A 144,179-nucleotide genomic window follows, 5' to 3' on the forward strand; every position below is an offset into this window, starting at 1 on the left:
TTCCATGATAAGGTTAGGTTTAGGAAATTACATTTAAATTTTCACTTGATTATTTGCATGTCGAGTGTGTTTAAACAGTGTTGGTCAATTTGACCCATAATGGATGTAGGCTAATACTTTTTTTTTTTTTAGCATAATAGGAGGGTTAAGAAAGTTTGAAAGTTCATTTTAGGATAACACTTATTTTTGTATTGGCCTTTTTTCTATTTCTTTTTGGACTGACTTTAAAATAGACATGACAAAAAATTAGAACTAACTTCATGACATTTTACTTTGTTTTCAAAACCCATATTTTTCTGAAAAACAAAAATATATTATTAATTATTTAGGAAAAATTCTACATTCATAAGACAAGAATAACTCAAAAGAAGCCCTCTAATATTACCTCTTATAAAGCTGATTTTTACAATATTTGAAACCCTCTCAAACATGAGGTCGCAAAACAAAAAGCTTACAAAAACAGAAACCTGAAAGCTTTTCAATTTCATGTGACTGCCTTAATATTATAAAGTATTTTCTATCTCAGAATTCTTATTTTTATTATTTATTTTATATACAGTGTTACATTTGTTGTTATTCTTTGTTCTACATATTCGGAACTGTACCACAATGCTTTATTATTTTTATTTTTCTCTCATTGTACTTTTTGTATTGTACTTGTCTATACATGTACTAATTTAAATAAAAATAAAATAAAAAAAAACAGAGAAGTACCTCCACCGGCCGAGAGGGGCAGTATACTTAAAAAAGACGGAAGACAAACCGGTAAAACATACAGATTTACCAACAGCGGCCGCTCATCACATGGTTTTAGTATTTGAAGAGAGGAGATCAGAAAATATCCTCGACTACGAGCGTTTAAGTAAGTACATGTTTCCTTTTTGTGTCACACAATATTATGTTCATTTTTGATGTATAGCTATACCGGTAGGTTGTTTTAATTAGTTTGTTCAGACACGCACGCTGATATAGTGCACAATACACAGTGTTAGCTAACACGTGCTGTTTCGCCTTTTTTACACACTGAGTTCAAGCATGTTCTACATGTTAAAATGTATCTAGCTACTGTAGGTAAGTTAGCCAAAGCTTTACATCTAGAAAGACTTAAGTTTAACTTTTGGTGTTTTCTAACAAAACAGAATGATGTATATAGGTTATTTAAATTATTTTGTTAGTCCGAACAAGCATGCTGCTAACGTTAGGTCAGTTTTAGCAAGTGTTAGCTAACATGTGCTGTGTTGCTACTGTTCTTCTAGCATTTAAGGTCATTTATGAGTTATTTCTCTGAACTGCTGTACTTATTATGTTTGAGGACAATGCAGTTTACTTGAATCACTACACTGAATGAATACATTTTACTGTTCCACATTTGGCTGACCAGTTTTTCCCCCCACAGCATAGCTACTGTATATTCTGTATTTAACGTTAACAATGCGGTTTTGTTCACATTTTCTTGCAGATACCTTGACCAGAGCACAATCGGTTATCTTCATCCAAGAGACCTATTGTTGGACAATCGTTTCGGCTTTCAAGGTAAATAAATTGTTAGTCACAATGTCTAGTTACTGGGCTATAAGGAGAAGAATATTGAAAGGAGTTGAGATGGACAAACAGGAAATTGCAGATGTTGGAAACTTTAACAGTATGGAAAATTGTGCCTGTAGTTGTTGTTATATATATATATATATATATATATATATATATATATATATATATATATATATATATATATATATATATATATATATATATAATTAAAATAAAATATTTTTTATGTAGATTTCCAGAATGAGAACCAAGCCCTGAGGGAAAGCAATGCACGAGCAGGTGAGAACATGCACTCTTTCTTAAATTTTACTTTTTTGACTGTGATGTAGGTCCAAAATTACCAAATGCCTTTCATTTTGTAGCTTCGGATGACAGCGGCTCACTTCATGAGCAGGTGAAGCAAGTTGGGACAATGTTGACGACGTTTGCTCGTACTGGGCAATCAGGTACAACTTGCAAACAACACCTGTGGTTGTTGGTTTAATTCCCACTGGGGCCACCTGTACATGTAGTAGACCTAGTTGTAAATGTCATAGTTTAGTAGTTGAGGGACCAGGACTGACTGCTTTATTCTTTTATTCTGTGAACCCCTGTAGGTGCAGATCAGACCCTAATGCTGCGACGTCTTGGAGAGTTTGGCGATGTTGTGCATAGCATGGACAACAAAATGGACACTATGCTGCAACATTTCAGTGCCAATGTGTCTTTTGGAGAGTTATCCCTGCCAGGGGGTCTGTTACTCCCCCTAGACAACCCATTTGGCGTTGCTTGACAACAGTTTGAGGCAGGATAAAGAGCTCCAGTAAGTGTGCTGATTTTGTTTATAATGCTGTAGGGTAATCTAAAAAGTAAAATTTAAGATTGTACACTGCATATTCTACAGTCTGAATCACAGCCTGTCACATTTTTATATTTATGTATGAGAAGCTTCAGAGATATGTAATTTGTAACACTTTTTTGTATTTTCAGCTTCGGTTTTTGGCAATCAAATGTGGGAGGGACCTAAAGACAACCGTGTGGCGAATGCTTTAGAGTATCTTCTCTAATCACCTTTCCATTAATACAACCTGGACGGGTGTAGGGGATAAAGCATGTTTTAGAGACATGTTCCTGAAGACCATTGTTCAAAGTAATATATATATAAATATATAAATTTGTTATATATTTAAGTAGATGTGTGTGGCCTTATGACATTCACATGGAATGACAGATCTGTATTTTCTACAGGAGCCATCCGGAAGAACCCGGCAACCCAGGATGCCACTGATGAGGCGGTCCAGGTTAGCGCTATGCGTTACCTGAAAGGAGCATCTGATCGTGAAGGTGGAAAAAGACGCCGCACAGCTGAGAGGGACCCACAGCCGACCTCTTACACCTAGGCTGACTACTGACACCTGGAACCCTTTCTTTATCCTGCAGTCAGTAACATCAAGACCCCTAAAGAAGCCAGAAGTTTCAGGCTACACTCACCCAATCCACACTGTTCACTGTGGAAATTACTTTTTTTTTATTCCCTGTGACCCTGCCTTGAAGGCAGCTCCTTGGATAGATATGGGATGGCGAGGTTGTTTGTCCTTTATATAGGCGCACAAGAAATCACTGAAGATAAGCCAATTTGCGCTGCCTCATTCTGGAGGTCGGGGAAAACCGGAGAACCCATAGTCAGGCTTGTTATAATGTTCTGTTCTACTACTGTTCTATTCTTCTCCAGAGCTTTACTCTAAATTATTACCATTTATGCTATTGTTAGAAATGGCTTGTTAAATGTGATGTTATACCTCGATTTATTTGGTATCCTGCACATTCTTTGGTACCAAATATCCTCATTATTTGATATAATATTTAATGGTAATTCTTTTCATCCCAGAGCTGACCTATTTGTTATTAACAAATATTGTAAGTGTTATAATTTGCTTGTAAGGCTGTTTTTTTTTTTTTTAAACCAAAATTTAATTGGAAACATGCAGGTTCTTTAGTAAAAATGTTTTTTGTTATTTATAGGCCTATTTAAGCTTATTTATTGTCTGTTATATTTAATTTATATTATCTTGTATCATTGATAGTTAATGTACTTTGAAATGTGGAATAAAAATGCCAAATGGGAATTTATCTGGTTTGTTCAATTATTATCCATCATAAACTGCATGTTACAAATATATGAATAATAAATAAATATATATATTATTTATTACACAATAAGCGGAGGCAGATCGTTCGAAAAAAGCGTTTGCCTCCGCCGGGCCGCCTTCTGGTATAAAGGCGGCGGAACGGCGGTTTGCCTGCGGGCCGGCGGCGGTACGAAGGCGGTAGGAAGCCGGCTGCCGCTTTTAAAAAGCGGCTGCCGCCGGCGGTGCGCCGTCAAACGTGTTTGCGATTACGCAATTCTGACGCTTCTACAGCCGCCGGATCACCGCCGGTGGTCCGCCGACTCATTGCTATCTGGGTTGTTGTCTGTGCAACGTGCTCTAGAGATGTCTGCGCTACACCCTGGATCTTCCACGAGGTGGCGCTCTCGACACACAGACCCTCGCAGAGGCAGTGCGCGTGCGCGGATTGAGGGGAGCGCAGGCGCAGTGCGCACCTCGACCCGGGCCTGCAGTAGTGGAGCGATCAGCTCGTCATGGCGCGGTTCCGTGTGTTCTCGCTCTCTGTCTCGCTGTTGTTTGTGATTCATTCCGTCGTGTCGATCTCATTCTACCTGCCGGTGCGCAGCAGAAAGTGTCTGCGGGAGGAGATCCACAAAGACGTGCTCGTTACCGGAGAATACGAGATCAGCGAGCAGCCGAACACGAAAGCCAACCTGAAGGTGACGTCACGCGACACATCTACAGGATTAACGATTTAAATATTCACACAAACAATCGTTACTTTTATAATCAACGTTTACATTACGATTGACTGGGGGGTTTTCCGTTAATCTGTGATGATTGTGTCGGTTCTGTGAGTTTAAACTCAAGGCCTTATGTTAGTGCTACACGGCGCTTCCTGGTTGGACGATGATTTCGTGATTTTATTAACTTCGTTTTTAATAACATTAAGCTGGTTAAATAAATCAAATGACGTTGGTAAATGATTATTTAGCGATATAAAGTGGGTAAAGAATAAACGCAGATGTAGTTAGTGTGTTTTCCTTCGGATCTCATTCACAAGTTATAACACGTCAGTCTTACTTCCATACTGGCATGTACAGAGAAAGCATTAAAGCTTATAATATACATGTCAGTGTAAAAAGACTTAACTAAAACCCTATTAATTCAATTGTAATTTAATTCTGATATAAGAACACATTGGCCTTTTGACCTTGCTTATAATAAATGTTGTATAGATGTTTCATATAGTTTTTTTCTGTTTGGCTTTGACTGAATGTCGATTGTTGTAACCCTGTTAGATCACAGACTCCTCTGGACACATCCTCTATGTGAAAGAAGATGCAACCAAAGGCAAGTTTGCCTTCACCACAGAGGACTACGATATGTTTGAGGTGTGCTTCGAGAGCAAGTCACCTATGGGTGAGTGTTTCGCACATCTGCAGACTTCTCCAACTGATGCGCTAGGCCCTTGGCTGACATATGTTCAGCTTAAAGTGATACTATAATGGTAGATTCATTAAAAATCTGATTGTGAATAGTGATGCACCGATCATGATTTTACATGACCGATTCTGATACCGATTTCCGATATTTTTCTTTCTTTTTTTTACACAATAAAAGAATGAAAGTATACATGGACAAGATGTTTATTTATTATTTAACAGGCTAAATTGGCTTTTGGCTAATGAAAACAAGTCCGCAATCTGAAATTAACAGGAAATTGAATTGGAAATTAAAAGGATGAAAGGTGAAATTAAAGGCAACAACTGCATATTCTGCAATCCAAACAAAGATGTTACTTAAATCAGCATTTGTTTTTAAATTCAGTGTAAAGAAAAAAAGTCTTTACCAGTGAAATTAAATAAAACCAAAGTATATAATTGTTCCAAAATGTTAAATCAAATAATGTTTAGTGCAACGAAAAAAAGACTAAGATGCTTCACCAGGTGCTTTTTAAATCAAATTAAGTCAATGTAATTTTAAGGTAAAATAAAAATGATCCTATAGGCAGAACTGATAGTATTTCATTTCAAAAGTGCATGCATGTTCTTCTTTAGGCTACAAAAAGAAGTATTTCGGCTTTGTCACAAGTTAGTCTGTTTCGTTCTCATCCGATCCAACACGTGAGAAGCTGAGCTGAACAAACGCTCACTATCTGCGCTTGTGCAGGGCGTGGAGAGGTAAGCTCGCGCAACTTCAGCTTGTGCAGGAAAGCAGCTCTTCTTCAGCGTATCTCGTCTCTTCCCTCAGCTCTCCAGTTTCCGTTTGTAACACACAAGTGACATGTTCGCGAATGATGGTAATATAGGCATATGTGCACGCGGGCGCACTTCCGGATAAATCGTCAGAAAAAAACAAAGAAAACCGTCCAGTTGCCGATCGCGCGCTAGAAGCAAAAACCGTCCGGTTCCGATTTTTGTCCGGTCAACCGGTGCATCCCTAATTGTGAATTAGCTCTGATATGATGTATGATTTCAGAATTCATGATTGTTCAATTTTTCTTTGTTTTAGGAACTGGAAGAGTTCCTGACCAACAGATCAACTTGGACATGAAGCACGGTGTTGAGGCCAAAAATTATGAAGAGGTTTGTTTTCTCATGCTTAACATGAGCTGATCGTGAATTTATGCACGTCTTGGCGTTTCATCCAGCATTTTTAATGTGATAATAGGTGGATTGAAACAGTTGTGCTGCTTAAAATTTTGGAAACTGATACATTTTTTTGTATTCTTTAATGTTCAAAGTTCAAAAGAACAGCTTTGTTTGAAATAGTTTTGTAACATTACAAATGTTTACTTTCACTTTTGATTAATTGAATGCATCCTTGCTGAATAAAATTATACATTTATTTAAAACCCCAACTTTTGAACGGTAGTGTACATTGCATTTTTAAACGATTTACCCCTACTTCTACGGCCAGATTTGTAGCTGTTGGTTTGAAATCATTCTGATTGTGCTGCTTTGTTCAGATTGCCAAGGTAGAGAAACTGAAGCCCCTGGAGGTGGAGCTCCGTCGGCTGGAGGATCTTTCTGAGTCTATTGTCAATGACTTTGCCTACATGAAGAAGAGAGAGGAGGAGATGAGAGATACTAACGGTAAGAGCCAACCCACTGAAGTTTAGTTCCCGCTCTAAGCAAGATTGGATAAAAGTAGGGCTGCCCCAGACTAAAGATTTTTATAGGAGGCTAGTAGTCGTTCATTCAAGCTATTAGTCGACTAATCGCGTGTTAATATGAATTTAATTTCTTAAATATATACTGGGGGAATGCTTAACCATAATGAGCCCTATAGGCCAAATATATAGCCTATTCCATGCTCAAGCGCACTCATAAAGCTCGCTGAAAAGCACAGGCGAAAGTAATGATCATTATTTTGAGACATTTTAATTATTTATAATAAACGAGTGTGTCGGCTGCTGACTCTCATCTCCGCTGTATAGTGGATGTACCTTCAGAGACTAATTCAATTCTCATTTATTTGTTTATGCTTTTCACAATACATATCGTTTCAAAGCAGCTTCACAGAAAATGCATGCGTCTGCATTACAATTTAAAGTGATTTGTCCACGTTATGCATTTCAGAAATGTACATATACAAAGCACACAGATTAGCTAACAATGTATTATTAATCAATAAAAAAATTAAATTAAGGCACAGAAATAAGTGAAATAGGAATACATGTAACAATGATTTGGGTATATAGAAAAAGAGCACTTAAAGAACAAATACACCTCTCATACGGATTACATAATCAGAGAGTATTTTTTTTTTTTTACTTAATTGAATTGGCTAGTTTAAAAGTAGACAGTTCAAGCTTTCTATAGATATATTTCTCATGTCTGTGAGGCAAGTAGCCTATATTTTCGGTTCATTTTAATGACGCGCTCCTGTTCCCGGAGACTGAAACGTTGGAAAGCCCATCCTACAAAAGCACTACGCTTTGGTTTTTATTGTGAGTTTGCACAAATAAAAGTACATTAAAGTTTTGAATTATGTATTACTCTTTTTTTGTATGGCCAAAAATGACGGTTTAAGTTCCCAATGTTATCAGGAAAAAATTGAATTGATCACGTCTGGGACTCCATGTCAATGGCAGTAAGTGCACAAACATTTGCGCCTAATAACATCACACATTTATCTAGGTTAGCGTTAAAGCGAGCGGCCATGTTCAGATGCTACTACTTACATGTTTCAAATGATAAGCCATGTTTGAGGTTGATGAATGATAGGCGAACTTTTGGATTTCCTGCCTGAGATGCTGTAATTACCACATCGACCCGCCGTTAACAATCTGTCCCTCACGGACTGTGTGCTTCGCCACTTCCTGTGGAGTTTTTTTTCTGCAACTAAACGACGAATCAAATTGTGTTGGACTAAGCCTCTTCTCGTTGACTATTAGAGGGCAGCCCTACGTAAAAGTGTCTTCTAAATGGACCAATATAGATGTATCTGCAGTATTTTGTGTATGAATGGTTTCTGAAATCCTGTCGTGTTTTGCAGAGTCCACCAACACACGCGTGCTGTACTTCAGCATCTTCTCTATGTGCTGTCTGATCGGTCTGGCCACGTGGCAGGTCTTCTACCTGCGCCGTTTCTTCAAGGCCAAGAAGCTCATTGAGTAAAATCTGCCTGTACAATCAGGGACCCAGAACTACTTCCTGACATCAGAACCTCCGGCCCCTGACATTTGCTTTGCCTCGGCGATCCGTTCTGGTCGCCACAGGTGACCTGAAGTTTATCGGGAGTGGACGTGCATCAGGGAAATCTCTGGGAAGCGATTGATGCTCGACGGCCAAATTGTCTTTCAGTGCGTGTACATTTTTGATACAAGCTTGCTCCGTATCATTTGGAAAAAACACCCTTTCAATTTTTTCGGCTTTCTTTTTTTTTTTGTATTTATACTAAATGACAGTAAAATCCCCTATAACTGATAAAAGATGCGCTTCTGTGAGAGAAACCTTGTGGTCATCTGTCGTTCATTGAATGTTTGTGTTAATAATTGCTGTAATTATTATTTGGAAGGATAGAATGATTGTGTCAGCCTTTAGTCACGAGGTTCTCATGAACTGATGAGTTTAGCTGTCTTTCAAACACAAGTAGAAAGACTTCTGTTTGAAAATGCAAAGCCATTTTGTCCAAATGAAGTCCCACTCACTGCAAGTGAACAGAGCGAACGCACATCAGAGCTTCAAGCTGACATATTCCATTCTGACTTTTGAGAAATGTACTAATTTTTTTTAAGCAGTTTTATTTTTGGGGGAGGGGGGCATAATCTCATTTTAGTTTGTTCATGGGAAAGCCTGAGTTCGTCTGTAATTAAAGTCTTTATTTGTCTATTGTTAGTCGTCGTTAGTTTCTCCACGGACTGAATAAATGTTCAATCCAACAGAACTGCAGTGGGCTTGAGGTTAAAGATGTGTAAATGCCATCATTGCTGCCCCATCATCAACTCTGGCGTCTTTAATGGTTTGATTTGTTACGGGATCTACCCATATTTGACAGATCAAACTAGACTTTCAGTTTTGGATTTTGCTTTTATGGAATAGTGGTTACACGCGTCCTGGGTGGAAGGTTTGGATCAGATTTATTATTATTTGCTACCAGTGGTTTAATTCTTTGCTCCAGTGTTCAAACTTTTTCAACAGCAATGGTATTCTTCTGATTAATTTTGGTGAAAGTGGATTTCAGAAATATAATTGGCTTGTCATTCAATAAAAATTGTTAGTAAAGTATTTTGAGTGTTTGTCAGTTATTAACAGGAAGAAGTTGTGATGTAAACTCCGACATGGCAGTCATCATCTGAGAGAATCTGAATTTAATCGACTAAATCTTAAAGGATTTGAAGTTTGTTAGGTATATCCAATTCCAACCAATATATTTACACATTTTGAATAAAGTAAACGAAAATAGAGGCAATAATAAAGCAATTTAACTATTAAAGTTCAGCATATATAATAATTACAGAGACAGGCTTTATTTAGCCACATAACAGAATTAAAATAATATTCCTACTGGTGAATACATTTTTGTGAGAAGACCATAATGAGAAGATTAATATTAGGAGCAATAAAATTAAAGAAACCTACTTTGTTTTAATTTGTTGCTTTTGATTCCAAAGTGTGTTAAATGTTAGTGTTTTCTTGATCATATTAGAATGATTTCTGAAGGATCATGTGACACTGGAGTAATGATGCTGAAAATTCAGCTTTGTGTCACAGGAATAAATTATATTTTAAAATATATTTATTTAAAATTGTAATGAAATATCATTCAAAATGTTTCTGTATTTTTGTGCACGCATGCTCATACTGTGAGCATAAGAGACTTTTTAATTTATTTTTAAAAATCTCACCAAACCCAAACTTTTGAACAGAAATATATAATAAAAATCATGAACCACCATGATTTATACTGCCACCACATAACAGTATATACTGTATATTAAAATGGCATATAACATACAGTGCATTATGCACAATATTTTTCACAGTATTCAATCCCATTACAAAAATACATATTTATTTAAAGAGTGTTACTCTATTAGCTGATTTCGATTCATAGTGTCATACAATTCATGTTTTTATTACAAATGTACATTTGGAAACGTGATAAGATTAACAGTACAATAAGGTTCTTTAGTTAACATGAACTAATAATGAACTGCACTTATAAACCATTTATTTATCTTTGTTAATGTTCATTTAAACATTTACTAATGCATTATTAAAATCCACTGTGAACTAACATGAACAAAGCTGTATTTGTATTAACTAACATTAACAAAGATTAACTAATGCTGAACAGAGGCGTTGTTCATGTTAACTAATGCATTAACAAATGTTAACTAATACAACCTTATTGTAAAGTGTTACCATTATGATTTATTTATTTAGCAAATAATGTTGCTGGATATATAATATATAGGTATTGGTATTTGCATGGGTATTTATATTGTAGTGAGAGTGTTGATGTGGATGGACGGTTGGTGGGGCTGTAACAATCACAGTCCTGATCGCCGATCAACAACAGAAGAAGAAGAAGAAGAAGAGCAGGACTCGCGACCCGGAGGAGGTTTCTGTGGTTCCGTGAGTGTTGAAGCTGTCAGGGGAAACTCGCTCTGAATCAGCGCTTTACTGAGACACAAGTAAAAATGCCCGGCGCTGATAAAGAGACGGACCTGTCCGAGCGCATCGAGTCGTTTCTGTCCGAGCTGAAGCGCTGCGGAAGCGGGGCCGGATCCCTCCGGGGCTCCGCGGAAACTGCCCGAGAAACGAGCGCTTTACTCCGCAGAATCACCGCACAGGCCCGCTGGAACAACGCCGGTGAGTGACAACACCTGTTCACATAGACTATAAAAAAGTTGTTGTTCCAGTTGCTGGTCGTATTTTTTTATTGCCGAGAACGGAACATACTGATAAATAAGCGCACAGCACATAATATCAAGTACAACAATAAAGTAAACAACAGCAAAATCTTGCTCTCCTGTGACATCATTCATTGTGTATTTTGTAGTTTGTCACGGACCCCCAAATATGATCATCCCCCATTATAAAATAAAGTTAATCTATGTATGTTCATGTATAGAGATCCCATATATAGTAGTAGTAGGAATAAAAAACATATATATTATTGTTTATTTAATTATTAATTTATTTCAAAAGTATATTGTTTCTATTTAGTTAAATTGTTTTTACATTAGTTACATTACGTTTTTTCTACTTACTATAGTAATCTACTGTAACTTGTATGTTATTTATTGCTAATTTTCATCATAATCTTTATTCTCTTTAAGTATATTTATTATTATCTTAAAATAGTTTTTTATTTTAATGTAGCTTATTTATTTGAGTTTTTTTTGTTTATTTATTAAAATCGTTTATTGTCTTTATTTTCATCAAATGTTTATTTATTTTAGTAATTTTTTTTGTTTGTATTTATTTTCTTTCTATTTTAAATTGTATTTATTTTAATAGGGAGGGATGCACACATATGCATATTTTGGCTGAGACCGATAACCGATAATTCTTTATATTTGAAAGCCGATAAATCTAAATCCAAATTTTTATATAATTTTGGAGAGCCTGATTACAAAAAAAAGTCTCACCATTAAAAGCCATGTCCCAAGCACACAAGTATAATGCTCTCATAATAATTTGAATATATGACAGACTTGCGCTGTATTTTCCTTTTTCAAGTGATTCCAATCATATTTCACGCAAGTCAAAACCCCTCATGGCGAACACATTTGAAGTGTCTCAGCTGAAGGAAATAATCCATTATTTATTGGCAAAACTTCATTATCGGGCCGATAACGTTAAAAATGAACATATATCATCCCATACCGATATGGAGGCGGATATATCGTGCATCCGTATATTTTCAATCTTATTTCTACATTTTTACATTTACTTTGACATTTTTTTAAATATCCACGGACACCCTAGCACTCTCCGGACCCCAGTTTGAAAAACCCTGGTTTACGTGATTTTAAAGTCTCTGATGTCCTTTTTCAGGTGAGCTGATGGAAATCATACGGAAGGAGGGCAGGCGGATGACCGCAGCGCAGCCGTCCGAGACCACCGTCGGTAACATGGTCCGCAGGGTGCTGAAGATTATTCGAGAAGAATATGCGAGGTGAGACACTCAGGCTGTATCCAAAATAGCCCTTCATTCCCTCTTCCTTTCCACTGATATTCCACCACAGGCCTCCTTCACTTCAATTTCCCTCTGTGTACATATAAAATGTTATCAAAATGATTCCCGTTCACATAGATCCACAAACTAAAAACGCTTTATTATGCATGCTAGACAAGTAATTTGGCGGCCATTTTGTAAAGACAAAACAACGTGCCTGTCCTGAGCACATACGTTTTCAAACACATGCCATCCCCATTCTCACAGATTCACGTTTTTGAAGTTTACATGAAGATGATAACGGTATCGTTTCAAAACTACGGTACTTCAAAACCTATTTCAAAGTTTGCGTTCTAAGCCGCCAAACACTGTTGCCATGCAAATGAACGGCCAGAACACATGACAAGCTTTCTATTTTAGCCCCAAAGTAAATAACTAATGATTTTTTACAACGGAAATGATTCAAAAACGTACTTTAGCTGGACAATGATCTTTTTCTAGTGCTGCTGTACAGCCTCTCTTCCATTCATTTCCTATTATCACTGTAAAGCTGCTTCAATCTGTATTGTAAAAAGCGCTAAATAAATGAAGGCGACTTGACGTGATATATTAAACTTGAAGAAGTGAATGACAAGATTAATTTTAAAGTTGTACAATGTAACATGTTCTTTAAATATCACTCAGACAAACTAACAAACGTGGCCAGCCAATCAAGGGTCAGCATTTTATCAACGTGAATGACAGATGAGAGTTATAATAGAGGTAGCCACTGGATAAGGAAAGCCTTTTGGTCTAATCTTTTTCCATCAATTTGAATGCCTGAATATTTCTTGATTTTCTCTTTCTGAACTATCGTGTATTTTTCTAAGCTGTTTCATCAAATCCTATCACAGTATTAGCGGAGATTACAGACTGTTAACTTTGCAGTCCCAACATAATATTTGGAAAGATAGTCACATGGCAGTTGTCACCTATTTGCTTACATTAGACCCCTATATTAGTAGTCAGGATGGATTTCTCAGCAAACGCCATATTTATATAATTCGTCCGCAAATGTTTATGCATATCTGTAAATAAAGAAAAAGAAGGTCAGTCCAGGACTATACGCAGTTGAAGCCACAGCAACTGATAATAAGGCGATCATCTGTAACAATGAGCACATCTGCGCTCCTCAAACCATGAGATTCATCCGTGCTGAAGCTAAAATATTTTACTAACATATATCTCAATATATTTATTCAAGTAAGTCGCTTTGGATAAACGTGTCTGCTAAATGATTCAATGTAAATGTCAATACTGGCAGAACAGACAGCCAAGAGTGAACAAAACTCTCATTATACATTGCAATAATGTTGAATTATTATTTAATATATAATATTTATTTATAATTTATTTATATGTATTGTAATATAAATATAAAATAATATAAATGATTATAATTATTGACAAAACCAATTATAATGTAGTAATAATAATAAATAATAAACATTGTAATATAATATTATTATTAGGTTGTTTTCTTAATAAACAATGATAATAAATTATGAATATATTTAAATGTTTGTCCCATAATTACCAAAATAATATTCAGGCAATTAGTTGTAGTTTTATGCTTCAACCACTAGAGGGCCAAAATGTACAAGTATCAGCATACAGGTTTATGAACGTGACAGTGAGTACACACCAGAATTTAAATTTGTAGGTGACCCGTGTGAATCCGAGGTCATGTGTCTCTCCTCAGGTCTAGAGGCAGCAGTGAGGAGACGGATCAGCAGGAATCTCTGCACAAGCTGCTGACGTCTGGAGGATCCAGCGAGGACAACTTCAGACAGCACTTCGCTCATCTCAAAGCCAACGTCATTGAGGCCATCAACGAGCTGCTGACAGAGCTGGGTGAGAATCCAGCGTGATCCAGTAGTGTAATGAACTATATGTTCTTGTAAAGACTGTATAATCGATGAACTGTTTGTGTTTTTAGAGGGCACCACAGACAACATCTCCATGCAGGCGCTGGAGCACATCCACTCCAACGAGGTCATCATGACCATCGGCCGCTCCAGAACGGTGGAGGCTTTCCTGAAGGACGCAGCGCGGAAACGCAAGTTCCATGTGATCGTTGCAGAGTGTGCGCCCTTCTGTCAGGTGAGTACTTGCTGGCATTCATTGCATTTTACTAACATATATCTCAATATATTTATTCAAGTAAGTCGCTTTGGATAAACGTGTCTGCTAAATGATTCAATGTAAATGTCAATACTGGCAGAACAGACAGCCAAGAGTGAACAACACTCTCATTATACATTGCAATAATGTTTAATTATTATTTAATATATAATATTTATTTTTAATTAATTTATATGTATTGTAATATAAAAAAAAAATATATAAATTATTATAATTATTGACAAAAACAATTAGAATGTAATAATGATCATTAATAAACATTGTAATATAATATTATTATTATTATTAGGTTTTTTCTTAATACACAATAATAAATTATTAATATATTTAAATGATATATATATATATATATATAGCATTATAATTATTAAATAAAATGTAATATGATTTAATAATTTATAATATTGTAAAATAATATTAAGTATTATAATTATTAACAAAAGTAATAATTAATGTAATAATACATATTAATATAATATATATAATATTTATATAAATAAATAATTATATAAAAATATATTTTATAAATTTTTTATATTATTTATTATTACATTATAATTATTACTTTTTTCAAGAATTATAATCATTTATATTATTTTACTATATAACATGTATTAAATCATATTATATTATTTAATAAACAAAAACACACCCATTTATATATATATATACACATACATACATGAAAATTATTATTTAATAATTTATATAGTAAAATAATATAAATTATTTTAATTACTGAAAAAAGTAATTCTTATAATGAAGAAATAATAATAATAATAATAATATATTTAAATGTTTAAAAAAAAATTATAACATCATATTAATTTAAAAATATTAATAGTAATATCTTATCATTTGGAATAATATATATTATTCCAAAGGATAAGATATTACTATTTAATATTTTTAAATGTTATTATATAACTTAATATGTTATAAAAAAACATTTAAATATATTATTATTATTATTTCTTCATTATAATAATTACTTTTTTCAGTAATTAAAATAATTTATATTATTTTACTATATATATATATATACTATTAGTATTATTTATAAAAAAGTTTTATATGAATGTTTTAACAGGTTATTATGCGCTTAACTTCACATGTATTTTAGCAAGTGTATTTGGTGGTGTTTTTTTTGTCATTTTCAGGTCATTGAAAATAAGTTGACTAAACTCACACATAAACTCCTTTTTGTCCATCAGGGGCATGAAATGGCCACAAGTCTTTCCGAAGAGGAAATCGAGACGACGGTCATCCCAGACGCTGCCATTTTCGCTGTAATGTCAAGGGTCAATAAGGTGAAATAAAAGATTGATGCGTGATGCACCAGTAGAATATTCAAGATATAATAATTATCATCCAGAATCACACAACTAAAAATATGATCAGATGCATTATTATTTTGTTTCATGTTAGTCATACACAGGCTTTAGTTTTTTGATGAATGACTGGAACCTGGTAAATGATGTGATATGTGTGTTCAGGTCATCATCGGCACACAGACGGTTCTGGCTAACGGGGGTCTGCGGGCTCTTAATGGCACACACACACTGGCTCTGGCCGCAAAGCATCACTCGACTCCTCTCATCGTGTGCGCTCCCATGTTCAAGCTCTCACCGCAGGTATCCGACACACACACACACACTGCAGTCAGCAGATAATAGATGCTGGTTTGAGCTTTAACTTGGGTCTTTGTTGTTGTAGTTTCCCAACGAGGAGGACACGTTTCACAAATTTGTATCACCACACGAAGTTCTTCCCTTCACTGAAGGTAATGTCACAACTTTTTATTAAATGATTTACAATTTTACACATTAAATTTAAGGGTAAAGCTGCCAAAACTAAGTAGCCCACCTGGTATTTTTTCATTTGTAAAGAGGCCATTTGATGCTTTTTTTAATGTTGTCCTTTTGCTTAGTGGGAATGTCTTCATGCATTTCTTTGATGGGATAAGCTATCAAATCGTGAAAGGACCAGGTGTATATGCCCTCCGAAACGCATTTGACTGTTTCAGGAGGTGGTTTTTACCTGATCTCTGTCTATAAATTTATCAAATTGATCTTTCAATGGCACATTTGTATAATAAAGAGGAATTGTAGTTAAAAGTCTCTAACTAGTCTAATGAACCAATTTAATAAAATAACACATATGATAAAGACACTTAATATGTAATGTTATTAGATGATTTATTAGTGGCATTTAATAATTACACCAATAAAACATTTGGAATTGTTTGTAAAAGGTGTTTTTAATGCATGTTTTGGCTGCATTTACACTGTTCTGACGTCAGGGGTCACCAGCGTGTGGCGTTTTGAAACAGCAGATTATTTTGCGAAGCAACTGGTTCAAGGTTTCGAAAAACGTTGTTTCTCCCATCACTACATTAAAACATAACCTATTCTAGTACACCAGAAAAACAAAATAATGACCTTTTTAAAATAGCATTATATGGCCTCTTTAAAGGAAAATAGGCTCATTTTCCAACTCCCCTAGAGTTAAAACAGTTGAGTTTTACCGTTTTCGAATCCATTCAGCCGATCTCCGGGTCTGGAGGTAGAACTTTTAGCATCGATCATTGAATCTGATCAGACCGTTAGCACCTCGCTCAAAAAAATGACTAAAGTTTCAGTATTTTTCCTACTTTACCATGGGTGCAGAGGCGCAATGATATTACGCAGCGCCTGAAAATATTCCCCAGCACAGCACGGTTGTTACGTTGGTTATGTTGACATGTTCCTGGTTTATTACGCAGGAATGAGTGGTAGTTCCATATCGGCCTAGAAAATCGCAACTTTTAATTTTCTGTCGGTCTAAGTACACGATGTAACTACAGACGAGTCAAGTTTTAAATAGGAAAAATAAAAACTCTTTGGTCATTTGAGCGAGATGCTAACGGTCTAATCAGATTCAATGATCTATGCTAAACTATGCTACCGCCAGACCCGGAGATCGGCTGAATGGATTAGAAAACGGTAACTCAGCTGTTTAACTCTAGGGGAGTTGGAAAATGAGCCTATATATTTTTTTTTTATATAATTCTTTTAAATGGATAGTTTACCCCAAAATTTACATTTTTGCATAATTTAATCATCCTCAAGTCCGCCTAGGTGTAGATGAATTTCTTCTTTCTAATGAATAAAATCGGAGTTATAAAAGGTGGCCCCAAAAAAGTGGGGGTTAATAAAGGCCTTCAGAAGCGACTCAATATGTTTGTGTAAGAAAAATACATATTTAACATGTTATAAAGTAAAATATCTAGCTTCCGGCGGACCGCCTTCTGTAACCCCCCCGGAGCTGTGTGGATTACTTTTATAATGAATGGATGCACTTTTTTGGGCTGCCATTATAAAGCTTGGATTAGACAGGACATTTTTTTTAATATAACTGATTGTATTCATCAGAAAGTCATATACACATAGGATGGCTTGAGGGTGAGAATTATCACAATTTATACATTTTTGGGTGAACTATTCCTTTAAATGCTGTTTCTATTAAGATGGTGAATAACATGTCTGAAATGAACTTTCTGTTTCCAGGTGAGATCTTATCTAAGGTCAACGCTCACTGTCCGGTCTTCGACTACGTCCCTCCTGAACTCATCACACTGTTCATCTCAAACATCGGGGGAAACGCTCCGTCGTACATCTACCGTTTGATGAGTGAACTTTACCACCCTGAAGATCATGAACTTTAGTCTGGAAAATAAAGAATCTCTGACATCTCTGACTCTGTCGCATGTTTGTGTCACGCTTTGGCATTCAAAACTTCTGAGATGAGAGTGTGTGAATAATATTTAAGCAAGCGATCCACGCCGTTACATGTTTATCAAGTAAAGACAACATTCACGTGTGTGTATTCTTGACATTTAATACACCAAATATATTCTGCAAACAGTTTACATAAAGTTGCATTTTATAAAATTCTTTTATTTTAAAAATTAAATCAAAAAACGTAAAACCGCAAAACAAAAATAACATTCAGAATGATGTCAGAAGAGACAGGAAGCTCTGCATGAACTGTAGAAACACGGCAGCGCAGTCGTGATCACTCGCTTGAGTGTTTCTCAACTGTGGGGAAAGAAACAGAAGTGTTACAGAAGATTGATTGAAACGCTTCACTGCAGTCACCTGGGAGTTTGCTGTACCTGCTTTGTGTTTTGGTCCATTTCAGAGCACTCCTGGGCGGCACTGCCACAGCTGGATGGTAGAAAGTACAATCTGCTCGCTTACACTGCGCCGCAAATCTACACGGCTGCAAAAAAAAGGGTTACATGAGCATATGAACAAATGTTTAGTCAATCTTAATTTGGAATAACAAGCACAAAATAAGTAAACACTCTCAATTTAGATTTTATGTTGACTTGTGTATCAGTTAAAGGTTTGGAATAAAATGTTTTTTTTTGGGGGGGGGAAGACGGTAACGCTTTACAAAAGTTTCATTTGTTAACATGAACTAACAATGAACAATAGTTCTACAGCATTTATTAATCTTAATCTCAATATTAACTAATATATTTTTAAGAACCAAAGTTGCATCTGATAACAGTCAATGCACTGAGAATATGAACATTTTTATTAAAGCTGCAGTCCGTAAGTTTTGCCTCTGTCGCCATCTCTGTTTGAAACCTGCAATTGCAGTTATTTGTGGAATCATCATCTTTACGTGGGTTGTGCCACAGGTGGCTCCTCAGCACGGATGAATCTAATGTTTTGAGGTGTGTGTGTGTGTGTGTGGCTGTCATTCATTCATTCATTCATTCATTCATTGCACCGGTGTCGGAATCACAGATTCTACGTCTTGGAAGTACGACCAAAGTAAGAATTTTCCTCGCAAAATGTCCTCTGAACAAGTAACATGTCTGCCACTTTAGTTCTGACCAACTGAGAAAAAAGCATTACAATAAATCGCCATACCAACGGTGATTAAATCTAACATTCGCTTAGCTCATATCACATCAGACCGTGCAAATTATTATTATTGTTATACTTTGTTCTCAAATTGTTCATGTTAACAACATCAGCATTGTGTGGCTACGTGTATTTAGTGTGTATTAGCGTTACCTGTAGATTTCAATTTCCGTACAGTCTAATCTTTTGGTTTTGACTACGGGTTAATCTCCAGTTGTCACTGAAGATGTCGTTTGGACCTTTCTGGATTAAAATCCGCCATCAAAATTATACTTTAATTATTTCAGCTGCTGTGAGAAAAGCCTATAAAAGATCCGCCACCTGCAGCATCCTCACATGCGATAGCCCACTAGCCGGACTCCTTCTTTATGTATACAGACGTGACGTAATGAAGCAAAGACAAACGACGCCATGATCGACTTTCACACAGAAAGCTACCAGTACCACTCAAATTATAACACATTATTACAAGCTTACCGTTGTGAATGGGGCTAAGGTAAGGAGATAGTTTTGAACACTGACTGGTTATGTACTTGCTCAATTTGATTTTGGATCATTTTTAACCCAAAAAGTTATGGAATGCAGCTTTAACTAACATTAAAGGGGCACTTCAGCGCTGGGAAGATGAATGTGTATTTAAACTGGGTCATTTATGTAGTAGAAATGTGAAATTATTTTTGAATTTGGTGCCTTCTAGACCGAGAAAAGATCATGTGGATCTTTAAAAACTCCCAGAATGCACTTGCTTCGCTGTCCTACGAGGCCACTCCCAAAGCCACGGCTACTGGTTATCACTCGCCCACTCCCTACACCGGCCCCAACGTCGTTTTGATCTTCATAGTTATAAAATCATTTTGTTCAGTTAGAGCATAAACACTACACTTAAAAACTGAACGTGTCTTTTCAATAAAGTGTGAGTGAGCCGAACGAAAGTCACGTCACAGACGCAGCAGGAGTCAGATTTCATTCATCACGAGAGAATAGCTGAGGTAAGGTTTTCCAGAAATAAAATGCATAATTCTCTCGTCCCAGGGGAACATGAGGGGTACCATAATTTGAATATACTACCGGGTTTCTACTGATACAAAGCTTAATGCTAAATCACTGAAGTAACCCTTTAATAAATCCTGTAAAAATATATTGTTCATTGTTAGTTTAATGTCAGTTAATGCATTAATGTTGGTAACACTTTATTGTGAAGTCTCCTCTGCTCACCAAGGCTGCATTTATGACTAAAAGTACAGTAAAACTGAAATATTATTAAATAGTACTATTTTCAGCATCATTACTCAAGTCTTCAGAGTCACATGACCCTTCAGAAATCATTCTAACGTGTAAATGTCTGCATCAGATTTCAGCTTCGAGTTTGTGATTCACTGACTGTTGTTATACTCCACATAATAAACACATATCCCTCAAAGTGAAACAGGCTGCTGTAAAACTCACTTTAGGGTGGTAGAACGGACAGTCCAGCTTTTTACACTCTGGGAAGAAACGGCACACACTGCTGGCTGGAGCTGGAGCTGGAGCTACAGGGTCAGAGGGCACAAGGTCAAACGTCAGTGGCTGGATCAGTGCCATTTTGAAAACATTCCCATGTACTTAATTTTTGTCTTACACACCTGCTCTTGTAGGGTTGCCGTTGACTCTTCGGCTGACGTGTGTGAACGGGCAGTCTGCTTTGGTGCACTTTGCATCGAACTTACAGTTCGGATGAATAAACAGACACTTGTCTGCAAATTTACAGTTGGGAAACAGTCTGCAACAACCAAAGACAGTGTATTTACATAATATGCATTACTACAGTCACAGCAAAATAGCTAGTGGTGAAATATTTTATTTATCCTATAGAAAACAATTAGTTTGAATACTATAAAATCCAGGTGTGTTTTGAAGGCCTCATGGTCTACATGACTGAGAGAAGTCACACAGGAAAGAATGGGATTTTGTTGCTTGCGGTTGGGCATCTGCCCTTTTGGTTCACATGGCCTTCAACATGTTCTCTTGATAAAAATGAGCCCAAAACACTGAATAATCACTTTGTGGGACAAACTAAATATGTTTTGACTAGCTGGCAGTCAGCCACATTTACACAGATAACAGGCTAGCTAACTAATGAATAAACTGTGGCGAAAGTGTTGGGTAGATTCCAGGAAGAGAAAAGGGGGGAGAGCACCTGCAAATGAGATCATTGATTAAAACTATAAAAGTGTGAGCTGCTCGAGTGAGATGGTCAGATGTCCTGCAGGCATCTCGGCTTTGTTGCTTTGTCCAATAAAGTCTTATTTTGACATCTTGAGAACCCTTTACTTTTGCAAGATTGAGAAGACTTTTCTCCATGACACTAGTTGTTCTTAAAGGGATGGTTCACCTAGAAATGAAAATTACCCCATAATTTATTCACCCTCAAGCCATCCTAGGTGTATATGACCTTGTTCTTTCAGATGCAGTGTTTCCCCTACAATGTATTCTGCGCCGCTGGATTTTCAGCGCCACTGCAAAATCTTCACATGATCAGTAATATCACGACATTCACACTTACACACTGTAAAAGAGAGAGATTGACGATGGCCAGAGAACTAAACAAAAATGTAGTCTGCTTACACTTACACAATATCACAGGGCTGTGATATTAATCTTATTTTATTTTCGCTTCCAAGGATTAAAAAAAGAAGATATGAGGTAAAACTATTATAAACTATGCTCAACTTCCTTCCCTTCACAGCGCGCGCGGTCATTTCTCCCCAAACATGCATTTAACGTCAAATTCAGCACAATCCGTGATTGTTGTCAAATGCACTCTACACTTTGGCTAAATTGCAGAACGTGTTTGATTAAATGAAAAGCACAATAATCCGCGCAATAGACGCTGTTTCCAAGTTCAAGGCGTGTGTGTGTGTGTGTGTGTGTGTGTGCGCACGCTGCGAAACGGACCGACTTGCACATGCTTCGCGCGACTAAACCATCAAATAGCCTACACAACAAAATAGCCTATATCTCAAAATGACAGGCTTGGAGGGTATTCACTTAAACACAGTTTAGCTTAAATGGGCGTAAAAGGGAGAATGATATTAGATCTGCGTCTTAAAGGGGCAGCATCTAATAAACTTGGTGACGATTGCCTTTTGTTGTTTGATTCACATTATTGGCTCAAAGAAAAAATTACTTGCAGCTCTTGAATGATATGTGAGTGATGCTCTAAAAAAACAAATTTTTTTTAAAAACTTTTTATTAATCATATATATATATATATATATGATTAATAAAAAGGTAAAAAAAAATCATGTAATATTTCACAAATTAGGCTACTGTTTTTTTCCGGTATTTTTGATTAAATAAATGCAGGCTTAATAAGCATGAGAGTTTTTGCAAAAACATAAAATAGTATCCAAACACTTTTTTTATTTAGGAACTTTCTGCACGTCCCTGCAGGTTATTGAAGTAAAATAGGCTATAAGCTAGTCACCTTTTAAACTAATGAAAAGCTTAATTTGGATTTTAATGTTCAAAATGTCTATTTCGATCCACAAAACTGACCAGAAGTCATGGTTTAAGGGGTTTTTTTTATTCCGGAGGTGCATGCCCCTGGACCCCCCGACGAGCGGCTTGGTAACAACCTCCGGCACGTAACAGCACCGCTGCTGAAAAAAATTCTAGGGGAAACACTGAGATGAATAAAATCGGAGTTATATTAAAAAATGTCCTGGCTAATCCAAGCTTTATAATGGCAGCCCAAAATTTGAAGCCCAAAAAACTGCATCCATCCATTATAAAAGTACTCCACACGGCTCCGGGGGTTAATAAAGGCCTTCTAAAGTGAATCGATGCGTTTGTGTAAGAAAAATATCCATATTTAAAACTTTATAAAGTAAAATATCTAGCTTCCGCCAGACCTTCTGTATTCAACTTACGCAGAAAGTGTAACGCCTCGCAGTTCAAAATGCTTACACTACTACGTCTGACACTATGCGTCGCGCCAGTTATGCTTTCTTTGTAAGTTGAATACAGAAGGCGGTCTGGCGGAAGTTAGATATTTTACTTTATAACTTTTAATTATATACTTTATGTTAAATATGGATATTTTTCTGTGTGGATTACTTTTATAATGGATGGATGCACTTTTTTGGGCTTCAAATTTTGGGCTGCCATTCACTGCCATTATAAAGCTTGGATTAGACAGGACATCATTTTTTTATATAACTCAGATTGTATTCGTCTAAAAGAAGAGTCATATACACCTAGGATGACTTGAGGGTGAGTAAACCATGGGGTAATTTTCATTTTTGGGTGAACCATTTCTTTAAGAAGGCCTGTATATTTAGGATAGTTTAGTCACGTTTCTTGGAGGACGTTCACATATGAGTCTCAGTGCTCATGGCATAAGATGCTGGAATGGTCTTGAAATGTATTGTTTAAGGCAGTAGGTTTGATACAAAAGCTTGTTGAATGCATGCAAAACTTCCTGTAGAAGTTTTTATGTGCTGGTAGTTTAGTGGTTACTGCTCAAGCGAACTGGTCTACGTGACAATATTCCTAGTTTAAATAATTTTTACGGCCAAGGCACATGCAAAATAATGAGGCAGGGCCTGGTTGAGTTGAGTTAGGTGTTTGTTGAAATGGTTATGGTAAGGGTCATGACATTTCCAAATAGTGGAAACGGTTAACCAACCACAACATACTGGTACAGCCGACCAATCAGAGTACATTGTGCGTTTCGGAAGGAGGGGTGTCATAGAGCCCATAAAAATAGAGCGTTACTGACAGACTGGGAATAGAGGAGCTGCAACAATGTAAAATATAAAGGGAAAATGAGTTTAACACTCAAGCATTAAAACCTATTCTAGTAGATCCCCAAAACAAAACTCTCTAAAAGGGCATAATATGGCCTCTTTAATATGTTCTCACTTGCACTGTGTGTTGGGGTGATGGTACAAACAGTCGTCTCCACTCTTGCACGCAGGCCAGAACTTGCAGCGTTCTGGAAGTTTCTGCCGTTTAGCCTGAACCTGCTCTGTGTCCATGTCCTCCACCTCATTCATCTCTCTATCTGCAGGAGAAAGACAGAATGAGGGTGAGCAGGGCACAAATCGGAGAGGAATGTTGACTACAGCTACAATAAAGTCACATGACTACATTACAAGAATGGTCCAGGTTTAGTATAAAAAAATTAAGCTGGCATAATGCCCATTACCACAGAAAAATAACGAGCAATAACGCTAACTTGCGTGTTATATAACATTTTAGAGGTTACATTTAGCAGAAAAAATAACCGTATTGCGATATACACTGTTACTGCGGTACAAGATACAAGACCCCAAAACACAAGTATCGTCTTACCGGCAGCGTTTATAAAGTCAGTGCCAAGTCTGAGGTGGATGGAAGGTTTGGGTCTGTTATTTTCCGGAAGGTCAGAGGTCGCGTTGAACTCGTCTTCAGGCTCCATCTCCTGATCTGTGCGGTTGGCTAACGGACTGGGAACTCCATCTAATGTCACAATGAACTTTGGACTCGAGCCACCAGTGACCTCCGCTTTCTCTCTGTGCGGGAAATGAACCAGATATGAGCAAGTACACTACCGTCATTTTATGAAATTAAATGGATAGTTCACTTTTGTGTTCAACAGAAGAAAGAAACTCATACAGGTTTGAAACAACATGAGGTTGAGTAAATAATGACAATTAAAATTTTTGCGTGAACTTTCCCTTTAATACTTATAAGGAGGAAGGAAGCATTTAACTGATCAAAAGTGACAGTAAATACATTTCTGTTTCAAAAGATTTCCATTTCAAATAAATACTAATGCAAAACTGACTATTCATTAAAGAATACTGAAAAAAATATTATGGTTTCTTTCACATTAACATTAAGCAGCACAACTGTTTTCAACATTAATAATCATAAGTGTTTCCTAAACAGTAAATCATCATATATGAACATGTGACACTGAAGACTGGAGTAATGATGCTGAAAATTCAGCTTTGATCACAGGAATAAATTACAATTTAAAATATATTCTCAAAGAAACCACTTATTTTAAATTGTAATAATATTTAGCAATATTAATGTATTTTTGATCAAACAAAAGCAGCTTTGGTGAGCAGAAGAGACTTTCTTCTACATTAAAATATTACCAACCGCAAACTTTTGAACAATACTATATAGATAAATATCTGGATCTGAATGTTGTTTTTGATTTAAAACTGTCTATCATACCTGGGCTGCACCATTCGGGATGTGGTGGGCGGGTCTTCATTCTGATTGACAGGAGTAAGCCTGCTCCTGACTGGTGGAGTCGGTTCCAGCTCTGGTTTCCTCACGATGAATGAACGTGTGTCCAGGGCCTTGAGTCTCGCCGCCTCCAAGACCTGCAGCTCTGAACCAAAACAACCACAAATCTGAGTTAGTACACTACGGTTCAAAGTTTGGGGGTGGTATGTTTTTTTTTGTTTTTTGGAAAGTCATTCTACGCTGCTTTCCTGCTCAAGAGACATTTCTTATTATCAATGTTGCTGCTTAATATTTTTGTGGAAATCTTGACACTTTTTTCGCCCAGGATTTATTGTTAAATAGTTCAAAAGAACAGCATTTATTTGAAAGTTTTTTTGTAATAATTTAGAAGTCTTTACGGTCACCTTTGAACAATTTAATGCATCCTTGCTGAATAAAAGTAACAAATAAAACAGCTTACTGACCCCAAATTTTTGAATGGTAGTGTATATTCAAATAACTAAATGGCACAAACAAACTGGTTAGTTGTTTTATATGTTGCTCAGATGGTCTCTATGTCTACGTGGGTGGTTTTCCCACTCAAGCTGCATATCACGAACTGGCTACATGAGACTATGGAGCATCACAGAATGTGACTGAATGACATCCATAGTACAATTAAGATGTACTTTGCTATTAAGAGGCCAAAATGAGGTCATATTTCTCACCGTAGTCATTGATCTGCTCTCGGTTGTCCTCCTCTGGAAGCTCCAACTGCAGACGAGATGATATAGCTCTGGATTGAGCTGCAGAACACAGAAGAGAAATAAATGTTTAGTCTGATTTCTAGTTGCTTCTGACAACACTATTTCTTTAAGCAACAGATGCTCACTATTGTGCAGTGTTTCCTGGGGTGTGAGAGCATGCAGGTGCTCCTGGACCAATCGGATTGCAGCCATACTCATCTCGTCACTGGCCGAACGTGTCCGTGGCGCTACAGGGACCGTCTGCCGCTGGGGAACTGGACATGAGAATATAGACCAAAGTTACATTAACTAGAACTACTAAAAACATTTGTGTTAAAGGTGCACTATGTAAAAAATTCTGTAAAATATCCAAAAATCACTAGGCCAGTGTTATATATTTTGTTCAGTTGAGTACTTACAATATCCCAAAAGTTTCCAACTATTTGTAAATCGTGAGAAAATTGCTATTTTAACCAAGAAACCGGGACATGTGAGGGCGTCGCCTGTCGATTGCTTCATATCTGCGTTACCCTCGGTTTCCTCGGTTTTATTTTGCAGAAACGCTTTACTCTCACTGCAGTGTGAACAAGTGTCATAGCAGCCGCCGAGCGAACGCACAGAGTAATGTCATAACATCATTTTCAACACACTCAAATGTGTCTAATATGATAAACAGAGCTGCGTTACCTCATACTCATGACCGGAAAACCAGAAGTGGCGCCGGCGACTGTGTCATAATAAAAGTCCCTCTGCTCGCGAGGCGTGTGTTGAGTTCATCTTATTAACAATCGCTCCAGCGGCCTTGCTCAGCTCCACAACACTCGGCCCTGCTCTATTTCATACTACAGTAACGTTAAGTTAATAATCGCATCGATGAACATGATTTCTGCCCGAGTCCTATCCCGATTCTTTTCTACCAGCTGTGAGGTGAAGACCACATGTCCCAAGATTCTGCGCTCAAACTTGGCGTCATCAAACTACGCCTTTGTTTTGAACAGGCGACCTCTAGCGGACGGGAAAAGTTACATAGTGCAGCTTTAACTGAAATAAAAGCTGAATATTAGAATTTTAAACTTCTCGATTTTGTTTTTGGGCTCTACTAAAATAGGTTTTCATACTTGAGTGTTCAAAAAACGTATTTTCCCCATATTTTACATTGTTGCAGCTCCTCTGTAACGCTATGTTTAGTTCCTGTCTGTATGAAGTCCCTCCTTCGGAAAAGAGCAATGTGCTCTGATTGGTTGGCTGGACCAGTGTGTTGTGATAAGTCAACCGCTTCCAAAGTGTTTGGGAAATGTCACGCCCCTTACCATAACCGCGTTTCAACACACTACTATCTCAACCAGGCCCTGCCCCTTTATTTTGCGCATGCCTTGGGCGGGAAGTATTTAAATGAGGAATATTATGATGTGTTCATTCTCAGAAGAAAACTTCTTTAGACTGACTTTGTGCTTTGCAGACATTTTTCATGATCAAACAGCAACATTACATACTAAAGAAAGATGAAAATTTTAAAAAAGCATAATGGGACCCCTTTAAATTAAATAAAAATGAGAAAAGTTGCCTTGGTAAACAACTGAAATAAGTTATAACACTAAAATTACAAATGGAAACTACATAAACTTTTTTTTAAAATTATTAAACCTAAATAGCAATATAAAAAAATATAAAAAAGCTAATTCAAAATATTAATAAAAAAAGGATAATGTTATATAAATAATAACTGATACAGACGGATCGACTCTCAAATATTTAAATCAATAGTGCATGTTTCAGTTTAATATTTAATAAATCCACTGTTTTAAAACAATTAATATTTGTAATATTAAATGCATATGCATAACCTGTGTATGTAGTAGTCTTGTTGATGGATTCCTGAGCTTCTGAGATTGCTTTGAGGATCAGATTTTTGTTGGCTTGTTTGCCTGGTGGGAGAGAAGGCCTGTAAAATACACACAATTTTGTTATTATCAATCTTGTTAATCACATCTGGAAACATCATTATCATTATTTCAAATATGTTTTTTCTATTATTTCACAAAAGGACGTACTTGCGTTCAGGTTTTGATGGCAGAGACACTTTGCTGGCCATACCGTAGTCCTCCTCGTCTTCATCCTCCTCCTCATCCAGCTCTTCAGCCTCCTGCCCACGGTCATGACCTCTGTGAACCCGAACCACTGAACTGGCCATGGGCGCCTTTCGTTTCCGATATAAATCCTGCCAGCAGAATGACATTCGTTGAGGTGATGAGCTGTAGCATCAGCGCAGGACGGAACTGATGCTTTCAATGGATCGTAATGCACTCACCCTGCTGCTCTCCGCTGAGCTCCTGTAGCCCCGCCCATGGCTGGAACCTGACCTTTCTTGACCTCTCGTGACGTCTGTGGACCTGTAAGCGTCCGCCGTCCGTCGCGAAGACTCCACGGCTGGCCGAGGCCTCTCTGCTGCCGATCGGCTGTATAAAGCCTGTGTGTGACCCGAGGTCAAGCTCTGCTCCAGGGGGTCATAGCCAATGAAGTCATCGTCCAGGTCAGGCTTGATGTCAATCACAGCTTCAGCCGATGCCTCCATCAGCGGTTTGACAGTCGATGTGAGTCTGGAGGGTCTTTCAGAAGCGACTCTCCTACTAGATGACAAACACTGGTGAGTTTGTAATTGGTAATCATGATTAAGTCAAATTAAAAAATGAATACATTGGAAAAAACAATATTTTTCTGCGACATGCGTATATTGCGACATGAAAAGATACAGGAATCATTCTACAGTGAGTTTTTGGGGGGTATGTGTATCAGCATTAAAGAAAATATGAATATATATGTAACACAGGGCTCTATACTCATTCTTCCCACAGGTAGTTCTGGTGCGACTAACTTTCTCAGTTGGTCACACCAACTTACAATTTGATCACACCTTTTTTATATTATAAATATGAATCATAATGAGCGTGCGTGTTGATTAATCGTTCTCATGGTTTATATATGCTGGTTTTGCATTGTTGTAAAGATTGACGTGACTAACAGCTTATATAATCTGAACATTGCTTCGAACAAGCATAAATTTAAAAGAAAGCATTACTAAAATATTAATCACACATAACATTTAACAAAATTATTATTGACATGGGTGTTATTTTATTAAAGTAATATTTCCATGATGACGCGTCATGCCCTTTACGTGACACCGCAGCCACAATAGCGCTGTATGGCAGATGTATCGCTTTTATTTAGTTTCTCCTTTTTTAGTCAAAATATTCACAAACTTGCTGGGTGTCATCAACTACCTGATATTTCGATTCTCAAATACATGCAAGTGTATGTTTTGTTGTTTAAAAATATAATGATCATGTTAGTTGATCTATAATGCGTGATGGGCGTCGGAGTGTTAGTTTGCGCCGCAGTTCGGACAATCGGATCTGTCAGATTTACAACACGTCATTCATCCACTTCTCCTGAAATACATGAAAGTCAGTAGCCGGTAAAGAGGGAGAAGAATAGAGTAAACTATATGGTTATGTGTATCTGATATGAATACATCACTTCGTCAATGGATTGTTTTTGCCGCTTCCATAGACATCACTGTGTATTTTACAAACTATACATGTATTGTTTTGCTAGTAATAAACCTTATGTGATTGAAAACACTGAATAGTTGTCATCAAGCGCTGAGCACGCGCGTCCGTCTCTGGCTCAGTGCCAGCCAAAGCGTGAAAGCATTATGCACTCACACCAATACGAAATTTTAACTCTCACATTATCAAAAAATGGTCTAGAGCCCTGTAACATTTATACTTATATAAACCATCAAGCTTTTATTTTGATGGGTGTAATGGAAATTTTAATGCATGCTTTAAATAATTTTCAGTAACCGATGCCTTATTAAAATAAACTTCAGAGAACATTAAGTTCTACTTAGTTTCGCCGAAACTAAATAACAAGGGCCTAGTTCAGAGAAACTGTAACAGAGGAAACTTCTGCTCAGCAACAGGCAGATACAGAGTGTATTTATATTAAGGAATATGTCATGCTATGTTTGTGTTTTTGATACGTGACTTTTGTGAACCCTCTGTGTGCAAGCTGCAAAAGAAAATGAAGAGGATGTTGAGTGTGGCAGCTTGTGCGCGTGAGGGTGGGAGTATAAAGCTTTCAGACACAGAGGGAAGTTCGCCTTTCTCTCTCTGAAAGCTCGGAGAGATGAAATGCCTTTCTTGCAAGAAATAAACAATTGTTAAACCTTTCAATACTTCTCTGAATCCTAATTACTTTGAAAATAAAATAATTTCCGCGACATGGGTTGCCAGGAAATAAAAACGTGACCTGCCAGTTTCAGAATGATGGCATGTCCGATATCAATTTTATTTTGACATGTCGTGCAGCCCCAAGTCAAATTCACAGTTACCCCTTTTCCACCAAGGCAGTGCTGGTGCTTGTTCGGAGTCAGAGCCTAGTTTCAAATGGGTTCTTTGTGTTTCCACACCCAAAGCACCAGCTCCGAGCCAGGAAAAGTGGTTCTTAAAGTCCCTGTAAAGGCAATTCTGAGATTTGTTTCTAAACACATTATAAATGTTAGAAATGTATTGCTGAAACACATTACAAAGACTGTGAACTATGTAGTACTGAATTAAGAAGTTAGACCGTTAAACAGTTTTTCACCGTTGCTGTGTTCAGGATTTTCTGGGCGGGGCTAAAACGGTGGCTCGATGACGCACTGGAGCCACAGAGCCTGGCTCCTCCCCTAACACGATCATAACTAGAGCACAGTCGCATCAGTTCGATCGCGAGTTACTGTTAGTTACTATAGTCAACAACTTACATAACAGCTTACAAAACAAAAAGGTGGATTAATTTTGTGAACAGCAACCTTGATGTAGAGCTGAGGATCATCACCGACACCTACCTCTGCAGTGACTTTACACCGGATCGTTTTACAAACTTTCACCGGAGACAACTGTGATTCACTGATAATCCGCTGCAGAACCAACTATCCCCCGCCCAGGCCTTCATCCTCCCGTCCGACCGACATCTGGTGCGTCGTGATCATAGACGCTCGTGATCAGTGAGTGTTGTCTTGTGTGCTACTGCCGCTTTCCCGCGAGTGGGCGTGGTTTCGGCGCCGACAGCGGACACACCCCCAGCGTTTGAGAGCAGAGAATGCTGCTCATTTTTTCAGGTTTTTCAGAAGCTATTTTATGTACTTCCCGGATTTTTTTATGATTCAAATTTGGCTGGGTGGTTAATAACACATTTATCTGTGGTGTGAGGAACTCAGAACACATGTTTAGTTTTGACTTTACAGGGACTTTAAGTAGCACTAAAACATTGCAGGGCTAGAAGTAAGAACCGATTCATCAGGCGCTGGGGGCGGGGTCAACAAGACCAACACAAACTTGAGATCCGCCATTTTTAAAATAGCAGCTAATGGAGCTAAACATCTGCCTCTCGTTTGTAATCTCCGTCTATACAAATTACGGCGAACTGCATGAATGCGTTGGATTCGCTGTGTTTTCGTTGTGTTTTGATGCCGATGTAGGATCGTAAAGCCATGTCAATCAATAGTAACGTAACGTTTGTCATTGTTGATGGAAGGCTTGTTCGCAGAGGTGCTGTGCAGAGACCGATCGCTGTATGATAACGAGTCCAACGAGAGCATATGACTCCTTGTGCTTTTGATTCACTCATGCGTTTTTTAATATCATACGTGAATCGGTCTGCGCAGTGCCGATGCATCTGGAACAAGCCTGGTGTGTTTGTGTTTCCAAAAGCAAACGGTTCTTAGAAGGCTCCTTAGTCGAACCAACTATGAACTGGGACTAGCACTGGCTCCGAACTAGCACCCGGTTCATTCTGGTTGAAAAGGGGTAAGTGATTCGCTGATCCACTCATGAGAATACCTGGTGCGGTTCTCGTGGGCGGAGCTTGAGACACGCCCCTCCACCTTATCAGAGCGCGAGCTGGAAACGGCGAGAGCGCGAGGCTCCGCCCCCCTTCTTTTGCTCTCTACTGGGATGCTCGTCTCTGAGTGCACAACAGGTGGACTGATAGATGTGGGCTCTGCAAAAGAAAAACAGTTCAACGTAAAAATATGCACTATGGGATGCAACAAGTCACATTATGTGAGTGTAAACAACGCCCCAAAATGAATCTTACCAACTGCAACTGATCTCAGCTTGTCCAGAACACCATGTAACCTACAACACACACAGAGTTGTTTTAACCTTTGCTTTACTGGGTTTAAGTAGCAAAACGGTTTTCAACATTGATAATAATCATAAATGTTAATTGAGCAGCAAATCATCATATTAGAATGACTTATGAAGGATCATGTGACACTTAAGACTGAAGCAATGATGCTGAAAATTCAGCTTTGATATCACAGGAATAAATTGCATTTTAAAATATATATTTAAATAGAAAAACAATTATTTAAAATTGTAATATTTCACAATATTACTGTATTTGTAATCAAATAAACGTGGTGAGCATAAGAGATACAATTCTTACAGACACCAAACATCACAATCTAGAGAGGGAGACCTTCACCTACCATACGGTGAACTTGATGGTATTATTGCCTAGAAACAAGGACAGATCGTCCGCCATCTGCTGCGGGTTCTTCTTATTGGCCACCATGACCATGATGTAATCCGGAAGCTCCTCATCTGATAGAGACCAACGGTTAAATGTTTAATCCAGTGAACCATCATATTAATGCAGAAACTGATTCATACAGTCATAACACAACATTATTTTTTTTTAGACATGGAAGAATTTACAGCAAATTTAAAGGGATAGTTCACCCCAAAAATACCCAATACTATTTTAACGACGTCTTTACTCTCTCTGGGTCTTGAAAGTGTCCATTAAATCAGGGGTTTTCAAACTGGGGTCCGGGGACCCCAAGAGGGTTCTAAGGGGTCCCCAGAAAATTTCAGAGAATAAAACAACAAATCAAAAATGGATAAAGTCTTCCAAACAGTCTAACGGTTTCTCTCCTTTCTTGCCGTATACATACTTTCCAGAATTGTATTTGTTTGCTTTGTATCTTTCTAGTATACAAATCATTTTTAATAGAAAATGTTCTTCTTCAGGTTTATACATCCAACATTAAGTATAGCCATTTTAAGTTGGGAAATATTTATAATGTCACACTTACTATTTATCTAGTTTAAATGTTTTTTCATGCATAAAAATAGATGGATTTTAGAAAGGGGGTCCCTCATAAAGGTTCATCATATTTGGGGGTCCTTGGTGTCATAAAGTTTGAAAACCCCTGCATTAAATCACTGTCTATGGAGGGATCAGAGAGCTCTCAATTTCATCAAAAATATCTTAGTGTTCTGAAGATGACAAAAATATTAATTTGTATGTGAACTATCACTTTTACCAGGAGTAATTATGATTACAACTTAATTTATTCCTATCGTTTAAATGAAGCTGCTGCTTTCTCAGTTTAATCTGCACTGTTATTTTACTTAATGCTACTCATTTTGCTTGTTCATTTACACTATTGTAATTTGGCATGGCAGATTATCTCTTTGCAATACAAATATAAAGTTTCTGTCATGCCAGTCAAGGTGCAAGAGTGAAAATGTAAGTGTCATTTCGATCTGATTCTCTAGAGAACTTATTTAACTTCCTGTTTTGCAGACAAGATTTTCCTGTTATATTGTTTATTATCTGCAGTAAACACACTACAAATAACTAATGAAAACGAAAACACAGTTGATCCAAAACTAGATCCTGTTGCTCTGGACTGATGTGAGATCTTACCCACATAAGCGCCGAGCTCCTGCAACTTTCCTTTGATCGCGGCCTGAAACACATTTAAGACAATTAATAAATGAAAAGCTGTGTCTGCACTGATACATTAGTAGTAAACAGACACACAATAACTAACAAAATAGCCTTGACAAAGCACTGTGGTGGTGCTTTTGTACAAGTAACGCCATCACATGACAATAACACTTTAAAATATATCCTGGTAAGCTCATACAACATGATATTTACATGTTACTCCTAACGTCCTTCAAATTACACTTCGGTACTTAGTGAAGATATGATATCAAAACACACAACAATAACCCGAACAAACTCTTTACTCCATTATAAAATACAGAAAACATTCCAAACACGTTCAATAAAAGATACACGTTGATAAAAGACAAAAAACGGAGGAATAACGTAAAACCGCGCTTAACAGAAAAAACATACACTGGACCAACTGTTATGGTAAGCTAGCATGCTAAACAGCGCCGAATGCAACGCATTAGAAAGGGTTTACCCTTATTTTCTTGCTAATCTCCGTTCCGATCTCCATATTTATTTGGTGTGTTGCCTTTTCTTAGATTAAGATCTTATTTAAACTAATAGAGCATTGACAAATAAGAAAGAGGAAGAGTTATGCTGTTGCTAGGCCTCGCGTCCGGCTTTTCTATTCATACTGCGCATGCGCAGCCCATTCAGCTCGACATAATAATCTTTTTTTTATTTTATGAAAATAATTTTATTATAATATAAACAAATATATGAGTGTCGGAAAGCTTACATGTGTTTTTGGACACCGTTATTTTGAATCGCCCCCTTTTGATATAACTAAAACTACTGCTAAAATTGGCTTTACATTGCTTAATAATTATTATTACTCTATTATGATTGATTATTATTGTTATATTTAGCGTTTTATGTTTTGTTTTGTTTTATTTTATTATACACTACATGATTAGACCAAATGAGTCATTACACGTCTTATAGAAAATAATGGTAAAAACTTTTTGGAAAGCAACATGGATACAAAGATTAACATGGTACACATGTTTTAAATTAGATTTTTTTTTTTTTTTTTTTTTACAATAATTATCCACCCCGGACACCTTATTAGACAGTGACCCTTAATATAAATTATTATCTACATCATTTTGTTTTATTGCGTATTTTTAATTTCTCCCTAATTTTTTATTTTATTTTCCACTTTAATTTCTGTTTTCTTGTTCAATGTCTATGGTTTTGTATAATGTCATTGTTCTAGTTTAATAATTAATATGAATTATTATTGTAGTCTATCTACATTATTTTGTTTTATTGCGTATTTTTAATTTCTCCCTGTCTTTTGTGTTGTTTTTCACTTTAATTTCAGTTTTCTTGTTCAATGTCTATGGTTTTGTATAATGTCATTGTTATCTGTATTATGTACTAGACTAGTTTAAAAATATAAAATGAAAAACCGAAAAACAGTTTCAAAATCATTGACCGTAACGCTAACGTCACTCCTCCTCCTGTCCGCCAGGGTGCGCTAATGCGCCCACACACACACACACACACTCGCTCTCTCTCTCACACAAACACACGCATGTTTTCAGCTGTCAAACAGCGAGAGTTTACAGCGGATATTTAGATATTAATTAAATAATCAAGAGTGAGAAGATGAGCCGGAGCCGTGTTTATATCTCTAAATCATTGTATATGAATAGAGTGACAGCGAGTTAGACCCGCGCGAGAGAAACGCAGATGTACTGATATAGGAGGATTGAAGGGGATTTCACGGACAGGAAACGATGAGCTGGTTCGGTAGGAACGCACTGATCGGTCTCGGTGTCAGTGTGACCATCAGCACAGGCCTGATCGCAGTATTGATCATTAAAGAGGCTCTCCGGAGGAGAAACCGCCGCCTGCTGATGCACAACACGAGCTCCGGATTGCAGAATGACGCAGGTATGGACCAAAACACCATCATCATTTGTATTCTCCTTTTCACTCAAAACATGGTATATCACACGTTAAATATGATCTGGCACAGTAGACACATGTATATGACACTGATGAGCTTCTCTCTCTCTCTCTCTGTGTGTGTGTGTGTGTGTGTGTGTGTGTGTGTGTGTGTGTGTGTGTAGACTCCGCAGCTCTTTCTGCAGCAGTGAGGGCTTTGCCTCCTGAGCAGCATGTGGAACTGAGGAAGACTCTGGATGAGGTGATGAAGAGCGTGTCCAGTCTGAGAAATGAGATCGCAGAGCTGCGTGAGGGTCTGAAGGACATCACCACCACCATCGCTGAAGATGTGAAGTGGGTGATCAGTGTTTCTTCTCATCTGATGCTCAGTCATCCCACATGGCATCTGTCACCTCATCTCTCTCTCCCTCTCTCAATTTTCTTACTCTCGCTCATCTAAGCTGAGCCTCTCCAATATCTGTAAGTGTATCTTGTCTGATCTCACACTCTCTCCTGTCTCATCTGAGTGTTCGTCTTGTCTCATCTGTCCATCTCTCATCACATTTGTCTCATCTGACTTTCACTCGGCTCATTTGAGACTCAATTTAAGCTCTTCTTGTCTAATTCTCTCTATTGTTTCTTCTAACTTTTACTTGTTTCATCTGACTCTCTTGTCTCATTTGTGTCTCCATTGTCTCAGTTATTTCTTCTTAAGTTCACTTGTCTCCTCTCATTCTCTCTTTTGCTTCTTCTGACATTCATTTGTCTCATCTGACTCTCTTGTCTCATTTGAATCTCAAAGTCTCAGCTGATTTTCCCCTCCTCTCTCTTTTTTTTAAATTACTTTCACTTGTCTCATCTGAATGTCTCATTTGATTCTCCCTCCTGTCTCATCTGACTCTCTTGTCTCATTTGGATCTCCATAGTCTCAGCTGATTTTCCTATCCTCTCATTCTCTCTTTTGTTTCTTCTGACTTTCACTTGTCTCATCTAAATATGCCTTCTGTCTCATCAGACTCTTCTGATATATTTGAGTCTCTGTTGTCTCAACTGACTTTCTTCTCTCCCTCTTTTTTCCTCTGACTTTCTCCTGTCTCATTTGAGTCTCTGTTGTCTCAGCTGACTTTCCTCTCCCTTCATTCTCTCTCTTGTTTCTTCTGGCTTTCACTTATCTCCCTTCTGTCTCATCAGACTCTTCTGATATATTTGAGTCTCTGTTGTCTCAACTGACTTTCTTCTCTCCTCTTTTTTTCTTCCGACTTTCACTTGTCTCCTCTGAGTCTCCTTCCTGTCTCATCTGACTTTCCTCTCCCTTCATTATCTCTCTTGTTTCTTCCGACTTTCACTTGTCTCATCTGAATCTCCCTCCTGTCTCATCTCATTTATGTCTCCATTATCTCCGTTGACTTTCTCCCCTCTCCTCTCATTCTCTCTCTTGTTTCTTCTGACTTTCTCTTGTCTCATCTGAGTGTCTCTACTGTCTCGTCGGACTCTTATGTCTCATTTGAGTCTCTCTTGTCTCCATTCTCTCATCTTATTCTTTCACTTGTCTCATCTGATTATCTTGTCTCATTTGAATCTCCATTGTCTCATCTGACTTTCCTCTCCCTTCATTCTCTCTCTTGTTTCTTCTGACTTTCACTTGTCTCATCTGAATCTCCCTCCTGTCTCATCTCATTTAAGTCTCCATTATCTCCGTTGACTTTATCCCCCCTCCTCTAATTCTCTGTCTTGTTTCTTCTGACTTTCATTTGTCTCATCTTTGTCTCCCTTCTGTCTCATCAGACTCTTATGTCCCATTTTAGTCTCTCTTGTCTCCATTCTCTCATCTTATTCTTTCACTTGTCTCAACTGATTCTCGTCTCATTTGAATCTCCATTGTCTCATCTGACTTTCCTCTCCCTTCATTCTCTCTCTTGTTTATTTCTGACTTTCTCTTGTCTCATCTGAGTCTCCCTCCTGTCTCATCTCATTTGAATCTCCATTATCTCCGTTGACTTTCTCCCCTCTCCTCTCATTCTGTTTCTTGTTTCTTCTGACTTTCACTTGTCTCATCTATAGCCGCGTTTCCACCGCAGGAACTTTGGGCTGGTACTCGGTGTGTTTCGACCGCAGGAACCAGGGTCTAAATGAAGTTCCGGGTAAATATTTGCTCCTCTGAACGGCCCTGCTCCCGAGGTAGTACTTTTTCATAGTTCAGGAACTTTCGGGGGTGGGACTTGGGCGCTGGACATGCTGATTGGCATTTATTTCAACCAACATTTTTAAAAGTCTTTTGCGAGGTTCGTTCTGCGTTCAGTAAATATCAGTCTTGCTCTTTCTGTCCGATGGCGCGCGTTGTCTCAGCCATCTCACGGTCAATGTCCGTAATAGCTGATGATAACATACGTTGTCTTATTTTAAATCTAGCCTTACGAGCTTTCAGAATACGCTTTAGTATTAGTGCTTGTCTCTTTTCCGCCGTTTTATTAATTACCTCTTTAGTAAACCAATACATAACTCGCAAAAGCAGCGCTGCTTGCATCTCCTCCATACTTGTTATTAGGGCTGTAACAATTTGACCAAAAATAAAAACCTTCATTAATTGAACATTTTACCTCGATTACGATTAATGAACGTTTATTTAGCTTTTTTTTTGCTTTCTATTTTTTGCCCTCATAAGGTTTTTGAGAAAGTTCCTGATTCCTGTAAATATTTTCTACTATTAAAGGTGGAATTTTTTTTTCCAATGAAAAAGTGCATTTCTTTGTGATTTTAAAATACTTGAAGGAAACGGTTCGCTTTCAGCAGTTATTGTTTATGGGGCAGATTTCTGCTTGTTGTCCGTCTCTATTCATTATGAAGCTGTGGTTTGTACTTACTTCAAAGGTATTAAAATCTATGCCTATAACGGTTGAGTTTCTAAGCTACTTTAGTGATTTTACTTTAGTCACAGGACGGCGTTGACACTGCGCTTCTGCGCTGCTCTCTGTGCGCGATCTTCGTGTGATGTGCAAGCTTCTGTCTGAGTGTGCGTTTGTCACAATATATCAGGCATTAGTTCGACATAATACACATCTTATGGTCTAAAATCCCTTTAATATGCAAACTGGCAGGCCTTAAAACATATACAAATGACAAAGCTTTGTGAGGACGCAGGTGAAAGAGGTCTGGCTTCAGTGCGCGCGCGCGTTGTCAGAGACGCGACATGGCTCGGCTCTCTGTGTCACAGAAAAAAGCTCAAGCACTGAACGGAGAAGTTTTCCGTATTGTTGTTTTTGAATAGTGCACAATCGCTTTAAATGTTCAAGCCTTTAAACGCATTTACTTGACAAACTTCATGAGGACGAAAGTGAAAGTGATCTGGCTTCAGGGATTGCGCGTGTCGTCTGTGTGTGTGTGTGTGTGTGTGTCAGCGCGTAGGCTATACGAATGGCAATTGAATTATCGGTAAGCCCCGCCCCCCTTAGTTACTGTTGCTAACTCGGACAAACAAACGGAGTTGCTATATCTTACAATGACAGCTGTCCGTGTGAAAACCTTATCCCAAGATGTTTTTTGACACAGAATGTAGCGTATACCCTGTCCGAATGATGGACAAACTTTACTGATGGTTTATCAAGTTTATTATGTCCTTTTTTACTCCAAAAAAATCATTGTAAGAGCTGAACAAACAAAGCATAAGAAGTGCGCACTAACGCCTCATTCACAAACTAGCTCTCTCCATTGCATTACCATTAACATACACAACAAATTACACAAAAGTTAATAACTGGTAAACGTTGTATCTGCAAAACAACTCCGATAAACTGCGTGCGAGCTCTTCCTTTCACTACCCGTGGACTATAATACCCATCAAAATAGGAGTCCTCCTTAGTAAGACAGACAATGTAAACATATCTAAAATGTAATTAATTTATATTTAACCAGTTTAATATGGAGAGGCACTGAAATGTAGACCTTTATGTTTTTGACCTACACCGTTACAGGTTACATGACGTGAGAACAGTTAGTTATTTCGGTTTGTATGTTAGCAGGGACTTTAATCATAACTTAATATGAGTATTACAAACAGAAAATCCTCTCAGGATCCCTGGAATCAGTGTTACAGTACCTCAGGCACGACATTTTAGCATTTTTGTAGCATAAACACCATCAAACCGATGAGAGCTTCGGATTTTCCAATGTTTCTCTATGGCGCTGAAACCTAAAGATGTCCGAGTTCCGGTCCCAGCGCAACTGATACTCAACTGCCATTGGCTCATCTGCGTTCGAGGGGCGGGGCTTACCGATAGGTCAATTAACTTACCTATATAAACTGTGTAAAACATGCAGTTACTATAGTGATTCTGGGCATCTATAAATAAAGATAACTGCTCCTGCATCTCTTTGTGCCTGCAAACTGCACTTGATGTGACTAAAGGGGCGGAGTCACGTGACGACAACCACAATAACCGACATGGGAAAAATACGTCGGTTAGAGATTCTGAATTTCAGTTTCGATTATTTTTAGATTAGTCGTACAGCCCTACTTGTTATTGTTGCAGACAGTATCGCACAAAAATTATTACTGTCCGTCGCTGACTGGGAGGAACAGTTGCGCGCAGTCCCACGTCTCTGGACTAATTTGCCTAATCTTCACGGTACTTTAGACCGCTGTGGAAACGCAGACAGTAGCAGGTCTGGGGGGAAAACAGTTCCTGTAAAAAAAAAGTTCCTGGTACAAATGAATCTAACGGGTAATCTCGGTGGAAATGGGGCTTCTGTCTCCCTTCTGTCTCATCAGACTCTACTGCCACATTTTGAGTCTCTCTTGTCTCCATTCTCTCATCTGATTCTCCCTCCTGTCTCACCTGACTCTCTTGTCTAATTTGAATCTCCATTGTCTCAGCTGACTTTCTCTCCCCTCCTCTCTCTTGTTTTTATATGACTTTCACTTGTCTCATCTGTGTGTCTCTACGGTCTCATCTGACTCTTATGTCTCATTTGAATCTCTTTTGTCTCCCTTCTCTCATCTTATTCTTTCTCTTGTTTCTCTCTCTTTTCAGGAAGACTGTGGAGGAGAGTCAGAGATCGCGGCGGCGGCGGACGCTCATGCCGAGGGAACGCTCTGAATCCATGAGCTCCAGCTCCATTTACTTCACCGCCAGCGCCGGGGCCGCCAGTCTCTATGACGACAGTGAGGTCGGGTATGTCAGTGTCATGGAGCTTGACCTTTGTACAGTACATCAGGATGCCGTGCAGCTCTTGAGGTTGTGTTCATTTCACCAATTGAGCTCTTCCACAGATACTCCACGGCATATTCCAACGCTGAGTCCGACTACACGGACAGAGAGACGGATCGCGAGACGGATAAAGATGGTGAGGATGAGGGCAGAGACTCAGATGAGGATGAAGAGCAGAGCTGCGCCACGGTGCTCACGCTGCAACAGGACGATTCACAGCACGAGGAAGACGACGATGAAGATGCCGGGCTAATGGTGGACACTTTAACGGACATTCCCATCCCTGAACTCTCCCTCCTGCTCGCCCAGTGTGATCTGCTGCATGCAGGGGACTCTGGGAAAAAAGCAGAGGGCTTCAAGCTGCTGACAGAGAACAGACCACTGGTTAGTGACTGATGTTTCTTCATCATATCTGAATGATTTCTGAAGGATCATGTGACACTGAAGACTGGCGTAATGATGCTGAAAATTCAGCTTTGATCACAGGAATAAATTACATTTTACAATATATTTTAATAGAGAACAGTTCTTTTAAACTGCAATAATATATCACAATATTATAGCGTTTACTATATTTTTGATCCAATAGATGTAGCCTTGGTGAACATAAGAGCTGAAAATAAAGCTGAAATAAAATAAAAGTAAAAAATAAAGCTGAATCATATCAACTGTAATTGTGTTTCTTTGTGCATGTGTGTCAGTATGCTGATAACATGGAGTTTATGTGGCGACTGGCTCGTGCCTACACAGACATGTGCGAGACGACAGACAACAGAGAAGACAAGAGAAACTACGCAGAGCAAGGTGAGGAAATATTACATGCCATTTCCTTCCAGTCACACACTAGGAAGTGGACTACACTTCCTAACATCATGCGTTTTGAGACAGTCACTGCAAATGCATAGAAAACATCCCCTGCTGAGCATCCTAATCTAGGGAGCATTAAACACTCCGTAGGGACCTTATGATTCGGAACGCAGCATATAATGTACTGTAAATGAACTGACCTTTGACCTTTTTACACTTAAGGTCATTATGAAGCCGAGGCAGCGCTGATGAGGAATGGACTGAGTGCCGACTGTCACAAGTGGTATGAAAACAATACACACTTTCACACACTTTCTTTTATGGAAGCTTGTTTCTGCCACAGAATACAAAAATAAAAAGGTAATTACAACTTGTAATTAACAACGACTGATATAAACTCAGAAATGGGTATGGTTGAGTACCGAAACCCCTATATAACCAGTATGTACCGGACCGAATCTGAACGCAGATTTTGGTGCCTCATTTCGGTGCCACTTAAATTCATTTCAAACATGCTTTCGTGCTTTAGCTGGCGCCAAGCCAGAGCCAGACGCACTCAGCGCTCTTCATATTTTATAACAATTCAGTGTTTTTAACCGCATGTTTATTTTAGGTTTCAGACATTTAAATGCACATAAGTACTAGCAAAAAACACACACTGATGTCTATGGAAGTGGCAAAAACAATCCTTTCAGACAGTTATATCTTGACTACGTGTTTTATTCATATCTGATACACATTATAAAGTAACTATATAGTTTAATCTATTCTTCTCCCAGTTCACCGGTCACTTACTTTCATGTATTTTGTGAGACGTGAATGAATTTACGTGATGTAAATCCGACAGATCTTATTCTCTGAGGCGCAAACTAACATGATAAAAAGAATATCAGATAGTTTATGACATAGTTAACAAGTTTGTGAATGTTTTGAATAAAAAAGAAAAAGTGAAATAAACCCGATACAGCTGAGCTGTCATACAGCGCTATTGTGGCTGCTGTGTGTCATGTGAGAAGCATGAAGCGTCGCCATGGAAACAATAAGGCGATGCATTCTAAAATATTTAGCCAGAGAATATGGTCATATTTCTGCAAAATAAAGCTGAAGCTTGAAGCTGGTTTGTAGCAGACCAAGAATAAAGATTACTGCTGTTATTACTGTAACTGTTATTTATAGTTAAACTAGGCCTGTTGTAGTTGGGTTAGGTGGCTTTAGTTTTACTGTGAGTTTGTTAAGTAAATTATGTTTTGTATTTATTTATAATTATATATTTAAGTATACTTTAAACTTGTAATAAATTGTTAAATTTAAATAATAAAAAAAAATCTCATCCACCTCGTTTTGTGGCTCTTTTTTTTTTAAAGTATCGCTTCAGGCACCGTTTAGGCACCGCTACCGTTTTAAAAGTATCGGTTTGGCACCGGTATCGAAAAAAAAAAAAACGATACCCAACCTCAGAAATGGGAGAAAAAAGTAAAAATTGTGAAATATAAACTCGGAAATGTGAGGAAAAAGTAGGAATTGTAAGATATAAACGCAAAATTGCGAGAAAAGAGTCGGAATTGTGAGATATACACTCGGAAATGTGAGGAAAAAAGTAGGAATTGTGAGATAAACGCGAAATTGCAAGAAAAAAAGTCAGAATTGTGAGAAACTCAAAATTGCGAGAAAAAAAGTCAGAATTGTGAGATATAAACTCGGAAATGGGAGAAAAAAGTAAAAATTGTGAGATATAAACTCGGAAATGGGAGAAAAAAGTAAAAATTGTGAGATATAAACTCGGAAATGGGAGAAAGTCAGAATTGTGAGAGATAAACGCAAAATTGCAAGAAAAGAGTCGGAATTGTGAGATATAAACTCGGAAATGTGAGAAAAAAGTAGGAATTGTGAGATATAAACTTGAAATTGCAAGAAGAGTCGGAATTGTGATATAAACTCGGAAATGTGAGAAAAATGTAGGAATTGTGAGATATAAACTCGGAAATGGGAGAAAAGAGTAGGAATTGTGAGATTTAAACTCGGAAATGGGAGAAAAAAAGTAGGAATTGTGAGATATAAACTCGGAAATGGGAGAAAAATGTAGGAATTGTGAGATATAAACTCGGAAATGGGAGAAAAATGTAGGAATTGTGAGATATAAACTCGGAAATGGGAGAAAAAAGTAAGAATTGTGAGATATAAACTCGGAAATGGGAGAAAAAAGTAGGAATTGTGAGATATAAACTCGGAAATGGGAGAAAAGAGTAGGAATTGTGAGATTTAAACTCGGAAATGGGAGAAAAAAAGTAGGAATTGTGAGAGATAAACTTGAAATTGCAAGAAGAGTCGGAATTGTGAGATATAAACTCGGAAATGGGAGAAAAATTTAGGAATTGTGAGATATAAACTTGTCTTTTTTTTTGTTCTGTGGAAAAACAAGCTTCCATACCCTTCACCTCCTACTGTATGAGATGATTTTGAATGTCTGTAACTCATAACACATTGGCACGCTCTGTCAGGTTCGCCGTCCTCGCACGCTTGTCTTCACAGTACGAGAGCATTCATGGGAAACTGAAAAGCGGCCGCGTACTGAAGGTGAGCCAGTGATGCTTTACCTCAGTGTTTCACATCAACACGAGCGTCTTCCTTCATTGACGTCAGGCGTGTTTAATGGCTGTGTTTGTTCTAACAGGAGCATTTGGATCGAGCTTTGGCTCTGCGTGACGATGATCCGATCTGTTTCTACCTGCTCGGCCGCTGGTGTTTAGAGGTATATTATGAGCAAATTAAAGTGTTTTTTGACCTTGGATGCATGTAAACCTACTGTAGGAGAATATTAACCACTTTCAAACCCTCATAAGGTCTTTGTGTGTTGTAGGTGAGCTCTCTGGGTTGGTTGGAGAGGAAAGCTGCCGCCACACTTTATGAAACTCCTCCTACATCCTCACTGAATGAAGCTTTGGAGAACTTCCTCAAGGTGGGTTGCTAGTGTTTGAATCAGTATTATATGATATGGATCTGAGATTTAGCTTCATCTAACTTGTGCTGATGTTTCTGATTGTCCGACCTCTAGGCGGAGGAGTTAAATCCAGGATTCTCTAAAACAGTCCGGCTTTATATTGCAAAGGTATGGGTTTATCCTTCAAGACATGTCATTCTCTTAAAGGGACAGTTCACCTAAAAATGACACTTGTGTCAGTGAGTTATTCCAGACCTGTATGTCTTTAATCCTTGGTGAAAGAACTGCTTTCCAAAAAAGATCTTATTGGAATAAGATGCATTTTATATCCTTTTGTTTTCAGTGTCATAAGGAGCTCGGAAACATGTCAGAGGCCAGAAATTGGGTCCAGTTATCTCTGAGCACACCAGCAGGCGCAAATGAGGTGAAGTGCATCCGTACGCTTAGTAGCATTTGGATTCATTGTGACCTTTTTTTGTTGTAGTTTTAAGTTTCTCAGATCGATTGTTCTGTTTCCTCAGGATTCTGACAGCGCCGCTCTACAGGAGGAGCTAAAGGCTTTGATTGACAGCACTGCTGACCTATCGACAAGCAGTATAGATCATTAGGGCGGGAGCTAATGAAAATGGTCATTAATATGTTTTACATTTCACCAAATATGTGCTCTATTTTATTTATTTAATGTTTATAATGGATGCGTTAATTTATAGCTTTCCCTTGGTATTGTGGGGGAAAAAAAAATCTAAATATGTATTAAAATAGTTTACTATTCACATATCTCCTTCCTACATAATCACTGCATTTTATTCATTTAAAAAAAAGATGAAGGTCATTCCTAGTTTTTCATATTTAAATATGCTGTGAAATTAACAATCTAATCAATTACAAAATGCCTGAAGTTTGTTTGATTTAATTTTGAAGTGCATTCCTGAAATATGTGAATAAAATTCCATCAATTATCCTTTTGCTGTCCTATCATCTATTTTAACGGTTCCTCTTTTTAACTGATCCCATATATGAAAAACACACTTTTATTAGTTTAACAGATAAAACGCTTTATGAGTAGTCTATGTACAAGAAAAAGGTTCAGTCCAGACAAAACACACAAATATAACAATATGTAAATAACAAATAATAAAGAGGTTGACATCACACTAAAGAGCAAATAATTACATCAGCTCAAACCACTCAGATCCGTCAATCTGCACATATGTAAATAAACCATGTTTTTCACTCCCAAGAGCTCATTCTTTTTCCAAAGTATAATTCCAGACTAAACACATTTAAAGGAGTCTTTTCTCCTACTGATGGTCTCATATCGCTCACAGCAGTGCCGGTAGGTTCTCTGATCGGTGCCATTTCAGTCTTTGGCATCTCCCACTCCATCAGCATTGATGGCAAACATGGCCTCCGCCTCAGGCAAACATGGGGAGTCGTAGATCTTGCATATCCTCGTCTCACCTCGACCCTTCCGCAGGTATAATCTACACGAGAGACATTATTAATCTATTGAGTTAGTATGCATCAATCAACAACACGATCATCATCCTCTGCTAAGTTTTACCGAGTAGTCGATGCGTGTGCAATAATGTTTCCTCCAATTGGCTTCTTGGGATCTGCAGAAAACATGGCCGCTCCGTCCACCTGTGCTACCACCTGGTTAGTGATGACGACAGCCACGCCAAACTACAAACGAGACACACACACACACACACACACACACGAGCTCACATCATATACAAGACACTAATAAAGGACTAGGATTCCAACTTGTTCCAACAAATGTGCAAATTGATAAATCACTTTTCAAACTAATATAATTATAACCAGTTATAATACTAATCTATTTACGGTTAAAACTTTAGAAAGTATAATGCATTAAACGCATGACAAAAACCAATTTCAGATATAACAAGGAATCTGCAAATATAATGCATTTTAGCTTTAATTACAATTATTCAATGAATGAGATTTAATGCATTATAAAGTACAGATGCTCGAATGGATTGAGATCTGGGGAATTTGGAGGCCAAGTCAACACCTCAAACCATTCCTAAACCATTTTTTCTTTATGGCGGCGCATTATCTGCTGAAAGAGCCACAGCCACCAGGAAATACTGTTTCCATGAAAGGGTGTACATGGTCCGCAACAGTTCTTAGGTAAGTGGAACGTGTCAAAGTAACATCCACATAGATGGCAGGACCCAAGGTTTCCCAGCAGAACATTGCCCAAAGTGATGTAAAAGAAAACGTGATTCATCAGACCAGGGGCCTCATTTATAAGCGTTGCGTACGCACAAAAGAAGGCGAACGCCGCTCTCTACGCAATTATTTGTATTTATAAAAAGCAAACTTGACGGGAAAATGTGCGGTCCTTCACACAAGCTCTGACCCAGGCGTACGCACAAAAACGGGTGAAATGAGAAATGGCGACACCGTCGGCAGATGGAAGAAACACGTGAAAGTGTGTGAAACTGTAGACCGTTGTGTAAAAGAAAAGGCAATGCTGCCTCTCATAAATAACATGAAGACTTCACAAAGCAAGTCTTACAATTAACAGCCTATACGAACACCCGTTTGATCGATCTGCAGTGGAAAACAAACAAAATCACAACAGAAATGCAAATTAACACATTTGCAAAAAGAAAAGTGAAATATGTTCTGCAATAATATTGGCATGTTATGCAATTCATCCTCATAAATAATATGGTAAACAGAACAAAATAATGTAAAAAACTGATATTCTCGTCAATGTGTCCGTCTGGCGGAGCAGATATAGATTGACTGATAGACAGATAATTAGGGAGATAGATAGATAAATAGATAGATGTATTCATTGTCCACTGGGGAAAGTTGTTTTCATAGTAAAATTTCTTCATCAGCTACGGAATCATGGTATTCATGCATATGCCTTTAGTTTTATTTTTGATCAAATAACGTATGACGTATGTCTCAACCATTCAGAAAGCTGCAAGACATTACATTTGCACTTTGAATTATTTGCCATTTCCACGTAGATTATAACCGACATCTGTAGCTTGTCAGATGCAATTAAATGGATGGAAATAAAATGCCCCATCACAATGCGTAATGACGCACAATGGCTGATCTTGCACTCTTAGAAGATGTGGCAAATGGAAGGATTCGGAGTGAACGCATCTTCAGACAGCAAGAAGACTTGCTGGCAAACGAGGACACACTCTGGCGATGGAGCGCTAGACGCTTTTTTGCATCGACTTTGATGTCCGACCATTTCTTTTTATATCTCGGCCACGGTCCGAGGTTGTGAGGCTACAGCATTTACGGCGTATGCAACCTTTTGCCACTCGTGCCTTTTTGGCATTAGTAATGCCCACACTGTGCCCTCCAAAACAAAATTTTCTCTTCTTTTCCACCTCGCCAACGATAACTTCTACTTCAAATCGAGTGAAGTTACATTTTTTTTTTATTTCCTCTCTGTGTTTGCCATCAATGAATATTAACTTGTGGGCGTTTCACAGACTATTTGTGGGCAACTATGGGCGTGACATGAAGCCGCAAAAGCTGCGCTACATTTAGAATTGATTGTGATTTATTAAGGGAAAACTGCGTAGGATGTGCGTGCGCACGGTTTTATAAATCCGAATATTTCTGTGCGTACGCACGTCCTACGTTTCATCCGTACGCCACTTCTGAAGCAAATCCTACGCAAAGTTTTATAAATGAGGTCCCAGGCCACCTTCTTCCATTGCTCCGTGGTCCAGATCTGATGCTCACAGGCCATTGTTGGCTCTTTTCGGCAGTGGACAGGGGTCAGCATGGGCAACCTGACTGGTTTGCGGCTATGCAGCCCCATACGCAACAAACTGCGATGCACTGTGTATTCTGACACCTTTCTATCAGAACCAGCATTAACTTCTTGAGCCATTTGAGCTACAGTTGCTCATCTGTTTGATCGGACCACACGGGCCAGCCTTTGCTCCCCACGTGCATCAATGAGCCTTGGCCGCCCATGACCCTGTCGCCGGTTCTCCACTGTTCCTTCCTTGGAGCACTTTTGATAGATCCTGACCACTGCAGACCGGGAACACCCCACAAGAGCTGCAGTTTTGGAGATGATCTGACCCAGTCGTCTAGCCATCACAATTTGGCCCTTGTCAAACTCGCTCAAATCCTTACGCTTGCCCATTTTTCCTGCTTCTAACACATCAACTTTGAGGACAAAAATTTTCACTTGCTGCCAAATATATCCCACCCACTAACAGGTGCAGTGATGAAGAGATAATCAGTGTTATTCACTTCACCTGCTATTATGTTATGCCTGATCGGTATCTTAAAAAAAAAAAAAATCCTCTTATAGATTCTGAACAGCTGCTTTACCTCATCAGCGAGACGGAGCAGCATGCGCAGAAATCGGCCCAGATGCCCCTGACGGGCGGACAGCTCTCCTCGTCCGGAGTAATCTGTCCTGTAAAGTGCAGTAGCGCTGTCTACGATCAGCAGAGCGTATCTGAAGAGAGAGTTAGAATATTTCATCACAACGTGCGAATGCAGACAGCCTGGAGTCCGTTTCTGTCTGGATGTGTGTGTTACCTGGACTCAGTCATCATAGCGGAGGCCTGATACAGCAGCTGCGTCTGATGGTCTGTGTTGAAGGCCCTGGCATACGCCACATTATCCAGCACGTCACTGCCCACCAGCCCGTACCTGACACAGCAAACACAGAGTTCAGTGTTTTGCACATTATGGATCCATATGAATGTTTAGAAAGCGGCTCTGACCTCTCAGCTACAGCCAGCAGTCTCTCTGGACGGAAGGTTCCTTCTGTGTCGATGTACATGGCTTTTCCTTCCCCACCGCCCTGATCAATGGGCAGCTGAAATGCAAAGTTCATTCTGTAATAAAGCACTGTTTACCAGCTTTACATGGTTATTGAGTTTAACGGGTTTAAATACTGGATATGTTATGCGATTTTAATCTTATGTTAACACATAAATGCCAGGTTTCACAGACACACAGACTTAAGCTAGTCCCAGAATAAAATACATGTTTGAGCCGTTTTAACTGAAAGCATCTTGCACTGATATATCTTAAAATATATCAGAGCCATTGTTTTGTCTCAAGATGCACACCAGAAATGTGTTTTTCTAATGCCCTCTACAGACTACGATTTCGGCAATCCTATAAGATCATTACAGATCACACTGTACGACATGGATCTAATAAACTTGGGTACGACATGTATGTAGACTGTACGATGATGACACCTATTGAATCGTAGGCTACGACGCAAGTTAATATAGAAGAATAAAACATCATCAGCATACGCTAGTAGTAGACAAACAGAGCAAGATGAATCGCACTTTGGGCTGAAAAAAGAGGAGGGAGTGAAAGAGGAGATATATGGGCACTAGGGCTGTGTATCACCAACAATGTCACGATAGAATACGCATCACGATACTGAAGTCATGATACGATACGCATCACGATACGATACGCATCACGATATGGATCAATTTGGAATTAAATTTCTTTTGAGCAGAGTTTAGTAACAGTAATATCTGTTTATTGAATAACCAGTGTTAGAACAGTTGTGATAACTGACAAACTATTTTTTAGTTACATTAAATAAATTGTCACAAAACCTTGGAAAGGCTTGGTTCAATATTGATTATTTTGGATATACTGTCTATCAGGTACATTACATGGCAACATCTGGAATGTAAAACAAATCTTGCGATAAATCTAAAATCTAAAACAAATTTGGGAAAACAAATCTCTTAACTAATGCTGTAAACTATGGGAGTCATTTGTACTATAATATTAAAGGTAAAAATGAACTGATTTGTACAAACACTTAAATTACATGTTTTTTATAATAATAAAGTTATAATATTAACTTTACAAATGACAAAATATAGGCTACATATTTTTTGGAAATTTAACATTTAAATGGTGGCGGTCATAAAAACTTGCCAGATTAATTCAAACATGCATTAAATATTGAAGAACTTTACAAATTATAATGAATATGGTGCATATATTTAGCAAAATGCTCCTTTCTAGAGTCTGACTAACGAGTTTATGGACACTGGATATGTTTTTTTCTGAGGTGAATGTGACGTTACATGTCATTGTTTGCAAGCTGTTTTACTGACGCCTTTCCGCGTTTGAAACACTGATCGTGTGATTCCATGTGACATGATACAGATTTCAGTAAGTTGTACTCTATCTTTTAACACATGTTCAGATGTTCATTCATGTTTATTTCGTGCTGTAACTGGTATTAAAGGGTTAGTTCACCCAAAAATGAAAATTCTGTCATTAATTACTCACCCTCATGTCGTTCGACACCCGTAAGACCTCCGTTCATATTCGGAACACAAATGAAGATATTTTAGTTGAAAGCTGATGGCTGAGAAAGGCTTCACACAGGCCTCCATTGGCATTCAGTACATTGACACTTCCAAGATCCATGAAAGGCACTTAAAACGTCGTTACAAAGTCTATCTCACCACAGTGGCTCTACAATAATCATACAATGCGACGACAATAGTTTTTGTGCGCAAAAAAAAATCTAAATAACACCTTTATCCAACTTGTTTTTGTCTTCCGTGTGCGCCTCCACGACGCATGCGCGAGAATATGACGTAGCGCCGGTGTTCGGAAATCGAGGAAATACACACTTAAGCTCCATTTTGAGCACTACGCCGAGACCTAAAGCACGATCAATGTAGAATCCAACAGCTTAGACACGCGCGTCTTCCTCTGCTCGTAAACAAATCGCTTCTGGGTCATATGTCCGAACGCCGGATCTGCGTCATATTCTCGCGCATGCGTCGTGGAGGCGCACACGGAAGTCGAGAACAAGTTGGATAAAGGTGTTATTTTGATTTTTTTTGCGCACAAAAACTATTGTCGTCGCATTGTATGATTATTGTAGAGCCACTGTGGTGAGATAGACTTTGTAACGACGTTTTAAGTGCCTTTCATGGATCTTGGAAGTGTCAATGTACTGAATGCCAATGGAGGCCTGTGTGAAGCCTTTCTCAGCCATCAGCTTTCAACTAAAATATCTTCATTTGTGTTCCGAATATGAACGGAGGTCTTACGGGTGTCCAACGACATGAGGGTGAGTAATTAATGACAGAATTTTCATTTTTGGGTGAACTAACCCTTTAAGGCGGAAGAGAAGATCCGTTCACGTGTGCTGCGCGCGGCCGCTTCTCTAGAGCTGAGCCAAAGCGATCTCATGCCACAGCGCCAAAATGGTATTTATGTTTTTGAATTTCGTAATAAAATGGATGTAATTTGAAATCCGAGAGTTTGTTTTATATCAATAGCAACAAAGCACACAGAGTATTGCTATTTAAGGGATGTGAGGCGCGCTGCAATGTTCCGTTCAATCATAACTGAAAACCTCTTCTCCATTTTGAATGTCTTGCACTGCTCGCGTTGCGTTGATTACATTCAAAAGCACACAGTATCTATACACGCATCGTCAGTTCATTACGATGTATCGTTGTATCGATATTCTGAGCACAGCCCTAATGGGCACAGTCATTGCTAGGGAAAAGAAGCCAACTTGGCATGCCAAAGTAGTTTTAAGTTTTAGCGCCATGATCATTATACCATTTTAGGTTGGATTTTTATTGGCTAGTCAGTAGATGTTAGCCTGGTCCTACCAGACTCCCGTCCATTTCATTTGTACAGAGAGTCTGGCCACTCTCAATTGACAAGCGTTTACTTCCTTGAAGGCGGGAACTCTGTTGAAGTTTAAAACTATTGGATCTGCCCAGAGCCACTCTGGATCTGCCATAACCAATCGGTAACGTTTGGTCGTGACGCATGTCATGCGCCGTTCACCTTTATTTCTCACATGGAAGTCTGTAAAAATAAATGTGCAGCCGCATCGGTGATAAAACCTTGTGCATTCGGATTAGGATTTATTCACAGTGGAGGGGAGAGTTGTGAGATCGGGAACGCGCTGCTCACGTGGTCAAATAACATGATTGTATGCTGTAAATAAAATGTCATATGCTTGGTATGATAAGAATAAATGCTGCCGTAAATAACGGCCCAATTCAAATGTTAAATGCATTTCTTCCTTTTATTTTTTGAGTGGTGATGAAATATTTTGCTCTTGTAAACACTTGCCAGCATTTAAAGAAATACAAGTCTAGAAATGCATCCAAATTACAGCGAAGCGCAGCTGTACGGTGCTCTGCAGGGATCAAAAAGGATATAAAGAGTGAATTTTGAAGTGGTATATTCTTGAAAACTTTTGTTTGTCAAAAGCAGTAGGTAATTCGGCCGGGGATTTTAACGCGGGTGGTGGGAGACGGACGGCAATAAAATCACTGACTTACCCTTGTAAATGATGACAATACCTTCGGACCGCACGAGAAACAATTACCGGGGCTTCAGCCGACTCCTTCACCACTAACGGAGCGAGCTGGAAAATCAAACTTTTCCCGGGACACAACATCATGGCCACCAACAACACTTAGCAAAGATTGTTCTTGCTCCGGCTTTAACTTCTGGATATTATCTGGCAGCGGTGCCACAACGGAATGAATGGCGTTGCTCGCATCTTTCTCCGCCGCCATTACTGAACTACAACTCACACTAGCGCACGACATCAATGTCATCGCTCTCAGCCACTCCCTCTGTTTGCTGATTGGACCGGTAAAAATTTGTTAGGAGAAAACCTAAGACTACACCGCAGTCCCAGACGGAGTACTGAAGGAATATGAAACTTGAGAGGAAGTACATAGGAGGGCGGAGCCAGGCTAAGAAGATGTATGTCGTAGCCACAAACACACTGAGAGATGATCATGCTAAATTTATGACGCGGTCAGAAAATGTGTTACCTGGCAGGTAACGGCCAGTGTGTGACACAGCTGCGTCTTTCCAGTTCTGAACTCGCCGAACATCTCAGTGATGGATCCGGTCTCGATTCCTCCTGCAGAACACAGACAGAGAAAGATTCAGGTGATTACAGTATAACGTGTATTTTTTCTGACAGACAGTACAAGTACAGTTCAGTGTCGCACCCTGCAGGAGTTTATCAAGCTCTTTGGATCCTGTGGAGATCTGGATGATTTCAGCTCTGCGCTGGTGGAACTCAGTCGCTGTGGTGAATCCCATGGGAACCATCTTAGCAGCCTCTGTCTGTTGGTTAAAGAGTTAGAGGTTTGTTCGAATTGCTAACACACAGAATAAGAGAAAGCAATAGCTGCGTTTCCACTGTCGGGCCAAAAGCGAGCATGCTAGTGTGTGTCAGGGCCAGTCGTGTTTCCAATATCACTTCCGGGGCTTGATCGGGCCTTCCTCTGGGCCAATAGCCAGGGTTTTTTGGCCCACTGAATACCTTGGTCCAAAGCAGGCCAGAGGAGTGTTCATGAACAAAGGCGGAGTTTATCTGAGTGAGGAGGGGTGCATGTCTTTGGACTGTGTTGGGGGGAAACCGGAGCACCCAAAGAAAACCCATGAGGACACAGGGAGAACATGTTAAGGTCACACAGAAACAGACCTTCAAACTCTTCAGAGTAAAAAAGGTGAGTGTCGCGGGGGTGGGATGGGGGTTTAATATGCAAATGACACATTTATGAGCGTGACTTAAAGAGAATGACACATTTAATATTTTAAAAATTATGTTATTTACAACACGGAAACGCCTGGAACTCAAGGAAGTGTTGTGACGCATGACACAAAATAAAAGACTGACAGTAGGGGTGTAACGGTACACAAAACTAACGGTTCGGTACGTACCTCGGTTTTGAAATCACAGTTCGGTACGAGTTTGGTACAGCAGTTTTACAAAATTGCTTTTTATTTATTTTTTATATTTAACAGTGGTTTACTGAAGAAGAAAAAAAGTGCCTGTTCTTGAATGAATTAAATTATATCAAAGTTTATTTAAAAATATTTCTGTAAATTATATAGGGAGCCCTTACTTGTACATTAATATTAAAGGTTAACAACACCCAACAGCCCAAACTATTAGCCTAAATTCAGTTGCTATTTATTTTTAGGTATAATAATAAACACTCAAATAACACATTGTATGCAAACATGTAAACTTCACATAAGGAAGTTTTTGCATCAACTTCTAAATCTAATTATAAAATATTTTTCTCCAATTCGTTGTTGAAATATAATAATTTATATACAGTGTCTGTCATTTTCATGACAGGTTTATTTAACATGCATGAAATAATCTAGACACCACTAACAGGTTCAGTAGAATATAATTAATATATAGGCTAATATAGAGCATATATTTAGCGAAAGAGTTGATTTCTCTAGTGAATAAAATTCTGTGGACACTGAGTGCCTGCCTGAGGTAAATGTGATGCTAACGTTACATGATGACAGTAAGTTGTAATGTGTCCTCAGCATACCTTCAGATGGTCATTCATGTTTATTCTTTAGTAAGAGATGATCGATCGCCTTCACAGATGATCGCGTTCACGTTTGAACTGTGATCAATGACCAGTCACGCCACATAGAGCGTCAAAATTGCATTTATCGTTTGAATTCCGTGATAAAAAGGACTGAATACTTAATATGTTTGTGTGGGAACTCGGATTGAAGTGTGTTCCGCGCTTGAAACAAGCCGACTGTGAACTGTTAAAGATTGCACCCGGAAACCGTTCGGTAACGTTACACGCGTGCACCGAACCCTGCTACAGACTGTGCGATTTCGGCATTTTCATTACAGATCACACTGTACGACATGGATCTAATAAATTTGAGTACGAGTACACAGGCTACAACGCAAGTTAGTATAGAAGAGTAAAACGTCATCATGCTAGTGGTAAGCAAACAGAACAAGATGAATCGCACTTGGCAATTGTGGTTTTATATGCGCTGAAAAAAAAAGAGGAGTAAGTGAAAGGAGGTATATCGACGCGGTTATGGCTAGGGAAAAGAGGCCAAATTGGCAAGCCAATTTTGCAAATGGAGCTTGAGGAAAGCCTTTTAAAATTTTAGCGTCATTCCACGTTGATCAATACGCCATGTTGCATTTTCATTGGCTAGTCAGTAGACGTAGGTCATAACAGCAAACACACTGAGAGATGATCATGCTAAATTTCTAAAATAAATGCTGGTATCATCACACTTTTAAAATTTCAGTACCGACTTACCGGTACTTGTGACATCCCTAAATGATATTCATCTAAATGTGTAAGCCTCTGGACTTAAAAGCGTTAATGGAGCCGTTTTGTGCATTCCTGTGATCGCAAACAAATGGAAGCAGCAGCCGTAACTGAATAAGTATGCTCTATTTTTAAGTAGTTTTCAGTAAGCTAGCCCCATGCAGCTGAAAAGGTGGGATTGTGTGATGTGATGTTCTATGGAGGTGTGTTAATGGGTTAGTTCACCCAAAAATGAAAATTATGTCATTAATTACTCACCCTCATGTCGTTGGACACCCGTAAGACCTCCGTTCATATTCGGAACACAAATGAAGATATTTTAGTTGAAAGCTGATGGCTGAGAAAGGCTTCAGACAGGCCTCCATTGGCATTCAGTACATTGACACTTCCAAGATCCATGAAAGGCACTTAAAACGTCGTTACAAAGTCCATCTCACCACAGTGGCTCTACAATAATCTTACAATGCGACGACAATAGTTTTTGTGCGCAAAAAAAAAATCAAAATAACACGTTTTTCCAACTTGTTCTTGTCTTCCGTGTGTGCCTCCACGACGCATGCGCCAGAATATGACGTAGCGCCGGCGTTCGGGAATCCATGAAATACACACTTAAGCCCCATTTTGAGAACTACGCCGAGACCTAAAGCACGATCAATGTAGAATCCAACAGCTTAGACACGCTTCCTCTGCTCGTAAACAAATCGCTTCTGGGTCATATGTCCGAACGCCGGATCTGCGTCATATTCTCGCGCATGCGTCGTGGAGGCACACACGGAAGTCGAGAACAAGTTGGATAAAGGTGTTATTTAGATTATTTTTTTGCGCACAAAAACTATTGTCGTCGCATCGTAAGATTATTGTAGAGCCACTGTGGTGAGATAGACTTTGTAACGACGTTTTAAGTGCCTTTCATGGATCTTGGAAGTGTCAATGTACTGAATGCCAATGGAGGCCTGTGTGAAGCCTTTCTCAGCCATCAGCTTTCAACTAAAATATCTTCATTTGTGTTCCGAATATGAACGGAGGTCTTACGGGTGTCCAACGACATGAGGGTGAGTAATTAATGACAGAATTTTCATTTTTGGGTGAACTAACCCTTTAATGGTGGGTTTTAGGGCTGCGGGGCTACTGACGCAAACGGGAAAATGCAGCTTGCTTTTGGTCTGAGGTCTGAGGCTATTGGCCCAGCCTGATACGTTGTTAGCCCTGGCCCGACAGTGGAAATGCAGCAAATGGTGACCAAGGTCTCACCAGGATCTTATCGGCTTTAGCTTCACTGATTCCTTTGATGTTCAGCAGCTCTTTCTTGGGTGCATACGCAACGGCCTCCACAGTGTGAAAACCTCCATCTTCCAGCTTCTTAATGTCACTGCTGCTAATGCCACACTGCTGCAGAGAGATTAACAACACCATCATCATCATCATCATCATCATCAATAAACATTCAAACCTTGCGTTTGTGTTTATATCCGGCATGGCAGTCGTACCTCCAGACGGGAAACTGGTTGTGGCCCAAAACTTTCCTCCTCCTCCATCTCGGCCTCCACCTCCACTCTTGGTGCATTCCTCATAGCCATATTTACTGCTCCATAACACATTACACTTATATATAATTATCACAGATGGCTAGTGACGCTGGTATATTAAAACTTTCAGAAATTCATAACACATTATCAGCTAAAGAAATTCAGTGAAAAGCTGTGTTTACATTTTCAACCTAACACTTATATAACTAGTTGTAACCGAATTAATTTATTAAACACAAGATCAGGGTTAGTACTTAACTTGACCAATGTTTTGTGACAATTAGATATGGATATACATTATTACAACAATTTTATATATGTATCAAGGAATTAATTGAAATGCCTAGATATATTACAGTTTCTCTCAGTCGCTTTGGTACATTTCTCAGATCAGAATTGAAATTCTCAAAGCTACCTGTTCAATTCTCACATCATTGTGTCACTTGTGCACATCAAAAAAGCAGTTTCTCATTTCTTTGAACAAGTTGCAAATGCTTGTGTACATCCATGCAAATGATTATGTACAATTCTCTGCTGTTTCCTACATTATCAGTTGCTTGTGTCATGTTGATCAAAATGTATTATAATAGGTCTCTGTTGAATAATCTCACCCCCCACAACATTTAGCCATTAGTTCATAGCATAAGTCTTTACATGCAAAATGGTTGAACAAGTTGTCATAAAATGTAAAGCATATTTCTATACATTTCCGTTAGACGTTCATATTTCTACTTTTGTTTTTCTGGGGTTTTTTTTTCTTTGTGCTATGCAGTGCTGTCTTTTCCTCTCTGTATCGCAATGACATGGTCTGTCAACAAATTACAGTACAAACAGTAAAAGCATAAATGTGAATCTTGTCCAGTCTCTTGCGTTCAAACTCCCACATACACTAACTAAGGTGTAAACTACAATTTACAATAATTGTCATCAAAATTTTTGCCATATTTACATCAGAACATCCCTCCAGAGTACAGTTATATTGACAATATGACTAAGCAATTTGACTGTCTTATCCGTACACAATGACACAAGGACTTGTCATTCTGAGGGCACTGACATGCTCATTGACACAGATATTTACTTTTGAGAGATGAACTAAGGATTTTGAGCACCAGACTGGCTTTTGCAGGTAATCCATGGTGTTTTGCTATTTGTACGAATTGTTTTGAGAAATGCACTTACTGTTTTGCAAATGTCGAGAATGATTCGAGAAATGTACCAAAGCGACTGAGAAAAATTGTAATAAGGTAAAAACACATACAACTACGTACAGTGATGGTAATACCACAGCACTATATAGCATAGTTTTAACATAGCATTCCAAGCTAACGTAACGTTACCTCTGAAAATACCATGGTATTATTAAAAGTACCATGGTATCACCATCGGACACAGTACTGTTTTCTACGAATCAATCTAAACTAATGAAACAATAATCAATTATTTGTCCGTTAAAGACAGTTAACTATATTTCCACACAGAGAAGGATACACAACCAGCCTGATGTGTTACAAAACCCCACAGAACACAAACACACACCCTATAGCGCTCTCAACGACATAAACAATCGACATAAACATGTTCTCACGCTAAAGTTCATATAAATGTGTCAGAGTAATCATGTAGACATGTAATTATTTCATTATTTAAACTTTTAATGTCGTGATTATTGTTTTTGTCACTCACCCGCTGATGCTGTTGCTCAGTCAGTGCTCAATCTGAATTTTCCCGCGTGCCGCCGTAAAGACACGTCAACGACGTCATGACGCCATCACGTCAATGATGTTTCATAAGCGCACAATCCGTTTTTTTTAAACAATACTTTAGAAAACCGATTTGTGAGGGCATTTGAAATAGTCCTCGCTATTCGCATAACATCAAATAATACTAATACGTTTGGATTTCGGACTCCCATCATTACTATGCCATTTAAGAATGAAACCATTGTGTCTGATTTAGTTTCAAAAGTCTGTGCAGGTGTAATAAAAACTCAGGGTTTATAGTGTAATTTTTTTCAGGGTTTATATTGCTGATCATAAGTAAAACAAGCTCACACACAGGCAAAGACATCACAGAAAGTTAAACATGTAGGGCTGTGTAGAACCTACCAATATCAATAGCTTATACGCTATATGTGAAAGACAGAAAATATAACAATCCATTGTCTACATTTTTACATTTATGCACTTTTATCCAAAGCCACTAACAAGAGAGCAACAAAGCAATTCATCATGGAGCCAACAACATTCCACGTCTGAATAAAAATCATAAACATATTACCATTTTCCTATTATAGTACTAACTGTTATAGAAAATACACATGCATAAAATAATATAGGCTACAGTGTAAAAACACAGTACATCAGTAGCATTGTATTTTAATGAAAACCTGTAACTTTTCTATAATGTATTTGTATTATAATGAAACCTGTAACTTTTCTAAAATGTCTATAATATAGACATTTTACCACATTTCTATATACCATAATCAACAACATAACAACATGTATTCTTATTTCACTTATTTCTGTGCCTTGATTGAATTATTATACTGATTAATAATACATTGTTAGCTAATCTGTGTGCTATGTACATTTCTGAAATACATAACGTGGACAAATCACTTTAAATTGTAGTGTAGATGCAAGCATTTTCTGTGAAGCTGCTTTGAAATTATATGTATTGTGAAAAACGCTATACAAATAAATGTGAATTGAATATCTAGCTGTCTAAATGTGCAGTCATGAAAAAGAAACATACTATAGGAGATCGAGATTATATTATTATACAGCAGGGTTGTGTCCCATTCAGAACCGAATTGAGAACGTCAATAAAATTCCTAATGGTTGTTCCGAAATTGGAATTGAGGTACCAAACAGGATAAGCAATAGAGCAAATTTCTCTTCCTGTGGGGCGTCAGCAATTCAATTCCAACTCATGAACTGAACGAGACAAATTCATAAATTCTGCCATCAGAAATAGTTACATACAGTATGTTACAGGAGAAATTTGCATTGAATTAATTATAATACTGCAAATGAATGTAAAGTGTCTATAGACACACATGACATCTCAAATGCACAGATACAGAGGCGACATTCAGAAGACCTTTTTGGTTAAAGTTGGTGGTTCGTCTTCCTCGTATGGGTTTTCTGTGTTTTCTGTGTTTTCTTCAGTCATGTTGCTCGATTCTGAAGGCGCTGAGTCTCCAAAGAGGGTGCTTGTTTTCAAGTAATATATGAATAAGAATAATCCTATAAAAACACAAGCATTTAATACAAAATGAATGTGATATTATGCATGTTTTATAGTATATTAGAATACAGGGGGGCAAAAAAGTATTTAGTCAGCCACCAATTGTCCAAGTTCTCCCTCTTAAAAAGATGAGAGAGGCCTGCCATTTTCATCATAGGTACACTTCAACTATGAGAGACAGAATGAGAAAAAAAACACTGTCTGATTTTTTAATAATTTATTTGCAAATTATGGTGGAAAATAAGTATTTGGCCACCTACAAAAAAAGCAAGATTTCTGGCTCTCACAGACCTGTAACTTCTTCTTTAAGAGGCTCCTCTGTCCTCCACTCGTTACCTGTATTAATGGCACCTGTTTGAACTCGTTATCAGTATAAAAGACACCTGTCCACAACCTCAAACAATCAGACTCCAAACTCCACTATGGCCAAGACCAAAGAGCTGTCAAAGGACACCAGAAACAAAATTGTAGACCTGCACCAGGCTGGGAAGACTGAATCTGCAATAGGTAAGCAGCTTGGTGTGAAGAAATCGACTGTGGGATCAATTATTAGAAAATGGAAGACATACAAGACCACTGATAATCTCCCTCGATCTGGGGCTCCACGCAAGATCTCACCCTGTGGGGTCAAAATGATCACAAGAACGGTGAGCAAAAATCCCAGAACCACACGGGGGGACCTAGTGAACACCATACCTACTGTGAAGCATGGGGGTGGAAACATATTGCTTTGGGGCTGTTTTTCTGCAAAGGGACCGGGACGACTGGTCCGTGTAAAGGAAAGAGTGAATGGGGCCATGCATGGTGAGATTTTGAGTAAAAATCTCCTTCCATCAGCAAGGGCATTGAAGATGAAACGTGGCTGGGTCTTTCAGCATGACAATGATCCCAAACACACCGACCGGGCAATGAAGGAGTGGCTTCGTAAGAAGCATTTCAAGGTCCTGGAGTGGCCTAGCCAGTCTCCAGATCTCAACCCCATAGAAAATCTTTGGAGGGAGTTGAAAATCTGTGTTGCCCAGCGACAGCCCCAAAACATCACTGCTCTAGAGGAGATCTGCATGGAGGAATGGGCCAAACTACCAGCAACCGTGTGTAAAAATTTCAGACACGCGCTGTAAGTGGAAGGCCGATCACAACATACTGGGTCAACTGACCAATCATAGCAGAGTAGGCTCTCGGAAAGGAGGGGTTTAGAGAGACTGGGGGCCCTTTTAGCGATTTAAGCGCATGGTCTGAAGCGCAGGTGCACTTAGGGCATGTCCGAATCCACTTTTGCTAGTTTAACGATGGAAAAAATGGTCGGCATGCCAGGTGCACGGTCCAAAAGGGTTGTACCAAGTCTCTTAATGAATCATGGGTGTGTTTTGGGCACAACGTACAATAAACTAATCAGAGTCTCATATCCCATTCCCTTTAAAAGCCAGTTGCGCTTGCACTATGGCGGATTCACTATTTATATGGCGGAATTTGCGAGCGGAAAGACTGAACGCTTCTCCAGATAGGAATCCTTTTCATTTTTAATGTTTGGCATTTTTGTGTGCTGCTGCGCATCCCTGTGTGTGTAATAAGCAGAGTGTACATGTGTTGTGCACCTGCCTCTAGGCGCATATATTAAAAACACGCCCTTTAAATAACACAAAAATACTGCGCTATTGACTTTAGACCAGGTTTTTGTTGGTCAATGGCACAGTCGTTTTCAGTTCCTCAAAATAGCAACACGCCAACAATGCACCTGGACACACCTCGTTTTCAGACCAGCACGCCCATGGGCGAAACAGAGTGGATTTGCTATTTAAACAATGTGGTGCTGGACATGAAAATGTTAACAGTATCGGGCTGAAACTATAGCAAAAACCTGCGGTCGCAATGCGCCAGGTGTATGACAGGGCCCTGAATCTTTGAAGAAACCGTTTCAGACACTTTGAGAAAAATATATGCAATATACGCATTTAAAATATTCTGCAGAAAAGCTCTCACCTTGGAAGGAGTTTAGTATGGTGAATATGTAGTACGAGGGCAGACGCAGACCTCCGTAGCTGAAGAAGGTGAAACTCCAGGTGAGTCCCAGCAGACAGCAGAGGCCCAGGATTGTGGTGATGTCAAAGGAGGCGATTCCTGAGCGTTTCACCTTTCCAGCCTGTTTAAACTTGTTCATCTTCAGAATGGAGAGCCATCGCAGCACCACAATGCAGGTGCAGAAAGTGAAGATGAAGACAAAGCAGTAATAGCCAATGTTCACAACGTAGTGGACAGTGGAGTCTAAAATCCAGCACCTGCAGGGAAAATAGTGCAGACGGTTAAAGTTGACAAAATGACATTTGTAAATTCATGCTCATAACGACTTACTTCCATAATGTGACATATATCCAAGTGAATCATGAAAAATATCTAAATTTGATTGCTGATCATTATTTTCCACACCAACGCAGTTTTTTTATTTTATTTTAAAAGTTTACACAATAGTGAGAAGAAAAACAATACTTTCTCAACTTAATAGAGTAAACATTTTGCAACTTTATTAGGGAAATCTGTTCAACTGCTAATTAACACAAATATCTAATCAGCCAATCAAGTTGGCAGCAACTCAATGCATTTAGGCATGTAGACATGGTCAAGACGATCTGCTGAAGTTCAAACTGAGCGTCAGAACAGGGAAGAAAGGTGATTTAAGTGACTTTGAACCAAGCGGCAACCTCCCGCAGTTTCTCTTGAAGCCAATACAGAAGTGACTTAAACTGCAGTTCATCGACTGGCCACTAGGCAGGCTCCAGAAGGGAGCAGAATCTCATTGAGCCCCATGTTAAAATGCCCAATTTTACAGCAGACATTTTTTTTTACAGCCTGGTACAAATTGTAGTTTTGGTCTATGCGGCTAAGTTTGCCCTTCATGACAACTGTGAGGGGGTGAATTTTTTTTATTTCCTGCATAATTAAGGGCGTGGCCACTTTGAGTGACAGGTGGATAGCCATTTATCTGCTGTCTGTTAGTCATCGCGTCAGCTCCACCCACGTCCCTCCTCTTTGCCCATTTTCTGTTATCCGGGAATGACGCGCTGCCAAGATGGCAACGGCCAGCTCGTTCCTACTTTAAATCCTCAGAATCCTATGGGTGAAGTCACGGAGTCCATATTTTTTAACAGTCTATGCTTTGAACGTGGCGTGGTTGTTGGTGCCAGAAGTGCTGGTCTGAGTATTTCAGAAACTGCTGATCTACTGGGATTTTCACACACAACCATCTCTAGGGTTGAGCGCCAGAGGTCAGAGGAGAATGACCAGACTGGTTCAGCTGATAGGAAGGCAACAGTAACTCAAATAAGCACTCGTTACAACCAAAGTCTGCAGAAGAGCATCTCTGAACGCACAACACGTCCAACCTTGAAGCAGACGAGCTACAGCAGCAGAAGACGCACCGGTGACACTCCTGTCAGCTGAGCACAGGAAACTGTTTCTGTTGCGGCATTCAGAAAGTGGGGTCAGAATTTGGGATCCATCCTGCTTCATATCAACAGTTCAAGCTGCTGGTGTAATGGTGTAGGCAGGGGATATTTTCTTGGCATACTTTTTTACCAATCATTTAAATGACACAGCCTACCTAGAGTACTGTTGCTGACCATGTCCTTCCCTCTATGATCACGGTGTACCATTTTCGGATGGCTACTTCTAGCAGGATCATACGTCATGTCACAAAGCTCAAATCATCTCAAACTGTCCCAAATCTCAATCTAATAGAGCAGCTTTGGGATGTGATGGAATTGGAGATAAATGTACTCTTAAGAAATAAGGTTTTCTGCAATTATGTCAAAGATCCGTTTTTGGTTCCCCTAAGAACCTTTCAGTGAACATTCTTAAAAATATTTTTTTTTATCTTAGTAAGAAGAACATTTTAATAATCCGAAGCACCTTTTTCCACAAAAAAGAACATTTTTGGTTTCATGAATTTTAAAGCTTATTAAGTACATCCATTTCTAAGAGTGGGTTTTCATGCATATCATCATACAGTATGGCTGCCATTATATTTTAGGAATAGCGTCTCATCATATTTTTGGGTCTACTTACATGGTTACATTGCTTGAGTCCGTCTGTATGGTCTGCTCACCATATTTGCCCAAGACAAAAAGGACACTGACAACAATAGCAGGAGGAACTGAAACAAATTGATGACAATGCAATTGTAGTATAAGGATCAATTGTCTGGACAGAGGATTAGAGCAGACTTTAGTATTTTATCTGAACATATGACATAAATTCTATATGCATTTTATATCCCAGGATGATGATGATACCAGAATGTGGCTATTATGGTTGTTAAGGTAGTCTGAGTGGTTGCTTAGGTCCACGTCAAAACAGCCTTTAAAGTTTATGGGATTTTTGCAAGTGAACAATGTGTCTGATCATATAGGCAACATATTTCAGAATGCATATTTAAAGGTTGTTGAACTCACCCCACCCAATCACAGAGATCTTGAGGATGTAATGTTTGATGAAGACTGAGTGTTTGGTCATTTGCAGGCAGAGGTGTAAAGCCTCCACTGCAAACCAGGAGAAAGTGGCCAGCAAACAGTAGTGCATGACTCCAGCCATGACCTTGCAGGCGATGTGGCTATTCGCACGTGCAATGTATTCATTAGTCAGGAAGGTCAGGTTGAGCAGAAACAGTGCCATAAAGAGATTCATCAGCACGTGGGCTGAATTAGTGGCCTTCGCTTTCCTGAAATGTAAAATGCAAAAACGCAATCAGTATTTGGGATCCGTCCTTTGTGAATTAGAAATGTTTCAGGGTGGTTTGCACAACTAAGGATTACCTTTGATAATAACTTTACTTTAAACATTAAATCTTTGATCCTGCTTTTAGTTCAACAGTAAACTGAGATTATCTTTGATCATGCTGCATCCAAATGTCATACTTCAGCTTTAACCCTTTATTTGCGCAACTCACCATATTCTCAGTTCAGTAAAAGTCAAGCTCAACCCACAGCACTTGTGTCATAATTTGTTAATTAAAATGTATTAATTAATTTCTACTTGGCGCCCTCTTTTTTTTAAAGAAAATGTAAAATATTTGTGTTGCAGTAAGGTACTTTCAATGTCTGTAAATGTTAAAATACTCAATGCTTAAAAGATGAAAATAATACGCATGTTAAAATGATGTTAGTGTAAACAAAATTGCTTACTAATCTTTTCTGTGTGAAGTTATATGCAAGTTATGACAATGCAACACCTAAAACGCAGAAAAGTTTATAGCTAAAAAAAATACACACATTTTACAAAAGAATCCTTGTAAGCTAATACAATTTTAAGGGCCAGATTTGCTAACAGTTTCCGCCAGCGCAAACCCTCTTTTGGTGTTAAAAAAACTGCTGTCAGGATTTACTAAAGACTTGCAGTGAAAATTAGCGTGGACATGGTTATTTTTGTGGCTGACCTTATTGCATATGCATTTACTGGTATTTGCGCCATTATTTACCGACCAAAAATAGGTTTGATAAAGGATTCAGTCTCTCTAAAACGCCTCCTTTGCTCTGATTGGTCAGACGGGCCAGTCTGTTGTGATTAGTCGGAAACGAAATGGCCATTATCATATATGAATTTCAGCTCTGGACTCTTCTTCAGAACTTGATACAGTGATCCGAACAGTAACAATGGTGTCCTTTTTACCGTATCAATTTGAGCCTGATTCCTCATTCTTAGGAAGTGCGTGCAAAGTGGATTTGCTTTTACAGAGCAGAAAACAGTGTCTTCTTAACATGTCAATTACACCAACCAAACTCTTCCAGGCCTCAGCTACAACTACAGTGTTTGAGGGCGGGTCAAAGTAGACAATGTTTGTGGGCAGCCAATGAAGACCATATAGACTTGGGGCCTGTTCTTCGTACGTTGCTTATTACATCTGAGATGATTTGACAGATCCCAGATCTTTTAATCGTGAAAAACTGATCTCAGGCTAATTTGGTTCTTCAAACTAATTTGCGGATTGGATTAAAATATCTGGATTAAATGATCTAAGATCACTGCGCGTTCTTGTGTTCCCTGAAGAGGGCAGATGCATCGATACTCGAAACCACGATCAGCAATGCAGCGATTGGCTGGCGTCAAGACAGCAACGTAATGACATCATATAATAAAAAAAGCCACCTGGCAAAAAACTTGACAAATTATACAATAAAAACCCAACGAATTTCTGGACCTTTATAAGGAAACAGCCAAACCACCAAACCAACATAAAAGTTATTATAGATAAATGATAAATGTTTTTTGTTTTTTTAACATGATTACCAATTATTTATATTCACGATTTTATATAGTATTTGTACACGCTTTACATTTTTATTTCAATGTTGTAATTTAATTTTTAATTCAATTTGGAGCAGATTTGTAACGTGACAGTATTAAAGTTTCTTAAGGGTCAAGATCAAATTATCCTCTCTTGCGCTGCATCAAGCCACTCCCATAATATCCGTGATCACTTAAATTAATGTACGGCTCAGAGTAACTGTACAACATGTGTGTAAACCTCCAATAAAATTATAAAGTAATTATTCCATTACAAATAAATCGCTCAATCAAGTGGCTGTGTCTATTTTATTATATACAACATTATAATCAGGGGTGTAGCACAAAATCCTGGGCCCTATGCATAGGCAGTCCTGATGGGCCCCCATGTTCCATGTTAAAATATATTCCAGACTTTTCAAAGGGCCCTCTCCCTAGACGGGGCCCTGGGTAGTCAGGTCCACTTTTCCCCCCACTACCACGCTCATGATTATAATATTATATACATTCTCATATACATAAACAATATAACATTTTTATATTATTATTATTTAAAATTATTATTATTGCCCCTGGTTCAGTAATGAACTCTTGTAATAAAGTAGCAGTGGCTGGGACAGATTTTAAGTATCACCTCAAGATGCAATCTAATCCTGTTTACATGAAATAAGCCTGCTCCCGAGCAGGTTTAAGCTTACGGACCTGTTACTATGACAGCAAGTCCAGGGGCCTGTACCGTGATGGTAGTTTAACAAACTGAGGGTTATAGGATTAGTTTCGAGTTGACAAAACCAAACCAATCTATTCAGGCTTTGTTGGTCCCATGATGCTGATCATCAGCTTTCTCTGTCAACTCAGGCTTTGATCCTGAGTTTAGGATTTTAGCTGTGACATCAGCAGTGAACAGCCAATCACATGCTGTGGATCAGTAAAACTGAGATTCACTTCTCGCGAGAGAAGCAGCGAAATTGATTTCTCTCTTCTGCAGAATATTTCATGATTGAAAATATTACGAATTTAAACAAATTTACACAGGAAGAAGAAAAGAGCTTTCGATGAAACTTTAAGAAAAATCTTACTTAGTCAGTGCAATAAACGTTATGAAGTTAGTTTACTTGATATATAGAGAGAATTGAACATTTAAACTCACATGTAGTCATTTTTAAAGCTTTATTGATTGATTTTAAAGCTTATTTGTGTGACCTTTATAAAAGCTATTTATATTAATTTTAACTATGTGCCTTTTAATGATTGATTAACTAAAATGATACGTGTGTAATTGATTAAGGGTATACTAATTACTTAAATGATATCTAAGTCATTCAAAATGATTATTATTATAATAAATAAGCATTGTTAAAAGCCAGACACTTTAGTCTTTAAAAACCATTTGCTATGTAGTGACCTTTAATTTGGAGTAGAAACAGGGGGAGTGACTTCATTGCATCAGAGGTGTGTGACTTTGCTCACAGCTGATTGGTCTAATTTCAGTTTGAGATCTCTTATCCAGAACATAACCTGCCCTGGAGCAGGTTAGCCGTGGAGCGTAAGTTACTATGGAGATGAACACTGCTAAAAGCCAAACCACTTTAATGGTACCTTAAACCCAGGATTGGCACAAACTAAGCTTAAACATATCTGGCTAGCCAGCTAAACCGGCTTCATGGTATAGGCCCCTGGATGAGCTTCGAAGAACCAAACAATCCAAGATCATGCCAAATCGTCAACAATCAAATCCAGCTAACTGAGTTAGCGAGGTACGAAGAACGGGCCCCAAGTCTGCATTACTGGGAACGTCATATCCGCCATATGCTGTGGGGGAAAAATCCATGCACGTAGACCTTGTTAGGCGCTTTATATTTACTCTTTGTAATGATTATGATTTATTTTTGCTTGATGAAGTCCCGAAAAGTTGCCATGTAGCGTTCTGCACCTCTAGTAAGTAAAAAAACCCTGATCTGAAGTTTTATACTATCAAATAAACTGACGGAGCCGTTTGTCAATTCTGAAAGCCTGCAATACGTCCATTACAATTAAACATTTGCACTACATGATGCTGGTATTATTGTAAAGATTAAAAAAAGGGATTTAATTAATTCCAATGGCAAAAGTTTGTCGAACAAAACGCCAATAAAGTCATACTTGTCGCGGGACTCAAGTTATCGTTAAAGCAGTTTTTCACGATGAGCGACCAAACAGCCACATAATGCGTGAGGTTATTAATGTACAAAACATTCAAAAGTCTTCTTTATTTCATGATGGGAAGGGCTGGGCTCATGCTTGTGCTTCAAGCTAATAGTCACATTATATGTACGACACTTGTACATTTTCTCGTCAAAATGCAGCTGCTCCCACAAATATTACACAACATAATAGCGTGCTGATCTAACCGCTGGAAAACACGGCATTGTTGCACGCTCTGCAGGCTCACGCATCCCCTAGCTGGGCTACTTCATAAATCACCCTAGCTTTTGATGAATTGAATTGAATAAAAAAGTAAATAAAAAAACGTTGCTATTGTCGTAATTCTAATTATATAATTATATATATATATATATATATATATATATATATATATATATATATATATATATATATATATATATATATATATATATATATATATATATATATATATATAATTCTATAGTCCATTTCATAGCACAAGACCATTTTAAAACGTTAAATGTATGTAATACATACTTTTAATCCATTAAATTCAAGAACAATGATTGAACGTCTTCATGGAAAGACTGGGTGATTTATGAAGGCATGTCATATCTATATGGGGGTCGGCGGACCAGCATGTATTTTGAAGAGATAATGACACCTCTGGCCATTGATTCCGTTGGGTCGTTTATCAGTCACAGATACTGCACGGACAATCTGACCCAATATGGCTCAGTTTTCTATAGATCTTGCTCTGTCCAGCGGCAAGGGTGATTCTATACAGGCTAAACTGGGTTAACCCCATGCATTTACATTGGGGGGTTATGGACTGTTTTCCCCCACGCCGACTCCGCCCCCAGCTATGACACGATGCCGACCAAGTCTATGCTGACATTATGCAAATTTGTTACAAACCTACTTAGGTTAGGACTGGAATTACTGACGACTCGTTTAAGGCAGTTCAATATCAGTTATTGTGTCTTATTTCGAAGGCTATGTCCTCCAGAGAGCCATGTCTCATTTCAGAAAAGTAACCATTATAAAACTGACTATTCCTTGTGATATGTCAATGACATATGCGGCCGACAAGAGGCACCATTTATCATGCCATTTACATTTACAAACATCTATATTACACATTAAATAAAAGGTAATATCTAAAAAAAAAAACATAATAGGTGCAATTACTTTTTTGTAATCAACATTATGACACAAATGCTGTCGATCAATGAGATCATATTGGGGATCTCACATGTGTGAGCAGTGGTACAGAGAATCATGTCTCACCTCAAGAGAAAGTGAATAAATAATCCGACTCCTAGGAAAAACATGGAGAGGCCGCAGCCGATGTACGTGATGTAGGTGAGAGTGACGAGGTCATTTTGGGAAATCTGGAAATCTGGAGGGGCCTGCATTAAAACATTGTTCAGTTACACAGGTCTGTCTGGACATTTGCAGTATTAGGAAATCAGTAACCACAAAATGTAGTGAAATAAATAAACATAAATCTGAAAGGGCCAGTAGAGAACTTACAGTCAAACCAAAAATTATTCAGACACCAGATTTCATTTTTTACTAGTGTAATATTTAAAATGTATGTAATAAAGTAAACTGTGACATATAATCCCCCCAAATTCTTCATACAGTGGACTAAAATTGATACAAATTTGGGACCAAACTTATTCAGGCACTTTGACCTGACAATGTTTTGCTGAAGTGTTTTTTCTTTAATTGCTAATGCGACCTTTTACACCATAGACTGAACTAAATGAAGCATTGCTTGGTCATTGGTTGACCTAAATTGGTATTATCTAAGTGTGTTTTTAACAGCTTTATTTAACAGCTGATTGGTTGATTGTAATCCATTATATACCTTTCTATGAAAGTTATCTGACATTATCAAAATTAATTTGTTCTGACACAGTTGAACTCTGAGTTCTTGTCACATTTTATTACCATTTTCTAAACTATGAATAAACTGTGATAATGTGAGAAAATGTTGAAATTTTGGTTTGACTGTAAACTCTGAATCTAGCTTTGGCGAAGCAATTTTAACAGATCCCAGAAGGAAACAGAGAACCTACCATAAGCACAGCGAAGAAAGTCAAATGATTGCAATTGCATGTTATCTTTTCTCCATTAACAACAGTATCACAGCCTTCAGTTGTCCAGTTTGGCTTTTTTCCTGATGAAATGGAGGAACTTGTTAATATGAGTCGAGAGAATTAATGAATATGAATTGCCATAATGGCTGATTTATGATTAGAAAGGCTCAACAGCATGGCCATAAAGGATTGAGACTCTTAACTAGTTCTGTAAGTTTTGTATAGTTTGTATAATAAAATTCCATCAAATTGAATTAAATAATCCTTACATATTATTCATATTATGAATTAAGAATTTTAAATTAGTAAAAAACAAAAAAACAAAACAAAACTAGAGCCAAACAAATCATTTGTATAAATCTAAATGGAACAAGGGAATGGACCAGTACATTGTACTTATTTTTTGATAAGTAGTTAAGGCCACCTAATATAAAGTGGGACATATTATTCTTGATATATTCTTGATATACTGTATGGATATTTATCATATCCATATAGCCTTTAATTCAAACTCAGGCTATATGAATATATTAAAAACACAAACACATCACAGACCTTGTCCATCCCATGAGTTACAAGCAGGAATTCCCTCTATGCCCTGCAGAGAAATAAATACGAGACTAAAGACTCAGACTCATTTAGAATATTAGACACCTTTTTTTAGACACCTTTTTTCACTGTATCATATATTACCTGTTTATTGCTGAAGGCCAAACTGATGTTGTTAGTCAGATTTGAAATTTTTGTCCCCATCTCGATTGCATAAACACAATCCCCCAAAACTGTACTGTTGTTTTCATCCTTTAATAAAAATAATGATTGATTGCTGAGAAACAGAATCAGGCTTCTATATAGAAACACGATGTGGTTTACATCAAATAAGATCAATGTCAGTAGTCAAAATGTCCTGAACACTTTCCGTGAAACAGGCATTTGAATGTTCAGGATACTCCGGATTTGTATGCCTACAAAATGTCCCACTTTATTTTTATTTTAAGCCACAAATTTGACAGGTATTATTGATTATCGGTTTTCAGGAATGTAGTTTCACTAAAATCCCTAATTTAAAAGTAGCCAAAAATGCCTTCTGCTATGATGCACAAGGAGTTAAAATCATTTAAACACATAGTAAAACTTGACCAGGTCTAGTTTTCCAGGTTTAGCATGATAGAATCATCACTGAAAGTGCACTATAAACCTTTTGCAATATAAACATAACTCTATATATTGTATATGCATAAACTCTGTCAGTATGAAACAGGCCTAAGCTTACACATTTCCCTGCAAACAGGAATCCAAAAATCAAGTGTTTTTATACCTTTGACATGTTGGGAAATCTGAACACAGCCAGAAAAGTTATAGTTTTATTTTTATTTTTGTTGAACGCTTGCTGAGTGGCTTCCTTTGGAACAGTGAAGGCGTTGGGAAATTTTTTCAGTTCTGAAAAATCCTCTAAGACCTGTAAACATAAGGCGATTTCAGTGCTGAGGTACATTTTAAGAGAGGAACATTTTTATTACCACATTAGGCAAAGTTAAAAAGATGTGTATATGTTTGTCATTGTTACACTCACTTTGATGCCAGTTTCTGAAAGGATGAAAGCGGACTCCTTGATATCAGACTCGCTTTGAATTTTCTTTAAAACCCCTGTAACGCTACCGATGGATACAGATGCTACGGTCAAATTCTCCATTAAAGACACCAGACTGGAGAGATTTTGCATGACCGCACTGAAGAAGATACAAAATGATTTGTGTTTTTGTTATGATAATATCTCTGATATATGAGGTAACTAAAAATAAAATGGTACAATTTACAACCGTTGAGACTACAGTTACTACAGAGAGGGTTAGATAAATCCCCTGTGACAACTAGCCCCGGAGATAGAATTACTTAAAAATATAGAGTTTTTTTTTTTAAATTCTCATGTACATCCCTTAATTGTTTGCAATATTAAGTGCAGCGAGTTATGATGGAAACCTCTTGAATATGGTTATTAATTTTGCAATTTAAAATATTACCTGATTTGCCTATAATCAATATTATCTCTAAAAAAACTGATTAGACTTATATCACGTATTTAAAAAAAGTACTTACGCAGCTGCCCCAGCATCTATCGCTTTTGTTTGATTATTATTAAGTAGATTTGCCATTTCTGTGGGTACATTTTTGATGTATTCTATGTTTTGAAAAGGACTTCCACACTTAAAACATTTTGCAGTTTTATTATAGATCCCAATAGTGTTCATTTTACTTTCTTCACTTGCATTTTCACCTGTGTAAAAACATTAAGATGAAAAGTAAACAATTGAAGATAGAATGATTAAGATCAATATACAGCATTGTGATTAAATGGCACTTTTAGTCTGTTCAAAAAGTTATTAAAGCAGAAATGTCTGATTTAGAAAAAGAGGCATATTGAAACACATTCTTACTGCTACAGCTGGGATCATATTTTGCAATCTCACATGCCTTTGTGGGATTCAGGCAGGTCATATTACAATCTTAAATACACAACACAAACAATTATAGCATATACAGCATCTGATGACACTCTAATGCATATTGCACATAATATTTAGACATTGTAAGGATGATACTCACTCATGAATTCAAAATATGTTGGATGGGTCCAATCACAACCTATAATAAAGAGAACAAAAATATGCTTTATGCTCTATACCTGAACTGCAAAAGACCAATAAGTCTAAAAACTAAAATAAATAAAATCTAAATAACATTTTCAAACAAGAAACATTACAAACTTCAAAACTGTAATGATCCAAGGGAAAATCAGTATGTGGCGTTTAGGCTTTGTTTACGTGTTGTCATCAGTGTTGGGGAAAGTAACTTGCATGACAATGCTTTACAAGATCAAGTTACTCCCTAAAAAACTAATTGTGTTACTTGCTTGTTTGTTTTATAATAACAAAACAAAAAAAAGAAATGTTTTGGGCAAATGTCAAGGCCCTTTCACACCAAAAGTGAAATGTCGCAGGAGAAGAAAGTTCAACACTAACTTCAGCAAGAAAAAAAAGAAAGAAACACAAATGTGCTCATAAAGTCATTTTATTTATTAGTATGGTTAATATGAATAATTGAAGGTCAGCAGCAAAGACATTGAGACAGTGAGATTAAATACATAATGTATATTTATGTTATTAAACATATTTAATTATTGCAGTTTTGCGTAATATTCTGAGTTTGCATTTAACAGTTTTTATTAATTTTGAGGAATTCTGAATCTGTTTTTGTGCAAGCAAAACTGTTATAGCCAAATACTTTACTATAGCCTAACTGTAAAGTTCAAACATTATTAAAGATTGTGGCCCCATGACAACAAAATCAATCATAAACTTTATACAATAGATTGCTTAAAGGTCCCATGGCATGGCATTTTTCTATTATTTTAGAATGTTTCCTGAGGTATACTTATATTGTTAGTATGATTTTTACATCATAAAATGTCATAATTTAGAAATAAAAGGCATTTTTTCTATACTGATGTTTGCCCTGTGGCTGAATGCCCTGTTTCAAGAGGCGTGTCTGCTGTAGGGTTGCCACCCGTCCCGTAAAATACGGAATCGTCCCGTATTTACAAGCAAAATGACGCGTTCCGTATCAAACCAATACGGGACGCGATTTGTCCCGTATTTTACACAGGTCCACACATAGTTCAATAAACACATACGGATTTTGCAGTGTGGAGAATACTGATAGCAAATAAACAAATCAATTTCACAATAAGTAGTACAGGAGCTCATTTGTGCGTGATTGCGGGCTTTGTTGCCATAGCGGCGGAGTCTCGAGAACATGCGCTGTGCCAGTGTGCCTGAAAACTTGCGCGGTTTTTTAAAAAACATGTCGAGCTCGTGTCGCGTCCACCGTTTGAACGCAAGAGGATCTCCAGATATAGAACTGAATTAATATCAAAAAGGTATCAATGGGTCTGTCCAGTAACTCATGATGAACCTCAGGCCAACTGCACACTTTATGAGAAGCATTTCAGTGTCTCAGACTGACTGACTTTGGTGACAGACCGGTCTATGTGACACACACATCCGTGCTTCTAAAGGTAGGCCTATAGTTTTTTTTAATGGATAATATATTAATATAATATTCCAATACATTATCAGAGCTTGGCAGACATAATTATTATTTTTTAGACAGGTTAATTAATAGATTATAGCCTAATAAATGTTATTATTAATTTATAATTTAGCTAGGCTATATCATACATAATAAATAATCCTGTCATATAAAGTTTATGACATTTAAAAAATATTTAGATAAAAATGGGACAAATAATTACACGATAATATAGTCATACTTTAAGTAAATTATTCAAAGAAAATAAACATTTTTAAAATTCAAAAAAGTGATTAGGCCTACTGGTTCAGAATGACGGCTTAAAGGGACAGTTCACCCAAAAATGAAAATTCTGTCATCATTTATTCACCCTCAAGTTGTTCCAAACATGTATACATTTCTTTGTTATGTTGAACACATAGGAAGATTACTGTGGAAGTCAATGGTGCCCCCAAAGCAGCCTGGGTACAAACTTTCTTCAAAATATCTTCTTTTGTGTACAGCAGAACAAAGAAACTCATACAGGTTTGGACATCATGAGGCGTCATAAGTGCACCAAATAGACTAAGAGTTCTTTAGAATTAAATAAAATAATCAAATGTAAAATAATATAGCATGCATGTGTTCTGTTGCAAGTTCACGTACTTGATCTTATGTTTTCTTATGGTTTATTATTGAGCTGTCAAGTTGTTAAGGTTGAAATAATCATTTCATGACGTATTCTTTATTTCTTTCCTTTATGCAATTGTTTTTTAGGCTATTTTTTCCGGGGGGGGGGGGGGGGGGGGGGGGGGGGGTAGGGGTCGACGTGTCGTGAATGGGTGTCCCTTATTTTGCCACACTGAAGGTGGCAACCCTAGTCTGCTGTGAGACTTCAGTAAAAACGCCCACTGTTGTGATTGGCTGACATCGAAATGTGTATCAGATCTTGTAGCGGAGGGGGCGTGGTTTAACGAGGTCTACGAGGCACGAGCAGGCACGAGCTGCTGCCAGAGAGACGGATGGACCTGAGTTCACTTCTCATCAATTCATCGTCTCAGTTCAGTGAACTGTTGTAGTTACAGCATATACTTCAGGTTATTTGTTTATTTCTAGTCGGAGGGACTGTCACTCATGACAGAAAGTTAGTAACTTTAGTAAATTATGGATCAGCGCTGACTGGAGACGCGAACCGTTTAGAACGATTCAGTCCGATTTGATGAACTGATTCGGTTCACTAAAAAGAACCAGTTCAAAAGAATGATTCGTTCCTGAACCGGACATCACTAATGTACCAGAGACGGAGCGATTGCTAACAAAGTTATTTATAGTAACTACTGAGTTGTGAGAGCGCTGTCAGCGCAAGTTTATTGTGTTTGTATCTGAGAGTTCTGAATAAACACGAGTCCCAGTCACACCGAGTCTGTCTTCATCATTATTCTACCAACTTTGTAACACATGCAATGTACCATTACAGCTGTCGAGATGAACGAGTTACGAGTAAGTGTTGATTATAGCATAATTTTTTGATATTTTCCTATCATATGAAAAGTGTCAGTGACGCGCATTGAGTACACAGCGCAAACAAAGACACAGCGCAGAAATCGCATGTAATCCAGTTAATTGTGGGGCTAGGTTGGCTAGCCCGGATATGCTTAATCTCACGCCGCGTTTGGTGCCTCCGCTGTGGGCCAGATGCAGTACTGTGGGTCGGGGATGTTGAAGGCCGACCGGTCAATGCAACCCGAGCTTGGGCGTGCGTGAGGTTTATCTCTAAAGAGATGTGACTCTGCCGATGTTGAGCAGAAACTCACGACTGTATGCACATTTTCGATCAGATAGACGCGATGAGGACGTACAAAAACACTGACTCACAAGATAGAAAACACGAAAACACCGTTCTGTCGGGAGAGAGAGAAGCCGCTGCGTGTGCACGAATAATAAATAATTAGCTACACATCAGAAATCACTGATCACAGATCAGAAGGAACTGAAAAAAGACTTATGTTTTCATTTGTACATCCAAACACTGAGAAACTGCCAGCATTCACTCGTTCACAAGCCATGATCTCTCGAGGACAAATATAGCGCTTGCATGGGCGTGTCAGATTCTCTGGGCGGAGGAAAGGGAGGTAACCGTTCGTGTTATGACTTCATAACAGGAAAATTCCAGATCAGCAGGAGAATTCCAGGTCATTTTCTCAAAGGCAGAGAAAGACAGCCACAACTCGGTTTACACCGATCAAAATTTCTAGCCACTTGGGGACAATATTCAGGCTAGGGGAACTCATATTAATGTTGAAAAACCTCATAAAATGAAAATTTCATGCCATGGGACCTTTAAAATCAAACAGCTTTAAACATGAAAAACAGTGTCAGTGTCTCATTTCATCAGAAGTACAACTTTTTCTATAAAGCAGTTCTCCAAAGTGATCATGTTTTTACCTACGAGTGTCTGACCTCGACGTACACGGAATAAATAAACCAGAGAAGAGTTCCACGTGAAAGAAGGCGGAGCCTCCGCGCACACCTACATATTACGTAATTGCCATGGACCAATGGTAGTACAAAGGTGTTTAGCAGCCCTTTGGCAAGCCGTTTTGAACTCCTGAAACGAACACAAAATGTACTTTACTGCTGCCTCCCAATTCGCATATTTATACTATGACCTAAAAGTATGTCCTCTTTTTGTGAAGAAAACATACATACTTTTGAGTGTGTAGAAAAAGGACATAATACTTCGTCATCTTTCATGGACTCTGTTGCTTAGTTACGTGCATCCCATCACCGTTTAAACTGCCCTATCAATCATCGTCTCAATATAGTCATGTGCTGCATCCCAATTCGCATACTATCCGTCTTAAATAGTATGTCCCAATTCATAGTAGCTATGATGAAAAGAGTATTCCAAAGATACCCGGATGGTCTACTATTTCCAGATCGACGCACACTCTAACGGATAAAAAGTGTTAAAACAACTACAAATGGTTAAAGTTAAAATCCTCCATATTCATTTCAATTTATATGGACCGTATCGGAGAGAGATGTAGCATGTTGATTTGTGGGTCTTTAATGCAGAGACTCCTCTCATGTGTTTGCAGTTCGCAGTTGTGATTTTATAGGCCGATATGGCTAGAAACTATACTCTCATTCCTGCGTAATAATCAAGGAACTTTGCTGTCGTACCATGGGTGCAGCAGCGCAATGACATTACGCAGCGCCTGAAAATAGGCTAACTTCCTTCAACATAACCAACGTGACAACTTGCTTGCACAGGGAACGTGCAAGGGACTATGTTCAGACGCTGTGTAATATCATTGCGCCTCTACACCCATGGTATATAAATACATTTAGAATACCTTGATTAGCTTGCTCAGGTGTGTTTGATCAGGGTTGGAGCTAAACTCTGCAGGTCTACAACGTCACCAAGGCCCGCCCCGATTTGCCTGATGGGGCGCTACAGCAGTGAAAAGTGTGACATATCGTTCATAACTCATAAACCGTTATGAGTAGTCTTAAGTGTCTTAAATCATTGAAATCCTTGGCTCAAGATGGACAAAAGGCATGTCTTTGACCGTCACCAAAATTTTCGGGTATCTTTTGAAAAACCCACTTTTGAAAACTAGTCCTAGGTTTTTGGCTTGATCGGAACCAAACAAGTGCTACAGGATTCGCTGGAGTCCGATTGTCAATAATGGATATCGGAATGAGATATCACCAAACTCGACGCACCTATGTAAGAGCTATAACATGGAAAAACTTGAAAATGGCTATAACTACGCAACCCTAAAGGCCTGTACACACCGGGACGAATATCACGCGCGCTTATCGCAGCGTTTTTCGTGACGTTTTTCGGCGCGTCTTGAGTGTTCACACCCAAGCGATTTCCACTGGCGATGCGCCGAGTGAACGTGCACATTCAGTAGATGCGCTCCCGGTACACAAGGTGGTGCTGTGGTACTTTGCGCTTCTGACACTCGCTTGTCACACAAGAGAGAAGAGAGACAGTATTTACGTGCTTGCCAAAACTATAGACATATTATGCCAAAACCATTCACACACTTTTTGCTAATTGGCAAGCAGCATTAGCAGCTCATCTTCTTCTTTGTCTACTTACTACTTTTTTGTCGTATCAATGCGTGCTCGGCAAGACCGTTTTGTGCTTGAGCGCCACCAAGTCGTGTTTTACTGTAACTTCAGCAGCTCCAGGCAAGTGAATAAAAGCGCGGATCTCATTGGTCGGCCAGTTTTTAACGCGCCACGTCAAAATAAAAAAACTAACCCGAGGCGTTTTTTTTTAAATGACGCTTTTACGCCTGCCGTTTTGCGTGTCGGTGTGCACACTCACATTGGCGCCCTTTGTTTAGTCACGAGGCGTTAAACGTCGACGATAAACGCGCGCGAAAATCTTCCCGGTGTAAACAGGCCTCAAGTCTGAGTGACTTTAAAATTGGCATGCGGTGTCTTCGTCCAAGGTGCCAAGACTGCCTTTGAGTAGTCAGTTGAGTAGGCCTATTGTAATACTCGAGTCCGGTCCGGTCCGGTCCATGCTATTAAACGGGCCATGTGGCAGACCGGCAGCCTCTGCTCTCTCTGTCGCTCATGAGCGCGGACACACGCACTTCATATAATAATATAATCATTTAAATTGCTAAACAAAAGTTAAATAATAATCTTGATTAATTATTATTAAAAAATTATTATAATTAAGTTTTATTAAAGGAGGATTTTAAAAGAATGATTTTGGCACAGTGGCGCCCCCCTCCCATGTGGTGCCCCTATGCACTGCATATACTGCATTTTTGCGCCACTGTATTTACACACAACGCCTCTGCACCTATTTCTCTCAACATGGGGACAAGATAGGTGTCAGTCAATAATGGGAAAATTAAAAAAAGTAACTTGCATTACTTATTTAAAAAAGTAACTCAAATATTTTGTTGTAAAAGTAGTTCGTTACTTTACTCATTACTTGAAAAAAGTAATCTGATTACGTAACTCACGTCACTTGTAATGTGTTACTACCCCCAACACTGATTACGATATGTATATATGCAGAGCTGGGTAGATTACATGACAAAAATTAACGTAATCCATTACATTACATATTTAAAGCTGCTGTCCGTAACTTTTTTTGTGTTCAAGATTTACAAAAATTATATAATGAGAATGTACAACATGAATCCATTTTCCAAACCGTGTTTTTGTCTTACCCTGAATCATTATGGTACACTTATAATAAGTGTTTATATTGGGACTGTAAGGATCGGTTTTGGTGCTAAGACAAAAGCTGAGATACACACCCCAGCAATTGAACAATAAAAGTCACTAATCTTGAGAGAAGATCTCACAGAAACTGTGTGACAACACCCTGACTAACATTTCTCCCTCCTCCCCAGTTTGCCCTCTCCTTGCCCTGTTTTCAAGTCACCAAATGCAGATATACCAGTGATGATGTATCTTGTAAATCTATTGTTTTATCCCTTTCATGTTTGATGTCTTTTTAAAGGTCCCGTTTTTCGTGTTTTTTTGAAGCTTTGATTGTGTTTACAGTGTGCAATATAACATGTGTTCATGTTTCGCGTGTAAAAAAACACAATTTACTTATCTGTATACTGCTGTTTTCACTGTCCTCAAAACGGCTTGAAAGATTTCCCTGTTCTATGAAGTAGAGGTCTTCACGGGTCCAAAAATTCATACCCGAACCCGAAGAGACCCGTAATGTGCTTAACGGAACCGACCCGGACCCGTCTATTATTTCAAAAGCTGGACCCGGACCCGTGAAGATCCGAGAAATGCCAAAAACGTAGTACCCGGAACCGACCTGGACCCGTCTATTATTTAAAAGCTGGAACCGAACCCGGCGTGAAGACACAGACCCGACTGGACCCGTTTGTCACATATTCCACAATAACTGATATTAACAAGTCAATAAACAAGTTATGAAAAATATAACTTTTTGTCTTACCTAGCCGTCGTCTCCCTTCCTTGTAACGTTACTTGTGATTCATTACATCCTTGCCAAAAAGTTAAATCCATGTTATTCCTCTCTTGTTATTCCAAGCATGCTTAATTCACTCATCATTTCAGCTTTAAAAGTCCACTTTATGTCACGGTGACGGATGACAAATGCGTCTTTGCAGATTTGCATTTCGACTCGAGTTAACTCGCATAATAACTTTGACTGTTTGCCTTTTTGAACTGTCCGTAACTTCGTCAATCACAGCGGAAGCTCGGGTTGCCATAGAAATGACACGGGCTTGATACTGCACATGCGCGGTGGCTGGAGCAACCTAAATATGAGCTTTTTTACGCAATTTGAGCATCATAGAAAACATTTGTGACAGTTCAACTGAGATTTTGTTGCTGATTTTAAATATATTATTTAAATATAATTTCAAATCAAACTTCAACAGTGCGTCACACGTAGACAGCACTTACTTTTTTCTCATGTTTGTCCACAATATGCATGAAGGATGCCCGGACAGAAGAGGTGCCCGTGGGTTTAACTTCTTTATATTCGTTGTTTTTTAGCTTTTTTCACACATCACTCATGAAGGTAACCATTATTATTACCGTGCGCTTGCAGAGAGAGAGAGAGAGAGAGAGAGAGAGAGAGAGAGAGAGAGAGAGAGAGAGAGAGAGAGAGAGAGAGAGCGAGCGCGTGAGGCGAGCGAGCAAGAGAGAGAGAGATCGCTCGTGTTTTTCTTCTTTCTTTTTTTTAAACCTTATTTCCCGGCTCACACTTTTCTTATCCTAATTTTACAGTTGCAAGTTACAAAAAACACACAAGCAGTGCTGACTGACTCTGATCACGGGCAGGTGTTCTCCGAGTCCGGATCGACTCGGGTATTGCACACAATGTTAAACAGACCCGGGACCCGTAGTAATAGATTGGGACCCGACCCGGACCCGGCTGATCATTTAAAATATAGACCCGAACCCGTACGGGTCCCGGGTCGGGTCCCGGGTCCACGGGTCTCGGGGGCTCCGTGAAGACCTCTACTATGAAGTCCCTCCTTCAGAAATACGTAACGAGTTCTGATTGTGCCAGCGGTTCCCGTGTTGTTATTCGACAGCAGCTTAGGGCACGCAGAGCGCACGTTACCGGAAAGGTCACGCCTCTCACCATAACGGGGATGCATGCGCTCAATGATCTCTAAGTACAGCGTCCCTGGGAAAGCCAAACAAAGGTGACTTGACTCCGGGATGAAAATAACAGCGTCTCGACGACATGGCGACAAACAAACTATACGAACGCAACACTTCCTCTTCTCCACGCGGGAGCAGCAAGACCACGCCCCCTTTTTCGCGTGTTCTTGTGGGCGGAGGTTAGTCGACATACTGCTCTACTGACGTAATTAAAGCAGGAAATACCAGGATGTAGTCCTAACCGGCCGTTCGCTGTAGGCTTTGAAAGGGAACTTCTGTTAAATAAAATATCTCGCTTGGCATTGAACTTTGAGCTTTATAATTTTACAGGTATTATAAATGCTTTAACAGCAACATTACACACTAACTAAAGTTTGAAAAATGGGATCACGAAGAACAGGACCTTTAAAGGTCTCGGTGCGAATGGTAAAATGGTCTCAGTTTCACTGCAGTCACTAGTAGTATTAGAAAGATTGAAAACTAATGAGAATTCAGGAGTCTCTTCAAAGATATCTGATCCACTACCCCAAAACCAGGTGGTTGTGTTGCAAATATTTACAACCCTTTTGTTCTAGTTGGAGTATTTAAGGGAGGGTAACCTAACTCTAGGGGGGAACATTCTGTAGTCAGAACCCCCATGTGGTGCTGGGTCAGTGTCTTTGAGACACTGACCCAAACTGCATGTATTGTGAGCCAATTTGATCTACATGATGACTCTTTTAAATTATTTTCATATTGCTTTGCAATTGTGTTTTATGTTTTTACGCTGATCAGTTGTGTACCATGGATTCTTGTTTACTTATTTACTTTTCCTGTCTGGCCAAAATAAATGTTAATCTTGATTTATCTTGTATGATTCTGAAATCATTATTCTAGTATGGATCGATGTATACTCCTTTATTACCGCAAAATCTAGGGTTATGATAGATCACACCGATGACGCCACGACTGAAGCATGGGGCGCAGCGTGCGCGATATTCCGATTTCTGACTATCGCTGGAATGGCAAATTGCAGTTCGTGAATATTACTAAAATTACACTTTTTGTTGAGTGAGCATGTGCAACCACTTAAAGGTAAAATATTCACTCTGCATCCTCTGACTAATTACAGAAGTAACCATTTTGTGCCCGTGAACGCGTGTCCGGAAGCGTCTTGTTTCTCTGCGATATTGGGTCTCTCCATGAACGAATATGATAACTAGGAAGATACACAGAAAATCAACGATCTAAATTAAATCGCAACTAATCGTAAAATCAGCTGATAAACTCTAAATGTAGCACACTTTATGGCGTTACTTAAAATTGGAGTCAGATAAAATTATTAATGGAGTCAGATTTAAAATGAGATATCAATAAATTAAGAGAACTTCACCGAAAGGCTGAAAAGGCTTACACGCAGAATTCCTTTTGACCAAGCCATTAGCATCCGGTTTTTGGGCTAAATGGATGGAAGCTTACTGGACAATTTCAGACCAGACTGGTAGGGACTGTTGTGGAGGAGCACAGTCCCTGCGTTACTCGCCATAGACATAAACAGAGAGAAGTAGCTCCGGCTGCAATGTTCTTCCGCAAGACGCATGCAGTTCTGTTTGTTAACCGCTAGAACGCAAAAAATTACGGACTGCACAGTGCAGCTTTAAGGAAATATAATCTGGCAACTTTTGGATTACTTTTAGATTATTTTTGACCTGATAACATGTAATCATGTAATCAATAAAAAAGAAAACTGTATTCTGAATATTTTTAATATAATCAAATTAAAAGTACTTAATTTTTGGTATCTAATAACGTAATCCAGATTGCACTGCCGTTCAAAAGATTATGATCGGTACGATTTTTTAAATGTTTTTAGAAGAAGTCTTTTATGCTCACCAAGGCTGCATTTATTTGATTAAAAATAGAAAAACTGTAATATTGTGAAATATTTATTTATATTATTAAAATGTAAATAACTTTTCTATTTGAATATATTTTAAAATGCAACTTATTTCAGTGATCAAAGCTGAATTTTCAGCATCATTACTCCAGTCTTCAGTGTCACATGATCCTTCAGAAATCATTCTGATATGAGGATTTGCTGTTCAAGAAACATTTATGATTATTATCAATGTTGAAAACAGTAAAAAAAAAATCTTTAGGATTCTTTGATGAATAGAAAGTTCAAAAGAACAGTATATCTGAAATAGAAAGCTTTTGCAACATTGTACTACTGTTCAAAAGTTTTGGGTCAGTAAAAATGTATTTATTTATTTTTTGGGGAAAATAATTTAAAGAAATTAATACATTTATTCAACAACGATGCATTAAATTGATCAAAAGACAGTAAAGACATTTATAATGTTACAAAAGATTCAAGTGAATGCTGTTCTTTTGAACTTTCTATTCATCTAAGAATCCTGAATTTTTTTTTTGCACAACTGCTTTTATCACTGATAATAATTATAAATGATTTTTGAGCAGCATCATATTAGAATGATTTCTGAAGGATCATGTGACACTGAAGACTGGAGGAATGATGCTGAAAATTCAGCTTTGATCACAGAAATAAATTACACTTTAAAATATATTCAAACAGAAAACAGTTATTTTACATTTTAACAATATTACTGTTTTGTTTTTTTTGTTTTTTTATAAGATAATTGCAGCCTTGGTGAGCATATGAGACCTTTCATAAAAACATTAAAAATCTTACTAATCAAAAACTTTTGAATGACAGTGCACATTTTCATTATCATAATCTGAAGACCACACATAATCTGAATCTGAAGACCACGGGGGGGAAACAATCAAACCGTCTCCATTGACTTTGTATTTCGTGAGGCTGCCTCCTTGTCATTTTTGACTTATAAGAAAAAACAGAACAATGTATAAAAGCTGATATGTGACAAAGTGTACAGCAAACAAGCTAAACAAAACCCAGAACCAAAAACCCAGAAGTTTTTATAAGATGTTGACCCAAAAGAAGAGCGTTTAAGGACACAAAAGTGGATACAGGCCATTGAGACAGAGCACGAGAGGTGAGAAGTACACCCACTAGAGGGGAACGTAATCAGCGACAGGAAATAAAATATATAAAACTGACATTTGACTAAACAGTGACAAAATGTTTACTGCACACATACTGAGTGTCAGGATCTCAAAATTCACCCGTTCTTCCTGCTGATGCTTCACGTCTTATTGCCTGTCTCCACTTTTGTCTCCTTAAACGCTCGTTTTTTGGGGTCAACAGCTTATAAAAACTTAATTCTGTGTTTATTAGCTTGTTTGCTGTACACCTTGTCACATAGCAGCTTTTAGACATTGTTCTATTTAAGTCAGAAATGACAAGGAGGCAGCCTAACACAATACAAAGTCAATGGAGAGCGTTGGATTGTTTAAACTGCTGTTTAAACACTAAATTGATTAGTCTGCTATGAGTGAGAGATGGAGAGGAGGAGCGCTGCCCTCTATTCAATTTTCCGTTTCACTTGGAAATACGTCACAGCACTGAAATAAAATCAGTTGCAACTTCGGGTTCACTGGGATTTTAAACCCTTGTTATTGTACATTTCTAAAAACATATAAAAAAATAAATATAAGGAAAATGAAATATATACTTTATTTACCTCCTGCAGTCCAGTTTGTCCAAGTGTAATTTTTGCAGTACCCTTCTATTAAGCATACAAACGTAGGTATAATTGATCTGCTTATGTTGAGTTGGTATGGTGCGTGTTTAGATAAACTCACACCCAAATCTGCAAAACAACAGGGTAGAAAACAACGTTACTCAGGGGTCAAAATATACTACAAATCGTATGATTTCCTAAAGAACATCCACAGGTTTTCATTATGGATAGTGGTGCTAAGCAGCTCATACAAAAAACCAAGACAAGAAAGTCTACTTTCAGACCCACCGCTGCTGTTTGTTTGGTCAGTATCATTGGCTTCAAATGAAAAAATAGTGAAGTTGGATAGTTTCCCGTCTGCTGAAAGACAAAAAAAAAAACCCTTTAAAAAATAATTTTAAAGTGGCCAATAAAAAAAACAATTCACAATGATTGAAGTAGTATGCACGGCCTTTGACTTCCCGAGTTTCCATCCTACACTATTAAAAGGAAAGGCTCCGTCAGATGCTCACGCTTCATAGAAGATTTTAGGGGTTCCCATCATGGGATCATTTTATGGACTTAAGAGTGTACATTTTTTTCTTTTTCAATAATCCATTAAATATATACGTCACAATACGGAACAAAAGATTTGTCCATTTCATTGCAACTTTGCATCGACCACTGCAAACTTTAAAGTATGTTTAGTAAATGAGATTTGATTGATTCATGAAATTGAGGTTTTAAAAATGGCTCTAGTCCTATTATACACTGTTAACGGCACTCTTTGTTTTGGAGATGAAAACATGCCAAACAAAATACATTTTGAGGAATGATTATACATGTATGCAGAAAGTTTCTCTCTTTAATATGCTGTTTAGGCCACGTTTGATTTCTCCTCACCTGACAATCCAGAAGAACCGCAATTAATATCAAATTGGCCCTGTGATGTGTTCAAGCAATCACCTATTTAAAGGACAAATGAAAGGCCACCAAAAGGTAACTTTTATGTTAAATAATAGAAATAGTTACCCACTGTATTCACTATTTTACATTCCCCTTTGAAATCACCTTTTTTCTGAATGTATCCCATGAAACCATCTGTGCCGAGTATAAAGATGTCCTCATCATAATTAATGTTGGACTGAGTTAAGGACATTATGTCCTTAAGAGGACAAACACATTTCTTTTTCTTCTCACAGCGTTTTTCCCAATCGTTTGCAGATATGCAGAAGCAGGCAGATAAAATGAGCAGGAGACTACAGATGTTCAACTTCATCCCTGACATGATCTCCAGGTTCCTCAAAAACATCTGAAGAGCTGCAAGAAGAAAAGTGTAAAACATGAAATATACTTTTTTTATTTTTTTTGTGTGCGTGTTGCTTATAGACAATAAGAACAAACAAGAACAAGAGTTGTCTAAAATATACACATTTTGGTCAAATCCCTGACAGGAGTTTTTTTTTATTTATTTATTTAAGTTTTTGCATTGCCAATGTCTAATAAGATTAAAAGACCAGAATGATTTGTGTTATCCTTTGAAAAAGAACTATCCCAAACACAGAGAATAAAACATCACATTCTCGAATACAGTGTTGTATAAAATGGAGTCAAATGCCATAGACCTGTAATAAAAACAACAAATTAACTCCCAATTCCAGTGCACTGAGGTACATTTACATTTTTAATTCAAAATTATTAACAAAAAAATAGATAAAGCAATACCTTCAAAAGTATACCAGCGTAAAACAAAGCATAAAATCCATTGCTGATTTGCTTCGTGTTATTTTAAGTTTTATTTTCCCTCTTATAAGATAACTGAAACAAACCTCTTACCTGGTGAAGAGACGTTGAGTCTTTCCAGAGACTGTATCATTTCATCAGATATAGATGGAGCTTCATTTTGCATGTAGCATTTCCTCCCTCCGGCTGTGGTTTTCTGTTTTTGTTAACCACATCTCTTCATGCAAACCAGCTAATGGAGAACACTGGGAAGAGCTGGCATACAGTACTAGATGATTATATAGCAAGCAAAGAGTTTCGGCAGGCTTTCCAGAGTTAATGTAATAAAGTTGAGGTTTATATGCAACTGGACAATGAAGCACAAGAGAGCAGGCATCATTATATGAACATAAGCATCAATAAACATTATAAATAAGGTGATACAGTAAAATATAAATACAAAGATGTAAAATAGACACAAGTCATGGATTTTAAATCTTGTAGTCTTATGTTATATGTTATATGAATGATTAATGAAAATAACAGTGGTTTGATATCTTGGTATGTTATTTGACATTTTTCTGTTTTGTGAAAAAGATGATTGTTTACATTATTATATTATATATATATAAATATAAATAATATATATATATATTCAACTTTTTTTGTAGTCAGCACATTTAAAATGTGCTTATAAGGAAATTGACTTTCAAGTAACTTAGGATGTGGTTTGCTTTAATTCTTTTATTTTTTGTCTTATGAAATTGTATCAATAGGATTTTAAATCAAGGAACTGTTTCATAGTTTGTAACTTTTACATTATACTTACTGTGACTAACTGTGACCTTTTCTCTCAAGTTGTGGTTAAAAGTATAATTTGACATCACTGACATGTATACCACAAAAGATCAGTACATCTGATGGCCACGAATAACAGAGATAAAATCTCAGTCTTACAAACACAAACATGCCCCTGACGCTCAACAAAAAATTAATAAATAGAAGCCATTGTTCATATCATGCTCAGTAGTTCATCTGTTTAACAAATGAGGTGTTTTGACAGATGACGTCAGCCCAACAAATGCAAACTTGTGAGTTTACGAGACATTTGAAAAGGCTTTCTGTTCAGCTGAAACATAGGCTGTATTGTACAGATATATAATTTGCAAGTATATTGATAAGCATTATGGTAATTTGACACTATACTGGAGCAGGGCATTAATGAATTATGACATTTAGACCTTTTTTTAAACGAATACAGTTTTATGCACAAGTTTGGGCACACATCTGAGGCTGCATGATAATTTGCTCTATCTTTTAAAGAAAAGATTGTAGTGATATGAAATTCAGTTTCTAGAGAAAGCTTGATAAAGTGATGTTTTTCAGACAAAAATTCTTAGCGTAGCAGGAGTTGTATGAAATAAAATGCAAAAGTTTGGCCACCCTTTCAATTGTGTTGATTTGAATACCTGTAATGCTGATTGATTGCAACACAACATTTATGTAATTAGCTCAATGAACGTTAGACTGAAAACACAGGTTCAACCAATCATGAAAAAGGATATTCAAGGTAGTGAATTGCTAGTTGTACTTCTAATTCAATCTCAAAATTCACTGCAAAAATTAATGTTATGGCTGCGTCCGATACCTGGAAAATGCCTTCGGAGGACACATTTCAAGGCAGGAAGGCACGTCCTAATCTAATGTTAGCTTCACTTCCTGTCTCCTGAGATGCCTCCTGATTTTTGAAGGCAGCATATTTGTATCCTTCGCTGCCTTTGATATCCCACAATCCTGTGCTTTCCATTCCGTGACAATTGAGCTAAAAAAATAAAAATAAAAAAAAAGATGGCGTCTGAAAGTTGCGTTTGCAGTTTGTGTGTAAATGTACGTTTTTTTTTTTTTACCAACATTTTCCACTTCTTATGTCATTTCTAGCGAAAAATTACTAATGTAGTAATTAAATATTTGTTTCATTCTCACCAAAGCACTCTGTATTTTCATTAAACTGTTACACTGCCAAAGAAGTCTGTCCGAGATTAGTTTCGTGAGGTGCCTTCTAGGGATGGCTGACGCTAGTTTCGGCGCTTTGTTGAGATCCCGAAGCGATCACAAACCACAGTCACACATCTGTATATGAACCTAATTCCCCACAGTTTAAAAGTGAAGTTAAAGCATCTTCACCTCGTGGGTTTTTGTGAGAGGAGAAAGATTTTGTGATAGCAGTGATTCTGTGATATAGAGATTTTTAGTGCGCTTTATTTATAAGGAAGGCCAACAGGGCCAAAACGTGTGAAACTGAGATGTAAACACGTCATAACGTGTTAACGTGCCATTAACGGGTTAACACGTAATTACGCGTTATTACGTGTTGTCACGTCATTTTCACACGTTTTGGCACTGTTGGCCTTCCATATATTTAGGCTAGATTTAAATTAGATATCCCAGCTTACACAAATACGTGACTGTTACGTAGCTGCAACGTAATCTGCTGACTAAACTTTCGTTGTGATGACGTAACCAGTTACGTTGTGGCAACTGGAAAAGTGAAATTCCCAGATACGTTGTCACAACGTAACTTTGTAGCGTTGCCAGTTAGTAACTGCAACGTAGTGGCAACGTCAAGGATCAATAGTTGTGTGTTGGTAATCAGTTGGTAATTTTTTATAATGATTTATTTTTCAATAGGCGGACATGCTGTAGTGTATCCTAATTTATGTCCTCATTTGCCCAAACTAATTTAAAGGCTATTTCAATAGCTGTGAATGACGAATGCAGACTCAAAGTGACTTGAGTTCATTTATTTTGAAACACACAAAAACAAACAATAAAACACACCCAAATTATTAACCAAAAACATAGGACATACAGCGGAACATGAAAGCATTCAAGATGCTCTGTGCTCAGCATTTATAACGTATATGCTATGCTAGCGACGTAACGTTACCATTTGCTAGTTGACATTTCAAATGATTCAGGAAAGATACCATAGAGGTATAAATAGTAACAAAAATACTTAGGCTATAGGAGACTGTTACTTAACCAATCTGCCGCCGTTGTTGAAGTTTTTTTTAATATTTTTTTTTTTAGATAACTTGCGATAAAACAGAGAAATGTCGACGCTGTCCTCTCCAGCTGTTTCTGTTTGTGTTTACGGTTGCCATGGCAACTCTCAACGGCCACCAGGCAAGCGCGTTCTCATTCAGTATCTGTTAGATGCGGTTAGATGAGATGTAGACCGGCTTGACTGATAGGTATAGATAGACAGTGTATAGACAGACTGTGACATATAGAGTTAGGATAGATTACACATTAATATAGGCTAAGTTAGATAGTGACAGATAGCACAGCATAAGTTAGAGATATATAATTATATAGATTCATAGGTGATATATAGATATATTAATAGAATGGATAAAAATGGAGGCTCCACATAAGAGATGCCGTACATCTGTGGTGTGGGAGCATTTCCATGTATGTATTGTGATCGGCAGCTTTATTTATTTTATGTTCATTTTTCATGACCCAAAAAAAAAAAAAAAAAAACAATATTCACCCTATACTCACTTAAAAAAGTTGGGTTAAAAATGACCCAACAGATAACCCAATGGTGGGTTGATATAGCACCGACCTATTGTTGGGTAGTAAGTTTTACCCAATAACTTGGGTTACAAAATAACTAATTTGTTGGGTCATTTGGCCAAAATGTTGGTTTAACCAACCTAGTATTATAATTTTATATTATTATTGCCATGCAAATAAATAACTCACAACTTCAATACATTGCCAATGCTTTATTTACATCCAATTGGAAGTTGAACATTTTCAGTAGTTATTGTTGCAATTGTTTTAATAAACATACAAACACATAAATAATTGACTCATTGAATAGACGACAGTGTGTCGAGGGAACACCTCCAGGCACAAAATATTAATGTAAAAAAATAATTTTCCATGTTTTAAGTTCTAAGAAACAGGGAGCACAAACACACAAATAAACAAACTGAAGCTAGTCAGCTTATCCAATTATAAACTGCCTAAGTAGGCGACAGTGGGTAGATGGAACACCTCCTGGCCCGGAATATATAGTGTTGTTGTAGAAACGGCCAAACAACAGCAGCAGACTTGGGATAGTCAATGTCTAAAACATAAAATAATTTAAAGCATGTATCTACAGCTTGTAAAAGTCTTGCTCTAGTGCCACTCCTCCCACAATGATGAAGCCTTGTGAGTGGTTGACTTTATCCCCAAGCTGCAGGACATGGAATTGCCTCTGTTGCTGATATTGTAAATATACACACATGGATCAAATATTATTCAAAATGTGTCGTCATCAATTATGTACCTACAGGCGTAAATCAACAGTTACTACTAAAATTTCCATTGGATTATTTAGACAGTTTCACATTGAGCTGCTTTGATCACAGCACAATTTGGATTTAAGGAATAAAAAAAAAGTAAAAAGTAAAATGGCAGTAAGGTTTCAGCAACTTTGGTTAATTTTCCTACCTGGCAATAAAGTGATCCGATCAGTCACAGTAGCTCTGCGCTCATATGTGTTCTGCAGCCTCTGTCTAGATGTTGAACTGTACCTGTGAAGGTGCTTCCTGATATTACGGAGTCGCTCCTCCAAAAACCCTTTGGCCGGATGCCGGTATCGCCCTGGTGTATACCATACCTCCTAAAACATCAACACAAATGTTAAATAAAAGGATAGTTTTTCCTAAAAGTGTCTTCAAAATGTCTTGTGTGTTTTTCAAAAATGGTACTGCTGTGTAAAAGTGGCCGTAGTTCTGACAACTGGGGATGAGGATACTCACATATCCACTGCCCTCTGAATCTTTAAAGGGATAGTTCACCCAAAAATGAAAATTTGACATTTATCTGCTTACCCCCAGGCCATCCAAGGTGTAGGTGTCTTTCTTCAGTAGAACACAAATGGAGATTAACTTCAACCATTGCTGTGTGTCACTCATATAATGCTTGTCAATGGTGATTAAATCTATTAGGGTAAAAAAAAAATATGCACAGACAACTTCAAATTAATCCATGCGGCTCGTGACGACACATTAATGTCTTAAGATACGAAACGATCGGTTTGTGCGATAAACCGAACAGTATTTATATCATTTTTTACCTCAAATACAATACCATGTCCAACAGCCCCGAGAGCGGCTTGTTTAACATTTAAGAAGCAGCTGTCAAATATGAAATTTTTAGTTTAGCTACTTACATATTTCACACTTGACGTCGAGTCGTGTTGCTAAAATTCGTGCTCAGCCTCGGCAGCATCAAACTACACACCTAAAAATGTGAATGATTCCATCCTTTCCAGCTTCTTGCCATATAAATACAGTTGGACCTCTACTCCAATTTTCTTCCTTGTAAAGAAAAGTGTTTTTGTTTTTTCCACCGAAAATTTTAAAATCGCCATTCCCAGGACCATTGCTCCACTCTTTTAATTGTTTCCTGCATCTGTTTCACAACATATTCAACATTCCTACCTATTTTCCACAGTGCCTCATCATCTGCAAACAGAGATCTCCCTATACCTTGCCCAATATTATTATACACATCAATCATTATTGAAAACAATAAAGGACTTATAACACTTCCTTGTGGCGTTCAATTATCCACCAAAAAGCTTGCTGACAAGGTTTTTCCCACTCTCACCTCTATTGAGCGTTCATATAAAAATTCCTTCACCCATCTAAAATTTCTGATATTCCTAATCTTTTCATTTTAATCAATAATCCCTCTTTCCATAATAAGTCATACGCTTTTTCCACATCAAAAAACACTGCTACCACTACCTCTTTATTCACTTGTGCCTTCCTCACCTCTGATTCTAGACATACTATCGGATCCATTGTTCCCCTACCTTTTCTAAATCCACTTTGACATATTGAGCTTATATTCCTTGCTTCCAAATAATATGTTCCTCTCCATACGTTCCATTATTTTACACATGTGAGAAGTCAATGCTATTGGTCTATAGTTAGATGGATTCGTTGGATCTTTCCCTGGTTTCCTGATGGGTATTATAACTGCTTGTTTCCAACATCCTGGTAATTTCCCTTCCTTCCAAATCGTATTATATAAATGTAAAATGACCTCAAACCCTACATCTGACAAATGTTCCAACATGATATAGCAGATCTGATCTTTTCCTGGAGCAGTTAATGCTGATTTAAAGATAGACCGTTTCAATTCCTCTAATGTAAAATGAGAACTAATAGCATTATCCCTCTCTTCTTCTCTTTCCAGCAATTCTTTATTTTCTTTACTAGTTTTTTCCCCTTCCTCTTATCCCCTCTTCTGACATATTACTAGAACTATGCACCTCAACCAATGCTTTAGCTAACATATCTGCTTTCTCTATATCTTTACTAGCCACCACAGCCCCATTTTCCAATACTGGGTACCCCCACTCCCGTCTTACTCCACTCATTTTCTTTATCATTGCCCAGACTCTCAATTGGTGTGCTTCTCCCTATTGAATCACAAAATGTTCTCCAAAACTTCCTTTTATTTTCTTTAATAGTCTTTCTAACCACTGCTTGCATTCTTTTGTATTCTATAAAATGTTGGAAATTATGGGTATTTTTTAATACCTTAAAAGCCTTATTGCGTTTCCTTATTACTTCACTACACTCATCGTTTCACCACGGAACTAACTTCCGCCTTTTCATAACATCTTTTCTTAAAATTGTCTGATTAGCAGCCCCAATTATTGCCTCCCTCACATTTTCATTAAATATTTCTATATCCTGCTTTTTATTTATATTTTTAAAACTTGTTTCACTTATTTCTCTAAAATTATCCCACTCTGCTTTACCAAATATCCACCTTTCTGATACCTCTTCTAATAGCACCTTACTTTCATTACCTACTCTACATAAAATGGGGTAATGATCACTTCCTAGTTGATTGTTTCATAACCTCCCACACACAAATACCTGCCAAGGACTGTGACACTAATGTCAAGTCTAAACATGACTCACTCCCTGTACTACAATTAACCCTTGTAAAACTCCCATCATTTAAACACACCAGTCCTAATGTATCCATCAAATCCTCCACTATCAAACCACTCCTGTCCGTCCTTTCCCCTCCCCAAAGAGTACTGTGAGCATTAAAATCACTGCACCAAATTATTCTTTTACTATCTAGTCGGTCCCTTTATAGGCTCCAATTTTTCCAATTCCAACCTCTGACATGGATTATAGAAGTTCACAATAACCAACCTACCATCCCCTACCCACACTTCAACAACTACATACTCCAACTCTTTCCCTTTTTCTATGACTCTATATGAAACCCCTTTCTTGATAAAAGTAGCACATCCACCCCCATTACCTCTATCCCTTCTTATGGACACATATCCCTGTATCACAAAATCTAAATTAGGTTTAAGCCATGTCTCTTCAACACATATGCCAGGTTTGTATTCTAACGCCTCAAGAAATCCTTTAAATTCTTGCCCATTCGACAGTAGACTCCTTGCATTCCACTGAAGAACTAACATTAAAATTAACAATCAAATTAATCTTGTGACCATGATTCCTTGCTTAACTGTTCCTGTTTTTAAGCTCTTCTTGAACTCCTATCCCAGTCAATCCTTGAATATTTAAATATCTTGCTGCACTTTTTACAATTATTTCAATCTTCTCAGATCTCCCCTTTGCTTGGAACGTACAGTTAATTGCTTCAGCCATGAAATACACAAAATCTTCCTTTTTAACTCAAAACATATCACCATCTTCCCTCTGACTGTTCAAGCTGCTCACTTGAATGTTCGTTTTCTATTTCTTTTACTTTCTTCTCCACTCTACTCTCCCTCTGAACCAACTTAACTGCTTCTACATATGATATGTCCTTGTTAGCTCTCAGCTGTTGTACTTCTACTGCCTTCTTCCCACATCCACCATAGGCCACGCTATGTGCACCTCCACAATTAGCACATTTAATCTCTGCCCCATCCTCACATTTCCCATACTCATGTTCCCCTCCACACCTTCCACACTTCGGTTTTCCCTTACATCCAACCGCAATATGTCCATATTTTTGGCATTTGTAACATCTCAAAGGAGGAGGAACATATGCTCTTACATTGTAACTTAAAAATCCCACTCTCACTTTTTCTGGCAAAACTCTTTCTTGGAACACCAGCAGCACTGACAAGCTTTCAACCCGTTCTCGCTTGAAGTCGTTTAGTGTTAATAACGTTCCCACCTTTTATACTTAGCTTCAAATCCTCCAACTTTTCTTCAACTGGAATACCATAGATAACACCTTTCGTAAAGGGTCCATCACCTGTCTTCTTGGCTTCCTCCACAGATTTACCGCACACTTTAGCCATCTTCATCGCCTTTTCTCTCTGTTTCTCATCTTTACATTTTATTAACAGCCCACCATCTCCCAACACTTTCGCCATTGAAATTTCACCAATTTTCTCCTTTAAACCCCGTGTCAATGCCACCGGACTAACTTTCCTTATATAATTTTTCATGATATCATTTAATTTCCTCAGAATTATTTTAAACCCCTTCTCTTCAACTTGCCTTCTCCTCACCACCCTACCTTCCTCTCCCCCATCTGAACTACTCCCTCCTATACTACTATTATTCCTAACTCGTTTATTTCTCCGTACTTTTGTCCATTCATTTAAATCCATACCCTTATGCCCACCCTCACCATCACTACTACCTGCCATCCTTAGTCCAGTCACAGATCAGTTTATGCCCCACCACCGTTTAGATCCGATCCACGCTTCTCACAACACTCGATTCACTGTTTGGGTCTGTACGAGCCACCGATCGATTGCTCTTCCCTCCATCCCACCTCTCCCAACTCTCAAACTTCTTATAAGCAGCATGGTTAATCACCGTCAATTCTCCACACCTGTGTCAACCTGAGAACACACACAACATTAACCCAGAGACCCCTACTGGACAAAATAAAGTACTACACCCCGTGAGTCGTCACAAGTGCTACAATTAATAAAACATCACTTACTATTCCCCAAACTTCTCCATTAAATAGGACACTAAAATGCGAACAAATTTCCTTCGGTCTATAAGACATAAGTTCTGGTTTTGTTCCAAATTGGTGAGAATAGTAGACCCATGTGTGCTTCCCTCTAAAATCTGTCGTATATCCTTAATGGGAAAAAAAAGTTTAGAATTACACATCAGCATGACATCATAATGCTCAGATTGCCTTCATATGTTTTAAACAAATGAATAAACTTCTAGCATATACATTTGAATTAATTACACAAAGAAGTTGGCTAGTGTGTGTTTGAGAGTGAGTACGGAGTGTGTGTGTGTGTGTGTGTGTGTGTGAGAGAGAGTGAGTATGGAGTGTGTGTGTGTGTGTGTGTGAGAGAGAGAGTGAGTATGGAGTGTGTGTGTGAGAGAGTGTGAGTACGGAGTGTGAGTGTGTGTGAAAGTGAGTACGGCGTGTGTGTGTGTGAGAGAGAGAGAGTGAGTACGGAGTGTGTGTGTGTGTGTGTGTGAGAGAGTGAGTACGGAGTGTGTGTGTGTGTGTGTGTGAGAGAGAGAGAGAGAGAGTGAGTACAGAGTGTGAGTGTGTGTGAGAGTGAGTACGGAGTGTGTGTGTGTGTGTGTGTGTGTGTGTGTGTGTGTGTGTGTGTGTGTGTGAGAGAGAGTGAGTACGGAGTGTGAGTGTGTGTGAGAGTGAGTATGGAGTGTGTGTGTGAGAGAGTGAGTACGGAGTATGTGTGTGTGTGTGTGTGTGTGTGTGTGTGTGAGAGTGAGTACGGAGTGTGTGTGTGAGAGAGAGTGAGTATGGAGTGTGAGTGTGTGTGAGAGTGAGTATGGAGTGTGTGTGTGAGAGAGTGAGTACGGAGTATGTGTGTGTGTGTGTGTGTGTGTGTGAGAGTGAGTACGGAGTGTGTGTGTGTGTGTGAGAGAGAGTGAGTACGGAGTGTGTGTGTGTGTGTGTGTGTGAGAGTGAGTACGGAGTGTGTGTGTGAGAGAGTGAGTACGGAGTATGTGTGTGTGTGTGTGTGTGTGTGAGAGTGAGTACGGAGTGTGTGTGTGTGTGTGTGTGAGAGAGAGTGAGTACGGAGTGTGTGTGTGTGTGTGAGAGAGAGAGAGTGAGTATGGAGTGTGTGTGTGAGAGAGAGTGAGTACGGAGTGTGAGTGTGTGTGAAAGTGAGTATGTTGTGTGTGTGTGTGTGTGAGAGAGAGAGAGAGTGAGTACGGAGTGTGTGTGTGTGTGTGTGTGTGTGTGTGTGAGAGAGAGAGTGAGTACGGAGTGTGTGTGTGTGTGTGAGAGAGAGAGTGAGTACGGAGTGTGAGTGTGTGTGAAAGTGAGTACGGCGTGTGTGTGTGTGTGTGTGTGAGAGTGAGTACGGAGTGTGTGTGTGTGTGTGTGTGAGTACGGAGTGTGTGTGTGTGTGTGAGAGAGAGAGAGAGAGAGTGAGTATGGAGTGTGAGTGTGTGTGAGTACGGTGTGTGTGTGTGTGTGAGTGAGAGAGTGAGTACGGAGTGTGAGTGTGTGTGAGAGTGAGTACGGTGTGTGTGTGTGTGAGTGAGAGAGTGAGTACGGAGTGTGAGTGTGTGTGTGTGAGAGAGTGAGTACGGAGTGTGTGTGTGTGTGTGTGTGTGAGAGAGAGTGAGTACGGAGTGTGAGTGTGTGTGAAAGTGAGTACGGCGTGTGTGTGTGTGTGTGAGAGAGAGTGAGTACGGAGTGTGTGTGTGTGTGTGTGTGTGAGAGTGAGTACGGAGTGTGTGTGTGTGTGTGTGTGAGAGAGAGAGAGAGTGAGTATGGAGTGTGAGTGTGTGTGAGAGTGAGTACGGTGTGTGTGTGTGTGTGAGTGAGAGAGTGAGTACGGAGTGTGAGTGTGTGTGTTCAAAAGGCTGCTTGACCCTTCTTCATCTGACCAATCACCTTCTCCACCGTCTTCATCATGGGCATCACGTGCGGTTAGGAAGTGCAGCAGGTGCTCTGAGCAGACATGCTGATCTCAAACTCTTTTTATGAGTAATCCACATCAACTCATGGTTGTATGCATCACCCTGAAGTTACTGATGTAATATAGTTGTGTGTGCTTATAAGGTGTATTTGGCTGCTATTTATTTAACCCTCTGGGGTTCTTCATTTATGGGTCGCACTCAGGACCTTCGGGTCAAAAATGAACCGGAGGGCGGGATTAAGATAAAAAAGTAAAATCAATGAAATATATTTTTGTTCAATAATATTTTTTCTTTTCTTTTTTGTCGTTTTGAGATAATTTTATGATTTATAATTATTTATGCAATAATTATGACCCATCTTTTCCCATCGAATATAATAAAAAAATTATATCTATATATTATTATTATTTTTTTAAAAAGCTGTATTTCATTTTAGAGTCAAGCCTAGGCCTCATAAAAGCAATTTTTTAAATGAGATCGGTGCCATCCAGTGGACACATTGAGCATTTTTATCACACAATAGCACATTTTTACCACTATAGTGGATCTTGCGTTTTATACAAATTTTTTTAAAAATCGTAGCTTCATCGGAATGGTCCGAAACTTGGTAACTTTATTGATACTTGGTATATGAACACCCAACAAAAATTGGGGACAGGATTTAAAAAAGTAGTGGTAAAAAAAAAAAGTCACACTCAGGGTCAGTGTCAGTGTCAAACTCAAATAGTTTGACACTTCGGGTCAAAAATAACCCCCAAAGGAAATGAATGGGAAATTAGTTTTTTTGTACATACAATCTACAAATCAGCCAGGATGCAGAAAAAAAGGACTCAACAGTGAAGGGGCGAATCTCTAAAACATCAAGAGTGCAAAACAGACAAAAAAACTCACACACACACACACACACACACACACACACACACACACACACACACACACACACACACACACACACACACACACACACACACACACACACACACACACACACACACACACACACACACACACACTTATACACAGAAAAACACACGCACACACAAATTAATGCGTGCCATTCCAAAAGCTAATTTGTTTTTTGTGTGAGTTTTGCACTCTTGATGTTTTAGAGATTCACCCCTTCACTGTTGAGTCCTTTTTTTCTGCATCCTGGCTGATTTGTAGATTGTATGCACAAAAAAACCCTCTGTATTTTCATATTTTTGCCAATTTCCCATTCATTTCCTATGGGGGTCATTTATGACCCGAAGGTCCTGAGTGTGACTATTTTTTTTACGACCACTTAGGCTTTTTAAATCCTGTCCCCAATTGTTTTGGGTGTTCATATACCAAGTAGCCTACCAATACAGTCACCAAGGTTCGGACCATTCCGATGAAGCTACGATTTTTTTATTTTTTTTTATTTTACAAAATACTGGTCAGAAATGACCGAAGAGCCCCAGAGGGTTAAATTTGCCGATTGTTTTCATGCCGCGAGTGTGACGCATCCAGCACCATATGTATATTTGTGTTTATGACATTATATAGTTGATTTGTCACTGTTAGGCTTGCTTTATGTTCATTATAGCTGATGCAAGTGAGGGAAATTATTTACGATGACCAAAGTTAATGTTTTACCAAGTTATTTCGTGAGTTATAACTTCCTGCTTACCATAACATATAAATGCGCCTCAGTTGCGTCTGGTGGGATAATGGCGCCATCTTGTGGTCAAGTCATATAATTATTTCTAGTTAGGCTATTTACAGACAGTGTTGAACTGCACTAATTTGTAGCTAATTTTATACGTGTAAAGACTGTAATTGCATGATGATTGGTTTGTAAAGTTTACTTAAGTACCCATGTAAGATTATGTTGTATTTGTTCCAGAAACCACAACTTGCCGTCAGTAAACACTTTAATGAGACATGAAGTCTGGGTGAATTCTTCAAAGTAGATGTCATCATACAGTTCTGACCGCCTGTCTGCAGGGGTTTGAATCCACCCGAATCAGTACTACAATTTGAAATCCCCTTCGTTATAGTGTGTGAGAGTGAGTACGGAGTGTGTGTGTGTGTGTGAGAGTGAGTACGAAGTGTGAGAGTGTGTGTGTATGAGAGTGAGTACGAAGTGTGAGTGTGTGTGTGAGTACAGAGTGTGTGTGTGTGTGAGTACGTAGTGTGAGTGTGTGTGTGAGTGAGTACGTAGTGTGAGTGTGTGTGTGTGTGTGTGAGTGAGTGTGAGTACGGAGTGTGAGTGTGTTTGAGAGTGCGTACGAAGTGTGAGAGTGTGTGTGTATGAGAGTGAGTACGAAGTGTGTGTGTGTGAGTGAGTACGTAGTGTGAGTGTGTGTGTGAGTGAGTATGTAGTGTGAGTGTGTGTGTGTGAGTACGGAGTGTGACTGTGTTTGAGAGTGCGTACGAAGTGTGAGAGTGTGTGTGTATGAGAGTGAGTACGAAGTGTGAGTGTGTGCGTGAGTACGTGTGTGTGTGTGAGTGCATTGTGCGTGTGAGAGTGAGTACGGAGTGTGTGTGAGGAGGTTTCACTATATTTGTGATGACATTTTTTAATAGTGTGGAGGGTGAGCAACTGAGAGGGCGTTACTTTTTTCAGACTTGCTACATTTTCTCTCACCTGCAAATCTGCTGATTAATGTTTTAAGGTTCCACTGAAGTGTTTCTCTTACATATGAATCCATAGCATCCTGTTTAATTAATATAAAGTGAATACACAACAATGCAGCCTATTGTCACTAACCTACTTTAAATGGAGCTGGGATTTTCCAGCACAAGCTCCTGCAATGGCCTTGTATTGCGAAAATGTCTTTTGCTGCTATTTGGCATTTTAAAAAGTCATAAATTATCAAAGCCATAAGTTATTATAAAGGGATGAAGTCATTGCAGGGGCGTATGACAATAACTGAATATTGTAATACTGTCTAATTGAGTCATATCTTCAACTTTTTATCTTTAGAGTTTTCTAGATAAAATATTTAATATTTTTTGTTGTATCTGTAGTTGAGATTTGTAGACATTTGCGCTACATGTATAACACTGCATACCTTCATCCACAATGACTCCGGGCGGACGAGACTTCCGCTTGGTCCTGAAGCCGAGCGCGTCGGTTAAATATCTGAAAATATGACTAACTTCACAAAAATTATTGGAAACGAACAGAGAAAGAAAGAAATGGTCGTGTGCTGGCTATAAAATTTAAGCATCGGTGTGGTAAAAGTTCCCATGGCATGAAATTTTCATTTTATGAGGTTTTTCAACATTAATATGAGTTCCCCTAGTCTGAATATTGTCCCCAAGTGGCTAGAAATTTTGATGGGTGTAAACCAAGTTCTGGCTGTCTTTCTCTGCCTTTGAGAAAATGACAGCTCAGACGAGCTGATCTTGAATTGTCCTGTTATGACGTCATAACAGAAACGGTTACCTCCCTTTCCTCCGCCCAGAGAATTTGGCACACCCATGCGAGCGCCATATTTGTTTGTCCTCGAGAGATCATGGCTTGTGAACGAGTGAATGCTGGTAGTTTCTCAGTGTTTGGATGTACAAATGCAATGCTTTAAGTGGGCCGGTACGCGCCGGTACTCAGTACCGCCACTTCCAAATATAGCTCTTGAGGGCACCGCCACCTCTCTGTGCGCCCAGAACGTGCTTTTAACGTACCGGTACGCTCATTTGCGAGCAGAGACTACATTACCCATACACCCTTGAGTTTTACAAGTGAAAAGCGCATGCGTCGCTTTTGCCGCTGTCAGTGTCATCAACTCAAAGTGGTCCGGAGAGGGTGTGTGAAACGCGCAACTATAGCTGCTCGGTTAAAATCTATGGTTAAAATACAAAGCACTTGTGCCACGGTCGCGGTCACAAGTGGTGACGAGGACGAGAGTGGCACCACTTCTACCGATGACAACAGCCGCATGTTGTAGCTGGGTCGTTCCTGTTATACAGTGACTTTTCTGTCTTTTTATGATTTACTTACTCATATTTTCTATAAAATGAGTCACATAAGAAATGGCTTAAATTATAAATGTAGGTCTTCTTTATCACTTAAACAGATATAATAGGTATTAAAAATACTATTTTGTATTTTACACACCTTTTTATTGATATATGCATTCAATTTTATCATGTCCTCAGTGCAAAGTAATCAACTTCCACAAGAACTATAAACCATGAAATGATAAAAATCTCAAAATATTTTTAGATTATGTTATAGAATAGGCTAAACTACCTCTAGTTATACATATAAATCATGTGAAACTATAGTTATTTTTTTTACAATTGTCTTCATTTTACTGTGTCCCTGAAGTTATCTTCCACCCTGTTAGTATGTATTTCTCGACTTCCAAAAAAGACCACAATTTCATTGAGACAATTTTCAGGAAATCACATAATTCGTTTTTCCTGCTGGAATTCAACTGTACAAAATTAAGTAAGCTTCAACTCTCACCTCTACCTTTTTTCATTTATTTTTTAATGTTATCCTGGTTGTCCCACTCTTAAAGTTCCACCCTGTTAGGCTCTGTTATGAAGTTTGTCCAGTCAAATTTTTTTAAAAACATATCTGACATAGTTATAAAAGTTCTGTTTATCTGTAGAAGGTTAGCTAGCTAAACGTTGATCCCTCAAAGAGCTACGGCTAACTTATCTTAACAATTTCCACCCTGTTAGATTCCACCCTGTTAGATCTATAAACCTAACAGGGTGGACATTCTAATAGAATAAATCGTAATTAGTGTATATTGCAAATTCTATAAACACATATATGCATATCAAAATATTATATATAAAACCATGTTATATAGGTGCAGTTCCACACATTACTGATGGCAAATCATGCAGGACAATGACGGAAAACTCATCCACTGTTAATTATGGTCTTCCACCCTGTTAGGCGAGTCATTTTTAAATAATAATTTGACAGCAACATTAAATGTTTTGCATACTTATGTTTTATTTTGGGAGGTGAGGATCATTAACGTCTTGGTTACGTATGTAACCCTCGTTCCCTGAAGGAGGGAACGGAGACGTACGTCGGAACTGACCGACAAATTGGGATCTGTTTTCAGAGACCGACGAGGGTTACATACGTAACTGAGACGTTCCCTTTCAGTCGGTCACGTTCGACGTACGTCGGAACTGACCGACGAATTGGGATCCCTACCAACACGCCAGGAGGCTGGCCCTTCCAGCGTCCTGCCTGAGCTCGCTGGACCACTCCTATGTTAGAGTGGGAGTCAGGGCTCCGGGCAGGGAAGGACAGTCACTGCTGTTCCTGCAAGACCCACTCAGCGTGACTATTGGATAACGCTGGGAAAGCGTGCCCGTCTCGGGAGATGGTACGCTGCGGACTACATCCTTCAATGGAAGGAGAGGTGGAATACACATAAGGACTAACCTAACAGGGTAGTGCAACAAATGGCAGTCTCTGGAGTGGACCCAACCTGGTTCCAGGGGGGAAGAACACAGCCAGAGACGACAGAGGAAGCTCTGTCGAGGGAAAGACACGGGGCTAGCCGAGTAGGGTAGCTGGAACCGTGGAGAATACACATATGGGGTAGCCTTGAGGAGACCGCAACATATGGAACCCAGCCTACACACACGTTCCACAAGCATACGGGTGCAGGCCTGGCATCAGACGGCCGCCACGTCTCTCACACCGAAGGGGTGATGGAGGAACTCACAGGGTTAGCCGAATTTCGGGGAACATGACTGGAGCAAAATAGACGCACGTATCCGGCCCAGAGGGCGGGAGTGGCGTATGCAAGCCGACACTTAGAACGGGCACTTAGCGCTGCTGGCCACTGGGGGCGAGAATGCGGGAAGATACCGGCTCTACACGGAGGCTATAAAATCTAGCGAACGTGTTAGGTGTCGCCCAGCCCGCAGCTCTACATATATCTGTCAGCGAGGCGCCTTGAGCCAACGCCCAGGAAGAAGCAACACTCCTTGTTGAGTGTGCTCGCAACCCGAACGGGCAAGGTACGTCTTGGGACTGGTAAGCCAAGACAATGGTATCCACTATCCAGTGGGCCAACCTCTGCTTGGAGACAGCCTTCCCCTTCTGCTGGCCTACGTAACAGATGAAGAGCTGCTGTGAGGATCTGAAGCTCTGAGTCCGGTCAACGTAAGCGCGAAGAGCGCGGACGGGACATAACAAAGCTAGAGCTGGGTCTGCCTCCTCCGAAGGCAGCGCTTGCAGGTTCACCACCTGGTCCCGAAAGGGAGTGGTAGGAACCTTGGGCACGTATCCAGGCCGGGGTCTCAGGACAACGTGAGAGTTGGTCGGCCCGAATTCTAGGCACGATTCGTCGACCGAGAGTGCATGCAGGTCCCCTACCCTCTTGATTGAAGCCAATGCAATCAGGAGAACTGTCTTCATGGACAGGATTTTTAGCTCAACAGACTGCAAAGGCTCAAATGGGGGACCCTGAAGTGCTCTGAGCACCAGGGCTAAGTCCCAAGAGGGTATCGAGGTAGAACGAGGAGGATTTAGTCTCCTCGCACCTCTGAGGAACCTGACGATTAAGTCGTGCTTACCTAAGGATTTACCATCTACTGCATCGTGATACGCCGCTATTGCTGCGACGTACACTTTGAGGGTGGAGGGAGACAGCCTTCGATCCAACCCATCCTGCAGGAAGGAAAGCACAACGTTAATCGAACACTTTCGGGGGTCTTCCCGGCGGGAAGAGCACCACTCGACGAACAGGTTCCACTTCAGAGAGTAGAGGCGCCTCGTAGAGGGGGCTCTAGCTGAAGCGATGGTGTCTACCACTGCTTGTGGTAGGCCACCTAGAACCTCCGCGTCCCGTCCAGGGACCAGACATGGAGATTCCAGAGGTCTGGACACGGGTGCCATAGAGTGCCCCGCCCCTGAGAAAGCAGGTCCTTCCTCAGGGGGATCGGCCAGGGAGGGGCTGTCGCGAGGAGTGTGAGTTCTGGGAACCAGGTCCGGTTGGGCCAGTAGGGCGCAACTAACAAGACCTGCTCCTCGTCCTCCCTGACCTTGCACAGTGTCTGTGCGAGAAGGCTCACTGGGGGGAACGCATACTTGCGTAGGTCCCGGGGCCAGCTGTGCGCCAGTGCATCTATGCCTAAGGTACCTCCGGTCAGGGAGTAGTACCACTGGCAATGGGTCGAGTCCGGAGAAGCGAACAGGTCTACCTGTGCAACTCCGAAGTGGTCCCATATCAGCTGGACGCTCCGGGGGTGGAGTCGCCATTCGCCCGGAGGTGTCGACTGGCGAGAGAGCTCGTCGGCTGTCTGGTTCAGCGCACCTGGGATGTGAATGGCACGAAGTGACCTCACAAACTTCTGACTCCACAGGAGGAGTTGGCGGGCGAGCCGGAGCATGCAACGGGAGCGTAGACCACCCTGACGGTTGATGTACGCAACGGCCGCAGTGCTGTCCGAACGGACCAGTACTTCATTCCCCCAGAAGCGGTTTCTTGAACCGGGCCAGGGCAAGACGTACCGCCAGTAACTCTAGGCAATTGAAATGCCAACGCAGTTGGGGCCCCGTCCACAGACCCGAAACTGCGTGCCCGTTGTACGTGGCCCCCCAGCCCGTGGATGAGGCATCCGTGAAGACCACAGCATGCCTCGACACCTGTTCTAGGGACACTCCGGCCCGGAGAAACGAGGGGTCTGACCACGGACTGAAGGTTTGGCGACAGTAAGGAGTAACTAGGACCCGGTACTGACCGCTCTGCCACGCCCATCTCGGGACTCGGTCGTGCAACCAGCGTTGAAGCGGTCTCATATGAAGCAATCCGAGTGGCGTTACCGCGGCTGCAGATGCCATATGCCCCAGGAGCCTCTGAAATAATTTCAGTGGGACCGCTGTCCTGCCTTTGAACGTATTCAAGCAGTTCAACACTGACCGGACGCGCTCTGGAGTGAGGCGCGCTGTCCGGCTGACCGAATCCAGCTCCATACCGAGATAAGAGATCCTCTGTGCGGGGCAGAGTTTGCTCTTCTCTCGGTTGACCCGAAGTCCCAACAGGCTGAGGTGACTGAGCACCATGTCCCTGTGTTCGCACAACTGCTCCCGAGACTGGGCGAGTATGAGCCAGTCGTCGAGATAGTTGAGTAAGCGAACGCCGCGTTCTCTGAGCGGAACAATGGCTGCCTCGACGACCTTCGTGAAGACGCGAGGCGACAGGGACAGCCCGAAGGGCAAGACTTTGTACTGATATGCCCTCCCCTCGAACGCAAAGCGCAGGTACGGTCTGTGTCAAGGAAGGATAGAGACATGAAAGTACGCGTCCTTCGCTCGATCGCTGCGAACCAATCTTGGGGACGGATGCATTGGAAAATGCGTTTCTGCGTTAACATTTTGAACGGAAGCTTGTGCAGGGCCCGATTCAGAATGCGCAGGTCCAAGATTGGTCTTAACCCACCCCCTTTCTTGGGTACAATGAAGTAGGGGCTGTAGAACCCCGACCTCATATCGGCAGGAGGAACCGGCTCGACCGTGCCCTTCGCCAGCAGGACATCGATCTCGGACCGCAAGACATGGGCATCGCTGCTCCGCACGGAGGTGAAGAGGATGCCCCTGTACTTGGGAGGCCGGTCTGATGGTACGGATGAGCCAGCGAGACGGCCTGGGGAGACCTAGCCAGGCCCCCAGAGACCGAACAAGCGGGATCAACGGCACCACAGACGTACCTGGGGTGAGGCAGCGAGGTGGAGTATTCAGACCCGACTCGGGAGGCCCGGAGGCGGCCCGGAGTGTTGTCTGAATACTCCAGGTGGGGCAGAGAGTGGGTGAGAAGGCCTGGGGGCGTCCTCGGTGGCCACTCTGCTGCCCCCTGGCGAGGGGTGAGAGGGAAGGAAAGGAGTGGCAAGGCCCGGGGGCGTCGCGCACTGCCAACCTGTCCCTCTCGGAGCTCAGGGAGGGAGGAAACTGCTCTTTTATTGAGAATGTGGGTACCGCTGGACCCCGGAGGGCCAGCGGCAGGATGTTGTGTGTACCAGTGTGGACATTCCCCCCCCGGTCCTCCTCCGGGGGGGGGAGGGGTGCGGACACCACCTCCCCTGGAGCAGCTCCTCTTCTCCCTGGGCTCCCCGTGTCAGGGCCGCTTGCCCTTGCGCTTGCCTGCCGACTTAGCAGGCCCCGACACGGGTTGGGCGGCACCCTTACGGCCGGCACCCTGCTTCCCCGATGGTGGAGGCTGCTGCTTGGGTTTAGCAGGGGCGGAGGCGGCCGCAGGGGGACGCCCTCGGCGACGAGCAGGCGGAGGTGCAGCCGGCGACTGGGTGGAGGCAGCAGCAGGTCGCCGGGGCAGGATGTTCTTGATGGCCTCCGTCTGCTTCTGTGCCACCGAGAACTGCTGGGCGAAGCTCTCGATGGCGTCGCCGAAGAGGCCGGCCTGACAGACAGGGGCGTTGAGGAACCGCACTTTGTCGGTCTCACGCATATCTGCCAGGTTCAGCCATAGGTGGCGTTCCTGGACCACCAGAGTGGACATCGCCCGACCCAGGGTGCGTGCGGCAACTTTCGTCGCCCGGAGGGCGAGGTCCGTTGCGGTACGCAGTTCCTGCATAACCCCTGGGTCGGAACTACCCTCGTGCAATTCCTTGAGCGCCTTGGCCTGGTAGACCTGCAGGAGCGCCATGGCATGCAGAGAAGACGCGGCTTCTCCACAGGCTGTGTAGGTCTTGCCCGTTTGAATGACATCTTGAAAAAGACGCAGGGTCAAACCGTGTTGCTCTTTTAGTGAGAGAAGAGAAGAAAACCGCTCCGAGTTTTGTGCCGAGGCATGCAGGGGAAATGGGCGCGGCTCACAGCAGTTCAAAGGTGCAAGCCTGCTGTGAGCACTCAAGGAAAAAACGCCCAGCGAGCTGTGGAAACAGCTGTTTGTCTTCTCCGGAGCTCGCGACCACCGCTGCAAGGCACCGTCACACCGACACTGGAACCGGAACAGGTAAGACCTTTTCTTCTCTCTCGTTCAGAAAACTCTTCGTAGGAACATCAGGAAATGCTGAAATGCTCGGCTCCGAAGTTGAAAGCGGTATGCGGCACTTCCACTTCCTTATTTATACCCGCAACGCGGGGCGGTGCGTGGAATGCGTGATCGCATGCCAATGTTTATTGACTCGTTTTTAATTACTCAAAGTAGGTCGGTCTCTGAAAACAGATCCCAATTCGTCGGTCAGTTCCGACGTATGTCGAACGTGACCGACTGAAAGGGAACAGCATATACAATATATGTTTTTGAACACATTTTTTAATGAATTACCATCCTGTCGGCAAAAATAGGTACAAAAAGTACCTGTTCTTAATAATCAAGACATTCTATTCATCAATAATAGTTTTGTTATTGTTTCAAGAATGAAAAAAAAAAATTACCATGATGGCATAAGGGACATATACTATCCAAGAAAAACTTGTTATTGTTTAACATTTACATTATTAACATTTTGTGATAACTATGTATATGTCCCTAACAGGGTGGAACACCTTCACGGCCCGTGTCTGAACAATGAATCTATCCATAATTATAATTTTTTTAGTCCCTGAGCTTGACCAATATGTATTCCGACTAGTTAAACATGTCACCATTTTGGTAGAATGCTAAAAACATGAAAATCATGTACTTTTTTTTCAAATATTTATGAAGCCATACCGCATACCAGGAATGACCCAGCTGTTTCTAACTGTGTTGCTATTTGATTAGAAAAAAGAAAGACAAAATTGAACATTGGCCTGCATGGTAGCCTAATGAGGTGCCGTCAATGGTCTTGCTTTGTAAATAAACCCTTATTGTAACAAATGATATAGTTAAACAATTACAAGAACTATATGTTAGTTCTAAGGCTGAGAACAAGTTAGAAAGAGCTTTAAAATATGGACCTTCTTGAATTATTGACTAAACAATCCTCCCATAACCATGCCCCCAACAAAGCCCCGCCCCTCTGGTGAGTACCGGCACTTTATTTTTTCCACTTCAAGCACTGTACAAATGAAAACAGAAGTCTTTTTTCAGGTCCTTCTGATCTGTGATCAGTGATTTCTGATGTGTAGCTAATTATTCAAGTTCACACAGAACTTTATTATTCATGCTGGGGCTTCTCTCTCTACTGACAGAACGGTGTTTTCTATCTTGTGAGTCAGTGTTTTTGTACGTCCTCGTCGTGTGTATCTGTTCTAAAATGTGCATACAGTCGAGAGTTTCTGCTCAACATCGGCAGAGTCACATCTTTAGAGATAAACCTCACACACGCCGAAGCTCGGGCTGCACTGGCCGGTCGGCCTTCAACATCACCGACCCACAGTACTGCATCTGTGGCACGAGATTAAGCAGAAGGGGGGTAAGCGTGAGGGTATCCGGCTAGGCTAGCCAGCTATCCCCACAATAAACTGGATTACATTCGATTACTGCTGTTGTGTCTTTGTTTGCGCTGTGTACTCAATGCGTGTTTCTGACGCTTTTCATATGATAGGAAAATATCTAAAAATAATGCTATAATCAACACTTACTCGTAACTCGTTCATCTCCTGTAATGGTACATTATATGTGTTACAAAGTTGGTAGAATAAGGAGGAAGACGGCTCGGCATGACTGAGGCTCGTGTTTATTCAGAACTCTCAGATACAAACAAAATAAACTCGCGCTGACAGCGCTCTCACAACTCAGTAGGTACAATATAACTTTGTAATCAATCTCTCCGTCTCTGGTCCATTGATGTCCGGTTCGCGAACGAATCGTTCTTTTGAACTGGTTCTTTTTAGTGAACCGGTCGAACCAGTTCACCAAATCAGACTGAATCGTTCTAAACGGTTCGCGTCTCGAGTGAGCGCTGGTCCATAATTTACTAAAGTTATTAACTTTCTGACATGAGTGACAGCCCCTCCGACTAGAAATAAACTATGTACTAGCAAAGTATATGCTAGTAACTACAACAGTTCACTGAACTGAGACGTGCTGAGAGAACTGATGAGAAGTGACATCCGTCTCTCTGGCACAGCCCTGTGCCTCGTAGACCTCGTTAAACCACACCCCCTCCGCTAATTTCAAATGCAAAGATGTCAGCCAATCACAACAGTGGGCGTTTTTACTGAAGTCTCACAGCAGACACGCCCCTTGAAACAGGGCATTCAGCCACAGGGCAAACATCAGTATCGAAAAAATGCCTTTTATTTCTCAATTATGACATTTTTAAAATGTAAAAATCATACTAACAATATTAGTACACCTCAGAATACATTATAAAATAAAATAAAAAATCCATGCCATGGGACCTTTAAGGCCTTTGCACACGGAGTCCGAAGTTCGCATGCGAAATTTTCGCACATCAAAAAATAAATTCAACCTCACGTTATTTCAATCATGCTTGCACACTGCCTCCGAAACTTTCGTCCGTCAAATTTTTTTTCGGAACAGGTTCGATTTTCTGCGTTTTTCGCATCCGTTTTCCCATCTACAGTGCTGATGCCCAACCTAAAACTGCTGGCAATGGTGGTGAATGAATCGCCAGTGCTCAGGTACCTACAATTATTCCAGATCACTAATAGTTCTTGAAGATTGTCCTTCTTTACTCTGAATAAAGTCATAAAATGCATCAGTAATAACTCAATTACCTAGTCACTCTTCAAGGACTACTAGTCATCTGGACCATTATTTTAAAGTGAAAAACCATCCTTTTCACTTTAAAATAATGGTGCAGATCACTAGTAGTTCCTGCATAGTGACTAGGTAACTCTTGAGTAACTAGTGATGCATTTTATAAATTTATTCAGAGTAAAAAAAATTATTGATTACGTCTCAGACACACAATAATGTTCTTTATAATTTGTCAGTTAGTTATAGTTATTAATGGGGCTAATCTCATTCAGTATTCAAGTATTGATTACTTAACAATGTACAATCTCCTAAATTCGATATTACTTACTGATTTGTTAAGCCTTTTTCTATATTAGTTAGTAGTAGCTGAAGTGTTAATGTAGTACTACTCATTAGACCTGCATTACTTCCTGCATAGTTACCTATTAATGACGGACCATTATTCTAAAGTGTTACCGAATCATTTAATATGCAAAGCCTTTTGAAAGAACAAGCAGGACAAGGAAAAATATATAGTGCTATTATAAAATATATTAAAGAAATAGAATTAGACCGGAGAATTTAGTGTTTTTTTAATACATTTATTTATTTATTTTTTTGCTGATTATTAGAGCTCCACACTCCAGTTGGTTTGCCAACCGCCATAAAATACCATTAGAAGAAGGATACAAAAAGTTATCACAATAGTTCACAGTCAGAAATATAGTTAGAAAATGGAGGGCCACAGGAACAGTCCATGTGAAGGAAAGATGTGAAAGGCAAAGGTGAAGAATGGTCACAGACAAACCAGACCTCCAAAGAGCTCAAGAACATCTTGCTGCCGATGGTGTCATTGTACATTGCTCCACAGTCCAGTGTACTTTGCACAAGGAACAGCTCAATGGCAGGGTTCTGCATACTGCCAACAAGCAGAGTCATTAGTGGTATGCAAAGGCTCATCTGGACAAGCCAGAATAATTTTAGAATAATGTGCTGTGGACAGATGAAACTAAGATGCGCTTTGTATGGCGGAAAAAGAATATCATCGAAAATCTAAGGAATGATTTGAAGCGGGCTGTCTCAAACCTGACTGAACTGGAGGCAAGGAAGAATGGTCCAAAATACCTGCAGCCAGAATTCAGGGACTTATCAGTGGATATAAGAAGCGACTACAGGCTGTTATTTCAGCAAAAGGGGGCTCTACTAAATATTAATGTGATAATTCCATTGGGATGCCCACATTTTTGCACCCCGGGCGTTTTTATGACTCGCATTGTATTGTTTCTGTTGATTCAATAAATGTTTTTTCAGAACTGAAATGTTACTGTTTTCATCAGGTATAAATTATTATCCAAATAGTTGCTGCTTCAAAAGCCCAGCAGATTATAAACTGAAATTATGATAATTATCAGGGGTGCCCAAACCTTTTCATAAAACTGTATTCCTTGAAGTACACAAAAAAAAAAATGGTGCGATATGGCACCAAAAGTGGTTCTTTGCTCAATATCTTAACAGGTTCTGTATATGATAGCAGTGCTATATAGCACCTCAGTCATCCCGAAGAAACGCTGAAGAACCACTGAAGCACCAATATTTGGTGCAATACAGCACTTAAAGTGGTTCCCCACACCCTAATCATTAACAACATGTATTCTTATTTCACTTATTTCTGTGCCTTGATTGAATTATTATACTGATTAATAATATATTGTTAGCTAATCTGTGTGCTATGTACATTTCTGAAATACATAACGTGGACAAATCACTTTAAATTGTAGTGTAGACGCATGCATTTTCAGTGAAGCTGCTTTGAAATTATATGTATTGTGAAAAACGCTATACAAATAAATGTGAATTGAATTTCTAGCTGTCTAAATGTGCAGTCATGAAAAAGAAACATACTATAGGAGATCGAGATTATATTATTATACAGCAGGGTTGTGTCCCATTCAGAACCGAATTGAGAACTTCAATAAAATTCCAGTGTAGTTCCTAAATTGGAATTGAGGTACCAAACAGGATAAGCAATAGAGCAAATTTCTCTTCCTGTGGGGCGTCAGCAATTCAATTCAAATTCATGAACTGAACGAGACAAATTCATAAATTCTGCCATCAGAAATAGTTACATACAGTATGTTACAGGAGAAATTTGCATTGAATTCATTATAATACGGCAAATGAATGTAAAGTGTCTATAGACACACATGACATCTCAAATGCACAGATACAGAGGCGACATTCAGAAGACCTTTTTGGTTAAAGTTGGTGGTTCGTCTTCCTCGTATGGGTTTTCTGTGTTTTCTGTGTTTTCTTCAGTCATGTTGCTCGATTCTGAAGGCACTGAGTCTCCAAAGAGGGTGCTTGTTTTCAAGTAATATATGAATAAGAATAATCCTATAAAAACACAAGCATTTAATACAAAATTAATGTGATATTATGCATGTTTTATAGTATATTAGAATATAGTATAATAGGCCTGTTTGGGTCAGCAGCCATAATTCCAGTAGACATTTTACCATAAACATGCTGTGAAATGGGATTTTTCCCCCGTTATTGCCTGGCCTATGAAAACTAACACCTTCAACCTTTATCCAAATATTATAAAAAAAATGGTTAAAGATTTTGTTAGCATATTGCGTAACTGTGCTTCGAGTCAATTGCTTTATTTGTGATAACGCACAACCCTAATTTCTTCTGGTCTAAAAATAATTTTGTCAGATAAATACCTTAACCTAGTTGAGTGTTTTGTTCTTGTCACAATTCACCAGTGTGAGTGCCCGTGATCACCACCAGAGGGCACTCCAACCCGGACTGTCATTCCATCAAAGACTACATTACCCATTATCCTTTGCCCGGACTCATCATCACTCATTGTTTGCACTCTGTCTCATTACCCCAGCCTATATAAACCATGTTCACCGTGTCATTCACTGCGAAGTCTTGTATGTTGTTACACTGCATTTCTGAGCGTTCTCCCCTGTTTCATGTCTTGTTGTTCTTTGGATCTCTTGCCTGTTTCCCGGATTACCCTTTTGCCTCTGTCCCCTGCCTTGTTTGCCTGTTTGGACTGCTTGCCTGTGTATGACCTTTTGTCTGTTTTGATTACGATTGTGGATTACCCTTCATTAAAGCTGCATTTGGATTCTCAACCCTTTGTCTCTCGGAGCAATCCGTTACAGTTCTCAATTCATATTTAAAAAATATATAATATAATTGTATCAAGTGCTGAAGAAGAGTTGAAATTTCAGACACGTGCTGTAAGTGAAAGGTCGATCACAACATACTGGGTCATCTGACCAATCAGAGCAGAGTAGGCTCTCGGAAAGGAGGGGTTTAGAGAGACTGAGGGCCCTTTTAGCGATCTAAGCGCATGGTCTGAAGCGCAGGTGCACTTAGGGCGTGTCCGAATCCACTTTTGCTAGTTTAACGATGGAAAAAATGGTCGGCGTGCCAGGCGCACGGTCCAAAAGGGTTGTACCTAGTCTCTTAATGAGTCAACAGTGTGTTTTGAGCACAACGTAAAATAAACTAATCAGAGTCTCATATCCCATTCCCTTTAAAAGCCAGTTGCGCTTGCACTATGGCGGATTCGCTATTTACATGGCGGAATTTGCGAGCGGAAAGACTGAACGCTTCTCCAGAGAGGAATCCTTTTAATTTTTAATATTTGACATTTTTGTGTGCTGCTGCGCATCCCTGTGTGTGTAATACGTAGAGTGTACACGTGTTGTGCACCTGCCTCTAGGCGCATATATTAAAAACGCGCCCTTTAAATAACACAAAAATACTGCACTATTGACTTTAGACCAGGTTTTTGTTGGTCAATGGCACAGTCGTTTTCAGTTCCTCAAAATAGCAACACGCCAACAATGCACCTGGACACACCTCGTTTTCAGACCAGCACGCCCATGGGCGAAACAGAGTGGATTTGCTATTTAAACAATGTGATGCTGGACATGAAAATGTTAACAGTGTCAGGCTGAAACTAGCAAAAACCTGCGGTCGCAATGCGCCAGGTGTATGACAGGGCCCTGAATCTTTGAAGAAACCGTTTCAGACACTTTGAGAAAAATATATGCAATATACGCATTTAAAATATTCTGCAGAAAAGCTCTCACCTTGGAAGGAGTTTAGTATGGTGAATATGTAGTACGAGGGCAGACGCAGACCTCCGTAGCTGAAGAAGGTGAAACTCCAGGTGAGTCCCAGCAGACAGCAGAGGCCCAGGATGGTGGTGATGTCAAAGGAGGCGATTCCTGAGCGTTTCACCTTTCCAGCCTGTTTAAACTTGTTCATCTTCAGAAGGGAGAGCCATCGCAGCACCACAATGCAGGTGCAGAAGGTGAAGATGAAGACAAAGCAGTAATAGCCAATGTTCACAGCGTAGTGGACAGTGGAGTCTAAAATCCAGCACCTGCAGGGAAAATAGTGCAGACGGTTAAAGTTGACAAAATGATATTTGTATATTCATGCTCATAACGACTTATTTCCATAATGTGACATACAGGTGCTGGTCATATAATTAGAATATCATCAAAAAGTTGATTTATTTCACTAATTCCATTCAAAAAGTGAAACTTGTATATTGTATTCATTCATTACACGCAGACTGATATATTTCAAATGTTTATTTCTTTTAATTTTGATTATAACTGACAACTAAGGAAAATCCCAAATTCAGTATCTCAGAAAATTTGAATATTGTGAAAAGGTTAAAAATTGAAGACACCTGGTGCCACACTCTAATCAGCGAATTAACTCAAAACACCTGCAAAGGCCTTTAATGGTCTCTCAGTCTAGTTCTGTAGGCTACACAATCATGGGGAAGACTGCTGACTTGACAGTTGTCCAAAAGACGACCATTGACACCTTGCACAAGGAGGGCAAGACACAAAATAGTTCATTGCAAAAGAGGCTGGCTGTTCACAGAGCTCTGTGTCCAAGCACATTAATAGAGATGCGAAGGGAAGGAAAATATGTGGTAGAAAAAAGTGTACAAGCAATAGGGATAACCGCACCCTGGAGAGGATTGTGAAACAAAACCCATTCAAAAATATGGGGGAGATTCACAAAGAGTGGACTGCAGCTGGAGTCAGTGCTTCAAGAACCACTACACACAGACGTATGCAAGACATGGGATTCAGCTGTCGCATTCCTTGTGTCAAGCCACTCTTGAACAACAGACAGCATCAGAAGCGTCTCGCCTGTGCTAAACACAAAAAGGACTGGACTGCTGCTGAGTGGTCCAAAGCCATGTTCTCTGATGAAAGTCAATTTTGCATTTCCTTTGGAAATCAGGGTCCCAGAGTCTGGAGGAAGAGAGGAGAGGCACACAATCTACGTTGCTTGAGGTCCAGTGTAAAGTTTCCACAGTCAGTGATGGCATGTCATCTGCTGGTGGTGGTCCACTGTGTTTTCTGAGGTCCAAGGTCAACGCAGCCGTAAACCAGGGAATTTTAGAGCACTTCATGCTTCCTGCTGCTGACCAACTTTATGGAGATGCAGATTTCCTTTTCCAACAGGACTTGGCCCCTGCACACAGTGCCAAAGCAACCAGTGCCTGGTTTAAGGACCATGGTATCCCTGTTCTTAATTGGCCAGCAAACTCGCCTGAAAATCTATGGGGTATTGTGAAGAGGAAGATGCGATATCCCAGACCCAACAATGCAGAAGAGCTGAAGGCCACTATCAGAGCAACCTGGGCTCTCATAACACCTGAGCAGTGCCACAGACTGATCGACTCCATGCCACGCCGCATTGCTGCAGTAATTCAGGCAAAAGGAGCCCCAACTAAGTATAGAGTGCTGTACATGCTCATACTTTTCAGTTGGCCAAGATTTCTAAAAATCCTTTCTTTGTATTGGTCTTAAGTAATATTCAAATTTTCTGAGATACTGACTTTGGGATTTTCCTTAGTTGTCAGTTATAATCATCAAAATTAAAAGAAATAAACATTTGAAATATATCAGTCTGTGTGTAATGAATGAATATAATATAAAAGTTTCACTTTTTGAATGGAATTAGTGAAATAAATAAACGTTTTGATGATATTCTAATTATATGACCCGCACCTGTATATCCAAGTGAATCATGAAAAAGATCTAAATTTGATTGCTGACCATTATTTTCCACACCAACGCTGTTTTTTGTTTTTATTTAAAACGTTTACACAATAGTGAGTAGGAAAACAATACTTTCTCAACTTAATAGAAAGTTAACATTTTCAAACTTTATTAGGGAAATCTGTTCAACTGCTCATTAACATACAAACATATAAAAAATATCTATCTAATATCTAATAACATATCACATGACATGCATTTAGGCATGTAGACATGGTCAAGATGATCTGCTGAAGTTCAACTGAGCGTCAGAACAGGGAAGAAAGGTGATTTAAGTGACTTTGAACGTGGTGTGGTTGTTGGTGCCAGAAGTGCTGGTCTGAGTATTTCAGAAACTGCTGATCTACTGGGATTTTCACGCACAACCATCTCAAACTGTACTCTTGTTGCTGCCAGAGGTCAGAGGAGAATGACCAGACTGGTTCAGCTGATAGGAAGGCAACAGTTAAGCTCAAATAAGCACTTGTTACAACCGAAGTCTGCAGAAGAGCATCTCTGAACGGACAACACGTCCAACCTTGAAGCAGATGAGCTACAGCAGCAGAAGACACACCGGTGACACTCCTGTCAGCTGAGCACAGGAAACTGAGACTACAATTCACACAGTCACAACAATACTGGACAATAGAAGATTGGAAAAACATTGCCTGGTCTGATGAGTCTCGATTTCTGCTGCGGCATTCAGAAAGTGGGGTCAGAATTTGGTGTGAACAACATGAAAACATGAATCCATCCTGCTTTATATCAACAGTTCAAGCTGCAGGTGTAATGGTGTAGGCAGGGGATATTTTCTTGGTACACTTTTTTACCAATCGTTTAAATGACACAGCCTACCTAGAGTACTGTTGTTGACCATGTCCTTCCCATGTCACAAAGCTCAAATCATCTCAAACTGTCCCAAATCTCAATCTAATAGAGCAGCTTTGGGATGTGATGGAATTGGAGATAAATGTACTCTTAAAAAATAAGGTTCCAAAAGAGGGTTTGTGCAAAGATGTCATAGAAGATCCGTTTTTGGTTCCCCAAGGAACCTTTCAGTGAACATTCTTAAAAAGAACATATTTTTTTTATCTTAGTAAGAAGAACATTTTAATAATCCGAAGCACCTTTTTCCACAATAAAGAACATTTTTGGTTCCATGAATGTTAAAGGTCCCATGGCATGGATTTTTGTATTATTTTATTTTTCCTGAGATGTACTTATATTGTTAGTATGGTTTTTACATTAAAAAATGTGACAATTTAGACAAAATAAAAGGCATTTTTTGTGATATTAGCCCTCTGGCTTGATTGCTATGTTTGAAGGGCAATGTCTGCTGTGAGACTTCAGTGAAAACGCCCACTGTTGTGATTGGCTGACATCTTTGCATTTGAAATGAGTATTAGATTATGTGGTGGAGGGGGCGTGGTTTAGCAAGGCACCGTCTGCAAGCACTGCCAGTCCAGAGAGAGACGGACTGGGCACTCGTGGTCCAGAGAGACAGAGAGCTGGGGAAAGATAGCAGAGAAAGTTTTATTGTACTGAGTTGTTGAGAGCACTGTGAGTGCGAGTTTATTTTGTTTGTATCTGAGAGTTGACCCTGTCATCTTCCTCCTTATTCTACGAACTTTGTAACATGTGGAACCCCTCTAAACCCACTAAACTTTTTTTTACCATCACAGCCGTCGAGATGAACGAATCGTCAAAATGTTGATCCATCACATGAAAGGCTGCAGTGATGAGCAGTCTTGTTGATCGCGTGAATGCAGTGATCTCATCATTGCAACGTTATTTCTCTCACAAAATCCTTTCACCACAACTAACAGCAAACACGACATCGACATTAATACAGTAAGAGCTTCATTGTGCAGCATAACAGCGTCATTCATTATAACGGCAGTTTGGGCAAGTGTGCATATATACTCGCGACGTGTGATGGACAGCTTTGAACTTTATAAAGAGAGTGTTCTTTGATCGCTTTCTGTAGTTTAACCATTTATATAACAGATTTGTTTCATGCTACGAACAGAAACGATGTGAAGTTTATTGTTTTAGTCACTGGCTTGATTCACTGATGCATTACGCTTAGGGCATCAAGATGGCCAGTGGCGGGACTGACAGTATTAAACGATTTAGAAAGAAAGTCTGTGTGAACTTGAATGATTAGCTACACATCAGAAATCTCTGATCACAGATCAGGCATTAATGAACATTGTTACTCACTGCTGTCGAATCCATATGGTAAAAGTCTGTTTGTAAAGCCTGTGCTGACAACACGACTGATAAACTGAATCCATTCTCTCCTAATTCTCTGGGCGGGCAAAGCAGAGGAAGGGGAGGTAACCGTTCCCCGTATGACGACATATAGGGAAGATTCCAGATCGGCTCGTCTGAGCTCTCATTTTTATCAAAGGCAGAGCAGGACAGCGAGAACTCGATTTACACCTATCAAAATTTCTAGCCATTTGGGGACCATATACAGACTAGGGGAACTCATATTAATGTTAAAAAACCTCATGAAATGAAAATGTCATGCCATGGGACCTCTAAAGCTTATTAAGTACATCCATTTCTAAGAGTGAGTTTTCATGCATATCATCATACAGTATGGCTGCCATTATATTTCAGGAATAGCGTCTCATCATATTTTTGGGTCTACTTACATGGTTACATTGCTTGAGTCCGTCTGTATGGTCTGCTCACCATATTTGCCCAAGACAAAAAGGACACTGACAACAATAGCAGGAGGAACTGAAACAAATTGTTGACAATGCAATTGTAGTATAAGATCAATTGTCTGGACAGAGGATTAGAGCAGACTTTGGTATTTTATCTGAACATATGACATAAATTCTATGTGCATTTCATATCCCAGGATGATGATGATGATGATACCAGAATGTGGCTATTATGGTTGTTAAGGTAGTCTGAGTGGTTGCTTACTGGTCCACGTCAAAACAGCCTTTAACGTTTATGGGATTTTTGCAAGTGAACAATGTGTCTGATCATAGGCAACATATTTCAGAATGCATATTTAAAGGTTGTTGAACTCACCCCACCCAATCACAGAGATCTTGAGGATGTAATGTTTGATGAAGACTGAGTGTTTGGTCATTTGCAGGCAGAGGTGTAAAGCCTCCACTGCAAACCAGGAGAAAGTGGCCAGCAAACAGTAGTGCATGACTCCAGCCATGACCTTGCAGGCGATGTGGCTATTCGCACGTGCAACGTATTCATTAGTCAGGAAGGTCAGGTTGAGCAGAAACAGTGCCATAAAGAGATTCATCAGCACGTGGGCTGAATTAGTGGCCTTCGCTTTCCTGAAATGTAAAATGCAAAAACGCAATCAGTATTTGGGATCCGTCCTTTGTGAATTAGAAATGTTTCAGGGTGGTTTGCACAACTAAGGATTACCTTTGATAATAACTTTACTTTAAACATTAAATCTTTGATCCTGCTTTTAGTTCAACAGTAAACTGAGATTATCTTTGATCATGCTGCATCCAAATGTCATACTTCAGCTTTAACCCTTTATTTGCGCAACTCACCATATTCTCAGTTCAGTAAAAGTCAAGCTCAACCCACAGCACTTGTGTCATATTGTTAATTAAAATTAATTAATTAATTTCTACATGTCGCCCTCTTTTTTTTGCAGTACGGTCCTTTCAATGGAAGTGAATGGGGCCAATCTGTAAATGTTAAAATACTCAATGCTTAAAAGATGAAAATAATAAGCATGTTAACAAGATGTTAGTGTTAACATGTAGGATGTACGCCAATAAAGTCATACTTGTCGCGGGACTCAATTTATCGTTACAATAGTTTTTCACAATGAGCGACCAAACAGCCACATAATGCGTGAGGTTATTAATGTACAAAACATTCAAAAGTCTTCGTTATTTCATGATGGGAAGGGCTGGGCTAGTCCCATTATATGTACGACACTTGTAAATTTTCTCGTCAAAATGCAGCTGCTCCCACAAATATTACACGACATAATAGCTAGACTACTTCATAAATCACCCAGTTTTTTGATGAAGACGGTTGCTATAAAAAAGTAAATAAAAAAACTTTGCTATTGTTGTAATTATAATAATATTGTGACACTGACATGTAAAATTTCATAGCACAAGACACGTTTTATGATCATTGTAAAACGTTACATGTATGTAATACATACTTTTAATCCATTAAATTCAGGAACACCGAATGAACGTCTTCATGGAAAGACTGGGTGATTTATGAAGGCATGTCATATCTATATGGGGGTCGGCGGACCAGCATGTATTTTGAAGAGATAATGACACCTCTGGCCATTGATTCCGTTGGGTCGTTTATCAGTCACAGATACTGCACGGACAATCTGACCCAATATGGCTCAGTTTTCTATAGATCTTGCTCTGTCGAGCGGCAAAAGTGATTCTATACAGGCTTAATTGGGTTAACCCCATGCATTTACATTGTGGGGGAATGGACTGTTTTCCCCCACGCCCCCAGCTATGACACGATGCCGACTAAGTCTATGCTGACATTATGCAAATTTGTTACAAACCTACTTAGGTTAGGACTGAGGACTCGTTTAAGGCAGTTCAGAATCAGTTCTTGTGTCTTATTTCGAAGGCTATGTCCTCCAGAGAGCCATGTCTCATTTCAGAAAAGTAACCATTATAAAATTGACTATTTCTTGTGATATGTCAATGACATATGCGGCCGACAAGAGGCACCATTTATCATGCCATTTACATTTACAAACATCTATATTACACATTAAATAAAAGGTAATATCTAAAAAAAGAACATAACAGGTGCAATTATTCTTGCTGAGAAGCTCATCAGTCGTTTCCATCTGGAGGACCAGCTGATCTTCTGGATAATTGACTTTGTGACAAATAGGTCTCAGAGAGTGCTGGTCAACAACACCATTTCTGACCTCCTTTATACTTCAACCGGCTCTCCACAGGGCTGTGTCCTTTCTCCGCTGCTCTTCATTCTGTATAGCAGCATCTCTTAAGAAAGCTCAATTCCTTTGGGGTTAGTAAGAGCATTCTTACTGTGTTCTACTACTCCTACATCGAAAGTGTCATTACATTTTCTATCGTCTGCTGGTTTCACTCCATCAGCCTTCAAAACAGAAATCGCTTGGAGCGCACGGTTAAAGTCTGTTCAAAAATTATTGGACTTCCTATTAGGACTCTTTCCATCATAAGTGATCAGCAAACACTGAGGTTGTCCTGCAGGTCTACAAGATCTGTCACATGTCCTTTTTTCTGTTTTTGAGTGGCCCCCCTCTGGGCGAGGTCTTCGTTGTCCGGGCTGTAGGACACAAAGGAGGAGGGCAACCTTTGTTCCAAAATCGGTGCAGCTTTTAAATTTACAGCCTTCTCTAAGCACCATCAAGTTCACCATGCAGTGATTTTTTTAATTGCATATAGTATATACATATATATATATTAACGTATTTATTCCTTTTTTATAAATGGTTGGACTTGTTTTAATATATTTGCACTTGTGCACACTGTGTTATTTGTTTATTGTATGATTCTTTTATGCATAGCGATTGTGTGTTTACTCTACGTGGCCTTGTTAATTGCCCCTTGGGGACAAATAAAGTGTTGAATTGAAATTGAAATAAGTCAAAATTATGCTTTTTAAAATTATGATTACTGCTTTTTTGTAATCAACATTATGACACAAATGCTGTCGATCAATGAGATCATATTGGGGATCTCACATGTGTGAGCAGTGGTACAGAGAGAATCATGTCTCACCTCAAGAGAAAGTGAATAAATAATCCGACTCCTAGGAAAAACATGGAGAGGCCGCAGCCGATGTACGTGATGTAGGTGAGAGTGACGAGGTCATTTTGGGAAATGGGTTGATTTAGAGGGACCTGTATTAAAACATTGTTCAGTTACACAGGTCTGTCTGGACATTTGCAGTATTAGGAAATCAGTAACCACAAAATGTAGTGAAATAAATAAACATAAATCTGAAAGGGCCAGTAGAGAACTTACAGTCAAACCAAAAATTATTCAGACACCAGATATCATTTTTTACTAGTGTAATATTTAAAATGTATGTAATAAAGTAAACTGTGACATATAATACCCCCAAATTCTTCATACAGTGGACTAAAATTGATACAAATTTGGGACCAAACTTATTCTGACACTTTGACCTGACAATGTTTTGCTTCAGTGTTTTTTCTTTAATTGCTAATGCGACCTTTTACACCATAGACTGAACTAAATGAAGCATTGCTTGGTCATTGATTGACCTAAATTGGTATTATCTAAGTGTGTTTTTAACAGCTTTATTTAACAGCTGATTGGTTGATTGTAATCCATTACACACCTTTCTATGAAAGTTATCTGACATTATCAAAATGAATTTGTTCTGACACAGTTTAACTCTGAGTTCTTGTCACATTTTATTACCATTTTCTAAACTATAGCGAATAAACTGTGATAATGTGAGAAAATGTTGAAATTTTGGTTTGACTGTAAACTCTGACTCTAGCTTTGGCGAAGCAATTTTAACAGATCCCAGAAGGAAACAGAGAACCTACCATAAGCACAGCGAAGAAAGTCAAATGATTGCAATTGCATGTTATCTTTTCTCCATTAACAACGGTATCACAGCCTTCAGTTGTCCAGTTTGGCTTTTTTCCTGATGAAATGGAGGAACTTGTTAATTTGAGTTGAGAGAATTAATGAATATTAATTGCCATAATGGCTGATTTATGATTAGAAATGCTCCATAGCATGGCCTAAAGGAATGAGACTCTTAACTAGTTCTCTATATTTCTACACTTACAAATGTTAAGTTTTGTATAGTTTGAATAGTAAAATTCCATCAAATTGAATTAAATAATCCTTACATATTATTCATATTATGAATTAAGAAAATAAGAGCCAAACAAATCATTTTGTATAAATCTAAATGGAACAAGGAAATGGACCAGTACATTGTACTTATTTTTTGATAAGTACATAGTAGTTAAGGCCACCTAATATAAAGTGGGACATAATTTATTCTTGATATATTCTTGATATACTGTAGGCATATGGATATTTATCATATCCATATTCCCTTTAAATCAAACTCAGGCTATATAAATATATTAAAAACACAAACGCATCACAGACCTTGTCCATCCCATGAGTTACAAACAGGAGTTCCCCTCATGCCCTGCAGAGAAATAAATATGAATTTAAGAAAATAAGATCAGACTCATTTAGAATATGTTTTTTCACTGTATAATATATTACCTGTTTTTTGCTTAAGGCCAAACTGATGTTGTTAGTCAGATTTGAAATTTTTGTCCCCATCTCGATTGCATAAACACAATCCCCCAAAACCGTACTGTTGTTTTCATCCTTTAATAAAAATAATGATTGATTGCTGAGAAACAGAATCAGGCTTCTATATAGAAACACGATGTGGTTTACATCAAATAAGATCAATGTCAGTAGTCAAAATGTCCTGAACACTTTCCGTGAAACAGGCATTTGAATGTTCAGGATACTCCAGATTTGTATGCCTAAATGTCCCACTTTATTTTTATTTTAAGCCACAAATTTGACAGGTATTATTGATTATCGGATTTCAGGAATGTAGTTTCACTAAAATCCCAAATTTAAAAGTAGCCAAAAATGCCTTCTGCTATGATGCACAATGAGTTAAAATAATTTAAACACATAGTAAAACTTGACCAGGTCTAGTTTTCCAGGTTTAGCATGAATCATCACTGAAAGTGCACTATAAACCTTTTGCAATATAAACATAACTCTATATACTGTATATGCATAAACTCTGTCAGTATGAAAACAACATGCAAGCCAGCCTTTGCAGTTAAGCAAATGCGTTGCTTGTACCTTTGTGTGTGAAACAGGCCAAAGCTTACACTTCCCTGCATACAGGAATCCAAAAATCGTGTTTTTATACCTTTGACATGTTGGGAAATCTGAACACAGACAGAAAAGTTTTATTTTTGTTGAACGCTTGCTGAGTGGCTTCCTTTGGAATAGTGATAGTGTTGGGAAAATTTTTCAGTTCTGAAAAATCCTCTAATACCTGTAAACATAAGGCGATTTCAGTTGTGAGGTACATTTTAAGAGAGGAACATTTTTGTTACCACACTAGGCAAAGTTAAAAAGATGTGTACGTTTGTCATTGTTACACTCACTTTGATGCCAGTTTCTGAAAGGATGAAAGCGGACTCCTCGATATCAGACTCGCTTTGAATTTTCTGTAAAACCCCTTTAACGCTACCGATGGATACAGATGCTACGGTCAAATTCTCCATTAAAGACACCAGACTGGAGAGATTTTGCATGACCGCACTGAAGAAGATACAAAATGATTTGTGTTTTTGTTTTGATGATATGTCTGATATAAGAGGGAACTAAAAATAAAATGGTGCAATTTATAACCGTTGAGACTACAGTTACTACATACAGTGTTAGATAAATCCCCTGTGACAACTAGCCCCGGAGATAGAATTACTTATTATAAAATGAAAGAAAATATATAGATTTTTTAAAATATTTATATTTTTTTCATCCCTTAATTGCTTGCAATATTAAATGCGAAACCTCTTGAATATGGTTATTCATTTTGCAATTTAAAAGATGACCTGATGCCTATAATCAATATTATCTCTAAAAAAACTGATTAGACTTATATCACGTATTTAAAAAAAGTACTTACGCAGCTGCCCCAGCATCTATCGCTTTTGTTTGCATATTCTTAAGTTGATTTGACATTTCTGTGGGTACATTTTTGATGTCTTCTATGTTTTGAAAAGGACTTCCACACTTAAAACATTTTGCAGTTTTATCATTGATCTCAATAGTGTTCATTTTACTTTCTTCACTTGCATTTTCACCTGTGTAAAAACATAAAGATGAAAAGTAAACAAATGAAGATAGAATGATTAAGATCAATATACAGCATTGTGGGTAAATGGCACTTTTCAGGGTTCCCACTCTTTTTCAGCAACCATTTTCCAGGACATTTTCAATTTTACTACGGCGGGAATAAAAGACAAGGATCATGCCAAATATTGCTTTCTAAGTCTTTAAAAGCCGTCCAGTTTATTGCCATTACTTAACAATCCAGCATTTTTCAATATGAGCTCTTAATCATACTTTATGACTTATGGAAGCTTGTTTACACCACAGAATAGAAAGAAATGGTAATTGTGACTTTTTATCTCGCTATTCTGACTTTCTCGCAATTGCGAGTTTACATATTTGTGATATAAACGCAAAAATTGTCCCAATTCTTTTTTCCTCAGAATTTGACTTTATAACTTGCAATTGCAGTTTAGATCTCGCAATTCTGAGAAAAGAAGTCAGAGTTGCAAGATATAAACTCGCAACTGCGCAAAAAAGTCAATTGTGAAGAAAAGACTTGCGAGTTTATATCACGCAATTCTAACTATATCTCGCAATTCTGACTTTATAACACACAAATGTGACTTTATATCAAAATTATGTGATTAGGTAGCAGCTCACGAGTTAACATTCACTGCATACATTTGAGCAGTTAATAGCATTAGCATTAGCTAACGGCTGAGAGTGGCAACACAAGACTAAACATCATTATTCAAAAATACTACTAACACGCATCAAACTCAGCATTCTTGAACATGTGCTTTCTGCAACTAGCGCTAATTGTTTGGGCCAGCGACTCTTTATACTCGGCTAAAGAAAATATTTTTTTAAAGAATTTTCCCAAAAACAAGATTTTCCAGGACATTTTACATGTTCTCTAATTTTCCATGTGTTTTCCAGGACTGGAAAATTTGTCATCAATTTTCCAGGTTTTCCAGGATGAGTGGGAACCCTGCTTTTAGTCTGTTCAAAAAGTTATTAAAGCAGAAATGTCTGATTTAGAAAAAGAAGCATATTGAAACACATTCTTACTGCTACAGCTGGGATCATATTTTGCAATCTCACATGCCATTGTGGGATTCAGGCAGGTCATATTACAATCTTAAATACACAACACACACAATTATAGCATATACAGCATCTGATGACACTCTTATACATATTGAACATAATATTTAGACTTTGTAAGGATGATACTCACTCGTGAAATTAAAATATGTTGGATGGGTCCAATCACAACCTATAATAAAGAGAACAAAAATATGCTCTATGAGATACCTGAACTGCAAAGACCATTAAGTCTAAAAACTAAAATAAATAAAATCTAAATAACATTTTCAAACAAGAAACATTACAAACTTCAAAACTGTAATGATCCAAGGGAAATCAGTATGTGGCGTTTAGGCTTTGTTTATGTGTTGTCATCAGTGTTGGGGAAAGTAACTTGCATGACAATGCTTTACAAGATCAAGTTACTCCCTAAAAAACTAATTGTGTTACTTGCTTGTTTGTTTTATAATAACAGATAATTTTTTTTGGCAAATGTCAAGGTCGTTTCACACCAAAAGTGAAATATCGCAGGAGAAGAAAGTTCAACAATAACTTCATTTTATTTATTAGTATGGTTAATATGAATCATTGAAGGTCAGCAGCAAAGACATTGAGACAGTGAGATTAAATACATAATGTATATTTATGTTATACATATTATGTTATACAATATTTAAACATATTTAATGATTGGAGTTTTGCGTAATATTCTGAGTTTGCATTTCACAGTTTTTATTTATTTTTGGGGAATTCTGAATCTGTTTTTTTTGCAAGCAAAACGGTTATAGCCAAATACTTTACTATAGCCTAACTGTAAAGTTCAAACATTATTAAAGATTGTGGCCCCTGGACAACAAAACCAATCATAAACTTTATACAATAGATTGCTTAAAAATAACAAAAACCAGAACAATGTCTAAAAGCTGATATGTGACAAGGTGTACAGCAAACAAGCTAATAAACCCAGAATTTTTATTTATAAGCTGTTGACCCAAGAAACGAGCGTTTAAGGACACAAAAGTGGATACAGGCAATTATGCATTTATGCATTTGGCAGACGCTTTTATCCAAAGCGACTTACAGTGCCCTTATTACAGGGGCAATCCCCCTGGAGCAACATGGAGTAAAGTGCCTTGCTCAAGGACACACTGGTGGAGACCGCTGGGATCGAACCAGCAACCTTCTGCATATCAGTTCCATGGTTTAACCCACTGGACCACCATCTCACACTTTTTTAAATTATGATTTACACGCAACATGTTAACTACACCCACTGGAGGATATTTGACTTAACAGTGACAAAATGTTTACTGCACACATAGGCATACTGAGTGTCAGGATCCCCAAATTTACCCATTCTTCCTGCTGATCTTATTGTCTTATCCACTTTTGTCTCCTTAAACGCTCGTTTTTTGGGGTCAACAGCTTATAAAAACTTAATTCTGTGTTTATTAGCTTGTTTGCTGTACACCTTGTCACATAGCAGCTTTTAGACATTGTTCTATTTTTTGTTATAAGTCAGAAATGACAAGGAGGCAGCCTCACGAAATACAAAGTCAATGGAGATCGTTGGATTGTTGTGTGGGCGTGGCCTAAATGTGCTCTGTCTCTATGGCGTTCCCTTTCCGAAGATGGCAGTTTGATGGAATATATACTTTATTTACCTCCTGCAGTACACTTTGTCCAAGTGTAATTTTTGCAGTACCCTTCTATTAAGCATAAAAACTTAGGTATAATTGATCTGCTTATGTTGAGTTGGTATGGTGCGTGTTTAGATAAAATCACACCCAAATCTGCAAAACAAGAGGGTAGAAAACAACGTTACTCAGGGGTCAAAATATACAAAAAAATCGTATGATTTCCTAAAGAACATCCACAGGTTTTCATTATGGATAGTGGTGCTAAGCAGCTCATACAAAAACCAAGACAAGAAAGTCTACTTTCAGACCCACCGCTGCAGTTTGTTTGTGTGGTATCACTGTCTTTAAATGAAAAAACAGTGATGTTGGATAGTTTCCCGTCTGCTGAAAGACAAACAAAAAAAAAACCTTTAAAAAATCATTTTAAAGTGGCCATTAAAAAAAAACAATTCACAATGATTGAAGTAGTATGCACGGCCTTTGACTTCCCGAGTTTCCATCCTACACTATTAAAAGGAAAGGCTCCGTCAGATGCTCACGCTTCATAGAAGATTTTAGGGGTTCCCATCATGGGATCATTTTATGGACTTAAGAGTGTACATTTTTTTCTTTTTCAATAATCCATTAAATATATACGTCACAATACGGAACAAAAGATTTGTCCATTTCATTGCAACTTTGCATCGACCACTGGAAACTTTAAAGTATGTTTAGTAAATGAGATTTGATTGATTCATGAAATTGAGGTTTTAAAAATGGCTCTAGTCCTATTATACACTGTTAACGGCACTCTTTGTTTTGGAGATGAAAACATGCCAAACAAAATACATTTTGAGGAATGATTATACATGTATGCAGAAAGTTTCTCTCTTTAATATGCTGTTTAGGCCACGTTTGATTTCTCCTCACCTGACAATCCAGAAGAACCGCAATTAATATCAAATTGGCCCTGTGATGTGTTCAAGCAATCACCTATTTAAAGGACAAATGAAAGGCCACCAAAAGGTAACTTTTATGTTAAATAATTGAAATAGTTACCCACTGTATTCACTATTTTACATTCCCCTTTGAAATCACCTTTTTTCTGAATGTATCCCATGAAACCATCTGTGCCGAGTATAAAGATGTCCTCATCATAATTTATGTTGGACTGAGGGAAGGACATTATGTCCTTAAGAGGACAAACACATTTCTTACCCTTCTGATAGGGATTTTTACAATCTTTTTTAGATATGCAGAAGCAGGCAGATAAAATGAGCAGGAGACTACAGATGTTCAACTTCATCCCTGACATGATCTCCAGGTTCCTCAAAAACATCTGAAGAGCTGCAAGAAGAAAAGTGTAAAACATGAAATATACTTTTTTGTTGTTGTTGTTGCTTATAGACAATAAGAACAAGACTTATCTAAAATATACACATTTTGGTCAAATCCCTGACAGGATTATTAACGTTTTTACATTGCCAATGTCTAATAGGGTGGCCATTTCCATAATACCAAAAAGGAGGACACTTTGCGGCATTTAGTGAAGCAAGAATAATTGCATAGGACTCTGGTGTACTCACAACTACAATACAATTTTGTCCATCATATCGATGGTATCGTGATACAGTGATTCTGCAATAGCCTACTCTATTCATTGTCAGACCGTTTGATCTACAATATATCTTGAAGTAGACCTATGTGTAAGATGCAAAAAAGTGTTTGTTCACAGCATTTGTATTTATTCAAGACATCATGATGTCTGTTTCAAAAACTGACCACTGAGATGAACCTGTCTTGTAAAGTGCACAGTGCCTGAAAACATAACATTTCTGGACTTCTGGAAATAAAAAAAATAATCTGGCACAGTGCCAAATCCATGAAAAGCGTCTCTACTGCTTTTTGATATAAATTCATGCTCTTTTGTCCATTCCGGATTAAATGAGGTCTGACTGAGTGTCCGACATTTAGACGTCGCGGAGGCTTGTTTACGTTTTTAACCAGTGATATCAGATATTTATTTGACACCGCTTTCAGCCAATCATTTGTTTGACCAGAGATCTTACGGCATTATATGCTATGCTGCTGCTTCCCAATAAAGATTCTAGAGCGGGTTTTTTCTAGCAACTTTTCAGCGCAACTCCAAAAAGGAGGACAAATGAGTGTCCGGCTTGAGGCTGCGCTGGACGCCGGACATGCAGGGGGCTTAAAATCTGGAAGAAAAAAAACCCTGTATGGCCACCCTAATGTCTAATAAGATTAAAAGATCAGAATTATTTGTGTTATCCTTTGAAAAAGAACTATCCCAAACACAGAGAATAAAACATCACATTCTTGGATACAGTGTTGTATAAAATTGAGTCAAATGCCATAGACCAATAAAATCAACAAATTAACTCCCAATTCCAGTGCACTGAGGTACATGTTTTATTCAAAATTATAAGAAAAATAGAAAAAGCAATACCTTCAAAAGTATATCAGCATAAAACAAAGCATAAAATCCATTGCTGATTTGCATCGTGTTATTTTACCACTTTATTTTCCCTCTAATAAGATAACTGAAACAAACCTCTTACCTGGTGAAGAGACGTTGAGTCTTTCCAAAGGCTGTATCATTTCATCAGATATAAATGGAACTTCATTCGTGCATGAAGCATTTCCTCCCTCCGGCTGTTTTCTGTTTTGTCTTCATGCAAACCAGCTAACGGAGAACACTGGGAACTGGGAAGAGCTGGCATACAGTACTAGATGATTATATAGCAAGCAAAGAGTTTCGGCAGGCTTTCCAGAGTTAATGTAATAAAGTTGATCGTAAACGTGAAGTTTATATGAAACTGGACAATGAAGCACAAGAGAACAGGCATCATTATATGAACATAAGCATCAATAAACATTATAAATAAGCAAATAAGGTGATATAGTAAAATATAAATACAAATATATTCAATAGACACAAGTCATGGATTTGAAATGTTGTAGTCTTGTTATTTGAATGATTAATTAAAATAACAGTGGTTTGATATCTTGGTATGTTATTTGACCTTTCGTGAAACAAATTCATGTTTACATTATTGCTTGGTCTGCTGTTTTCCCAATACATATATATTAGGGGTGTAACGGTACACATATTCGTACCGAACCATTTTGGTACAGGGCTGTTTCCGAATGCAATCTTTAACAGTTAACAGTCGGCTTGTTTTAAGCGCGGAACACACTTCAATCCGAGTTCCCACACGAACATATTAAGTATTCAGTCCATTTTATCACGAAATTCAAATGATAAATGCCGTTTTGATGCTCTTTAATGTAGCGTGACTGATCACTGAACACAGTACAAGCGGCATCTCTTCCAAAAGAATAAACATGAATGACCATCTGAAGGTATGTTGAGGCTACATTACAACTTACTGTCATTTATCATATGTGGTGTAATCGCTCCATCAGTGTTTTAACGGCGGAAAGACCTCAAAATGCTTGTAAACTAAACAATGCAATGTAACGTTAGCATCACATTTACCTGAGGCACTAATTCAGTGTCCACAGAATTTTATTCACTAGAGAAATCAACTCTTTCACTAAATATATGCACTATATTAGCCAATATATTCATTATATTATCCTATATATTCATTATATTAGCTTTATATATTCGTTTTGTTAGCCTATATATTCATTATATTCTACTTAACCTGTTAGTGATGTCTTTATTTCTTGCATGTTTAAATAAACCTGTCATGAAAATGACAGACACTGTGTAGGCTATAAATTATTATATTTCAACAAATTGGAGAAAAAACTTTTTTATAATTAGATTTAGAAGTTATTGCAAAAACTGCCTTATGTGAAGTTTACATGTTTGCGTACTGTGTTATTTGAGTGTTGATTATTATACCTAAAAATAAAAAGCAACTGAATATAGGCTAATAGTTTGGGCTCTGTTGTTAACCTTTAATAATAATGTGCAAGTAAGGGCTCCCTAAATATTTTACAGCAATATCTTCAATAAACTTTTAGTTATAATTTAATTAATTTAAAGACAGACACATTTTTTTTCAGTAAACCACTGTTTAATAAAAATAAATAAAAAGCAATTTTGTAAAACTGGTGTACCGAACCCGTACCGAACCGTGACTTCAAAACCGAGGTATGTACCGAACCGTCAGTTTTGTGTACCGTTACACCCCTAATATATATATATATATATATATATATATATATATATATATATATATATATATATATATATATTCAACTTTTTTTGTAGTCAGCACATTTAAAATGTGCTTATAAAGAAATTGACTTTCAAGTAACTTAAGATTTGGTTTGCTTTAATTCTTTTATTTTTTGTTTTATCAATAGGATTTTTTAGATTTCATAGTTTGTAACTTTTTACATTATACTTACTGTGACGAACTGTGACATTTTCTCTCATATTGAGGTTAATAGTATTATTTGACATCACTGACATGGTTACCACAAAAGATCAGTAAAACTGATGGCCACGAATAACAGAGATAAAATCTCAGTCTTACAAACACAAACATGCTCCTGACGCTCAACAAGAAATTAATAAATAGAAGCCATTGTTCATATCAAGCTCACAGTAATTCATCTGTTTAACAAATGAGGTGTTTTGACAGATGACGTCAGCCCAACAAATGCAAACTTGTGAGTTTACGACACACTTCAAAAGAATTTCTGTTGAACTGAAACAGAAAGGCCTCCATTGGCACAATGCACTGTACACTATCAAGACCCATAAAAGGTCCTAAAGACGTCGTTACAAAGTCCTTCTCACTACAGTGGTTCTACAATAACTTTATGAATCGACGAGAATAGTTGTTGTGCGCAAAAAAAACCTAAATAACGACTTATAGTGATGACCGATTTCAAAACACTGCATCATGATGTTTTGAAGCGTTATGAATCAGCGAGTCGAATCATGATTCGGATCGCGTGTCAAAACGCCAAACTGCTGAAATCACGTGACTTTGGCGATCCAAACTGCTGAATTGACTCACTGATAGAATACTGATTGGACACTTTAGAATAATGGTCCGTCATTAATAGGTAACTATGCAGGAAGTAATGCAGGACTAATGAGTAGTACTACATTAACACTTCAGCTACTACTAACTAATATACAAGCTTAACTAATCAGTAAGTAATATCAAATTTAGGACTAAGATAGTTCCTTATTATAATCAATAATTACTGAATGGGATTGGTATCACTAAGAACTAATTGGTAACTATGACAAATTAAAAAGAATTACTAATTAATTACTAATCACAACATTAACGTGTCTGAGATGTGAGAAATTGTCTTTTTTTACTCATAAAATGCATCACTAGTTACTCAAGGGTTACCTAGTCACTATGCAGGTACTACTAGTGATCTGGACCATTATTTTAAAGTGAAAAATTATCTTTTTCACTTTAAAATAATGGTCCAGAAGTAGTTGCACCTGCATAGTGACTAGTGATGCATTTTATGAATTTATTCAGAGTAAAAAAGATGATTGATTACGTCTCAGACACACAATAATGTTCTTTATAATTTGTCAGTTAGTTAATATAGTTATTAATTATGCTAATCTCATTCAGTATTCAAGTATTGATTACTTAACAATGTATTATCTCCTAAATTCGATATTATTTACTGATTAGTTACGCTTGTTTCTATATTAGTTAGTAGTAGCTGAAGTGTTAATGTAGTACTACTCATTAGACCTGCATTACTTCCTGCATAGTTACCTATTAATGATGGACCATTATTCTAAAGTGTTACCGAATCATTTAATATGCAAAGCCTTTTGAAAGAACAAGCAGAACAAGGAAAAATATATGATGCTATTATAAAATATATTAAATAAATAGAATTAGACTGGATAATTTAGCGTTTTTTAGTGTAATAATTTTTTGCTGATTATTAGAGCTCCAAACTCCAGTGAAGTTGGTTTGCCAACCGCCATAAAACGGCATTAGAAGAAGGATACAAAAAGTTATCACAAAAGTTTAAGGTCTGTCTTCACAGTCAGAAATATAGTTAGAAAAAGGAGGGCCACAGGAACAATCCTTGTGAAGGAAAGATGTGGTAGGCCAAGAAAGATATCTGAAAGGCAAAGGTGAAGAATGGTCACAGACAAACCAGACCTCCAAAGAGCTCCAAGAACATCTTGCTGTCGATGGTGTCATTATACATTGCTCCACTGTCCAGTGTACTTTGCACAAGGAACAGCTCAAAGGCAGGGTTCTGCATACTGCCAACAAGCAGAGTCATTAGTGGTATGCAAAGGCTCATCTGGACAAGCCAGAATAATTTTAGAATAATGTGCTGTGGACAGATGAAACTAAGATGCGCTTTGCATGGCGGAAAAAGAATATCATCGAAAATCTATGGAATGATTTGAAGCGGGCCGTCTCAAACCTGACTGAACTGGAGACATTTTGCAAGGAAGAATGGTCCAAAATACCTGCAGCCAGAATTCAGGGACTTATCAGTGGATATAAGAAGCGACTGCAGGCTGTTATTTCAGCAAAAGGGGGCTCTACTAAATATTAATGTGATAATTCCATTGGGATGCCCACATTTTTGCACCCCGGATGTTTTTATGACTCACATTTTATTGTTTCTGTTGATTCAATAAATGTTATTTCAGAACTGAAATGTTACTGTTTCCATCAGGTATAAATTATTATCCAAATAATTGCTGCTTCAAAAGCCCAACAGATTATAAACTGAAATTAGGATAATTATCAGGGGTGCCCAAATCTTTTCATAAAACTGTATTCCTTGAATACACAAAAATGGTGCTACAGTGGGGCAAAAAAGTATTTAGTCAGCCACCAATTGTGCAAGTTCTCCCACTTAAAAAGATGAGAGAGGCCTGCAATTTTCATCATAGGTACACTTCAACTATGAGAGACAGAATGAGAAAAGAAAATCCAAAAAATCACATTGTTAAAGACTTTTAAAGAATTTATTTGCAAATTATGGTGGAAAATAAGTATTTGGTCAATAACAAAAGTTCATCTCAATACTTTGTTATATACCCTTTGTTGGCAATGACAGAGGTCAAACGTTTTCTGTAAGTCTCCACAAGGTTTTTACACACTGTTGCTGGTAGTTTGGCCCATTCCTCCATACAGATCTCCTCTAGAGCAGTGATGTTTTGGGGCTGTCGCTGGGCAACACGGATTTTCAACTCCCTCCAAAGATTTTCTTTGGGGTTGAGATCTGGAGACTGGCTAGGCCACTCCAGGACCTTGAAATGCTTCTTACGAAGCCACTCCTTCGTTGCCCAGTCGGTGTGTTTGGGATCATTGTCGTGCTGAAAGACCCAGCAACGTTTCATCTTCAATGCCCTTGCTGATGGAAGGAGGTTTTTACTCAAAATCTCACGATACATGGCCCCATTCACTCTTTTCTTTACACGGATCAGTCGTCCTGGTCCCTTTGCAGAAAAACAGCCCCAAAGCAATATGTTTCCACCCCCATGCTTCACAGTAGGTATGGTGTTCTTTGGATGTCACTCAGCATTCTTTCTCCTCCAAACACGACCAGTTGAGTTTTTACCAAAAAGTTATATTTTGATTTCATCTGACCATATGACATTCTCCCAATCCTCTTCTGGATCATCCAAATGCTCTCTAGCAAACTTCAGACGGGCCCAGACATGTACTGGCTTAAGAGGGGGACACGTCTGGCACTGCAGGATTTGAGTCCCTCGTGGCGTAGTGTGTTACTGATGTTAGCCTTTGTTACTTTGGTCCCAGCTCTCTGCAGGTCATTCACTAGGTCCCCCCGTGTGGTTCTGGGATTTTTGCTCACCGTTCTTGTGATCATTGTGACCCCACAGGGTGAGATCTTGCGTGGAGCCCCAGATCGAGGGAGATTATCAGTGGTCTTGTATGTCTTCCATTTTCTAATAATTGCTCCCACAGTTGATTTCTTCACACCAAGCTGCTTACCTATTGCAGATTCAGTCTTCCCAGCCTGGTGCAGGTCTACAATTTTGTTTCTGGTGTCCTTTGACAGCTCTTTGGTCTTGGCCATAGTGGAGTTTGGAGTCTGACTTTTTGAGGTTGTGGACAGGTGTCTTTTATACTGATAACGAGTTCAAACAGGTGCCATTAATACAGGTAACGAGTGGAGGACAGAGGAGCCTCTTAAAGTAGAAGTTACAGGTCTGTGAGAGCCAGAAATCTTGCTTTTTTGTAGGTGACCAAATACTTATAATTTAAAATTGATAATAAACTCTTTAAAAATCAGACAAAATGATTTTCTCGATTTTTTCCCCCTCATTCTATCTCTCATAGTTGAATTGTACCTATGATGAAAATTACAGGCCTCTCTCATCAATTTAAGTGGGAGAACTTGCACAATTGGTGGCTGACTTAAAGGGGTGATGAATTGAGAAATCAACTTTCCCTTGAGCTTTTGATATATAAGAGGTCATGGCAAATATAAGAATATCCTGTAAGTTTCAGAGCTGAAAACTTTCTTGTTAGTCAATAAAAAGCTTTTATAGACACCAGAGCCTGAAAACGATCTTGTGCTTCACCCTTACGTCATCGCGCGACGAAACACTGCCTTACAGAATAATAAGCACGTGTAATTCAGTAGCTCCGCCCACCGACTCATGGAGATGGTCGGATTGCCAGCGGTCAGCAATAAACACGCCGAGAATATATGACGATATTGCTATTCCTGGTTGTGGAAGAACATAGTCGCTGCATAAACTTCCTTCGGATCCTAATATTAGGAATATGTGGTTGAACTTTATTTTTAATGAAGTTCCAGCTCACGTGGGGAAGACGGTGTACGTGTGTTCGCTTCATTTCACCGCGGAATCATTTGAAAACAAGGCACAGGTTGACACTGGATTTGCAAACATATTGAGATTGAAACACAATGCTGTTCCATCTATATTGGACCCGACAGGAATGGTGCAGCACACTTATGTGAGTAAAACATGTTTTTTTTTATACGTGATAGTATTGTACTACAGATCGTTTGATATGTGATTGTGTATTGATAATGTGTAGGCCTACGTGTCTATCCAGTCACAGGAGAGACTTGTTGTAACGTAATGTGTGTGTCCGCGCAAGCAAGAGTGTGTGTGTCCGCGCGTGTGTGTATGTCCGCGAGTGTGTGTGTGTGTGTGTGTCTCCGCGCTAGTGTGAGTGTGTGTCCCCGCGTGAGTGCGTGAGTGTGTGATTTAGTGTTTGTTTGATATTTTGCGAGTTCTCTGAGCATTTCCCCTAGCCTAGACGATTCCTGGGACAGACGGTAGCTGAAGCTCATTAAATATGCTAATATTATCCAATCCTAGCCATGGGCGTTTACTTCCAAGTCTTCAGTTCGGCACGCCCATCAAATACTAGTGTTTCTCAGAGAGCCTCAAAATCAAGGCAGAAAATAGCCTATTACTTATTCATTATGATGTTTTTGAATCTAAAAACCACATAAACGCCATAAGTTTACTTCAGACAACATTATAAAAAAAGCCAGTTCTTGACCCCTTTAATACTTTTTTGCTCCACTGTATATGGCACTAAAAGTGGTTCTTGGTTCAATCATAGAGGAACCACTTTTGGTGCTATATAGCACCATATCTTATCAGGTTCTGTATATGATAGCAGTGCTATATAGCACCTCAGTCATCCCGAAGAACTGCTGAAGAACCACTGAAGCACCAAGATTTGGTGCTATACAGCACTTAAAGTGGTTCCCCTATGATTACAAGCCAAAGAACCACTTTTAGTGCCATATAGCACCATTTTTTTAGAGTGTACTTTAGTGTAATGTATGAGAGAGCGATATCCGTTTAATCATGTTTATGAACTGATGCCGCTACAGTAATTCTGCATTTCAATCACCTCGTCTGGATCATTACATTTAAAATTCCTCATTTTGTAAAGTTTCATACATATTCTGTGTTGCAGCCATAGACTTCCATGGTAGGAAAAAGCCACGGTTACCAACATTCTTCAAAATATCTTCTTTTATGTTCAACAGAAGAAAGAAACTCATACAGGTTTGGAACAACATGAGGGTGAGTAAAAAATGACAATTTAAATTTTCGGTTCAACTTTCCCTTTAATGCAGTGTGATCTGTATTAGTGTATAACTGATCTGACTTTAACCCTGTAAATAAACTTTTTTCAGGTCATTGAACCTTTAGACAAAACCTCAAACATTTTGAGTATCACATTTGATGGATCAGGCTTTTATGGCTCATATAGTGAGAATATAGAGCTGTAACATCTGTCAGCTGCGGTACCCTTAAATACCAGCAGATGGCAGCCTCATTTCCATAGACTCTGTTATTCCAGCACTTCATTTCCCAGTATCCTCTGCTCATTATTAGTTAAAGGGTTAGTTCGCCCAAAAATGAAAATTAGTCCATGATTTACTCACCCTCAAGTCATCCTAGGTTATATAAAAAAAATGTCCTGGCTCTTCAAAGCTTTATAATGGCAGTGAATGGTTGTGTCATTTATGAAGTCCATAAAAGTGCATTTATCCATCATATAACTGCTCCACACGGCTCCGGGGGATTAATAATGGCCTTCTGAAGTGAAGTGGCACATTTGTGTTAAAATGAGTAAAAATGTATTATGTTTTTACCACTAAAAGGCTTTTTTACTGGCTATGTTTAGTTCAACAGGTTTGATCATGTTGATCATTTACAGGACTTTTTTAGAGAAAATTTGCATATCAAATATGATTCAGTGGCTAACCTTAGCATGGTCATATTCTCCTCATCTCATAAAACATAAGTTTTAAAACCATGTTTAAGTACCCATTAGCTATTCATTTTATATTCTTGTTTGTGTTGTGTTCTGTCATTCTGAACATTTCCTTTCTTCACTTGTAGTGTTGATTTTCACTCTATGAAAAAATCATTTCAAAAGTTATTACATGAAATATTTTGAAAACATTCTTTTCTTTATGAATTAAGGTTACATTTGGAATGCACTTTCATAAAGATGTCTAAATGAATAATACATTAAATAATATTTCAATGCAGTGTCAGGGTTTCACCAGTAGAGCACGCCATAACATTTTTCTTTTTGGACACTGTGAAGTGGCTGTCCTGAAAGAGGAAATAAAGTTTAAATTGAGATCTGACCTCAATAATCAAGATTTGAAGTATTAGATGTAAACGAATATCCAACCCTGACAAAATATGTTCAGACTGATTACAGTTATTATAGGACACACATAAACTGTAGTTTGACATTTGCAGAGACACTTATGACAACACACATCTGAAAAAAAAAAAAAAAAACAGCTTATCTCACACTTCAGGAATGTGTGCTGCTTTCTTTTCTATTTTTAGAGCCCAGTTGAATTTGTGGTACTAAGGTGGTTTGACATCTGTTCTTTCAATGAACAGTGAACAGGTTTATAGGATGCAGGTGGCTCAACACAGGAGATCCCATGGGACCCTATTGGATGCCAGGCTGCAGTTTGCTGACATCACCTGTCACCATCTTCCCTTTAGGCTCCGGGTGAGGATGGAAACGTTTCCATTGATCCGAAGCTGCTGTTGTTGACATCATCTTTGGGATTTCCAAAGTAGTGTTTTCAATACACACACACATAGCTATGTATCTATATGTATGCATACAGAAGCTTGGTTTTTTAAATACTTTGGCAAATTGAACTACTATATGTGACATTGCAGTTCTTCATCATCATGAAAGTTTATCTACATACATTTTAAAGCCATATCAGTTTAAACTTCTGATGGTTTTCTGAGCAAAACACATGTGTATATTAGATCTGTGTATTAAAGTGAAAGCAGTGTAATATACAGTACTGTTAATATGCTGTTAATATGAACAAAAGAAAATCACTCACTGCTTGATTGAATAACTTTAGTAGCTTTAATAAGAATACATTTCTTACTTGAATGCTCTGGCGAGGAGATAAACATGGCGGACTGTGTACAGCTCACTCAGACAGGGCGGGGTCTATGCTAATACGACATGGTCTATCATTGGCCCTTCTATGTAAAGCGCTTTGAGTGCCTAGAAAAGCACTATATAAATGTAACAAATTAATAAAAATGATCAGCAGTTGTGGGTGGGACCCAAATGCAAGTGGCCTGTTCCGAGACACTGCTTGTGATTTATGAGGATAAAAAAAAGAGTGTGTGGATTTACCACATATTTATGTTCAAACACCACGTAAATGTGAATTTTGCATAATAGGTCCCCTTTAAAGCACAATATGTAATTTTTGCCACTAGAGGTCGCTTATTCAAAACAAAGGTGTAGCATGATGACGCCTTGATTTCGCTGAATTATGTGAGTTGTTGTCTTTACCTCTACAGCCGGTGGAAAATAATCATTGTGGCGAGGTGGACGAGCGAGAGACATAGGAGGAGCGAGCGAGATCGGTGTGCGTGATTGAGAATGAACGTCACCTGCGAGGCACACCGGTCTCGCGTCCTCTCATGAGGGAGCACGGAGGCATAAAAAGACGAGCGACTTAGTGAAGGACGAGAGAGGACCAGGCCTGGATTATGATTTGTATTTTGTTTACATTTTGTTTATGTATGTGCGCGGCAGTTGTCCGTGAGGGACTTTCATTTTGTTTGTTTGTTTATTCGATTAAAATTTGTTTTATTGTTCGCCGGTTCCCGCCTCCTTCTTCCCACACGAACAAACATTACTACAATCATATTCATGGATGAGCTAATGTATTAAAGATTTATTAACGTTACTTTAGTATGAAGCAGGGTGGGGCTGAAAGCCATTGGAGCGGAACGAGGCCGCTGGAGCGACTGCTAATGAGAGACAAGCACGACATGCGGCTCGAGAGCAGTGGAGCTTTTATTATGCAACAGTCACCGCTTCCGCTTCTTCCGCTCATGCATATGTGTGGTAACCATAGACTGTAAAAAAAATATGGACGTAGTGTCTGTGACGTCACCCATAGGATTCTGAAGAGCCGTTTTGAAGCGCAAAGTAGGGACGAGCTGGCCGTTGCCATCTTGGCAGCGCGTCATCGCACGTCACCAGAGGTGTAGCACAAAATCCTGGGCCCTATGCATAGGCAGTCCTGATGGGCCCCCATGTTCCATGTTAAAATATATTCCAGACTTTTCAAAGGGCCCTCTCCCTAGACGGGGCCCTGGGTAGTCAGGTCCACTTTTCCCCCCACTACAGCGCCCATGCACGTCACTCACGGATAACAGAAAATGGGCAAAGAGGCGGGACGTGGGCGGAGCTGAAGTGACGCGATGACTAACAGACAGCAGATAAATGGCTATCCACCTGTCACTCGAAGTGGCCACGCCCTTAATTATGCAGAACTTTAATGCTTTATATAATGTAAACGAATGAGTTATAAAAAAATTCACCCCCCCACAGTTGTCATGAAGGGCAAAATTAGCCGTATAGACCAAAACCACAATTTGTACCAGGCTGTAAACATGTTTTAATCTGCTGTAAAGTTGGGCATTTTAACATGGGGCTCAATGAGATTCTGCTCCCTTCTGGAGCCTGTCTCTAGCGGCCAGTCGATGAATTGCAGTATATGTCACTTCCGTATTGGCTTCAAGAGAAACTGCGAGAGGTTGCCGCTTGGTGGTAACGCAGCGCTGTTTCATCATGTTAGATACATTTGAGTGTGTTGAAAGTTATGTTATAATGCTACTCTGTGTGTTTGCTCGGCGACTACTATGAGACACTTGTTGCACACTCCAGTAAGTTAGATCGATATTAGTCATGATAAAACATGGTACTCGCGGTAAATCAAGAAAACCAGATTTAAACAATAAGGCAAACTGTTTTGAGCTATTAAACAGTGATTTGTTTTCTGTCGATGAATGTCTCCAAACAGTTGCTCGCCTGTCTAATAAAACACATAATATATTAAAGCGTCTTTGGTGTTTCCATGGTTTCTACAAAATAAAACCTGAAATCGAGGGTAACGCGGTTATGATGTCATTGATAGGTGACGGACGGACATGATCCGTGTCCTGGTTAAAATCGCTTATTTCTCTGGATATGGCATATTGTGCCTTTAATTCAATAATAATCACTCATTTGAATGAACAAAGAAAATAAATAGGATTCTACACTGATATTTTTTTATTGTAATTTATACCATTTATTTATATTTTGAATTAACTTTTATTTAAATTTTACATGTTCTAGTAAATTTGCTATGTGCTTTTGTTATTTTAATTAATATTTATACTTTAAAAAAAAGAAATTATTTTATTTTTATTACAGTTTTAGTTTAGTATTCAACTTTATTTTAGTTGGTTAGGTTAAGTTTAAAAAAAATTATATTTACATTTGATTTTATTTCAGCTCTATTTATATTTTTATTGTAGTTTTAGTTAATAACAACACCGCTTCAATTATGTATTAGAAGTGTGGCTGTCTTTTACAGGCGTATAGTTTAAAGCAGTCTGCTGAATCATCAATGCATCTGAAAAGAATCAAATTAGCTTAAAAAAATACTTCACTTTTTTCTATTTTATTAAACTAATTATATTTATCCAGATCATCGAGACTGGTCATTTCTTTGCCTTCTGATTCAAATTTGACATATTAATCGATCTACCTTGAAGCATGATGTCATGCAATCTTCCAGCGATGATGTCATTCGTCTTCGTCGTGCTCATGAGCTGCAGTCGTTCGTCTGGGGACTCATTCTTCTTGTTGGGTGAATCACACACTGTTCTCCACGCATCTAAAGTTTAAACACAAGAGAATGACAAGTGAACACTTTCGGTGTAAATCATAAACGTGTGAGATGTAGATTGTAAAATGGCTCAAAACTAAAATTACACAAAATATGTTGGAGCTAAAAATACATTAACAGGTTTTTCTTTCTGAGAGAACAAATGTAAACAACCAAACTGACAGATGCTACGTAAATATTAGCAGGGAATCTTAGCAAACACTGTTGCAGTAATACAAATATGTGTGAACAAACATTAAGAAATCGTGTACTGTGAAATTGCACCAGCAACATGAGAAGTATGAATTCTACTCCCAGAGCAAAAAGTGTGT

The 144,179-nt window shown here is 38.8% G+C and overlaps 7 protein-coding genes and 1 long non-coding RNA gene across 12 annotated transcripts; 4 read left to right on the plus strand and 4 right to left on the minus strand.

Moving 5' to 3' along the window:
- The first annotated feature begins 659 nt into the window (after positions 1-659).
- On the plus strand, positions 660-3,656 carry LOC307134657. The gene is made up of 7 exons (XR_013817591.1): positions 660-862; positions 1,460-1,533; positions 1,780-1,827; positions 1,911-1,994; positions 2,145-2,350; positions 2,518-2,677; positions 2,776-3,656. It is a non-coding gene; the product is annotated as an uncharacterized lncRNA (long non-coding RNA).
- Positions 3,657-4,080: 424 nt separating this feature from the next.
- On the plus strand, positions 4,081-9,373 carry tmed10 (transmembrane p24 trafficking protein 10). The gene is made up of 5 exons (XM_079832112.1): positions 4,081-4,354; positions 4,937-5,057; positions 6,150-6,223; positions 6,607-6,733; positions 8,139-9,373. The coding sequence occupies exons 1-5, from the start codon at positions 4,169-4,171 to the stop codon at positions 8,258-8,260; spliced, it is 630 nt and encodes a 209-aa protein (XP_079688238.1). The 5' UTR covers positions 4,081-4,168; the 3' UTR covers positions 8,261-9,373.
- Positions 9,374-10,648: 1,275 nt separating this feature from the next.
- eif2b2 (eukaryotic translation initiation factor 2B, subunit 2 beta) lies at positions 10,649-18,717 on the plus strand. Its single transcript, XM_079832060.1, has 8 exons — positions 10,649-10,960; positions 12,152-12,272; positions 14,014-14,165; positions 14,251-14,414; positions 15,671-15,766; positions 15,953-16,090; positions 16,173-16,239; positions 18,005-18,717. The coding sequence occupies exons 1-8, from the start codon at positions 10,789-10,791 to the stop codon at positions 18,160-18,162; spliced, it is 1,068 nt and encodes a 355-aa protein (XP_079688186.1). The 5' UTR covers positions 10,649-10,788; the 3' UTR covers positions 18,163-18,717.
- On the minus strand, positions 18,312-34,773 carry zc3h14 (zinc finger CCCH-type containing 14; the record flags this gene model as incomplete). Of its 5 annotated transcripts, none has more annotated exons than XM_079832058.1 (17): positions 34,607-34,773; positions 34,096-34,138; positions 32,870-32,984; positions 32,473-32,513; positions 32,217-32,376; positions 28,637-28,952; positions 28,380-28,546; positions 28,173-28,270; positions 26,475-26,603; positions 26,311-26,388; positions 25,589-25,748; positions 24,713-24,912; positions 24,281-24,422; positions 20,998-21,134; positions 20,822-20,904; positions 18,613-18,719; positions 18,312-18,535 (listed from the first exon to the last, which is right to left on the minus strand). In XM_079832058.1, exons 1-17 carry the CDS (start codon positions 34,640-34,642, stop codon positions 18,532-18,534), a joined length of 2,016 nt encoding a protein of 671 aa, XP_079688184.1. In that variant the 5' UTR covers positions 34,643-34,773. The 5 variants fall into 5 exon arrangements, with proteins under 5 accessions (XP_079688184.1, XP_079688183.1, XP_079688185.1 ...); XM_079832057.1 differs by having other exon boundaries at positions 28,637-28,955; XM_079832059.1 differs by lacking the exon at positions 34,607-34,773 and adding an exon at positions 34,333-34,544 and having other exon boundaries at positions 28,637-28,955.
- An 838-nt stretch (positions 34,774-35,611) lies between these two features.
- Positions 35,612-45,937, plus strand: rmdn3 (regulator of microtubule dynamics 3). The gene is made up of 12 exons (XM_079832133.1): positions 35,612-36,033; positions 36,213-36,381; positions 41,055-41,195; positions 41,294-41,615; positions 41,933-42,035; positions 42,261-42,321; positions 44,537-44,612; positions 44,710-44,787; positions 44,896-44,994; positions 45,091-45,144; positions 45,320-45,400; positions 45,498-45,937. The coding sequence occupies exons 1-12, from the start codon at positions 35,877-35,879 to the stop codon at positions 45,582-45,584; spliced, it is 1,428 nt and encodes a 475-aa protein (XP_079688259.1). The 5' UTR covers positions 35,612-35,876; the 3' UTR covers positions 45,585-45,937.
- Positions 45,938-45,993: 56 nt separating this feature from the next.
- Positions 45,994-59,386, minus strand: rad51 (RAD51 recombinase). Its single transcript, XM_079830436.1, has 10 exons — positions 59,333-59,386; positions 57,608-57,702; positions 57,372-57,509; positions 54,012-54,129; positions 53,829-53,920; positions 49,737-49,831; positions 49,549-49,662; positions 49,336-49,465; positions 46,541-46,662; positions 45,994-46,460 (listed from the first exon to the last, which is right to left on the minus strand). The coding sequence occupies exons 2-10, from the start codon at positions 57,695-57,697 to the stop codon at positions 46,337-46,339; spliced, it is 1,023 nt and encodes a 340-aa protein (XP_079686562.1). The 5' UTR covers positions 57,698-57,702; positions 59,333-59,386; the 3' UTR covers positions 45,994-46,336.
- Positions 59,387-59,645: 259 nt separating this feature from the next.
- LOC307135350 (adhesion G-protein coupled receptor G6-like) lies at positions 59,646-88,132 on the minus strand. The gene is made up of 18 exons (XM_079831702.1): positions 88,089-88,132; positions 87,324-87,572; positions 87,156-87,218; positions 86,562-86,630; positions 86,274-86,402; positions 74,053-74,091; positions 73,884-73,952; positions 73,546-73,723; positions 73,022-73,178; positions 72,767-72,907; positions 72,142-72,249; positions 72,004-72,046; positions 71,428-71,528; positions 70,631-70,752; positions 65,347-65,612; positions 64,961-65,048; positions 62,882-63,177; positions 59,646-60,900 (listed from the first exon to the last, which is right to left on the minus strand). Exons 1-18 carry the CDS (start codon positions 88,126-88,128, stop codon positions 60,746-60,748), a joined length of 2,313 nt encoding a protein of 770 aa, XP_079687828.1. The 5' UTR covers positions 88,129-88,132; the 3' UTR covers positions 59,646-60,745.
- Positions 88,133-112,079: 23,947 nt separating this feature from the next.
- LOC307135640 (adhesion G-protein coupled receptor G2-like) lies at positions 112,080-125,898 on the minus strand (the record flags this gene model as incomplete). Its single annotated transcript, XM_079832213.1, has 7 exons — positions 112,080-113,853; positions 115,578-115,873; positions 120,224-120,311; positions 120,615-120,880; positions 123,329-123,450; positions 125,508-125,636; positions 125,749-125,898. 7 exons carry the CDS (start codon positions 125,896-125,898, stop codon positions 113,699-113,701), a joined length of 1,206 nt encoding a protein of 401 aa, XP_079688339.1. The 3' UTR covers positions 112,080-113,698.
- Positions 125,899-144,179: the final 18,281 nt, after the last annotated feature.

The sequence above is a fragment of the Gobio gobio genome (genome assembly GCF_949357685.1).
Source record: "Gobio gobio genome assembly, chromosome: 12".
NCBI lineage: Eukaryota > Metazoa > Chordata > Actinopteri > Cypriniformes > Gobionidae > Gobio > Gobio gobio.

What these genes read in the sequence shown, in the direction of transcription:
- tmed10 (XM_079832112.1), top strand. Translation starts at nt 4,169, where the DNA reads ATGGCGCGGTTCCGTGTGTTCTCGCTCTCTGTCTCGCTGTTGTTTGTG. An exon ending in AGGCCAAAAATTATGAAGAG is followed by an intron (nt 6,224 to 6,606) that starts GTTTGTTTTCTC and finishes TGCTTTGTTCAG; the next exon opens with ATTGCCAAGGTAGAGAAACT. An exon ending in GGAGATGAGAGATACTAACG is followed by an intron (nt 6,734 to 8,138) that starts GTAAGAGCCAAC and finishes CGTGTTTTGCAG; the next exon opens with AGTCCACCAACACACGCGTG.
- LOC307135350 (XM_079831702.1), bottom strand. Translation starts at nt 88,128, where the DNA reads ATGATACAGTCTCTGGAAAGACTCAACGTCTCTTCACCAG. An exon ending in ATAGATGCTGGGGCAGCTGC is followed by an intron (nt 73,179 to 73,545) that starts GTAAGTACTTTT and finishes TATCTTCTTCAG; the next exon opens with TGCGGTCATGCAAAATCTCT. An exon ending in TTTCAGAAACTGGCATCAAA is followed by an intron (nt 72,908 to 73,021) that starts GTGAGTGTAACA and finishes TTATGTTTACAG; the next exon opens with GTCTTAGAGGATTTTTCAGA.
- eif2b2 (XM_079832060.1), top strand. Translation starts at nt 10,789, where the DNA reads ATGCCCGGCGCTGATAAAGAGACGGACCTGTCCGAGCGCATCGAGTCG. An exon ending in GGCCCGCTGGAACAACGCCG is followed by an intron (nt 10,961 to 12,151) that starts GTGAGTGACAAC and finishes GTCCTTTTTCAG; the next exon opens with GTGAGCTGATGGAAATCATA. An exon ending in ATTCGAGAAGAATATGCGAG is followed by an intron (nt 12,273 to 14,013) that starts GTGAGACACTCA and finishes GTCTCTCCTCAG; the next exon opens with GTCTAGAGGCAGCAGTGAGG.
- rmdn3 (XM_079832133.1), top strand. Translation starts at nt 35,877, where the DNA reads ATGAGCTGGTTCGGTAGGAACGCACTGATCGGTCTCGGTGTCAGTGTG. An exon ending in AAAGCGGCCGCGTACTGAAG is followed by an intron (nt 44,613 to 44,709) that starts GTGAGCCAGTGA and finishes TTGTTCTAACAG; the next exon opens with GAGCATTTGGATCGAGCTTT. An exon ending in TCCGGCTTTATATTGCAAAG is followed by an intron (nt 45,145 to 45,319) that starts GTATGGGTTTAT and finishes TTTTGTTTTCAG; the next exon opens with TGTCATAAGGAGCTCGGAAA.
- rad51 (XM_079830436.1), bottom strand. Translation starts at nt 57,697, where the DNA reads ATGGCTATGAGGAATGCACCAAGAGTGGAGGTGGAGGCCGAGATGGAG. An exon ending in GCTTGATAAACTCCTGCAGG is followed by an intron (nt 53,921 to 54,011) that starts GTGCGACACTGA and finishes TGTGTTCTGCAG; the next exon opens with GAGGAATCGAGACCGGATCC. An exon ending in GCTATGATGACTGAGTCCAG is followed by an intron (nt 49,466 to 49,548) that starts GTAACACACACA and finishes CTCTCTCTTCAG; the next exon opens with ATACGCTCTGCTGATCGTAG.